The following is a 144,179-nucleotide window of genomic DNA, read 5'->3' as shown; positions in this document are numbered from 1 at the left end:
ATCTTAGTGAAAGTTTCCTGTTGAAACAGTAGGTGGAATTTATGAAGGTAAATAAATCCCAGATTTCATCTTTCACCACACACATTATATCTTAGGGGTAACATGGTGGTTTATTGATAAGGAGTTATGAAAGGGGCAACCTGCTGCCCTGAATAGTTTAAGGAGGTTGATACAAACTTTTCAAAATGGTAAAAGGTCAATGGCTGAAGTTGAGCTCTTAAATGGCCTATCTAAACCACTTCATTTACCAACAGCAAACTTTCTGGAATAAGCCTAATGACTAAACCAGTTAAATTTATATGTTGATAAATAACTTGATAATCTATACCAGTGTTTTCCAGTAGAATATTCTGCTATGATGAAGTATTCTGTATGGCATGGTTCAATATGGCAGTAATTAACAATATGTATCTATTACACAATTTAAATCTAGCTGGTATACTTGAGGAACTAGATTTAAATTATATTTAGAGTTTAAATAGTCAGATGTGGCTAGTGGTAACTTTATTGAGTGGCAGAGCTCTATACCATGTTTTCTGAAAATTTAAAACTCAGAAAAATGTATTACTGAGATATTTATTATATTTAAACCCACTGAAGAGTTTACATTTTAAGTTATGTTTATTACTTCCATTTGGGCTCTAATTTATACTAAACATTTCATGTTTGAGGTCAGTTGAAGGAAAATTAAAATTTAATGTGGGAAAAAAATTCCAGAGCAAAATGTATTTTAAATATCCTAAGAGAGCTCAAATTATTTGATAAAGTATTTGGTATCTAAAGACACAAACAAACAAGCACATAAGATTATTCTTAACTTTCAAAACTTTTAAGTTGAGAACTTTTCAATTTAATTCTTTCCTCTTGGGTTCTCTGGGCTTTCTCAACCTGTTGTTCCTTTCTCCCTAAATCAGTACTTGAGAATTAAAAAAAAAATACATTCAATTACGTTTGAGAAGCTCTGATTTAAACAACTTTTAAGACATTTCTTTACTGTAGAACTTTTCAAAGATTATATTGTTTAATGCTTATTGTGAGTTTCCAAGAGCTTCATATAATATACAGTTTTCCAAACTGTTTGAATACAGAACAGATTCTTGAGTTGTTTTGTTTTGTGTTTGGTCTTTCATACAATACATTTTAGAAGATGCTGCCCTAAATGTAACAACCAATGTTTCTGCAAATTCCTTGAGTCACTCTAATCTTTTTCCAGCTGACCAGGATATAAATTTCATACAAAGTATCAAACTTTAAGTTCTTCTTGCACACTTTGTATGCAATCAACGATCAAATCCTATCACATCTTCTTTCAAATTATAGTTTATATTAATCTTTTCTCCTTTTCCTTTCAGGAAACAGAAATCTGAGCCTCAGAGTTTATGTATCTCCCTAATCTCAGTTTCTATACAATTCATTCCGTTGAAACTAACCTTCGAATACCACTGTGTCTCCAAGCCTCAGCAAGCTCATCATGTTAGAGAAGAAATTAATGCAGCTTTTATTAAACTTTATGTCATGCCAATAAGTAATTAGTTACTATTAACTAACTGTTCATTGCATGCCTAAGATCAACAGTTATTCCTTAACCAAACTTTGGTTTACTCCCGAGTTAGAGTAGAGCAAAGGAAGCCTAATCACTTAGCTTGGAATTAACACTTCCCAGAAAAGTTCTTAGAGGTCCAAACAGGTTTCTCTATCTGCTTTAACTTTTCTTTTTCCAGAGTGATCAGTGGTTACTGCTTAAAGGAATATATCCACCATTCCTTCTTATGTCCCCTTTCTCCTTTAAATTCCTGCAATCTTCTGAAACTGGCATTATGTGACAATCAGCTAAACTTGGATCACTTCTCTAACTGTCCTCATTTACAACTTGTTAATTATATAATCCACCAAAGGATATTAGTTTCCTTGTCTTCAGTGTTCTTTCTCTCCCCTCCACAAAAATAAAGGTAAGTTTGCCACCATTAAACCATGTGATTGTCTTTCCAAGGTAAGGAAAAGCTTTTTCATATCAAAGTTACATCAAGTTTACCTCTCACCAAATAAATACTGTATGGTATATTTTTGCATAATGAGTAAATATGTATCATCAAAACTTTCTTTAAGCAGCATTTCCCCCAAATATCTGAAGACATATTGGAAATTCACTATTTTCTAAGGGATTTTTTCCCCTTTCATTTTAAAGCTTGTTCTAGTTTGCTAGCTGCCTGAATGCAATATACCAGAAACAGAATGGCTTTTAAAAAGGGGAATTTAATCAGTTGCTGGTTTATAGTTCTAAGGCCAAGAAAATGTCCCAATTAAACAAGTCTATAGAAATGTCTAATCACAGGCATCCAGGAAAAGATACCTTGGTTCAAGAAGTCCGATGAAGTTCAGGGTTTTTTTCTTAAGTGAGAAGGCACATGGCAAACACAGTCAGGGCTTCTCTCTCAGTGGAAGGGCACATGGTGAACATGGCATCATCTACTAGCTTTCTCTCCTGGCTTCCCATTTCATGAAGCTCCCCAGGAGGTGTTTTCCTTCTTCATCTCTTAAGGTCGCTGGCTCGTGGACCCTCTGCTTTGTGGTACTGCAGCATTCTCTGCTCTCTCCAATTCTCCTTCATTCTCCAAAGTGTTTCTTCTTTTATAGGACTCCAGAAACTAATCAAGACCCACCCAAATGGGTGGAGACATGTCATCACCTAATTCAGTTTGACAACCACTCTTGATTAAATCACATCTTCAGGATGATGATCTGATTACAGTTTCAAACATACAGTATTGAATGGGATTATTCTGCCTTTATGAAATGGGATTTAGATTAAAACATGGCTTTTCTAGGAGACATTCATCCTTTCAAACCAGCACAATGATACAATCTTTTAAGCAAATCCTGCACAGTTTTTAGTTCTAGTTACTAATATGGTTGCTATTGAGGCTGTGCCAAGTGAAAAGCCAATGATTTTAAGGTACACTAAATGTATTAAGGTTTCCATGGTAGTTTGTATAAAGAATTGTGACAGGAAATCAATTTATCATGATGTGCATGATAATACAGACATTTTTGAACCCAGATGAAATATACCATATTCATCCTTCAGATTGAATTGCCAAATCACTTCATTTAGCACCCCAAACACTTTTCTGTTCTTAAGTGCAACAAATAATTGGATTAGATTAACCAAAGTAAATTTAATTAACACTATAATACTACATTTATCTTCAAGAGAACAAAAGAATAGCTTTACAGTTCAGTACCATCTCATTAAAACTGACATTTGTGATTATTCAATGGATTTGATTATCCTGAATTCACAACACTAAAAGAGCCTCAAAGGCATTAATCCTAGAGAATTATGAACTATATTTATGTGAACAGGTGTGTAGCAACAGATTGTACAACAGAGTACAATATCAGAGACTAAATCTTATTTTCTTAAACCCAATACCTGTAATTGACTTCAGAAAAGCAATGTGATCTATCTTATTAAATTAAGTTTTTTTATTGTGAAAAATAGCATATGTAAAAAAACCAGTAAACTTCAAAGCACACTACAAAAATTAGTTATTGAACAGATTTCAGAGTTTGGTGTGGGATACAGTTCCAAAACTTTATGTTTTTCCTTCTGGCTGGCTGCCCCAAGACACTGGCAACTAAAAGAGATATCAATATAATCGATTCAGCAATCTAACTCATTTGTTAAATCCTATATTCTCTATTACAATTCCATCATTTCCTTTGATCTTTCTCCTAATCTTTAATGGTATTTGGGCTGTGCCCATTCCAACTTTTTCATGTTGAAAAGTGTTGTCAATAATATGGGATAGGGTGGAACTAGTTGATGTTCTTTCCCTCATTTTTGAAGGATGGTTTTTCTGGATATAGAATTCTTTGTTGTCAGTTTTTCTCCTTCAGAATCTTAAATATATTATACCACTGCCTTCTCATCTTCATGGAAAAGTTTATTTTTAATGTTTCATCATGGTTTGCTTTGTATTAATATAGATTTTTTATAAGAAAAACAAATGTAAGATTTTGTCCCTGCTTTTGTTTTGTTTGTTATTAAGCAACTTTACAATAAAAATTATATGCATGATATTTTTTATATTAATGAGAACGTCATTCAAGTTTAAGAAACACACTTCTATAACTTTCACAGCTTTAGATACAACCTGATTTGTAGAAGAGATAAGGCCCTAATCACAGCTTTATCAGAAAAAAATTTGAACAAAATATTAAAATGTTTTCAGATGGAAATACAACTGCATGTCTGGCCTTTGCTATGCCCTATACATGAGTCTTCTTATTCTCCTTATGAGACTGACTGGGAGGAAATTGGAAAAATAGGAATAACAGAGTGAAAAAATAGTAAACTTATTATGTAAGTTTGAAATTAAAGCCTTCCTATTCTGTTGGATCCTCTGCATTAGCATATGGTAAAGCTCTTAGGAGATCAAAACTTTGAAACTCAAAAGATTTCATGTATTTGAAGGAAGTGAGTGAAGGGGAAATTTTGTATATCAGGAAGCTGTGGAATTTGAATTAAAGGCAGGGTGAAAAGAAAACTTACCTTGCTCAGAAACGATGGGATGTGCCTGTATCTGATGGTGCTTTTTAGATTCCCAGAACCTCTTCCATCTTTCTTTTTAGAGGCTTTCTTCCATTTTTGGCCCTCCGCTCTCCCGGCTCCCCACTGTGTGCTTTCTGTGGGGTTCCTCACCTAGATACAGCGCCAACCATTTGGACCTCATGGTTACTATTTGATTAGTAAATGATCCTGCCCCAGGGAATTGTCTCCTTTGGTGTACAGTTAAATTCATATTTGAGTTAATGTTACCTTTTGTCATAAAAAAATTTCCAAAGACTGAGTAGGTGAATTTCAAATTCAATGTGTTTAGTGTGAATTAACTCATCAGTTCATTCCCCATTACAAACTTGCTCTCAAATTAGAGAGAGAGGAAGACTTGGCCAAGATTTTTCAGAGATGGAACTTTATTCTATAATCCACACTAACCACTGGTTTTAGCCTTTGCTTGTACATTTTCTCTGTTGTGTGTGACACTACACTTATTCTGTCTCATGTCCCAATACCTCATAGGCCAGAGCTACATTAATTTAAATACTTCTTAATAGAAACTTGTAAGTACATTTTTACCTATTGGGGTTAGGTGTTTTGTTTTGTTTTGTTTTGTTTTGTTTTGATTTGCTGTATAAACTATATGCTATATTGACTTATCTCAAAATTTCACATTCATAAGACTTCTTTTAAAGTCTGACAGAATTACACCATACTTCCAAGCTAACTGGTGAAAGAGAGTATTGAGCACCCTCTTTCTGTAGTCACAAGGGGATAGATAACTACATCTTAAACAAAAAAAAAAATCTGTCTTCAATCAAGCATTTGAATAAATACTTCATGTGGAGAGCATAGAGGGCATTCCAAACAAGACAGAGAAGTAGGAAATCAAGATAAGAGAAACTGCAAGGTGAAGCTGAACTAGGGGTCAGGGCATGAAGAGGTGTGCATACTGTGCCAAGATTGGATTTATCCTTGGATATTGGATATTCACTGAAACAGGAGAGTGAACCATCTGTAAGCAGATATGCATTTTAGAAAGATTACTTTGACTGAAAGGGGGATAATATTAAATGAAAGACAAACTATGAGGTTGCTGTAATAATCCAATAAGAAATGCTGAAAGTCTGAGTTAAAGCTGTGGCAGAATGAGTAGAAGATTATTTGGGAAGTAGGATCTAGAAATTTATTGGATGTAGCAAAAGAGGAATAAGAGGGGCTGTGACACCAAGACTTTTAGTCTTATTTGACAGATGAAACATTGCATCGCTCCTATTCTTTTTCAATCCCTCCCTCTCTTCCTCCTTCCTTCCTTCTTTCTTTCTTCCTTTTTCTTTCTTTCTTCTTTCCTTTCTTCCTTCCTTCCTTCCTTCCTTCCTTTCTTTTTTTCTTTCATTTTCTTTCTTTCTTTCTCTTTCTTCTTTCTTTCTTTCCTTCTTTCCTTCCTTCTTTCCTTTTTCCTTTCTTTTTCTCTAATATTTCTGTCTCAAAACATAGTTCAAGAGTTACAGAATTGCCACTTATAAAAACTTATCATGGGGTGGTGCAATGGTGACTCAGTGGTAGAATTCTCATCTGTCATGCTGGAGACTGGGGTTTGATTCCCAGAGCCTGCCCATGTGAAAAAAAAAATGTACCATGACTTTACTATATTTTATATAAATTGTATAGTTTGCTTAATTTTATTTCTTTGTACTTTATTTCAATAAATATTCACTTTGCTGACATCTACTTTTTTAAGGTGTTTTTGTATATATATTTTGTAATATTGAAAACCTTGTACAGTAGTGGTTCAGGGTGATCTGAAAGTTGGAAAAATCCCTGCAAACTATCTGTGAATGTAAAGTGACTAACCTGGGGCCACCTGAGGTTACAAACCTGCTTCCTGGTGCGACCCTTGTACTGCTCAGAGAGCCCTCTTGGCCCACACCCCTAAAAGTGCATGGATTTTTATTTTATTTATTTATTTTTTTGCATGAGCAAGCACTGGGAATCAAACCCAGGTCTCTGGCATGACAGGTGTGGACTCTGCCTGCTGAGCCACTATGGCCCCCCTGTGCATGGATATTTTAATGAGAATACAATCTTAATACTTTCCACACCAATTTAGAGACTAATTGAGTGGCACAAAGTGACAACTGGCAATTGCAAATTAAGTGGCTTTAAAAGTAGTCTAAACACAAAGCAGGTCTGTACAATTTCAATCTGTTCCTAGGAGGAAATAACAGAATTTATAGATTGATGCCCGGTGTTCCAGGAATTGGGGTCAGAAAATAATCAGGAGCAGCATTACTGAGCTAGAGACACAGACTGTTTGTTCCTCATCCTCTCTCTCTCTTTTTTTTTTTTTTTACTTTTTTATTGTGAAATACATATGCAAAAAAGCAATACCTTTCAAAGTACATTGTAACAAGTAGTTATGAAACATATGTCAGAGTTTGGTATGGGTTACAGTTCCACAATTTTAAGTTTTTCCTTCTAACTACTCCAACACACTGGAGACTAAAATAAATATCAATTTAATGATCCAGCAGTCACATTCATTTGTTAAATCCTATCTTCTCTGTTATAACTTCTCCTTCTCCTTTGATCCTTCTCACAATCTTCAGGGGTATTTAGGCTATGCCCATTCTAATTTTGTTTATATTGGAAAATAATATACTGTCAATAATATGTGATAGGGGATGGAACTAGTTGATGTTCTTGAAGAGGCTGGCCCCTCTGGGTTTCAGGATTTATCTGGCTTAGGAACCCATCTAGGGGTTGTAGGTTCCTGGAAAGTAATCTTAGTGCAGGAAACTTTTGCAGACTCTCAGCTAAGCTCTAGGTGTTCTTTAGGGTTGACAGGAATGGTTTTCTTGATTTCTTCTTCTGATTTTTCATTGCTGGAATACTTGTACCCTGTCACATTGCTGAATTCCTTTATTAGCTCTAGTGGCTTTGTTGTGGATTTTCAAAATTTTCTACATATGGATTCACATAATCTGTAACTACAACAAATTTTGCTTCTTCCTTTCCAATTTGGATGCCTTTTATTTCTTTTTCAGTTCTTTGAATCTTTCTTTTGCCAGCAGCAATCTACCGCTGAAATACCCTAGGGTATTTTTCACTTCATTTTTGTGGTATTCAACTCCAATGTTTTCATCTGATTCCTTTAAAATATGTATATATATATATCAAATTGAAATTGTTCATTCATCATTTTCCTGATATCATTTAGTTACTTCTCTGTGTTTTCTCCTTGAGCATACCAAGAATCATTTTTTTAAAGTCATTTTCTGGTTTGGTCAAAGTCTGATCTTCATTTATGGTTTTGGATATTTTATCTTGTTCTTTAGAATGTTCCATCATTTTCTGGTTTTTTTGTTTGTCTTTTACTCTTTTATTGCACACTGTACAATTTAAGATTTTGAAGTATTAATTCTGGGATTTAGTCCCTGAGCTCTCAGCACCTTAATTTTGTATCCAGCTACCCACCCGACAGAGATTGTTTTATATGCCAGGAGCTAACAAAAACAAAGAAAGCAATGCAATAGCCACCTCTCACAGTCTTTGTAAATTGGTTCTGTGTTGACAGGTGCTCTCCTTCAGAGTTTCACCCTCCTATCAAAAAGATCAATCTGAAGTGTAGGGCCCTCTCCATTTTCTGAGCCTGAAACTTGTCCTGGGATTGTGCATGTTCCTGGCTTTAGGAAATCCACCATTTACAGGAATTAGAATACCTAACTTTCTCCACCTCCTGGGTGCTCTATTGTATGTTTAAAGCAGGTAATAAATCAGTGTGGACTTATCGTTTCTTACTCTGCTTTTTAACTGACTACAAATTGTTTCTGGCTTCAGGGCAAGTTCAAGGAGGGCAAACCAAGGAGTGCTTCCTGGTTCAGTCTTTCAAGCTTCCACCTGATAGACTGGCACCAACATAAAGGCACTGCATTAGACTCACAGGACTTACTCTACTCCCTGCAGGAAGGGACCAGGGACCCTCCAAGGGAGTGCAGGCTGAATCCACACCACACCAGGGAGGCGTGAGGGTGCAGCCAGCAAGGGTGCCATGAGCTTCGCCTACCTTTTTTCTTTTCATACGCAGGCACCAGGAATCAAACCCGGGTCCCCAGCACGGCAGGCAAGAACTCCGCCACTGTGCCGCATTGCCCACCCATCTATCATTTTTTCAAAGTGCATTTTCTTGATTCGGCTCCTGCCTAGTTACTGCAATTCTTTATTGGTTTTCCAGAGTTTTGAGGAAGATGGCTCTGCCAGTTTTTGCTAGTTATTCCAAAAGTCCATGGGGAATGGCACCCCGGACCCTCTTAGACCATCATCTTGGTCAACTGAAAGCCATTTTTTTTCTTTAAAAATCTTCTTGTTTTATTCTTAAATGTATTTCCTATTTAGTGGCCCATAAGGAATGGTTATATTAGCATGTCTTACTTTTAATATAAACCCTGTTATAAATTTGAAAAGTACTGGTATGGTTTAATCTAAGAACATTAATTAGGAATAAAATTAAATTGCGTCTTTTTATCATTTATATATAGATGTAGTATAAAAGCAAGTTACTTTAATGCTCTGCTTTTAGATCCAAGTCAAGTTATTTTCTATAACATTTCATTTATAAAATGGATATGACACATATGGCACAAAATTAGTTTGAAAAGAGAAAAAAAAGAAAGCAAAAGTCCCAGATCAAATTGAAGTTTGATGTTCAATATTACATTGAAATATAGTTTTAATATTTCCATAGTATCTAAGAATTTATAGTTACTCCTAAGGAAATTGCTTGTGTTTTAGCAACAAAGCAACTAACTGAGACGTTTCATAGTTAACTGATTTATGTATATTAATAATTAGATATTTTGTTGGAGTTGTATGTCATTCATGTATCTTGCAATGATATATAGTGTGGAAGATGTAATTATTGTTAATAACTATTAACTCTTTCCTTTTCCCACTCCATGGGTAGACTAAATTTTCCTTACCCTTGAGTTTGTACTTAGATATTGACTTGTATGATCAATGGAACATTAGGGGGATGCAACGATCAAAGGTGGGAAGCACTTATATAATTGAGTTTGTTCTCTTGTGCTGCTTCTGTGTGAACAGGCCTGGGCTAGCCTATTGATCCTAGGAAGAGAGTAAGAGGCAGGTGGGGTAGATCTGGCTCTTATGAGCTGCCCCAGCCAAGCACAGCCAATCCCAGACAGATGAGATATGATAAATTATTGCTTCTCAAGGCTATAAGTTTTGGAACTGATTTGTTATACAGTATTATTTTGCCAATATATAACTGAAACAGCCACCAATAAGAACTGTATGGGTTTGTGTCCCAGCTCTGTCATATACTAGTTCTGTGTGACCATTGCACATTTAACATCTCTGAGTCTGGTTTTACAGGGTGCATAAAGACACAGTGCTCCAGGGAGGTGGTTTCTCTAGGAGAAAAATAGCATTAAACTACTGATAGATTTGACAATGTTGAAAATTATATTGAGAGATTAATGGTGGCTATAAGAGGAATTAATGGTTGTTTTTGAAAAGCAATGATTACCTTCACAGAAAGCAAAAGTTATATATATATATAGCAAAAGTTATATATATATATATATATATATATATATATATATATATATATATATAACACAGTTATGGTACATTACTTGACTCAGCAATAAACAACACTCATAATAAGTTGAATGCTAAGTACTGATATAAAAAAATGGTACTATATCTAAAACGAAAGCTTTATTAGAATATTTAGCAGCATCCCTAGTTTCTCCCTACCAGATACCAGTAGCACACTCCCTCTCCAGTTTTGACAACCCAAAACATTTCAAAATATTGCCCTTAGCAGGGAAAAATCACTCCTGGTTGAGAACCACTGATTTTACTGAGATAACAATATATAATGCCTACAACTATTAAGTCTACAGGGAGCTAAAAGTGTGCTTCAATTACTGATTTGGCACCATGTTTTCCTTGTTCTCAAAAAGTCCATTCCCTGTGCATAATGCATTACCCTGAGGACTGAGGAACTAGAGATGCCCATGTTTAAACATGCTCTGTAATAAAATGTAGACTAACATCATGTAGTCAGGTTAAAAAAAAAACCCTCCTCCTCCTCTTCCTTCTACTAAGATAACGTTTAAATGATAAGCTTAGTAAGTGTATAACTTTGGAAAGACACATTTGTCTCTTTGCCTCAGTTCCCCCACCTGTAAAATAAGAATATGAAACTAGTTTATGTGTCATAGTGAGTATTAAATAGCTTAGTACCTGTACAGTGCTTAATATATGCCAGGCACATGCTACACGTTGTAAAAGTATTATTATTATTACTATTATTTTATCTATCATTAATATTCTGGTAGTTTGGAGCTGTTATGTACCCCAGAAAAAGCCATGATCTTTTAATTCCTTCCTGAAGAAGCAGATTTGTTGTGGATAGAAGCTTGGGTAAGGTTATTTCAACTGAGATATGACCCACTACATTCAAGGTGGGTCTCAATCCTTTTACTGGAGTTCTATATGAGAGGATCAAGGACAAAAAAAGCCAAGAGAACTTAGAGAGAGTTTAGAGAGAAAAAGCTCCAGAGATGATAAGAGAGGACCCACAGGACACAGAGAGGAAGCAACTGGAACCAGAGCTGAAAGCAATGAAAGTCAAGAGTGAAGGATCAGCAGATGCCAGCCATACGCTTTCCCATGTGACAGAGGTGTCCCAGATGCTGGCAGCCTTTCGTCAGAGTCCCAGTATCATCCTGTTGATAACCCTAACTGGGACATTTTCACAGCCTAAGAGCTGCAATCTGCAAGTAAATAAATCCCTATTGCAAAAGCCCACCTGTTTCTAGTACATTGCATTCTGGTAGATTTAACAAACTTAAACAACTGTTGTTCACATTTTGCATCCAGGAACTCTTCCTTTCCTCAGATGTGCCACTATAAGCTGAAAATGAGCCCACACAGTCCCGTATGCTCCTGGTGATACCACCCTGTTATCTGCCTTGAATTCCCTGCATCACCACTGCAAACTCAAGTCCCAGTAATGGGTCTGTGATTACAGCTGATTATCTTGTCCTGAAGAAACTATCAAAATTAATGCCATGATATCCTAGTCCCTTTGTACTTAGTGACTCATAAGAAAGTCAAGCTTCTAGGCCACTCCTTATTACCTGCACTAATATCCTCATAAAGCTAGTTTGACATAGTTCCTGTTCTTTCCACTGTGTCCTTTGCAGGTCAAAATCTGCCTGCAGTAAAAAAAATTAATAAATAAATAAATTCTTCTTTATATGTTCTATTTATTTTCTTGCGCAATTGAAACTTGGCTCTCTTCTAAGGACACAGCCTTTCCTGCAGTACCCTCAAGAGGTGGCTAGTTTTCTGCCACATTCCATGCACCACCTGGCCTGGTGGTAAGTTAGATGCCCTCCTAGCTCTTCCCAACCATTGTTTCTTCCTTCCCCATTTTACCAGCAACTTTGAAAATTATGCCATCAGAGCAACCTTCCATTCACTTTTCTTGCTGGAGGACATTTACTGTCCTCTCAGATCTTCTAGTCATGACTCCCAACACTACTCATAAATCTTATGAGTACTCACTACTCACCGCTCATAAATTCTAGTGATTGCAACAACTATGAAGCTAATCCTTCCAATATCCTTCCCTCACTGTTCTTTGACCTTTCCAAATCAGTGAGCCTGCCTTCTCCTGCCACCATATTCTCTCACTAACATGATCATTATATCCTAGACCTGCTAGATCTTCCCAAACCTTACTTTTAAGCATCCCTTTCTCTAGCCATCACCTCTTATCTTGCCACCTCACTCCTCCATTCAGATTCTTGTCCTGACTCCACTCTTTACTCAGCTTGGCTAACAAGGTCCATCATTACAATTATTGCCTTGTATATGTACATCTTCATTCCCTTTGCCTGTCTCTGTCTCTTTTATACATTTTGGCCAAAACCCCAAACCTGAATGAATCCAGCTTTCCATTAATACTGTACCTTTACTCAAGTAGCTGATAATTGATAGAAAGGAACTAGGGCCTTACTTTAAGTTTAAAGCTTAAAACTCAAGTGGGCCCTTAACACTGGTAGGCAATACAAATACTCTTCCATAGTCAAACAGATCTGTTACTATTTTATACCTCTCCTTTTCCTTAAAATCTCTGACACCCCATCCCTTCCAACATTATCTGATGACTTTACTTTCTATTACACTGAGAAAAAAAGACACAATCAGGAAATAATTCCCTCAAACTTGTCAACCTACTTGCATTTACAAATCCATATATTCTGGCTTTTATCCTACTTTGAAGACATGCTCTATATCTGTGTTGCAATATGCACTGTACCCCTTCATTTGTTATATAGTCAAGGATTTGACCACTACAGTAATCCTAATACTACTGCATCATCAATTTATTCTCTCCACTGAATCATTCCCAATAGCAGACTCCAATAGCATCCTTCTCAAAAAAAAAAAAAAAAAATTAAACAAAACTGTATAAAACAAGCCCAGACTTCACAGGAATCTGTTTTTCTACTGCTCCATCTCTCTATCCTCTTTCACAGCAAAACTCTGTGAAAGAGATTTCCACATCTGCTATGTCCAGTTCCTCACTTCTCATTCTCTCTAGAGCCCACTAGAACTAGGTTTGTCTCCACCACTCACTGAAATTGCTTTTGTCAAGGCCACCAATGACCTCCAAGCTGTCAAATCAGGAGCCCATCTGTTTTCATCTCCCTTGGCCTACACACAGCAAGGCCGGGTGGCAGCACTTGATATTGCTCTCACTGCCTTCCCCTTAGTGCAAGTTAGAAATGTTTGTACTTGACTTTATAATAGTTTTTCCTACTTCTGCCCAGTATGCCTCTAATAATGCTCCAGGTTTCTTTTCTTTTTTGGTTTTAAACACACCTATCACTGTCCTACTTAAAATTTTCCAATGACTCCACACTTCCTTTGGTTTTCTTAAAACTTCTTAACATAATGTCTTGTAGAAAGTAGTCTGAGCCCAGTTCTCCTTGTGCTGTCTTTCTGTGTAGACTGACTTTTACACAACCTCCTTCTCCAGATGGCTCTGACCCTCCTCACTCAGACATAACCAGTAGCATCCCTTTCCTCCCACTTTGTTTATGTTGCTACTACAACACCTATCACTTTTTATTAAGGTTGATATATACTGTGTTGACATATGTTTATGGATATATACATTTAAGTTAATGTTTGTTTCTCCAGCAGATTGCAATTACCTCCAAAATTGGGGGCCAGATCATCTTCATTTTTATGTTTTGAACAAAATAGCAAAGAGGTTCCTTAATATAATAAAATAAAAATCATCTAATACTAGCAATTGAGGGGTTCTCTCTATGGGAAAAGTAGCTGTCTTGAACCCTCAACATGTCTCTAGTAAGTCACTTTCCCTTTAGACTTCTCTACTTAACTATTGTCATCACCATGTTAGCCTCAGAGTCAGTATGTGATAGACCCTTTAAGCACTCTGGTCCAAATATGGACTATTGACAGTTCTCTTTGATATCCTTAACACAAGTGAGATAAGACTGGGATATTTAAAGAAGTCTTTGTAAGAATTAATGAAGGGAAAATAAACCCACAAAATAACCTGAAAATACATCATTTGGGACATGGGATACCACTTTCTTTGCTCAAGACCTTGCTTCCAAGTGGAGAAGACAAATTTGGTAGCCAAGAACTGATGTCTACAACTCTGCCTCCATGAAAGTTTAGTCTAAAAAGAAAAGGACCAGGTGTGGAGTAGGAATTTCTTCTCTAGACTGTACAAGTTCAAACTTCTTGGTCCCAATTTCTTGCTGAAGCCCCTGTCTCTTTTCTAAGGATTGTCACTAAGAAAACTCACCTCTTTCAAGGGATACTCCACCCCATAAACACAAAAGGGTAGCCTTCAGAGGGTTGTCCAGATTAGAGGAGAGGCAGAAGAGTGTGGTATAAAATCCAGATACCAGCCACGTGGTTTTGGACAGGTTACTAAATCTCTCCATGTCTCGGTGTCATCCTCTGTAAAAAAAGAATAACAATATTACCTATGTTATAGGGTCCTTTCAAGGATGAAATGAGAAAATAGATGTCAAACACTTGTTATGCCACCGTGTTCCTGATCAAACAGAATTTGAGGAGAAATAGAATCCATCTTGTCAAACAGTAAATAAAGAAACTCTCATAATAGCCTAATGTTCTCATATGGCCTCAAGTCCTAGGTCATCCTGGAATGCTCCAGATCTGTGGAAAGATACTAACCTGTATTGAATATAGTAAAGAAACAAGTTTGGCTGTTAAATGTGTGTATCTGTTGTATGTGTACCATATAAAGCCATGAGTATAGTGGTTATTAAATTTTAAGAAATGCTTTAACAGTATACCCTGATTCATGGATCAGGAAACTTTTTCTGGAAAAGTACCAGATAGTAATATTTTAAGCTAGTGGGCCATATAGTATCTGCCACAAATCCACCCTTGAAGGACAAAAGTAGCCATAGATAATAGATAAAAAAAATAGGTATGCCTGATTCCATTTGTACATTATTTACAAGAATAGGCAATGAGCCAGATTTGGCCAAAAGACCATATTTTGCCAACCACTGGCCTAGTATAATGTTTCCCAATCTTGAGTCATGCAGATACCACCATTCACAGTTTTTGCTAAATCTGTGTACATCTGTACTCATATTTTTATAAAATTATTGAAGCTCATTCCATTTTTAAAATAAATATATTCTAAAATAAAATATCATTATTAATGTAATGGAAAACTAGTATTACTTGAAACAAAAAAAACTAACCTTAAAAATATAGGGGGTGCAAAGGTAGTTCAGTGATAGAATTCTCGCATGCCATATGGGAGACATGGGTTCGATTCCTGGTCCATGCACTTCCCCAAAAAACAAAAACAAACAAAAACCAAGCAAAGAAACAAAAAATTCAACAAATGCTGCTGCAATAACAAGATACTCACATGAAAAAACAACGGAATGTGACCCTGCCATACAGCACACATACACACACACATATATATACAATTAATACAAAAATTTTAATTGAAATATAAAGAAGAAATAAGAATTACAGTTAAAGGCAAAGCTCCTTAACAGAGCTAGTCTCATCTTGTACTTCACTCCACTCTGCTCCCTACTTAATGCACGGTGACCTTCTTTAAGTCCCTTTAACTTGAGTTCTCCATACCACCACCACCTCACTGAAATGTATGTCCTTTCCTCTTCCTGCTTAACTCCAACCTGTTAGGGAAGCCTTTTCCCTGGAATAAGTCAAACATCCTGTTGTAAATGCTCCTAGTCTAGCAAGCCATATCTTGGAAACACTCCTCAAATGTAATTTTATACTTGCTGGGACATTACTGGATTATTTCCTGGCTCCTCTGCTATGTGCTCTGCTCCTTGAAGTCAATGGACCAGCATTTAGTACAGTGCTTGCTCCAGCAGCCTCTGTTAAACACTTTTTGTACTGAATGAGTAATTGAATTTTTAAGACATAAATTAGTCAGTTCTGGTTGAAAATGTTCACCTTCCTACTCTAATTCTGCATTTTATCAGCTCTTGTAAATTTGTATCCTGTTTATTGGTTAAAAGATAGCACATTCCTAAGGGAAATGTTTAACAGTTGAACAAGGTGGAGAAAGGGATTACTTCCATAAGACATGGAGGAGAAATGAGCGATTCTGGGTGATTTTGACATTTAACTTTCTCAAAATATTCCATATCTTCCCAGATATCACCACTTCAAATGCTTGGATCCCTTTTGCTCTTCATCAATGCCCTAACATCCCATGAGACCTGGTAAATATGTAAATGTAGTGCTTTAAAATGAACAATTATTTAAATAAAAAGTGCTCAGGTCTCTTGCCTCCCTCATCTCTGTCTTTGCGAGAGTGCCAGCATGTCTTCTTACATGTATTTCTAATACATTTTCTGCTTGCTTACTCTATGCTATGCTGCGCCTCTGAATGCTTTCTCACAGCATGGCCAAGAACCTGGAAGTCAAAATCTGGCAACACTGTGAACCATCCAAGAGTCACTACTCTTCTATGACCATCTGGACTGGCCCTCTGATTTAGGCCCACGGAATTGCATAGATTCCAAAGGAAGTGTCTCCCACTGAAAGCCAGAAGTAAGGTTTTCAGGATAAACCAAAATCCCAGCTATCCTGACTAAAGTGAGCTAAGCCTGTGAGAGCTGGTAAGTCCCTCCCCCTAGCTCAGGTTTGTCTTAAAATAAGCATGCAAGCCCTCTTGCCTTCTGCTCACTCACAGCATCAGCTCTCCAGTCTTCACCTGCCTGGGGCCAGCATGGATCACAGTTTCTCCTCCCCACTATTGTTAAATTAGCTTTCACTTTTTAAAATCTGTGCTGCAAGAAACGGAGGGAGCTTCACTCCTAGCCCAGTCCTGTAATAGTCCATACCCAGACTAAGCTACATTTTATTGTATAACTGGTCTTTCCCAGGACACTTCCCCTTAAACGGAGCCTAATTTCTTGGTCACATGTTCCTTTCCTTTAGTCTGATCCTGGCAACAACCAAGAGGATTCCCTCAGTAAAGTTTTTTTGTGTGTGGGGCCCACAAATTGGTCAGTTATAACCCTATCCCACAGTTAAATTTCTTTTGCAAAAGGGAGGGAAAGTGGCAAGAAATCCCTTACATGCAGCTTTTTATGACCTGTATCAGGAAAAATCCATGAAGGGCTCTTGCAAATGATGTTATGCTCAGGAAGACCCCTGGGTTAAAAACCTGATATCAACCTATGAATTTACCTGGGGGACGTGCAACTCATTCTTCCTTCTTGTTGCACTCCTGAGAAAAGGCATCACATTCAGACTGAAGTACAGGGCCATGCAGACCATACTGTGGGCCAGTAGCCTGCCCAATATGCAGTAGGGGCAACAGTGGTTCCAAATGCTGAACCAAATTGGAACTACCAGAGAGGTCAGCCAGACTTAAAAACCAGAGACCACATAACTTGTCTAATGAAAAAAAGTGTACCATGAAATCTGTAAATTATGTTACAGAGCATGGCTTAGGAAGATAAGGAATAAGGAACCCTGCTCTATTTCAGGGAAGAGTGGTTTAGGTTATGAAAAAAGTATACCCAAGTAGACCCTGCCTACTCAGAGGGATAAATAATGCATAAAACCTATTTTATTAGTCAGTCGGCTCCTGATATAAGAAATAAACCCTAGAAACTGGCCTCTGGGCTACAAACCTCTATCAGTGATCTCATGAACACTGCTTTTTCTGTTTTTAGGAACCAGAACAGGGCTGTGGAGGAGGAAAAGGTAAGGAGAGATAAGAACAAAGCTTGGGTCACAGCACTTGCCATGAATGGCAAACAGCTGCCTCGGGGTCACTCAGGGCAGAAGCTGTCTGGATCCTGCTATAAGTGTGGAAGGATGGGGAGCTGGAAGTACAAGGATCTTCAGGGACATCAAGAGCCGCCAGAGCCTTGATCTAGAAGTGGGAAAGTTGGGCACTGGACCTGTGAGTGCACCGAGACCTGGAAGGGAGTCAAGTCCCTCCCAAAAGCCTCAGTCACTGCTCCCAGGCAAGGCTGAGGAAGACTGGTGCCGCTAGTGGCTCCCTAGACATTGCTGAAGAACATCGATTTTGAAAAGCCCTAGGTGATCTTCAGCATGGCAGGTAAGACAACTTTTTAATTAATACTGGAGCCACTAATTCTGTTTTGACCTGTCACTCAGACTCATTATCCCCATGAACCTGTCCCATGGTAGGAGTAAATAGAAAACCTAAAGCCAAGACCTTCCTTCACTCAGTCCCTCCTTTGTTGAATTGTCAACATATTTTTAAATAATCAATACTTAGTAGTACCAGAATGCCCCACCCCTTCTAAAAAGATCTTTTTCACCCCTGGAAAGACCATCTTAAGATAAACCCAGCTAGTGTTTACCCCCTTGGTTACTCTAAACCCCCTACTAAATTGAAGCCTCTTGACATCCTAGAAAAGATCCTTAAGCAAATAAACCTGTCTGTATGAGCTAAAAGCATCCCAGTGCTAGCCCACAAATAATCCCTGACTACATGGAAGTTTTCAGTCCTAAATCTTAAAAACACATTCTTTATTCCTCTTCATCCTTACTCTCAATACTTATTTGCTGTTATATGGCAGGGAATTAAAAATAAAATTCCCACTCTACTCACTTAGACAATACTGTTCCAAGGGTTTCAAAATAATCCTTATATTTAAAAAAAAATACATTAGTAGCAGAAATTACTGGCCTCCAACTGCCTCATAGTTCAGTTTTGCAATATGTTAACTTTGTAAACCAACATATTCCTAATATCATTGCTAACTGAATGGATATAGAGAGTTGCAGACGGTTTAAGAAAGTGAATTTTGTAGTCATTACTAACTACAAGTCCTGAATGAATGTGAAAAGTTTTGGAGAATTTAAGAAAATAGTTTTGTTTGTAGTCACTGCTGACCACAAGAAATTGTAGGGAGTTTATAAAAATGAATTCAGTCTATCCTAGTATTCTAGTTTGCTAGCTGCCAGAATGCAATATACCAGAAACAGAATGGCTTTTAAAAAGGGGAATTTAATAAGTTGCTAGTTCACAGTTCTAAGGCCAAGAAAATGTCCCAGTTAAAGCAAGTGTACAGAAATGTCCAATCTAAGGCATTCAGGGAAAGATACCTTGATTCAAGAAGGCTGATGAAGTTCAGGGTTTCTTGCTCAAGTGGAAGGGCACATGGCAAATACAGTCAGGGTTCCTCTCTCATCTGGAAGGGCACGGCATCATCTGCTAGCTTCTTCTCCTGGCTTCCTATTTCCTGAAGCTCCCCAGGAGGCATGTTCCTTCTTCATGTCCAAAGGTCACTGGTTGGTGGACTCTGCTTCTCGTGACTATGTCATTCTCTGCTCTCTCAGAAATCTACCATTCTCCAAAATGTTTCCTCTTTTATAGGACTTCAGTAACTAATCAAGACCCATCCAAATGGGTGGAGACATGTCATCACCTAATCCAGTTTAACAACCACTTTTGATTAAATCACATCTCCAGGGAGATGATCTAATTATAGTTTCAAACATACAGTATTGAATAGAGATTACTCTGCCTTTATGAAATGGGATTTTGATTAAAACATGGCTTTTCTAGGGGCATACATCCTTTCAAACCAACACACCTAGTCAATGCTACTCTCAGTTCAACTGCTCTTAATGAAAAGTTCTAAAAACTTCTTTTTCACCATCTGAGCATTCTGTCCAAGAGAAAAGTGTTATGTTATATCAGAATATTTGTGCCCATTTGAAGTCATTATGTACCTCAGAAAAGCCATGTCCTTTAATCCTCATTTAATATTGCTGGGTGGGATCTTTTTATTGTTTCCTTGGATATATGACCCACCCAATTGTGGGTGGTAAATTTGATTAGTTGATTTTCATGGAGATGTGTGTCTGCCTGTTCAAGGTAGGGCTGATTGCTGGTGCCCTTCCGTGAGAATCATTTTGGAAAAAGCTACAGGGCTGTCAGAACCAACAGAGCCCGCACAGCCAGAGACCTTTGGAGATGCATTAAGAAAATGCCCTTGGAGAAGCTGTTGAAGAAGTCTGGAGAAAAAGCTAGCAGACATTGCCATGTGCCTTTTCATCTGAGAGAGAAACTCTGAATATTATTGGCCTTCTTGAGCCAAGGTATCTTTCCCTGGTGCCAAAAGATTTGTTCTCTAGCCTTGTAAAAAAGTGCTGAAATAGTTTAATGTATTATATAAAAAAAATTTTTAAATTCCACAATAATTAAAAGAGATTTTTCTATTCTTCTGTTAGCTAAATTTGCATGGGTAAAATGTCATGTTTAGAAATTGTTTCCATCCTAATACTGATCTATATGATATTATATAATCTCATGAGAACAACCAAATTTGCTTGTCAGTTATGCTATTCACTCTAAGGCTTCTCTAGAAGTAAAGGTGGTCAGCTAAAAGCCAGACCTTCATCTTCTACATAAGATTTTAAAAGACAAGCAAGGAAAGTAGAAAAATTATGTTCTAAGTGTTAATTAACATAACCCTCGCAAATGTGTAAAAGTAAAGTGGGGCAAAATTTCTGCTATAATTTGTCATTTATAACCCCAATATATAACAACTGTTAAATGTTTTTATGTTTAAAAATAAATTCATTTAAAATGCTTATAAATGCTAAAATTTATAGTGTAAGCTCTTACAGCAATCACATTTACTCCTAAGCTTTTTTATTTCCAAATTCTGAAATATTTCGTTCTTTGTATAACCTAGTAGTTCCCTAAGACTGTAAATATCTGTGAACCAAAAATTATTCACCAACTCTAAAAGTCAGTGCTATTCCACATAGCAACCATTAAAAAGCTGTAAATTTTCTATAGCACACTAACTTAACCTGTCTACTATTTGCAAAGACCCTTGAAGGACTAAAGAAAAAGTAAAACTATTAAACTTCCCCACCTAGGGCGTTCCTTCTATTCTCTTAAGCAATGAGAGTTCTCAATTTAATAAGTCATAGTCCTGCCCCCAGGTACTTGAGCTCAGAAAACAAAACTAATTGCCCTTCCTTGAGCTTTAAAACTAGGAAAAGGGAGAAGGCCTTTTGTAGTCCTGCATGCTCAGTGTAAAAAAAGCAGAGTTTTCTCCCAATTAAACACCACCAACTGATACTCAATTTCTTAAATGCCATAATCTTACCAACAAAAAAACAGCAGTAATTCATTAACTTAGCCATCAAAGAAATAATACTAACATCTCTCAAGGGAATAGCTGGGTCAACACAGCAACCAAAGCCACAGCCCAATCAACCAAGCCCCTCCTAAGCCTCATTCCTGCATCCTTAACTTAACACATGCACCTTCTTAATACCCAGTTAAGCAAGAATGAGCTGCCCAGCTAAGATTCACTCTTGGATCTAAAAGATGGTCATTTCCTTCCCTCTTCCCCAGTCTCACTTGGTTCACTTTTATCTTCTTGCTATTAATTGGCCTTTGCATTTTTCAGCTTCTCACAAAGTTTATTTCTTCCAGACTAGAAGCCTTTCGCACCAAACTAATGCTGCTGCGAGGATTTTCAGCCATTCCAATGTCTCTCTGGACTCTTCCCCTCTCAACTTCAATGAGATAGCCAGAAACTTCTCTGCCCCTTAGGCAATGCCTACACCTCTTGACAAGCCAGAAGTAGCTGTAGAAGACAGGCCTTCATCACTTAAGATTAAGGGCCAAGAACTCTTTGTGGGGGGATTTAAGGCAGGCTAGAACAAAGAGAGAGGGAAAAGAGAAAAAACATGAAAAAGCCCTTGAACAAGGATAGTTAATCAAGATCAGGAGGGCCCATGTCTGGCACAGATACCATGCCTGGGGGCTACCCAGTTACAGGAAATACGCAGAGCAGCTGACTCGTTTGGAACCAATGGCCCGCACCTAAGTGAGTCATCTACATAGAAGGGTGAAGGCAACTGGCCCACTCAAATGCACTATCTATCAGCAACAGTACCCTGGAGAGAAAGGAGGGTAGGAGGACAAGCCCCAAACAAGGAAGGAGTAAGTAAAGATAATTTTTAAAAGCAAATGGCCCCACATTGCCTATTGCCATCACCTCCCTCACCTCTGTCTTTGCAGGAGTCCCCGCATATCCTCTTTTATGTGTATCTATTAAATTTTCTACCTGCTTACTCTAAAAGAAAAAAAAAGTGTCCAGCCGTACCATCTGAAATTTTCTTGCATTTTGCAACTGTTCTGTAAATATTTGGAAAACAACGCCAAGTTAAACTGCTAAGATTTAGATTGAAGCAACCTAGGTTAGAATCTTAAATCTGTTACTTACTAACTTTGGCAATCTGGGTCCCCTTACATGTGACATGGGGGTAACAAATGTTACCTCTCAGGACTATTCAAAGATTTTATTAAGATAATAATATAGAGTAAATATTAAACCCAAGATCTTTCTAGTATATGATAAGCAATAAATAAGTATTCATTATTGCTGTCAGTGTTATTTAAATAAAGTACATAGTTTCTCTGTGCACAAGAACATTTTAAGAAAAATCTAGAAGAAAAAGATTATCTAGTATGTTTACAAACTCAAAATACATCGTTTCTTCAATATTTCCTTTTATCTTCATTTTGTTCAAACAAAAAATTTATTCAGAAAAAAACATGATAATAAACTCAATTTAATATTTAACCAAAATAAATGCAGAGTAAAATGATAGAAGTGTAAAAATTGTTAAACCATATATAGGGTTATCAAAAAAGATCAAATGCAAAGAAATATATGATAGTCTTTTAATCTTCAATTTTGCTTTAATAAAAATTGTATTTTTGAAATAAAAATGCCTTCACCACTATTTTAGTGGCTGGAATAGTTTACCACAAATGGGTTGGCTTTTTTCTTTTTTACAGTGAGGGTTTATTAATTTACAAGCTTATAATTCTGAGGCCATAAAAAATGTCCAAATTAAGACATCAGTAGTATATCTTCCCTATAAGATGGCTATAACTTCTCTGTCTCATGGCCAAGGACAAAGTAATGTCTACTGGTCTTTTCCCTTCTTCCCAGATTTCATTGTTTCCAGCTTCTGGCTTCATTGGTTTCCTTTCTGAAATTCTGTTCATGTCCTTCTCTCTCAGTGTCTCTGGGGCTTAATTTCTGTCTTTTATCATGTTATAAAGGATTCCTGTAAGAGCATTAGGATCGAACTTGAATGAGGTGGGTCACATCTCAATTGAAATAACCTAATCAACACCCCCACCCCCACCCCAGACAGTAGGTTTATACCCACAAGAATGGATTAGCAGATCTTTTCTGAACGTGATCTTTTCTGGGGTACATATAGCTTCAAATCATCAAAACCACCTTCAAGTTTTTGCTTAAAAATCATTTCTCTCAAAAAAAATCATTTCTCAATGAAGCCCACCCTGACTGCCACATCATAACTGCAATGAAGCCCATATTTCCTTCCAGAGCTCCTGACCCTCCTTTTTACTCTCGACTCTACTTTTCCTGTTTTCCTTAGCGCTTACGACCGTATGTTTTCAATTTACTCATGTTTTATGCTATATTGCTTATCTTTCTCTTAGAATCGATACAAGCAGAGATTTTTGTCTTGTTTCTTCATGGATGTATCCCTCATATCTAGAACAATGCCTGGCTCATGCTGGAACTCAATAAATACATGTTGTACAAAAGAACTAGAGTTATATAGACCACAAAATGCCTTCTTATAGAAGGGCTATATCCCTTAAACATTTTTTTGAAAAGCTTAGCAAAAAGCAGAGCGAAATATCAGTGTATAAAAAATGTTATCTTAGACTCATATGTGAGTCCATACTTCAGAAAATAGAAGCTAAATTTTGTCTCTAAGAAGTAACCTTGGATTGACTTCTTGGTGCATATCTAGGCAACAGAGAAACAATTCTGTAAAAGCATGAATTAGGACCTAATTTAGCAAGATACTTTTAAATTAGCAAGATACTTTTCCATTTATGAATTTGAAGTCTTTGATCCAACAGGAGATGTTTGGGGGAAAATCAATATCTTGTCTTCATAATGTACATTAAGCTTAAGCTATATCACCTTATTTCTGCCTAGACCACAGCTGTTATTCAGTGTTAGCCAGTGGCTTACTTAAACCAATGTCAAAATGAACAGGAAGAGGAATTCTAATTTGTATATATCTTTGCCTGGTCAACAGAAAAGTCTAGAAAGTAGAAATCTATAATGCATGCCATTTCCTTTTTGGTGTATTATGGATTATCTTTTCTAAAAAGGAGTCATGAGCTCTCTTCCATATGTGAATACTTATCTCTTTTAAGAAATTTGACATAAGCAATTATCCTTGCTTTGTAAAATGTATTATTTCAAATAAGACATATTTAAATAGATTTATAGTGAATACTACTAGAACGAGTTGCCTTAGCTGTTTTCCTATTAATTTCAACTAGAAAATGTGATTTACTAATTTTGCTTTTTTCTGTTTTCAGAACAATAGGAAAATCTATTCATGGTAGGATTTAAACAGACAGTGTAAGACGTAGCTCAGATCATCTATGCCAACGTAAAACAAAAAATGCCATCACTCTATGACAACTTTCACTTTCTTTCACATAAGAAAGGCTCCCTTACTCCATGCTATGGACATATTTTCTCCTTCATTATGTGTTTTTTATAATCAAAATTACAAAATCAGTGGCTCTTCACTGTTATTCAGTAAAGCAAGGATCTTTCTTAATACCGAGCAGGCAACATCCCGACTGTGAATGACGTTCAGGATTAACTGAACTGGTCATCTGAGACCATTCATTTGGTGGCAGAAGAGTCACACAGTCAGTAAACAACTCTGAGAAGACTAATGATTCCAGACATGTTATAAAAGTATTTCTTTCAGGAATTCTATTAAAGCTACCTAAAACCATTAAGTGTACGTTCTAGTAAAAAATGAGCTTAGAATTAACCGCTCACTTGCTTAACAATTGTTTCAAGTCTCCATGCATCAGGTGACAAACTACCCAGTTATACTTTGTGACTAACCATTTGTTGAAATAAGATTAATGTACCATGTTTGACTTGGTCATGAAAAATTCAGTTACTAAAAAAAAAAAAAAAAAGTAAAGTAGAAGGGACACTGAGCTGGGAGATTTAAAAAACAAAACAAAACTGTGTTCTCCTTCAGGCTTAGCTACACATTTGATGTGTATGATGCCTGAGTCTAGGTACCCCAGAGAAACATGTTCTTGAACTTAATCCATTACTGTGGGTGTGAACCCATGGTAAGTAAGACCTTTTGATAAATTACTTCCTTAGGGCGTGTCCCATCTGACTCAGGATGGGTCTTTTTTTCTTTTTGGGGGTAGTGTGCATGGTCTGGGAATCAACCCGGGTTCAGGATGGGTCTTAATCAAATTACTGAAGGCCTTAGAAGGTAAGGCACAAAGAGAAAGCAAGAGGGAGCATCCAAAAACTGACAGTCAACAGAATCCGTAAGAGAAGGGAGAAGCCAGGAGGGGTCACCATGTGCATTGCCATGAGACAAAAAAGCCAAGGACTAAGGCAACCAGCCCCAAGACACCACCAGTGCTTCTGGGAGGAAGCATTGCTATGTCAGCGCCTTGATTTTAGTCTCTCTTAGCTTCGAAGCTATGAGCCCATAAATTCCCATTATTTAAGCCAGTCCATTGTAGAGTGTTTGCTGCAACCAGCAAACTAAAACAATGTGAAACCTCGGGCAGTTGATTTGACCTCTTTGAATCTCAGTTTCTTTCGCTATAGAATGAAGGAATTGTCTTAGATTATCTCTTAGAGGTTTTCTTGCCATGTACATCTTCCAAATATCAGTTATTCAAACTCATATCTTAAATTCCTGGAGAAATGTTATTGATGATTATGACAAAACTGTCGATAGTTCATTATTTTTTCAAGCAATGTTTAATTGATTTGTGATGGGTAGGCACAGCTTTGTGTCATGGATGTGCAAACAAAAGAGGAGTTTGTAATAGAGAAATAATTGTCAAGACAGAAGTCACAGATACCTAAGAGTAAAACTCCCAGATTCAGGCTTCTCAGTTCCTAAAGCTAACATTCAGTAGTACAACTTTAGAAAATACGAGCAGATCAAGAATCTACATGGAACTTTTCAAAAATACTGTGTCCCCAGAATCTTTTATTATATGACATTTGTTTGTGTGTGTTTTGCTTTGTTAAAGCTGCTAAATGCAAATATACCAGAAATGGGTTGGCATTTATAAGAGGGAATTTATTAAGTTGTAAGTTTACAGCTCTAAGGCCTTCAAATGTCCAAACTAAGGCATCCAGAGAAAGATACCTTGACTCAAGAAAGGCTTATAGATCCAGAGCACCTCTATCGGTGGGAAGTCATGGCTGGTGTCTGCTGGGGTCTTTGCCTTCTGGTTTCAAACAGCTTCCCCAGGGGGCATTTTTTTCCTGCATCTCCAAATGTCTGGGTCTTATGTTGGCTCTGTTGGTTCTGAAACTTTTTCCAAAATGGTTTGCTCTTAAAGAACTCCAGTAAGTGACTTACCTCAAATGGGTGAAGACACATCTCCATGGAAGCCACCTAATCAGAAGGTCCCACCCACAATTGGGTGGGTCACAACTCCGTGAGAATAATTTAATCAAAAAGGTCCCATCCAACAATATTGAATGAGGATTAAAGAACATGGCTTTTCTGGGGTATACAACAGTTTCAAATTATCACAGTGGGTATGTTTTATTCTATAACTACACAATGTTCTATATGGAACTCTTCCCTTTAAATACACAAAAGGAAACTGCAAAACAGTGTGTGTGTGTGTGATTCTATTTTTTATAGGCTATATATAATTTTATATGTTGCATATAATCTTAAAAACTAATCCAGAATAATATCTTTGTGATTTATACAGTTCAGTGTTGCTGGCATTTTTTCAGTTTTTATTATTTTTATACATTAAAAAAATAATATTTTTATTAATGGTCATATAAAAAGTACTATATTATAAAATGTCTTTCTAACAGAATAAATTTACTACTTTAATATCTGTTCCATATATCTAAAAAAAGTATCATTTAAACAGAGCAAATGGTCAGAGAAGCCCATCAACCCAAGCATTTGCCCTATCTAGTTATTGTATCAATAGATACTTTCTTGTCTATAAACAATGCCAAGAATATTGAAAATGGTTAAGATCAGAATCATAGAATATTGGCGTTTGGAAAGAACTAACAACACTCAACTATGATTAAATGTTCGTATTTTCCATGCATTGTTCTAAGAGTTTTTCAATTATAATTCATTTTATCCCCCTAACAATTCTATTATCATCCCCATTTTTCAGCTAAAGAAACTGAGAAGAGAGAGTTTGAATAACATGCTCAGGGTCATAGCTGAGTGGTGGAGCTGGGATTTGAACCAAGCATTCTAGCGACAGACCCTGCACTATTAACCACTCACTAAACCAGCATTTGTTTGGGGGAATTTCTTTAGACATTTGAATAACAAACAGGACACTTTATAAGGGAGTCTCTTTTATGGGGGGGGGGGGGCGGCAATTCGTATTGTTAGAGTTTTTATTTTTGCTTTTGTTTTGTATTACGCTTCCCTCTATCTTATACCCATTTCTAAAGGAAAATATATATTGTCCAGACGTCCTTCAAATGTTTCCTCATCTAAATGGAATTTGAAGGAAGCTATTCTATCTTCCTATATTATTCTGCAGGGTTCACTACCCCAGTTTCTTCAACCTGTTTCCCTTCTTTAGGAACCGCAGTAGTCTGTCAAAGAGTCTCTTGAGTTTGATGAGCAGAATTGAATATAATCCAAATTTCATGTGTCACAAAATCAGAGAGAGACATTTTTTCTTATCGTGGGTAATAGTATAGTATCATGGAAAAGATAGCCAAGTCCTACCCTTTTTGTGCATATCTTGGACTAATGCTGGACTTTTTTTTAATGACATGGTTGTTTTATTGAGGTGAAAGTACTCTAATGTCAATCACATGAGTGGGAATTAGGGTCTCCTTTCAATGAAGTCTTCATTACCAGGGTAAGTCATTTGAGGTAAAAGACATATCCTTGGAATAGAATTATAATAACAAAGGAGGTCTACAATGACAAAGACATGGGTCTTTTCCTCATGCCATTCAGGTCTTTAGAAGTGTTTGAGGTGCTCTTGATTGATAGGGAAATTAGACATGACATGGGGAAGCAGACTGGTCAGCACACAGGGAGGTATAGCTCTTATGGCTGGACAGGGGCTGGACCCATAGGGAACCCCATAAGGAGACAGCTTTTTGTTTTGTTCTCTGAGAGAAGCCTTCCCAGAGACTGATTGTCTGGTGTTCTTTGCGTTGAAATCCTCTCCATTTTTCCTCAAGCTTTTAGTTAAATTATGGGTTGTGCCAGAATGAGGCTATACAGGGAACAATTTATTAATGCCAGTGAAGTCTCTGAATAAATAAAAGCAGAGCTGTTTGGTCCAACTGTCCCTCAATCTCTTAAGACTCTCTCTCCATCAATCCTGGCAATTATGAAATAATTATAGAGTTATTTTATTAAGGGAGCTGGTGAGATTCCTTACAGCATGCTAATAATACTTTTAGCTTTACAACAATTACATTACATTTTATAATTATGAGAAACTTCAAATCAACTAAAACGCTCAAGACTTTTTTAGACATCTCAGCTCGACATGTTACATTTTTAGACTAAGCTTCTATAGCTCACATTTTCCAAATAAATATAATTTTTTGTCCTCATTTCCAGCATGTCAAAATCAATAGGTAAAGTTAATTTGATTGGATATAGAGCTAATAATATTAGTACTCCCATCCTATCAACACTTTCCGTCATATCAACATGCATTAATATATGCCTTCAATCAAATGACTTATTAAAAAGACAAAAGAGAGCCAAGGATAAAATGTTGCTTCATTTATTTGACCAGCCTTGAATCTTAAATTCACTCAACATTATTGTCTGGTACATATTTCATCATTAACTACTCAAGGATATCATAGGATCCTTGTCACGTGACTTGCTGCACTTAAAATACATTATATACCATTTCTTGATAACCTAGTAATCTTAATTGAAAAATAAAAAGTAAGTTAATATGGCTGTATTGAATTCTACCTTATAGTTCCTATAATCAATTTATTCCTTTCTAAAATATGAAACTGCTTAACCCATTATTCTTTTCACAAAGAAAAAATTTCATTTATTTGTTAATGTGAATTTAGAATTTCGATTTCATTGAAAATGTGAAAACATGAGTCCATAGATCCATTTTCTTCTTATAGAAGAGAAAAGACAGCAACATACCAGGGAGGTCTTCCATTTACATCCCCCCTTTTGTTGCTTTTAGAGACTAGACAACAGTAACAGAAGGAGGGAAATGCAAAGCCAATGATCAAAGATGGTCTTTTGTTCCAACAGTCCCCAATCATAAATGATCATCAGAGCCATTTGGGGAATGTTATTTATTTGTTGCCTGGTTTATTTTAATATGGATTTCTTAGACCCATTATCCAGAATTCTGATTCAGCAGATTTCTGGGGGAGCAATCTAGAAATCCCCAGGGAGTTCTGATGAACAGTCAGATTTGGAGATTGCCATGCTTATCTACCTATACTTTTTTTTCTCGGATATGGTGGAGCAAATAATTTGGTTAGAGAACTAATATAATTATTGCATTTCATAGCTTCCAAGATACTTTTATGCATTTTAATACTTGTTTTTAATTGAGATGAATCTTAAAATTCATAGAGTTTTATGAATTTAGTTTAACTGTGAGCACTCTTTTGCTTTCTTAGTGTGCTTAAAGTGATGGTGTATCTTACAATTAATGACATATTACATTCAATGAAATATGGTTAGTGTAAGTTGTAAATTAATTTCACTATGCTTCATAGTTAGGAATTATCACTAACCTTTCAGCTCCTGACAAATAAAGGCTTTGTACCAAGTGTGATTAGCAGAGGACATGTCAGAGGAATGATATTTTTCCTTAGGACTACTGGAAAAAACAAAACTCGCTGGAAGATGGCGGCTTAGTAAGACGCGCGGATCTTAGTTTCTTCTCCAGGACACCTACTAGGGGAGTAGAAACGATACAGAAAGCGCCCAAAGCCACAACAGAGATAAAAAAGACAGCGTACCCCATCCTGGAATGGCTGGATGGCTGAGAGAAGCAGCTCGGGTGAGATCGCCGAGGCGCGCGGGCCTTACCGGGCGGGGTGGCAAGCGGCCGGAGTTACTCCCTTCCCCCTTCCCGGGCCGGCTGGGAGAATTGGAGAGGTGGTCCCCTGAAACCAAGGCAGCTGGCGCCCACACCACGCGCAGCCCCCGGACCAACTGAGAAAATTGGATCAGAAACCCCCAGGCCGCGGAGAACGGTGACAGGTGCGGGAGGCCCCTTCCAAACCCGTGACTCCCAGGGAACGTGCACTCTCTCGGGCGGGCCGCTGCCGCTGGCGCCCTCCCGCCACGCTTGTTGCCCAGGGCCGACTAGGAAATTCGGACGGGCTCTTTCCCTGGCTGCGGTGACCAGCAACCCTCCCTGCGTTCGGACCCCGGGCCGGCTCAAGCCGCTTCAGCTAGCGAACCCCCAGGACGGCGAGAGTTTTCCAAAGTTTAAGGTCCCACAGCACCTTTTACTGGTGGGACCCGCAGACAAACGTATGCCACGAGCGCCACCTACTGGGCAGGATAAGAAAAACAGAACCCAGAGATTTCACAGAAAAATCTTCCAAACTTTTGGATCCAATACCCAGGGAAATCTGTCTAAATGCGCAGACGCCAACAGAAGATAACGGATCACGCTCAAATAATTGAAAATATGGCCCAGTCAAAGGAACAAACCAATAGTTCAAATGAGATACAGGAGCTGAGACAACTAATTCTAAATATACGAACAGAAATGGAAAACCTCTTCAAAAACGAAATCGATAAATTGAGGGAGGACATGAAGAAGACATGCGCTGAACATAAAGAAGAAATAGAAAAACTGAAAAAGCAAATCACAGAACTTATGGAAGTGAAGGACAAAGTAGAAAAGATAGAAAAAACAATGGATAACTACAATGATAGATTCAAAGAGACAGAAGATAGAATTAGTGATTTGGAGGATGGAACATCTGAATTCCAAAAAGAAACAGAAACTATCGGGAAAAGAATGGAAAAATTTGAACAGGGTATCAGGGAACTCAAGGACAATATGAACCGCACAAATATACGTGTTGTGGGTGTCCCAGAAGGAGAAGAGAAGGGAAAAGGAGGAGAAAAACTAATGGAAGAAATTTTCACTGAAAATTTCCCAACTCTTATGAAGGACCTAAAGTTACAGATCCAAGAAGTGCAGCACACCCCAAAGAGAATAGACACAAATAGGCATTCTCCAAGACACTTACTAGTTAGAATGTCAGAGGTCAAAGAGAAACAGAGGATCTTGAAAGCAGCAAGAGAAAAACAATCCATCACATACAAGGGAAACCCAATAAGACTATGTGTAGATTTCTCAGCAGAAACCATGGAGGCTAGAAGACAGTGGGATGATATATTTAAATTACTAAAAGAGAAAAACTGCCAACCAAGACTCCTATATCCAGCAAAATTGTCCTTCAAAAATGAGGGAGAAATTAAAACATTCTCAGACAAAAAGTCACTGAGAGAATTTGTGACCAAGAGACCAGCTCTGCAAGAAATACTAAAGGGAGCACTAGAGTCAGAACCAAAAAGACAGAAGAGAGAGGTATGGAGAAGAGTGTAGAAAGAAGGAAAGTCAGATATGATATATATATAATACAAAAGGCAAAAAGGCAGAGGAAAATATTATCCAAACAGTAATAACACTAAATGTTAATGGACTGAATTCCCCAATCAAAAGACATAGATTGGCAGAATGGATTAAAAAACAGGATCCTTCTATATGCTGTCTACAGGAAACACATCTTAGACCCAAAGATAAACATAGGTTGAAAGTGAAAGGTTGGGAAAAGATATTTCATGCAAATAACAACCAGAAAATAGCAGGAGTGGCTATACTAATATCCAACAAATTAGACTTCAAATGTAAAACAGTTAAAAGAGACAAAGAAGGACACTATATACTAATAAAAGGAACAATTAAACAAGAAGACATAACAATCATAAATATTTATGCACCGAACCAGAATGCCCCAAAATACGTGAGGAATACACTGCAAACACTGAAAAGGGAAATAGACACAAATACCATAATAGTTGGAGACTTCAATTCCCCACTCTCATCAATGGACAGAACATGTAGACAGAGGATCAATAAAGAAATAGAGAATCTGAATATTACCATAAATGAGCTAGACTTAACAGACATTTATAGGACATTACATCCCACAACAGCAGGATACACCTTTTTCTCAAGTGCTCATGGATCATTCTCAAAGATAGACCATATGCTGGGTCACAAAGCAAGTCTTAACAAATTTAAAAAGATTGAAATCATACACAACACTTTCTCGGATCATAAAGGAATGAAGTTGGAAATCAATAATAGGCAGAATGCCAGAAAATTCACAAATACCTGGAGGCTCAACAACACACTCTTAAACAAAGAAGAAATTGCAAGAGAAATTAGTAAATACCTCGAGGCAAATGAAAAAGAAAACACAACATATCAAAACTTATGGGATGCAGCAAAGGCAGTGCTAAGAGGGAAATTTATTGCCCTAAATGCCTATATCAGAAAAGAAGAAAAGGCAAAAATGCAGGAATTAACTGTTCAATTGGAAGAACTGGAGAAAGAACAGCAAACTAATCCCAAAGCAAGCAAAAGGAAAGAAATAACAAAGATTAGAGCACAAATAAATGAAATTGAAAACATGAAAACAGTAGAGAAAATCAATAAGACCAGAAGTTGGTTCTATGAGAAAATCAATAAGATTGATGGGCCCCTATCAAGATTGACAAAAAGAAGAAGAGAGAGGATGCAAATAAATAAGATCAGAAATGGAAGAGGAGACATAACTACTGACCTCACAGAAATAAAGGAGGTAATAACAGGATACTATGAACAACTTTATGCTAATAAATACAACAATTTAGAGGAAATGGACAGGTTCCTGGAAAGACATGAACAACCAACTTTGACTCAAGAAGACATAGATGACCTCAACAAACCAATCACAAGTAAAGAAATTGAATTAGTCATTCAAAAGCTTCCTAAAAAGAAAAGTCCAGGACCAGATGGCTTCACATGTGAATTCTACCAAACGTTCCAGAAAGAATTAGTACCAATTCTCTTCAAACTCTTCAAAAAAATCGAAGTGGAGGGAAAACTACCTAATTCATTCTATGAAGCCAACATCACCCTCATACCAAAACCAGGCAAAGATATTACAAAAAAAGAAAACTACAGACCAATCTCTCTAATGAATACAGATGCAAAAATCCTCAATAAAATTCTAGCAAATCGTATCCAACAACACATTAAAAGAATTATACATCATGACCAAGTAGGATTCATCCCAGGTATGCAAGGATGGTTCAACATAAGAAAATCAATTAATGTAATACACCATATCAACAAATCAAAGCAGAAAAATCACATGATCATCTCAATTGATGCAGAGAAGGCATTCGACAAGATTCAACATCCTTTCCTGTTGAAAACACTTCAAAAGATAGGAATACAAGGGAACTTCCTTAAAATGATAGAGGGAATATATGAAAAACCCACAGCTAATATCATCCTCAATGGGGAAAAATTGAAAACTTTCCCCCTAAGATCAGGAACAAGACAAGGATGTCCACTATCACCACTATTATTCAACATTGTGTTGGAGGTTCTAGCCAGAGCAATTAGACAAGAAAAAGAAATACAAGGCATCAAAATTGGAAAGGAAGAAGTAAAACTATCACTGTTTGCAGACGATATGATACTATACGTCGAAAACCCGGAAAAATCCACAACAAAACTACTAGAGCTAATAAATGAGTACAGCAAAATAGCAGGTTACAAGATCAACATTCAAAAATCTGTAGCATTTCTATACACTAGTAATGAACAAGCTGAGGGGGAAATCAAGAAACGAATCCCATTTACAATTGCAACTAAAAGAATAAAATACCTAGGAATAAATTTAACTAAAGAGACAAAAAACCTATATAAAGAAAACTACAAAAAACTGCTAAAAGAAATCACAGAAGACCTAAATAGATGGAAGGGCATACCGTGTTCATGGATTGGAAGACTAAATATAGTTAAGATGTCAATCCTACCTAAATTGATTTACAGATTCAATGCAATAACAATCAAAATCCCAACAACTTATTTTTCAGAAATAGAAAAACCAATAAGCAAATTTATCTGGAAGGGCAGGGTGCCCCGAATTGCTAAAAACATCTTGAGGAAAAAAAACGAAGCTGGAGGTCTCGCGCTGCCTGACTTTAAGGCATATTATGAAGCCACAGTGGTCAAAACAGCATGGTATTGGCATAAAGATAGATATATCGACCAATGGAATCGAATAGAGTGCTCAGATAGAGACCCTCTCATCTATGGACATTTGATCTTTGATAAGGCAGTCAAGCCAACTCACCTGGGACAGAGCAGTCTCTTCAATAAATGGTGCCTAGAGAACTGGATATCCATATGCAAAAGAATGAAAGAAGACCCATATCTCACACCTTATACAAAAGTTAACTCAAAATGGATCAAAGATCTAAACATTAGGTCTAAGACCATAAAACAGTTAGAGGAAAATGTTGGGAGATATCTTATGGATCTTACAACTGGAGGCAGTTTTATGGACCTTAAACCTAAAGCAAGAGCACTGAAGAAGGAAATAAATAAATGGGAACTCCTCAAAATTAAACACTTTTGTGCATCAAAGAACTTCATCAAGAAAGTAGAAAGACAGCCTTCACAATGGGAGACAATATTTGGAAATGATATATCAGATAAAGGTCTAGTATCCAGAATTTATAAAGAGATTGTTCATCTCAACAACAAAAAGACAGCCAACCCAATTACAAAATGGGAAAAAGACTTGAACAGACACCTCTCAGAAGAGGAAATACGGATGGCCAAGAGGCACATGAAGAGATGCTCAATGTCCCTGGCTATTAGAGAAATGCAAATCAAAACCACAATGAGATATCATCTCACACCCACCAGAATGGCCATTATCAACAAAACAGAAAATGACAAGTGCTGGAGAGGATGCGGAGAAAGAGGCACACTTATCCACTGTTGGTGGGAATGTCAAAGGGTGCAACCACTGTGGAAGGCAGTTTGGCGGTTCCTCAAAAAGCTGAATATAGAATTGCCATACGACCCAGCAATACCATTGCTAGGTATCTACTCAAAGGACTTAAGGGCAAAGACACAAACGGACATTTGCACACCAATGTTTATAGCAGCGTTATTTACAATTGCAAAGAGATGGAAACAGCCAAAATCTCCATCAACAGAAGAGTGGCTAAACAAACTATGGTATATACATACGATGGAATATTATGCAGCTTTAAGACAAGATAAACTTATGAACCATGTAATAACATGGATGGACCTAGAGAATATTATGCTGAGTGAATCCAGCCAAAAACTAAAGGACAAATACTGTATGGTCCCACTGATGTGAACGGACATTCGAGAATAAACTTGAAATATGTCATTGGTAACAGAGTTCAGCAGGAGTTAGAAACAGGGTAAGACAATGGGTAATTGAAGCTGAAGGGATACAGACTGTGCAACAGGACTAGATACAAAAACTCAAAAATGGACAGCACAATAATACCTAATTGTAAAGTAATCATGTTAAAACACTGAATGAAGCTGCATCTGAGCTATAGGTTTTTGTTTTGTTTTGTTTTGTTTTGTTTTGATTTTACTATTATTACTTTTATTTTTTTCTCTATATTAACATTCTATATCTTTTTCGGTTATGTTGCTAGTTCTTCTAAACCAATGCAAATGTACTAAGATATGATGATCATGCATCTATGTGATGATGTTAAGAATTAATGATTGCATATGTAGAATGGTATGATCTCTAAATGTTGGGTTAATTTCTTTTTTTCCGTTAATTAAAAAAAAAAAAAAAAAATAGAAGGGATAATTGGAGCTGAAGGGATACAGACTGTACAACGGGACCGGATATAAAAACTCAGAAATGGACAGCACAATACTACCCAATTGTAATGCAATTATGTTAAAACACTGAATGAAGCTGCATGTGAGGTATAGGTTTTTTGTTTTTGTTTTTTTTGTTTTTTTTCTTTCTATTATTGTTTTAATTCTTAATCTGTTGTCTTTTTATTTCTTTTTCTAAATCGATGCAAATGTACTAAGAAATGATGAATATGCAACTATGTGATGTTATTAAGAATTACTGATTGTACATGTAGATTGGAATGATTTCTAATTGTTTTGTTAATTCTTTTTTTAATTAATAAAAAAAAGGAAAAAAAAACAAAACTCAACCATCTTTGTATTGCAAACCAATAATTTCTAGGAATTATTTTTGTAATGGAAATTGAAACAAAAGAAATGAGAAAACACCAGGAGGAATCATAAGCTCTTCTGACATCCAAAGTGGTTACCTTTGGTGGGGGAAGAGGTGACTGGGAAAGAATACAAAGGGCTTCAGTGTGAGGATGAGTGAATTGTACACGTATGATCTATACATTTTTCTTTATGTATGCTATACTTTGATAAGAAATATTTTTATAATAAAAATTATGAAAAGGAAAAATGAAAAAAGTCACTTTAGTAACAATTGTCCATTGCAGAATGATTGTGAGTTAGTAATAGAATGTCAAACCGGAATTGATACAGAAACATCATTGAATTTCAGATAAACAATTACCTAACATGAACTATGCACATTTCTAATTGAGGAGGACATCTATTAGTGCACTAATCTTATTCTAGATAAATTTTGTTTTATTTTTTAAGTAAATAAAGCGATCAAGTGTTCTTTTTAATTTTTAAACTTTATTATCCTTATTTTTTATTTACCTGCTTCTCCAACATATATTAATCTTGAGCAACTTGATGAATTGCAGCTGTCCAGACTTAGGCTTTCTTGGTTAATTTTTTAATATTAAAATTTATGGTAGGAATGCTCTGACCATAAAAATGAAAAATGTAATAAGTCAGATTTTTAAAACACTATAGAACCATCTTTTTTAAATCTTATATTCTTAGGAAATATGTACAGCTACATACATTTTTTACATATAAAAGACCCTTTGAATTTGCTGGAAAATAAAAAGTAAGAAAACAAAAGACTTCAGAATAGGCTCATATCAACCAACCAAAAAGGCAGTCTTTTGTTTAACATTTCTCTTTAAAGGCTCCTCAGTGACATATTTTAAATGTAAATGGTTGAACTCTCTGGTCAAAAGACAGAGATTAGCAGAAGGGATAAAAATGCATGACTCAACATGTGCTCTGTACAAAATACTCACATTAAATTCAAAGACATAAGTAAGTTGATAGTGAAAGAATGGGGGAGAATATACCATACAAATAGCAAACAAAAGAGAGCAAACAAAAAGGATACTAGTATCAGACTAAGCAGACTCCAAGGCAAAGATTGTTAAGAGGGAAAATGAAAGTGACTATAATGATAAAGGGGTCAGTTCAAAAGAAGGCATAACAATTATAAATATCCATGTGCATAACAGCCAAGCCCTCAAATATATGAAGAAATACTGACAGATTTGAAGGGAGAAAATGGGGTTCTACATTAATAGTAGGAGACCTTAATGCACCAATCACAATAATGGATAAAATATCTAGTACAAGATCAGGAAATCCAAGATTTGAATGATAGTCTAAACCCACTAGAGTTAGCAGACATACGTAGAACACTTCACCCCACAAAAACAGAGTTCACATTGTTTTTGGGTGCATATAGATCATTTTGCAGGATAGACAATATCTGGGTCACAAAACAAGTATCTATAATTTCAAAAAATATTGAAATCACACATTGTGTCTTCTCCAACCACAAAAGAATGCAGTTACAAACCAAACAGAGGGAGAAATGGAAGATTCACAAATATATGGAAATTGAAAAAAAAAAAAAGAAAATACATATTGGAGTGAATGCATAGAAATAAGAACACTCATTCATTACTGGCGGTAATGTAAAATGGTGCAGCCACTGTGGAAGACAGTGGCAGTTCCTCATAAAGCTAAGTATAGAAATACCATGTGACCTGGCAACCCCACTGCTCCATATATACCCCAAAAAATTGAAAGCAAAGACTGGAACTGATAATTGCACACCGATGTTTGTAGCAACATTATTCACAAGTGCCCAAAAATGGAAGCAACCTAAGTTGATGTACATCATCTCATTAATGGATAAATAAAATGTAGTATATACAAATTATGTAATATTATTCAGCTGTAAGAAGGAATGAAGTACTGATATATGTGACAACATGGATGAAACTTGAAGACATTTAACATATGTTGAGTGAAATAAACCAGACATAAAATGTGGACAAATATTGTGTGATCTGATCAATCAGAAAGAATTAGAATAAGTAAATTCAGAAACTAGAATATAGGTTGCTAGGAGCCCTGGAGTGGGGATAGGAAATGGGAAGTTAATGCTTAAATTTCCTGGAGTTTCTATTTGGGTTGATAGAGATTTTGTTAATGGACGGTGGTGATAGCATAACATTGTGAATTTAATTAACAGCCCTTAATTATATTTTGAATGTGATTGAAGGGGGTAATTTTAGGTTGTATGTATATTATTAGAGTTAAAATTTAAAACAAGAAAACATAGGACTGCACAACACAGTGGATACTAAAGTAAACCATGAACTATAGTGAATATATAATGAATATATAGTGAATAATAAAAATGCTCTTTCATCAATTGTAAAAATGTACTATACAAACACAGGTTGATAATAGCAAGGTGGTATATGCAAACTCTGTATTTTATGCATGATTTGTCTATAAGCCCTTTAACTTCTCTAATTAACAAAATTAAATCATATAACAAACGTATCATATTAATAACAAAAAAAATCAATTGGCCATAAATGTGAGTGTGTACTTCAGAGCACCTTACACCACCCTTTTGGTTGAACGTAATGAAATCAGCATATTATATTTGATACTCATCCATGCTGTTACATTAATCAGTAGTTTGTTCCTTCTTATTGTTAAACTGTATTCTATTGTTTGGTAGTATCATAACATGTTTATTCATTCATCAGTTAAAGGACATTCGGGTTATTTCCAATTTGGGGATATTTGCTTAAAGCTGCTATCATCATTCACAACAAGTCTTTGTAGGGTCATACATTTTAATTTTTTCTTGGGTAAATATATAGAGATGGCTTAATTGCATAAATAGATGCATGTTTAACTTCATAAGAAAGTGCCAGACAGTTTCCAAAGTGGCTGTACTCTTTTAAACTCCCAACAATAGTATGTGGAAGTTCCAGTTGTTCGCATCCTCATCAGTGATGGGCGTTGTCAGTCATTTTACTGTTACCCATTTCTGTGGAGTGGTATCGCACTATAATTTAAATTTCTGTTTCCTGGTAATTAAAGTATTCAGTGTTTTACATGACAAAAGATGGTGAGGGATAGAAATTGGAAGCAGGATTTAATTGCTCATCTTACTTCTGTAAACTTGGAACAGTTACTCAAAGCTCTGTATGTCTGAGTTCACAGATAATAAACTCATAGGGTTGTAAGGAATGAATGAGTTAAGTTTGTGAAATGCTGAGAAGAATAACAAGGTTTTGGTAATGCGTAATGAATATTAGCTGTTATTCTTTTGCTATGTTATTATTTTAGCTCAATCGTGAGGTGAATACTTTTGCTGCAAGGTTGCATTGTAGATTATCTTTCTGGAGCTGTGTAGTCAGTTGTAACCATTTTATAGCAATGTGGGGAGCACTGTAATAAGGAAGACTTTGGGAGCATCTCTGCACACACACACACACACATTCTAAATATCAAATCCCTTGGCAGGAAGCCAGGGGATGGTTTAATATCTTTTTCAAATGGAGGATGGAGAAATTCAATATAAGGAATCACACGCAATGGCAGTTTGGGGGTTGGAGTTAAAATGAAGAGACAGAAAAGCAAGAGAAAAACACTTTTGGACATGTTCTAGGGAAAAGAGAGGCAGAAAGAATTGGGAAGTACTGTCAAGTAGCGAGGTGAAGGCTGGGGCAGGTTGCTGCATGGACAGCTGTGGAGAACGGTTCAAGTGAAATAGGGGAGGGAGACAGAATGGAAAGATTATAAGAGCAAGATGCCAGCCCAACTAAAAAGAATACCCAGCTGATGCTGGGGAATTAAATCAGGTATTAGGTGGAAGAAACTGGTAGTTTCTATAGACTGAAGAATCTTTTGAAAAATATTCCAGTTCTTCCAAATTGAGAATTAAAAGCTCCATCAAATCTTCAAGAAAGCTAGCAAACATTTCTACAGGCAAAACAGCAAAACCCTCATGCTGAACGCAGCAGGCTTACATTGGTGCCAGATGTGGGTCCAAGTCCTTTCCAGAGAATTTCCCACCCCTACCCTCACAGTCACTGAGCATCCTATTCTGTCTGTCCTAGATAACATGCCCACCCAGTTCAGTCTCCCTATTTTGCCCAACCACTCTGTCTAAGCCTGTTCCTGTCTGATCTTCCTACTCCACTCCCTCCCCTGCCCCCATCACGTCCACAGTCAGTCCCAGTGACTCTCTTGCTGCCCCTTCTCCTGACACTTGGACCTTAGATCCCTGCTTGTTCTTCATCTCCTGCCATCCTCATCTCACTCCCAGGTCCGATGCCTTCTCAGCCTGAGGAAAGGCACAAAGCATATGTTTGGTATCACTGTCCTCCAAACTATAATATCATCGTTGTGAAAAACGCCTGCTTCACTCACATGTTCCTCTGTACCCCTCTCCCTGATGCTTTGTTGAGCTCTTGGGGAATTGGTTCCACATCACACTCAGGTTCTGTTTGTCTCTCCTCTAGCGCCATCTCTCTGTGACCTATAACAAGTCAAATCAATGTTTTACCTCTGCTTGGAGGCAGATGAAAATATTCCCCTATACAGAGGATTTGTGAGAACACATTGTAAGTTCCTGAAGAGTTTTGAGAACATGTTCTCAGGTAGAGGAAGCCAAAGTTCTTGGCAGCATGGTGCGTGTGTTCTCTGTAAATTGGCAAACTGCTTTTATGTCTTGGGTTTAGAAACAACTGCATCAAGGTAGAAATGGTCAGCCATGACTTCAAATGCAACCAAAAGGCAAGTAGCCATTAGCCCTGCATTCAAAATGTTTCAAATATATTTTAGTGTTTTCTTGATTCTGGTGGCCTCATTTACAGGCTTTCCTCTAGGAGACCCAATGGTAAATGTGTATAAGAGTCTGTACATTTATCTTTTATAGTAGACGAAGTAAGCGGCACAGAGTACTTTCAGAGAGGAGTTTCTTTTATGCTATTTGGCTGACAGAAATCACACTAATTTATGTCTGCAAATATACCTTTCCAGTGACAACAATCTAGCTCAAAATATATTAGTTAATCAAAATGTGAGTGATGGTCACTAAGAAAAGCAGATGATGCCAGTCAGAAGGTCCATCTGTATGATTCTAAACATAACTATCGTGAAAAGAGGAAACTGTGGCAGGGAGCTTAGATTCTGTTTTAGAATTGGAATAAGAAAGGAATCTAGGGGTCTACCAAGCTCTGGATTACTGCAACTCAATCCAAACCTGCTGGAGAGTGGTGAGGTGGACAGGAAGGTAACGGCAGGCAAGCCCAGAGTCAATCTGTTCCTATTCCTTTTTTTCTTCACCACGTTACTTCACAGAATAAACTTAAATCATTAAGAATGTCAAAGATCCACTAAGATACTTTCTATAACCCTGAATTTTAGTTGGAAGGATGAGACAACTTCACAGGCAAATATATATGTATAGGAGGAAATTCATAAATGTAAACAACAGTTAAATCAGCTGGAATCATTTCTCTCAGGTAGTTTGGTTCCATCATTGATTGTAACCTGACAAAATTCTTCAGAAGGAATGAAAAATAATTTAGAGTGTAGAGACCTCAAAGAAGTATCTGGCCTCCACTCCAGGAACAACTTTTACTTTTATGATTTGATATTTGCTGTTTTTTTTTTTTTCTCTGTCCACCCTATAGTCAATTTCCTGAAAATAGGAATGAAACCCAGGGCAGCCACAGATTCTGCTTAACATGATTTCATGCCCTCTAACTTCAACTCTATTCCAGGAGAAAATGTTTCACTTAGGCTTGATGATATCTCATTGGTGCATCAAATTTTCTCTCCCAGACAAGCATGGGTCTATTGACCTGGGGTCTTTGTGAAGCAAAGTATTCCTCAAATCCAGGTCAAGCAGGGGCATGTGTCACTTGCTCCAAGTTGAGTGTGTGGAACCAGGGAGGTGATCTGAGATGCAACCAGTGGAATGCATCCAATCAAATGTGAGCAGCCCACCCAAGGGAGGCATCTATCTGAGGGGATGGGTAGAGAGGCGGAGTCTAGGTATGAAGCTTATGAAGCACTACTGAAGAAGCAACTAGCAGTCCTTCAGTAGAGGAAACATCTTGGTTTAAATACTGGATCTCTTGCTGCTCTCTGTGTGATTTTGGCAAAGTCACTTAGCCCATCTAAGCTTCAGTTCCTCCATAATAGACATAATGCAGCTCTTACCTCAGGAGTTATAAGGACAGGATGTCTTTTACACAACTTCAATCTGGAATGCCCTTCCTCTTCTTCTCACATAATGACCTTCTTCTCAGCCTTCTGGTTACAGCTCAAATGTTCTATCACTGGGTCCTTGAAAAGTCTCTTCTAAGACCCTAAGGAAAGCAGGTGTCTCCCGCACTGGTCTGTCATCACATTATAACATGGGTTTGGTTGAAGCTGCTGTGTCCACTACCTGCACCAGGGCTCTTTAGAAAGGGCAGCGGTCATCTGTGAATCTGGTGTGTGACCATCCACACACACTCACACACACAATCATGAACACAGACATGAATGTACGCACACATGCACAGCTGTAGTTTCTTGTTAAGTCATCTTGGTGAAAACACGATTTTCATGCCCATTATGGAATGCTACTGTGGAGAGGCACTGTATACTCATCAGTGTTGTCATGATATGTCAGAACAGCTTCCACTGATAGGAGCTAAAGAGTATACATCCTGCCACTACGATGATGAGCATCTGCCTTTGTTTACTTTACGTTTGACTTATGTTGGTATATGTTAGAGAAAATCACAAGGAACAAATAATAAGGATTCCTGGGCTTTGTTGTCTAATGTGTATGTTGGAACACCGAAGCTCCAGTGTTTTTTGTGTCATGACATTTTTGTCAATAGAATAAGCATGAAGACAAAATATTGAAGAAGCATTTTATACTTTTAATTCCAAAAATACACCAGTGTAAATCTTCTTCATAGAAAGTGGGCTCAAGAAGAAAAGATAAGACTGTACAAATATGTAATCTTCCCTGACACATGAATGTAGTCTTAAGATAGAAACAGATAGCTTTGGTGAAAGCCATGTAACCCAGGAAGAGTCAATCAGTGTGTAGCTTGGAACAGAGGAGGCAGATTAGAAATCATCTATTCTGTGGCACTTGACTTTATATAATAATATTTTGAGACATGGGTGCTAGTTTGAATCTGTTGAGTACCCCAGAAAAGCCAAGTTCTTTAATCCTCATTCAATATTGCTGGGTGGGAGCTTTTTGATTACTTCCATGGAGATGTGACCCACTTAATTGTGGGTGGTAACTTTTGATTAGATGGTTTCCATGGAGATGTGACTCCACCCATTTAAGGTGGGGTTGCTCACTGGAGCCCTTTAAGAGGGAACCATTTTGAAAAAAGCTTGAGAGCCACCAGAACCAACACAGTCAATGTAGCCAGAGAACTTTGGAGTTGAAGAAGGAAAATGGCCCTGGAGTAGCTTCATGAAACAAGAAGTGGGGAGAAAGCTAGCAGACCCAATCATGTCCCTCCTAGCTAAGAGAGAAACCACAAACTTCATCCGCCTTTCTTGAGGGAAGGTAACCTATTGTTGATGCCTTAATTTGCACATTTTCACGGCCTTAGAACTGTAAACTTGCAACATAAGAAATTCCCCTTTTTCTGTTTCTGGTATATCACATTCTGGCAGCTTCCAAACTAGAACAGCATGTGATAGAGGAATTGAAAGCTTTTTGTGCAATCAGCTGATGTCTTGAAAGATGGATTCCAATTTACTAAGCATTTGTTGAAACTTCAAAGTCCATCAACACCTTTGAAATGCTGAAAAGTGTCTTTTCCAAGTAAGCTTCATTGGGCATTTTGTGAACAGAACACCAGTGGCACTTAATAACACATCCTAGAATTTCACTGCTTCAGAGGAGGATTATCTTTTTGCAGGAAGCTCTATGACCCATTGCTTTCTATGCAGCTGCTTGTGTATAGCAAGCGGTCTGCTTCTTTAAAGCCAGGGTTTTGAATCATAGCCTTTTCAATATATTTTCTTATGGAATGAAAGAGGAATATGAACTTCTCTTTACAATCTGTAATACAGAACCTTGCAGAAAACTTGAATCACAGTGTAACTGTTTAAAATCCTTCTGCTCAGATATCCTTAAAGTTGAAACAACATGAGTTCTTAATTCTCCCCTTGCTGACATCTAAAGCATCCCCTTCTGAAGATGAAACTCAGTAGTGTGAAGCCAGTAGAAATTAATTGGCATAAATTCAATTCAGAGCATCTTGGAATATCCTGGTGTTCTCTTGTCACAAGCCCATTGTGTCATCGATGTAGGAACATTAACTAATTCTTCTTGCCACTACATATTGTTGTGAGCCCAACTTTTTGATGTGTGTTACCATTAAAGTCAAAAGACTATAGGAAAGTGTATGAGCTGCCATGTCAATGACCATTCTGTAATTTTGGTTCTCATTCAAACCAAATGACATCTGCTTTCTCTTATAATTTATTTTTTAGCAAAACCAAGATTAATTTTTTTATTAATTAAAAAAATTAACAAACAAAACATTTAGACACCATTCCATTCTACATATATAATCAGTAATTCTTAATATCATCACATAGTTGCATATTCATCATTTCTTAGTACATTTGCATCGATTTAGAGAAAGAAATAAAAAGACAATGGAAAAAGAAACAAAATGATAATAGAGAAAAAAAAAACTATACGTACCATACCCCTTACCCCTCGCTTTCATCTACCACTATTTCAAACTGAATTTATTTTAACATTTGTTCCCCCTATTATTTATTTTTATTCCATATGTTCTACTTTTCTGTTGATATAGTAGATTAATTTTAATTTTATTATCCATTTTGGATATTTTTCTTTCTCTTTGTTTTAAAATATTACTTGAAACTAATTTTGCATGCAAAAAAATGGATAAAGACAAAATTCTCTGTAAAATTTATTTTGATGCTGCTGTGGTTTGTAGCTGCGAGAATGCGATATACCAGAAACAGAATGTCTTTTAAAAGGGGAATTTAATAAGTTGCTAGTTTACAGTTCTAAGGCCGAGAATATATACCAATTAAAGCAAGTCTATAAAAATGTCCAAATTAAGGCATCCAGGGAAGGATATCTTGGTTCAGGAAAGCCGATGAAGTTCACTCTCTCTTAAGTAGAAAAGTACATGGTGGACACAGAGTTTCTCTCTCACCTGGAAAGGCACATGGTGAACACTGTCAGGTTTCTCTCTCAGCTAGAAGGACACATGGAGAACATAGCATCATCTGCTAACTTCCTCTTCAGCTCCCTGGGAGGCATTTTCCTTCTTCATCTCTAAAAGTTGCTGACTGGTGGACTCTCTGCTCCGTGCTGCTGAGGCATTCTCTGCTCTTTCAGAATCTCATGGCTTTCTCTCTTGTTGTTCTCTGCTTCTGAAGCTTTCTCCAAAATACTTCTTTTATAGGATTCCAGTAAGCTAATAAATACCCACCTGGAATGGGTGGAGCAAACCTCCATGGAGATAATCAATTCGAGTTTCCAACCACAGTGCTAAGTAGGGTTTAGGAGAAACAGTTGCTGTCACAAGATTGGATTAGGGTTGAAGCATGGTTTTTCTAGGGTACATAAACCTTTTCAAGCTGGCACAGATACAATGCAATTTAATAAAATGTGTGTATAATTTTGCTTGTAATATTACATAGTTATCCTCAGGAAGATAAGGTATGGCTTTCATCAGATTACTGAAAGCCTTCATGGTGCAAAAAAAAACAGGTTAAGAATAATTGTACCTAGCAGAATATCTTAAGAACAGTGTCATCTTTGTGATCTTTCTCTCTTTCCACAGGACCTAAGAGAGAGGCTGTGTTTAATACCCTAGGATGCTATTCAGGGAAGTCGTGCTTTTCTGATTCTCTAAAGGAGACTGGCCACAAGGACAACTGACTGAATGAACAGGAATATTTTAGCTTAAAAACTGAGCTAAAATAAAGTTTTATTCCGTATCAAGAGGTGAAGACATTTTCTTTATTAAGTACTTGACAAATTGGAGAAGAAAAATCTGCCATAGGGAGTGTAGAATGAAATTTATTTCCTTGGTTGGTGCTATAAAATGGCAGGGCAGAATATTGTTTCTTTACTTGTAGTGCAGTTCTATACAGGGTCATCAAAGCCAAAGTCTTTAAAAATTGAAATAAACATCATTAGTGTTTTGATATACTGAATGAATTCCCAGAGCCATCAGGCAAAGAGAGTAAATTCTGGGCTAAGGGACGTTGGAGAAAGTGCTCAACTGGTGTGATAGGTTGAGATGTGAACTTAGCCAGGCAATGGTGCCCAGTTGTTCTGTTCCTGTGGACTTAAATCATCAGCATGTGAATTTCACCTATGGCTGATTAGATCTGTGGTTGGCTAAGGGGAGTGCCTTCTTCAATGAATGACGTTTAATTTAATTAGCAGGATGCTTAAAAGGAGAAGTCAGAAGAGAGAGAAGCAGCTCAGCACAGCTCAGCTCAGCTCAGAGCTTAGAACTAACACAGACCGAGGCTTTTGGAGATGCAGAGAGGAAATGCCCCTGGGAAAGCTTTTTGAAACCAGAAGCCAGGAGAGACATCCAGCAGACGTTGCTGTATGCCTTCCCATGTGACAGAGGAACTCAGATGAAAACTAGTTGCCTTTCCTCTGAGGAATTATACATTTGTAACTAAATAAACACCTTTACAAAAGCCAGTCCCTTCCTGATGTATTGTATTTCAGCTGCTTTAGCAAACTAAAACAACTGGCCAGCACAGAAGCAGACAAGATTTTCTAATTCCAATGGTTCCTGACTAGCAAAGGGAGTATGCTCTTAGGACCTGAAATAGAGCAACAGCTCTGAGGTCTTAGGTGATGTTTTAGGTAATCTTTTAGGCAATGTGACAACTCTGGTATGATTCAACATTTATATGTCTATCTAGTGATTTTTTTTTCATGCAAAGAATTATGGCAAAACCCTTTAAAAAATACAAAAGCTCAATATTAGTGGGACAGGAGGGCCTGTAGGAGCCCACTGAAAAGGAAGTCCTTATCTCACTGGGCCACATTTGTGATTGACTTTGCTGATGTCTGCTTCTCCTCCTGCCTCTTGCACTGAGCATTTCACTTGTTCTCTGCCCTCCTTTCCACCCGCTGAGAAACTGGTGTTCCCTGGCTTCTCTCCCTCTGCACACTCTCCCCAGATGGTTTCATTTACTCTTGTGATTTATTGCATTATCTAAATGGGCTTAGACTCTGTTGTCTGCCAAATTTGTGTTTGCATCCTGGCGCTACCACTTCCCAGCTGGTTTACTTTGGGAGAATTGCTCACCTCTTTAAAGTTTCAGGATATTTTTCAGATAATAAAAGTATTACCAGCCTAAAGTACTATGGGGGTTAAATGAGAAACTGCCAATAACCACTTAGCACAGGTCTAGTCTGGAACAAGTGTTTAATAAATAAGAGCCAAAAATAGAAATCATAACAACAGTTACAACAAACTGCATATAGTGTTTACTATGTGCCAGGAACCGATCTAAGAGCTTTCTTTATGTTAACTCATCTCATTCTCACAATGGATGGAGAAACTAAAGCACAGAAAGTTGGACAGACTGCCAAATTCACACGGCCAGTAAAGGGTGGGCCTAGAACTCAACTCAGGTAATCTGGTTTAAGAATCCACGATCTCACACTATAGACATACTGAATCCTCCCCCTACTAATTTTGCTTTATTTTTTTGCATGGACAGGCACCGGGAATTGAACCCGGGTCCTCTGGCATGGCAGGCAAGCATTCTTGCCCGCTGAGCCACCGTGGCCTGCCCCCCATTAGCTTTATAATTCACTGATAAGAACATAGCCTTAATCTCTCTCTTGAGCTGTTAAATCCTCTGGCTTTTAAAAGAAAACTACCTGGTGCTCCACAGGCACCTTAAATAGAACATAGATAAGACCAAGCCTTTCCAGCTGCTCCTCCACCTGTGCTCTGTTTTTAGGAATGGATGGCATCACCCTGGTGAGAAACCTGGCATCAAATTAGGCTCCTTGCTTTCCATCACCTATCCCATATCAAGTAAGCCAATGAATGATTTTTAATTCCATCCATAGTATTTCCATAGTTCAAATCTTCATCATCTCTGGACTAAATCATATTTACAGCCTTCTAAGTGGTTTTCCTGCCTCCAAATCCAAAACCCAATTTTTCCTCAACTCATTTCCACAGATTTAAAATGCAAATCAGTTCATTTCAATCCTGTGCCTAAAGGAGTAAAAAACAGGTGTGTTAGGTGAGTTAATCATTCGTATCTGGTACCTGTCTACTTTCCAACCTCTCATTATGCCCCACTTTCCACTCACACTTCAGAATCCCCAGCTTCTCTAGTGCCCACCTCTCCACACACACACACACACACCACTGTGCACAGCTAGTGTATTAGTCTCCATTGAAAAAAAAATCATTCAGTTTATCTACTGAGACTCTATTAAAAATCACAGGGAAAATGTGACTACTTCTTGTCCTCCTCCCCTCACTGCCAAAATACCCACAAAGTTAAATCTGTTACTCGAAGAAAAAAAAAAAACATTTTTAAACTAGTTTTATGAAGTAAGCAAAAGAATATTTAAATCATCTTTCAAAGACACAGAACTTCCCCAAATCGGAAACCAACAGCGCTTCATATATTCTGCTTTTGCCATCATAATAGCTGGGATTTTTTTATCTGAAAGATAAGCTGACAGCCTTTCTTCTGGTACCATAATATGCGAGCATGTGACTAGCTGTCATCTCTGTTTGCTGAAGCCAAAAGGCCTCAAATAGCCTTTATTGCTGAAGCAGCACAGGAAATTCCACAGCATTTATTCTACTGCCCCCGTTGCTCTAAGTGTGTCATTATCATGTTGTGTCATGACTTGAGACCCATAAAATTCTACAGTGACACAGATTCCTAGTAGCTTATCTAAATTCCCTCTTAGTTTCATCGCCGTTACTTCTTTAATCCAGAAAAACTACATATTGAAATGTATATAGCATTTAGTGCCCCTTGATCACCCATGCCATATGCTCTAGCACTCAGAAAAATTTCTCAGTAGTTAACAGACAAAGCAGATTCTATTTTAGAGCCTGGAATGAAAAGAAGAAATAGGAGCTAGTCCTAAGTCCCTATAGGTCATGATGTTGTGTATTTTAAACATTTATTTAGAAATAATTTTGAACTTACAGTACGGTTGCAAAAATATTACAAAACCCATGCAGGGAACTGGGAACTCCAGTGCTCCTCCCAGATACCCAGACCCACCAGTATTAACATTTCACCACATTTCGGGTATCATTCTATCTCTCTATCACCTCTGTATGTATGTATTTATCCATCTACCTATCTGTCTGCCTATTTTCTAAATATTTGTGAAAAGGGTGAATGCATCATGCTCTTTGAACACTTAATGCTTCAATGTACATTTCCTGTGAACAAATATATTCACTAATGCCACCAACTTAAGTACATTTAACAAGATCAAGAAATTAAAATTGATATTTATTGTTTACAGTCTACATTCCAATTTATTCATATTTCAAAACAATGTCTTTGGGGACATTTTTCTCCTCCACTTTTAGATCCAGTCCAGGACATGTACTGCATTTCATTGCTATTGTATCTTTAGTCTTTTTTTAAATTGTAGAAACATGTATACAACATACAACATAAACTTTGCCATTGCAGCTACTCCTAAGCATACATTATTCAGTAGAATAATCACAGTCCCATGAGTGGTACCCTCACATGATGTTATTTTATCTCATCACCTCATGGGAGCAGTCTTGGGTAAAGGTGGAATGCACAGGTTTGGGCATCAATCACCCAAATCTACATCTATGATTTATTAGCTCTGTGACCTGGACAGGTCCAAGGCTCAGTTTCCTTATCTGGAAAAAAACTCATAATTAAATGAAAATGTGTATCTATAGCACATAATTAAATATTGAGTAATAAATTGAAGCTTTTATTATTTATGAGGAGAGATTAACAATTTCTGTCAGACTATGTCCCAACATTGCATGGGGTCAGGGCATCACTAAAATTATTAGTCACTGATTGTAAGGACCCAGGGCCTGGGGCCCACGCTTTCCTCCATTTTGAAAACAAGTATACAGCCACCTACATGACCAAAACAGATGGTAAAAGTTAAAGAACGTAAAACTCCCCTCCCCTAATCAAGGCTTGTGAAACCCTGAAACGTATAAGCCGGCCCTATCTCCCTGGGACTCCTCCCTCTCTCTCTTGGTTTTGGGGGGAGTGCAGAGTTCCACTTCCTAACTGGCCACCTTTGGGAAGAATTATTCTCCTGTCCATAAGCCCCTCATTAAAACTCATGGTTGATCTTCTGTTCGGCGTGTTCTTGAGTCTGGAGGTTCTGCTGGGCTGGCTCATTTGGCAAGGCAGCCGGGAGACAAAAGAGCCACTGGCCATAGAAAGCATGAATCTGGGGAAAGGAGACTTCATGGGGGGACTTTGGGGTCATCTGCTTCCTTGATGTGGGGTAAGGTTGCCTACTCACTTGACTGTGCTGCATTGGTTAGCTGCTATTGTGTACAGCATGACTCAGAAAGTTAGAGGAATAGTAGATTTAAAGAGTGCATTGAATGAGAGGCTATACCATGTAGATAGGTATTTAGGTATTTAGAGATATCGGCATGCCAGTATACTAGAAAACATAGACTGCCCAAGGGGCATGTGAGGCATATTCTGACTCCCCGTGACAGGAAGCCAAAGGCTTGTGATCCCATAGACTCTTTATCTAATAATGAAAAGGAGAAAAAATAAGTTTGGGGGGCAAAGTGTAGAGTGATACCATCTTTGTATACCATGGTTCCAAAGGTTGCCTCTTTACTATAAGGAATTAGCACTCAATTCTTTAGTATTCACTTAAATAGGGCCAGTAAACCCATTTTCACCCTTACTTGGGAAGAAGAACAAAGGATTTTCATCATGCTCCCATGAAGCTGTTTACATAACCTGATCATTTACCACAGGCTCACAGCAAAGAATTTGGCTAAGTGGAAATGTGTAACATTTCACTGATTGATTATGTTCATTACATTGATGATGTCATGTTAACCAGTAACTCTATTCCAGAACTAAAAGAAACCCCTGACGCATTGCTATTTCATCTTAACAGCCAGGAATGGGCAATTAATCATGGTGGACCGAAATGCCTTGGCTGTCTTGTCAAATTCTTGGGTACTGCATGGTTGAAAAAGAAAAAATGTCTTCCTCTTGTGGTAGTTGATAAGCTACAATGTTCTCCTATGCTGCATATGCCAAAACAACTAATTTTGGTGGGGATTTTTGGGATTTTTTTCTTGGAATTGTTGGGGTATTAGAAATCTTTTGTTCCTCACTCAGCCCAAAGGTTAAAACTTGTATATATTTTGATTAAGAAAAGCTATCCCTGGGTATGGGATACCTCCCAGCAGGCTGCTTTTGAAAATGCCAGATGAACCATCCCATAGTTCAGGTTTTATGCGGAAGGGACACAGATATTCCTTGTGAATTAGATATGGCCAGTACCAATATTGGCTTTGAGAGGCACTTGCACCAAAGGCAACAAGCAAAGAGAATTAAAGAAACTGAACTGTGTGTGAAGTCCCATAGAAGAACAACTGTGTGCTGCTTATAATGCCATACTGCAGAAATGTCCTGTGAAATTAAGAACAGCTGTTCCCATACAGGGGTGAATATGGGACACTGTATTCAGTGGAAATGGAAAGCTTATTTGCTATGGTGGAACATTTTTAAGAATGGTCCCTTAAATGTAGAAATGCATGATATCCTGAAGCCAGTTTCCTACGTGGAAGAACAATGTTTGCCCCTCCCTGCTGATCCTCCCTGTTGATGTAGCAGCATCCCTAAGTCTCCCTGGTATACTGATGGATCAGCACATGGGCAGACTGCCACCTTGATGGCAGTAGCTGTGCAACCTAGTATGGATCCTATATGGTAGGAAACTGGGGTGATGCAAAGCAGCCAATGAGCCAAATAAGGACTGTATTCATTGTTCATGAATCAAGATATGCATTAACTATTTGTGCTGGCAATTGGGCAATGTACTGGGGCCTGGCAGTGTGGATGACCACATGCAAGTAAAAGCAATGGACTATTGTCTGTCACCCTTTATGGAAAAAGGAAATGAGAGAAGATATCTGAACTATCTGTCACAATTGAAAGGTAACTGTGTTTTATGTCTGCCCATAACACTGATTCTTTACCTGGCAATATTGAAGCAGATGTTTTACCAAAAATTCATAGTCTAAAGTCAACATTGCACAAGGCTGCTGAATGGTTACATAGAAAGACAAGACACCAAGAGTACCAAACTCTATGGAGACTGACACAGCAATTCCAGATGCTCATCACCTGACAACAATTGAAAGAAGTCATGAATGTCTGATCCTTCTGTTTGCTGTGCCACACAAGGAAGCTTCTTCACCAGCTTGGTCACACTGGCCACAAGTTGGTTCTGGTCACCTGGTGGTAGGTAATTATATTGGGTCCTGTCCCTTATCTAAAGGTGCAAAGTATACTCTCCTTTTCAGCCATACATATGGCTACTGGATTGTTGCCGGTCTTCCCCATAGGAAAAACTAACTAAAGAGCTGTAATAATACATAGCTTAGAAAAGCTAAGTGCATTCTTTGGGGTCCTCACATGTGTAGATAGTGATAGAAAGACCACTTTACCAGACAACTAACCCAAGTCTAGGCTACTGAGCATGATATCTTATGGACATTTCATTTGCCTTACAACCCCACAGCAGTGGGGTTAATTGAAGGGATGAATAGGCTTTTAAAAGATGATAAGCAGTCCTGCAGCAGTGGACATGCCATCTGTAGCCAACCCTCACCAGCTTCAATACATGGCCTTGAGCAGCTTGCAAGTGCTGAAAAATCAGGTAAAAGGACCAGCAACACTACAACCACAATGAGGTAATAAAAATAACTTGTTCTTGCCTGTGCCACAAGCCTTAGAAATTGGAGAAAATACAGTCAAAACACAATGGTCCAAGCCAATGCAGCCATGCTGGTTGGGAACCCTAAGCCCAAGGACTGTCAGGGTTATCTAAATTTTAAGTATTAGATCATAGTTTTTACCCAAAATTCCAAAAGCTTTATTTGTAACCAACCCAGAACCCCCATAGCTCAAGGTTCAGGATGTATGACTCTGTGGACTCTAATTATGTCCAGGCTAATTGTGAATTTGACTACAGAAAGCTCCTTGCAATTGCAGTGTGTATCTGTCTATTAATGGAAATTTAGCTTGCATTCCTTTTGCCCTTAGTCTGTTTTGGATTGCTAATACTGCTGGAATGCCTTATACCAGAAATAGATTGGCTTTTACAAAGGGATTTATTAGATTATAAATTTATAACTCTAAGACTATGACAATGTTCAAGTAAAGGCATCAATAAGAGGATACTTTCACTCAAGAAAGGTTGATCACTTCTGGGGTTTCTCTGTCATATAAGAAGGCACATAGCAATGTCTGCTGGCCCTTTCTACTGGTTTTTACTTTTGGCTCCTGGTTCCAGTGGCTGCCTCTCTGAGCTTCTGTCTGTCTCCAAACATCTGAATTCTTTGATCTCTGTGTCAGCTCTCTACTCCTTTAAGAACTCCAGTAAATTAATTAAGGTCCACCTTAAATGGGCAGGGCCACATCTCCATGGAAATAATCTAATCAAATGTTCCCACCCACAGCTGGGTGGGTCATAACTCCATTGAAACAACCTAATCAAAAGATCCCACCCACAATAAGTTCAACCCCCCCCCCCAAAGATTGGATTAAAGGAACATGGTTTTTTGGTATACATTACAGTTTCAAACCAGCACAGCATTATAGCAAATACCTTTCTGCGATAGGCTTCAGCAGTAACCTACGTGCACAATAGATCTCCACTGAGTGTGTACTTAACTGCCACTGTTGGGCGCTACCAGCCTGCCTCAGACTGTGACCCAGTGAATTAGACTGCGGAAAATATCCTGCTGGCCTGACAGAATTCAGCACATCAGGAAAATCTGGAAAAAAATCTTCTCGTGTAAGACTGAAATAACAGGTTTTATTAGTTGTACCATAACAGCACCACTTTGTGGAGTTATTATCTCTGTGTGGAGAACTCCTGATGGTCTTTGTCTCTTTTTTGGGTGGATGGGTGTTCATGGGCCAGAAATCAAACCCAGGTCTTCTGCATGGCAGGCGAGCTTTCTACCACTGAACCACTCGTGCACCCCACCTTTGTCTCTTATACTGTTAATGAATGCAATGTCTGTCCTAGTGTTAATGTAGTCCACTGTGTGGGGGCGAATTGTAAGGGCTCAGGGGCCCTACCCCCTCCCCCATTTTGAAAGTGTCACACAGCCACCTACATGACCAGGACAGTTGGTAAAAGTCACAGAATGTAAAACCCCCCTCCCCTAATCAAGCCCTATGGGACTCTGAACCTTATAAGCCACTGCCCCTAGGAGTCCTCCCTCTCTTGTTTCTGGGAGGATGGAAGAATTCTGTTTCCCAACCAGCCACGATTGGGAAGAATTATTCTCCTGTCCATAAGCCCCTAATTAAAACTCAACTAACCTGTCTGGCATGTTCTTTGGTCTCAGGTTGTGCTGGGCTGGAACACTGATGTCAATTCTCACTATTCAAGGACTAAGATTTTCTACACAACAAAAGTGTGTGTTTTTGGCTGTTCATCTCTTGAACACATTTGATTAGTACATATTACGGTAAATATTTTTTTCTAATGTTAGCAAAATGATGAGCACAGTGAAAATATTAAACCCAGAAACCTCTTTTATTTCTGATCTTTAAAATTTAACAGGGAAAAAAATAAAGTCATTCATAATGATTTCCATTCTAAATATTGCATAATTGTGTTTTGATTGAAAGCTGTCCTTGTCCCTATACCTGTTATTGAGAATTAGCAAATTGGAGTGGAGGAAATGATATATATCAGTAAAAAGTATACATTCTGCCGATGACTCTGAATTTTGTTGTTAAATATATCTTTATTGAGATGACCAGAAAGCAAATAAGTGGCAAAGTTGCATTAATACAATGGTTTGCATTTAACACAACATTGTGAACATAATTAATAATTAATTCCATAATTAATGGAATTGAATATTTGGTTTCAAAATTTTAGGTTGTATGTGTTGCTAGAATAAAAATTGTAAAAACAACAAAAAACACAGGACTGTATAACAGTGAGCCCTAATGCAAATGATAGACTATAGTTAATAGTACAATTATAATAGTATTCTGTCATCAGTTGTAACAAAGTTACCAACCTAATGCAAGATATCAATAATGGGGGTGTTTTAGCTTGCTAATGCTGCCATAATGCAATATACCAGAAATGGGTTGGCTTTTATAAAGGGGATTTATTAAGGTTACAGTTCTCAGGCAATAAAAATGTACAAAGTAAGGCATCCAGAGAAAGATACCATGACTCAAGAAAGGCCAATGGTTTCCAGAACAACTCTGTCAGCTGGGAATGCACGCGGCTGGCATCTGCTTGTCCTTTGGCCTCTGGCTACAAATAGCTTCCCCTAAGTGGTGTTTTATTTCTGCATTTCCAAAGGTCTCTGTCTCTGCTGGCTCTGAGCTTTTCCAAAATGGTTCCCTTTTAAAGGACTCCAGTAAGTGGATTAAGACCCTCCTTGAATAGGCGAAGACATACCTCCATGGAAACCACCTAATCAGCAAGCCCCACCCACAGTAGGGTAGGGAACATCTCCATGAAAATAACTTAATAAAAACTATCCCACCTTACAATATTAAATCTGGATCAAAGAAAATGGTTTTGATTGGGAAGACAATAGTTTCAAACTGCCATGGGGAGGTGGTAAATGGCAATTATATATTTTCTGCAGATTTTTCTGTAAACCTATAAATTCTCTAATAAAAAAGATACGTTTCAAAACATGTATGGGTCTAATTAAAATGCAGCACATCATTCACAAGACAGAGACTCCTAGAGGAAATATTTTTTTTTCTAAAAGTAGTTGTACATCAATAAAATAACACATTGTGCTAGAATTAGATAATTTATAGCTTTCATTCAAATTAAATGTTATCTATCCCTTCCAAGTGAAGAATTATAGATACATTTTATTTAATAACTTATTCCTCAAAATGACAATTTTAAAGGCAATTTTAGATTCCAAGTATAGACTTTAATTTAATAGGTCAAAAATTCTAAAAAGTATATAAAAATTCAAGTAATTAATAATTGCTATGTATTGAGCATCTTCAAGCCTTGTGCCAAGCACTGTGCTAACTGATTTTTGTTTATTTTCTCTAGCCTTCTCAACAGTTGACATTTTACAGTTGAGGTAATAAACTGAAGGAACTTAAATAACTTAAAGTCAAAAGCTTGCAAATGGGTAAACTGGGATTGGCTTGCTCTTTCCCTGCATATGGCAAGGGATTAGGTTTCCCAGCAAAATACTACCAGTGCATGAACTTTGCTTTAGAAGTTTATTTAAATGACACCTCTTATAAAAGAGTCATTTGCCAGAACTTTGAAATTCAGTGGCTAGATGAATTTGTAGCTCCTTGTGATTGATGTACTTTAAAAATATGATAATGATAATCATGATTGAATGCTGTTTTAGAAACAAAATATTATTTTAAAGCTGGTCCTTCTTTTCCTGGTTTCATATTTAATCTGTCGAAATGTGAAAAGACTTCTCTTAATTTTCAGAAATGGCAACAGTCTCTTAGAAGTAGAATTTGGGAATAATGAGAAGCAAAACAAAATTTATTCTTTTTTTAAAAAAAATGCCCTGTCAGAGAGAAAAAAAAAAAGAATACCTTAACAAACTATGAAAACAATATCAGCTTTATTACTTCATAACAAAATAAAACACGATGCCATTTCCTCATTGTCAGAGGAACAATGGTTACAGAATTTGTCCATGTCCAGTTTTGGGGAGGAAAACAGTCCCTCTCATTCACTATTGATAAGATCATTAATTGGAACAAACTTTCTGGAAGAAAATTTAAAATATCTACCTAAAATTGAAATATACCCTTTCCATCAGCAATTTCATTTCATCCTGGCAAAAGGGTTCCATGTTATAATGCATATGGATGTTACCTACAATATTGTTGACAGAGGGGAAAAACTCCTCAGAAAATAAAATGCCCATCAATAGGAAATTCTCCCACAAGAGAAATTGTCTTTGTCATGCGGGAAGAACGAGTGGTATAAAATTATGAACATTATAAGCTTAATTATGTAAAATAAACACACGCATATTTACTTCCATATTCCTAGGATGCTTCGAGAATTGTATCTAAGAAACTGTAACCAGGAGTTATCACTTGTCTAAGGAGAAGGGAAGGAGACTTTTAGTTTTCCATCATACAGAGTTGAATTATTCTACTGTTAGCAGCAGTAACTTGGTGAGAATTAAAAAGATATTTAAAAAACATAATATAAACTATTATAAACGTGTTTCAGTTTTTTAAAACCTATTGGAGCTTTAAATATGAAATAATAATGTAGTGTTTTTTATTGCTGTTGAGGCTTTATCTCAATTCAGGTATTAAACAAAGCTTAAACATGAAGAAATATGACCTCTAGCAAATAAAACATTTTCTTTTTCCACAGAGGAAATTAAAGGCCTCAAAAAGTTTAAGAATTTAGCAATTTTAACTGTACCATAATCTGAGGGTACATAGCATACTGTGGATTTTGCATATTCCTAATAGTACCACCTTTTTTGTGGCTACATTTCTTTTTGTTTCTAAAAAAGGAAGTCTGAGGGAAGGGAGAGAAAGGAGGAGGCATTAGTATTTATTCTGGTCAGACCAGCTAAGGCATTCAAGTGGCTACTGTGCCTACATCAGATGTTCTTTTCAGCCCTGTGCAAATTAGAGTCCTCAAAGGACCCGGAGAAAGCAATGAATTTTAGTTCTTTTCTCTTATCTCTCCTCTCCACTTTTCCCCTTTCCTCTCACCTTTCTTTGTCTTTTTCTTCCCTCTCTATGAAAGCAGAGAAGAAAAGAGAACGATCTAGGTTCCTTAAATTCTACTGAGCGTTCAATTTCAAATTCTTGGCCACACCATTTCAAATGTCAGTGTTATCAAAATATCATTAACCTGTTCAGATTGATTGCATGGAAAACGTCCTTGCAGTCCATGAAAAAGTGCTATCATAACATTTATCACATATACTGTCATTTTCCTCTTTCGGTGTGTCTCTTCTTAAGTTATATAATAAACTCAGAAGAAAACTAGGCCTACACGTATTATAGGACTTGAAATCACACTTTGATAAAACCAAGAATTTAACAGATGCCTCTCAGTTCTATATATAAATTCACAGCATTTGAAATGTTTGCTATAGCACCACAAATTAGAAAATAAAAACTTCAATAACATCTTACAAAACAAATTGTATTCTGTATTATCTAATTAACATTTTACTTTTAGTTTAAAAAGCAAAATGTAGCCAGAACAGATTTAAGTGGTAACACTATCCTGACAACAATTAGGAAAATTAAAGGTACAAGTAAAGGTCCTTTGGTTTAATGGTCAATAATCTTAAGTTCAAATTGATCAGTAGAAAATGCTCACTGCTTAAAAAAAAGTCAAAATACTATTCTGACCATGGGTTTTGATTCACATTTCAAATATAAAATGTCAAGTACGTAGGTATTGTCATTCGATTAAAAAAATAACTCCGTAAGTAAAAAATTTTAAAAGATATCAAAACATAAAAATACGGAAGTAAATAATTTAATAAGAACTGAAGCTGCACTTGAATGATATAAATCATGAAGGTGTTTTTCCACTTAGCCTTCCCACCGCCCTCTGGGGCAGAACTGGTCCGAGCTGAACAAGTGCCTTCGAGGTGCACACTGAAATCCATCCGAGGACCACAGGGAAACTTCGTGGCTCGTGTGGTGGTCAATGACATGTTGCAGGAAGGTGGCCCATGACCACGGGTTGCTGAGTCTACAGAAGCTTCTATACAGACATTTGCAGCCATACACACACTAACAACACTGACGTTTTTTATATCATTTTTCTTCTTATAAACGGAACCGGTAAAACAGCTGCAATAAAATTTTTCGGAAAATTGCTGCAGGTCTTCAAGTGTGGGTTTCCCTTGCACTATGTACTTTCCACCTTGTCCAATTTGAATCTCGAAGTTCGCTGGGTTGAGGTGAAGATAGTCATTTGATTTCAAGTGTTTCCTTACACACACTCCTTGCTCCTGGCAAAGCACTTGGCTACACATTTTGGCTGCCAAGGTGACATTGATTAAGTAAGGATTCAGAAGAGTCTTCAAAAAATAGTCTAGGTTCATGCACGCTTGCTATGGAAATATAAGAAATTATAAATTCAGTACAGCAAGAGACAAGTTAGTTCATATGTCAATTAATTCACTGCAATAAGCAATTTTAAGGAAAACTGAAAAAACAGATGCAGCAAGAGGTAGAAAATATATTTATTATCTTTACCTTAACAAGCAAGATTATTCCAATTGTGTGTATGTGTGTGAGTGTGTGTTTGTGTGTGTAGTTTAGCATTTCTAAGTAATCACATGCCATTTCATTCCATTGAATGATAAACCGTTTGAGGCTTAACATGCTCTACACTTGTGTTCCCTCAATCGTCCATAATCTAATCACAGAAGGCAGGATGGTACATCAGTTAGAAAATGGACTCTGCCCTGATTGGAGTCCCAGTTCTATCAGTGATGAACTTTAGAAAGTCTTTCAAACTTTCTAAGCCTTAATTCCCTACATGGATGATGTTGGGAAAATTAATTACCTTGCCTAAGCTTAAGCTTTATTATCAGAAATATAAGGATAATTATGCCACCTACTTCATAGGACTGTTGTGGTGATTAAAAGATATACTGCATATTAAAGTGCTTAATACAGAATCTAACATATTCAGTTATTCCTCAGTGAATTATAAACAAATATAATAAGCAACACATTTATCAGACAAGTTTAAACAGCTAGGAAACATTGTTTTACAAATTTTACTAGCTCAAAATAACTAAGCAGATTTATCTAAGAATGCTTTGTATAAAATATTATGTATAGTTCAAGATATGGGTGAATTATGACAGCTGTTTTACAAATATACATATGTGACAAAGTATGAGTGGTGAGTCATCCTGAGATTGATGCATTCTAAAACTTGAACACTGGCATTTTAAAATCATGGGTGATAGTTGCTTTCTTCATGATCATGGATGAGCTGGCTCTGCTAGTCCTTCAGCAGACCATATGAAACAATGATGAAAGGTCAGCAGGCAAAAGACAAGGAATCTTGACATCTCACACTTGAACCTATTCCTTTGAACCTTCCCTAGGATGATGCCATCTGTGATAGGCAGAATAATGGCTCCCCCAAATATCCATGCTGTCAGCCCCCAGAATCATGGCTATGTTACCTTACATGGCAAGAGGGACTTTGTAGATGTGAATAGGGGTATGTGCCTTGAGATAAAGTTTATCCTGGTTTATCTGGGTGGACCCAATCTAATCACATGAGTTCTTAAAAGCAGAGAATTTCCCAGATGAGTTAGAAAAAGGAGAAAGAAGAAGAAAGAGGAGAGATGAAAGAAGCATGAAAGAGATCAGCTCTGCTATTTCTGGTTTTGAATACAGATGAAAGTGGCCATGAGCCAAGGAATGCTAGTGACATATAGAAGGCTTTCCACTGTCAGTCAGCAAATAAACGCAGATCTCAGTGCTGCAACCACAAGGAAGGGAATTCTGCCAACAACCAAATGAAGAAGGATAATGGATCCTTCCCTAAAACATAACACAGCCCAGCCTACACCTTGTTTAAAGCCAGTGAGACTCACATCAGACTTCTCACCTAACCATAAGCTAATAAATTTGGATTGCTTATGCTGCTAAGTATGTGATAATTTTTATGGCAACAATGGAAAACCAACTCATCATCCCCCTTCTTAACTCCTCTGTGACTTTCCATGATGTTTAGGATAAAATTCAACTCCTTCTCTTGACTTTTGTACAATCCGACATGGTATAACTCTTCCTTTTTCTTGTACCACCCTTACTTACTATAGCTCAGATGTAGCAGTTGTGTCAGAACCATGGCAGGTTTCATTTCAAGCTTTCTGGATTCCTGCTCCTACTAATCCCTTTGCTTGGAATGCTCTTTCCGCTGATTTTTTTTTTTTTTTTTTTTTTTTTTGGCATGGGCAGGCACCAGGAATGGAGCCCGGGTTTTTGGTGTGGCAGGTGAGAATTCTGCCACTGAGCCACCATTGCACCACCCTTTCCATTGATTTTTTTTTAAAACCTTTTGGCTCTATCTTATAATGCAGATCCTAGCTTTAATTAGACAACATCCTTCTCAAACACCTTTCCTGTTCAGTTTCTCAGATCTCACTGTTTTAACTCACGCACAGTACTTATTACACCAAATGTATGGTTTTTATTTATCCAACTTGAACATAAACCTCATTAGTTTGTGGACTTCATCAACATTTTTTTTTTCTTTCTTTTTTTTTTTTTTCAGTGCACCGCTCCTGGAAGTACTGCAACACCAGGTCGACACGCGGAGTGGACGGAGCAAGCTCCTATTCCATCTCCCTATTCCAAAAATCCATTCAATACACCGTCCTCAGATAGAGGATGTATCAGATATTAAACCGATAAGAACAGATACTACACTTGATCTTAGCCAAAAGGCCGAGAAGCGATTCATCAACATTTTTTAACACTCTATCCCCAATGCTAAAGATATATGAGAATGTATACCAAGAGTTCAGATGACATTGCAGTTGCCTCTTCAGCTGTCCACAGGCAAAGGTTAGTTAAATGGGAAATAAACGGATGAGAATAGTTTGATAATCATTAGTCTACACAAAACGTATTCTATAGAAAGATCTAACAACTGGCTTCCCAAAGGATTAAACTGACTTCACAACATTTGCTGATTTCCATGGTGTAAATACTCAATTTGGCCAATTTGAAGGTATCAATCTAGCATCAGTGAATGAGGAATTGGGAAATAAATATTCTGCCATTACACAGTATGTTAGTATGGTGTGGAATAGCACACTATTACACTATTTCTACTGTACAGATAGAATAGATATAAATAACATCAAAAGCATATAAAATAGTAAAATGGAAAAGAATATTTTTTCAGTATTTATTACCTTTGATTTAAATGTAATTTAATTTTTAATCACTTAATTTTTAATAATGACTCTGTTTAACAATGAGTTCAAAAATTCCTGAAAATTTAATGATCATATCTTGCGTGCTAGGACCAGTAGGAGCTGGCTCCAGCACAACACATCAAATGGAATGGAATGGAAGGAAATGCTTTGCATACATTTGACAACAATAGTTTTAAGTCAATTCCAGTAACTGCAAGTAAACCTGCAATTACCAGTTTCTCAATTTGTCAACGAATCAGAAGAAACATGATAAATAATCCATGATTCTATTGATTACAAATGACATAAGAAAAAGGGGAACTAATGATAGAACCAGAAAGCAAACTGATCGTAAACTGAAAAAAAGAGCAGAAATATATAGAACAGAGTCTTACTCAAAACAATTCCAAGACAGAGACATTAAGTAGAAAATAGACAAAAGTTGAAGTGAATGATACTGAAGACAGCTGGGAATCATACCAGGAGAATGTATATCTAAGATTGGCGTGCCATTAAAAAATAAGTATGACACGAACAGTATCATATCTTCACATTCAGTGTGAAAAGCCTGATTCATTTCACACTAGAGAAAGAGTAGACTTCTCACTTTTCAAAGAAGAAAAGAAATTGTAAGCAGAATTTATAAATGGTCCACCGCAGAATTAATAGGACTCTTGGGAAATGAATTTATGGTTTTGGTAAGACAAGTGAAGTAAACAAAGGGCATAATTGGGAGGATTATCTTTTTTAAATAACAATTTTATAACATATGAAAGATTTTCACAAGGGCTATATACTTTTCTCAGTACTTATATTTTCTGTTATTTCTTATCATTGGTAATCAAATCACAGACAATAGAATTATACCAAACAAGCGTGAAGGACTCTGATTACAATGAAAGACGTTCATAAAGGTGATTGCCTTTTAGTACTTTTACATGAAGTAAGAGTATAGGCTGAAGGATAAGAGTTGAATATGATTGCTCCCAAGATTTCTTCAGACTGAGAGTAAAAAGTCTTTCTCCATTTCTTAGGAAATGGCCAGTAGGCATGAGCTTCATTAGATATTCTCCATGTACACAAGTATTTCCACATCCATCACAGAAGGAAAAGTTCGACTTCAATTGACAACAAGGTTTTCATGTAACACTTTTGAACTGAGTCAAAAGGATACGAATAGATGGTAGAAGAGACCTGATATCAGGAATTAAGCAGATGTGAAGAAAGGAAGATAGTAAAAGAGTAGCTAAAAATGGTGAAAGGTCTTTTTTTTTTTTTTTTTTAAAGAAAGACAGAGAAGGAAGGAAGGATAGAAGGAAGGAAAGGAGGAAGAAAGGGAAACATCTTTAAACATTTTCTTATTTTATTATATTTTGTTTGTTTGTTTGTTTTTTACATGGGCTGGGGCCGGGAATCGAACCGGGGTCCTCCGGCATGGCAGGCAAGCACTCTTGCCCGCTGAGCCACCGCGGCCCGCCCCGGTGAAAGGTCTTTTGAGGTAAAGAAATGCATTAGTAGATAATGAGTACAATTCATACTATACATAGACAATTTTTCTCTAAGAAAAAGAGTTTTGTTTAAAATTTTACTGGAAATAGACACTACTAAAAATAAGCTGTGAAGAAAAGAAGAATTTCCTTTTTTCCTCTTCCTTAAGGAAGCTTTGGCCAATTTTGTGTGTATTGAGTAATATTTTCAAAACCCCGCTATTGATTGACCCTAATCCTCTCTCCACCCAGGCCCCAGCAAAGAATTCCTCCTATATTCTTTCCCATCTCAATGGCAACACTTTCAAGCCAAAATCCTTGTTGTCATCTCCACCACTTCTCTTACCCCACTCAACATCCACTCCTTTGGCCTATCCTCTATCTCTACAGTAAGACTATATTTATAATTCATATTTATTCACTTGCCAGCACCAGCAGCAAGAACCCTGTGGTCCATGTCACTACCTGCCTCGTCTCCTTCTTCTCACTCGTGTGCTCCTATAATCTATTATCAACTCAGCTAAGTGATTCTTCTAACATATTAATTAGAAATTGCCATTCTCTGCTCAAAACCCTCTGATGACTTCCCATCTCAAAGTAAAAGCCCATCACTTCCTTTGAATCCTTACATCTGACTTTCTGCTAGTTCCCTGACCACACTGTCTCTCTTGCTCACTGCATACCAGTCACAATCTTCTCCTTCTCTCTTGAAAATGTCAAGCACATTCCAGTCATAAGGTCCTTGTGTCTGCTGTTCTTAATTGTCCAAGAGACTTGCTCAAATCGAACCTTATCAGAGAAACATTCTATGACTACCCCATCTAAAATAGCACCATTCCATCCCTCTCCTTTCCTACACTGCTTCATTGCTTTTCACTGCTTTTATCACCATTTAATATATTATCTATACAAATTGTACCTCCACTCATGAGATTGTACCCACATGACAAAGGTGATTTGTTTTATCCACTGCTGTGTTTCCAGCATATAATGAATTCAGTATAGCACTCAGTAATACAACTAGTGTTCAATAAATCAGGCATCAGCAAACATTTTCTGTAAAAGATCATGCAGCAAATTTTCCAGGCTTTGGGACTGGCATGGTTAGGTTCATGTGTCAACTTGGCCAAGTGGTGGTACCTGTTTGTCTGCTTTAAGTCTGTCATAACTCCTCAACTTTGTCTTTGTAGTGCAACAGCCTCCATAGATTCATACCTAGATGTATAAGCATGACTATGTTCTCATCAACTTTTATATTATTTTAAATAATTTTTTAACAATGTGTTCTAGATACTTGGATTATATCGGTAATACAACAAGCCAAGATCCCTAGCTTCCTGGAGTGCAGTTATAGCAGGGGAAGACAATGAGCATCATCATGATAGGTACTGGAAAGAAAGAAAACTTCAACAGAACAGAGGATATGGTACTATAGGGAGGAGTTGCAATTTTAAATTGGGCACTCAGAGTAGGCCTCATTGGAATGTCTCTCCATTTGCATCAGCCATGCAAGTGGGGGGCGGGTGGGGGGAGATTGAGTATTCTAGGCTGAGGGAATGGCTAGTGCAACCAGCTGAGACGATGTTTCAATAAATGTTGTAGATACCAACATTTTAATTCTACATAATTTTCACAAATTATAAAATATTGTTCTTTTACTTCAGCTATTTAAAAGTATAAAAAACATTCTTAAGTAGCAAGCTATACAAAAGCAGGCAATAGGACAGTTTGGGCAAATGAGTTCTAGTTTGCTGATCCCTGCAAAAAAATACAGTCCCTGAATGACCAAATGAAGAATGAATGAGCAAACTCCATGTTCAGTAAACTAAATGAATTAATGAAAGAGTGAATAAAAGAATGAAAGCACATTGTTTACTCTGAGCTCTTTTTAGAAGAGACACAGTATGATTTAGTAGGAAAAAACACAACATTCTATCCATAGACTTAGACAGGAGTCTTGCTTTTGCATCTTACTATCCATGTAACCTTGAAAATTTCACTTAATCTTATCAAATTGTTTCCTCTCTCAAAATGGGCACACAATTTTCTGCCTTGTAACATGGTCACGTAAATGCAAGATATTTTGATTCAACCAGTATAATTGAGCACCTACTATTGTATGTTGAGCATGGAACTTATTTTCTTATTCAATACCTCAAAACATTAAAGATAGAAATGTTTCCAACTATTTTCCATCAATCAGCTTACCCTGCTGTGGGTTAAATTGAGGCTTCCCCATACTATAGTTCCAGAAACGCCCAGTGCCACACTTTCTCCAATTGTACTCACAAGGTCATCCTGGCAAATGTGATAAGAGTTAACAGGTAGGCATGAATGAAAGTGTGAAATACAGGACAGTAGCATCAAAGCTAAGTATGCTGACCCAATAAAAATAATTTAACCACTCCCCCACTATTTATTTTTTGTTTTACACAGCTATTGCTACAGTGTAACAAAAATGTAGAGTATATGTAATCAGTTTAATTCTATTGACAAGAGAGCAGAACCTGAATTAATACATCGTCTATGCTGCTTAATTTTACTTATTTTATCCATAAAATTTACCTTAATTTTATCCATGGGTGCTAAGATTTTTGTGATTATGCTAAAAAAGGAAGCCTATTTTTATTTTCCTTTCAGATAATGATACAGAGCTATGTGTATGCACATTCCTAAATGATATTAAAAGCTATAATTTGTTCCTTCAAAACTGATGTTGAATTCTACTGAAAACCATTTGTGGACACTATATTATGGCCTTTACACCTAGATTTACTTACCTGAGTAAGGTATGCCGAAGATACGTCAGTAAGAACTGGGCGGATGTATACAAAAATTGGAAGTGGACTTTTGGGATTGGGTACTTTTGAAATCCGAATGGCTTCTTCAACACGATATCGGGCAAAGAGAACAGCTTGTGGGGTAGACTGTAGTTGACGATTCAAATAAATTGATGGGAAAAGGGCGGTGCTTTCTTTCCACAACCAATCAAGCTCATCATTTCTTTTCTTTTCTATATCAGGGCAAATTCCATCGTATCCTGGTTTAGCATAATGATGGTTGTAACAATCGGGAAAAAGATAGAAACCCCATAAGTAGTTTGGCCGCATTGACTTTCCTAACTTTAGGGTGTCATACATGTAACGCCTTCCTGCCTTTTCAAATTCTTTCTTGGCTATCTTGGTGGCCTCTGCCTGATTAAGTAGTGGGTTTTCTCGCAGAGCCAAATCAATAGACATATTCTTGTAAATATCTTTAGGTTTCCAGTTCCTTTCCCAGAGAGGCCTCCAGTTTTCCCAGTCAATGACAGCCAAGCCCAGTTGGTCTGTGGGCACAGTCTGGTCAATGTCATTTGCAGCTTTGTGCAAATGTGAGTCTAGGGATCCCAACTGGGGGATTGCACCATTCTCAAGTTTACCTGTCACCTCATGTATATGAGGATAGTAGCCAAGTCTATCAGCATAAAATATTGCAACATCTTGCTTTGGAAAACCTTTTCGGGGGCTTCCTATGAAATTGAAGAGGCTCAAGTCTAGCAGCACATTAAACCTTTGACTACAAATTTCAGTCGGGGCATTCCAGGCCAAGAGGAAAGGAACATTTGGAATAAGAGGAGGCGCTCGGAGATCCATAGCCAGACAACATGGAATCAGAAGGAAAGTGATCACTGCTTGGGATGCCCCATTGAACCCAAGGAAGCTCCCGAAGAAGATATACTTGAACCTTAGCACTCCCATTGCAAAGAGCAATAGCTATAGATAGTACTTCTTTCTTCCTACACACTTTGACTTATCAAATATTTAATGCAAGATATAAAAACAAAAAAAGAGGCAGTGGAATACAGCCACTTTGATGAATAAAGACGTATAATGATTATGTCATTTTTAGATATTCTTCTTTGCTAAGTCAGGAAGGTTCTGCAACTGAAAAAAAAAAAAAGAAAGGCATTTGAATCAATAAAATTATTTCCTGTTATATATGACACAATTTCTATCACAGCTAACATTATTCTTTTCCCAAATAATCTGAGCCAGTATAGACATGAATGCAGCTATTTTTCTTATTGCCTCCCTAGTTGTCAGAACACTGTACCGAACGGTGCCTTAGGAAAAGGCTGTTGAATGAAAAGACATTCCAAGACCATTCTCTCCTTCTTATTTGTTGTTTCTCGAAAGACCACTTCATGGTGGTCTGCCGAACATTGAAAACAACCTCTCAGAATTGTAAAATCTTTTCCTTCCTCCGTCCCTCCCTCCCTTTCTCCCTCCCTTCCTTCCTTTCTTCCTTTGAAAGGGCAGGTGAGGTAGGAGTAAAAACTCACTTTTACCAAAGGTAATGACCCAAAAGATTGCTGGAAACTATTGTAAAAGGCATGCACAGACAAGACAAGAAGTTTTCTATGCTTTGGCCTCAAGTTATTCTTTAAACTCAATGGTCAATCTGCAAAGGCTTGGAAAGGTATTTTCTCTTTCAATATAATAGCTGGATACAAACTTAAGGAACAAACTCCTCAGAGTCTAAATTGTGGCAGCAGCACATTAAAACATCAAAGTGTCCAAGTTTCAATAAAAGATCATAAAACATACAAAGAAAGGAGAAAACAATGGTCCATGCAATGAAAAAGATTAAAGCGTTAGAGACCTTCAGTGAGGAGGACCAGACCTGGGATGTAGATCACTTAAGGTAGCTTATATAACTAGGAACCTTAATTTTGGGACCTCAACCCCTCAACTCTGTTTTAACTCTTTCTTTTTGACTTTTTCCTCCATGTGAAACATTTTCTCAGTTCAATTTATAACTCTTAACTTTAATTTAGTCAATTAAAAGATTATAGAATTAAATTTTTCCAAACCTATTTTCTTTTAGAAGCATATGGTTCTAAATGCATGTTGTTCAATTTCCTAAATGACCTAAAAATATTTTGATTTACTAATGAAAATAAGAAATAAACAGAGGAACCCAAATATTTGATTTTAAAATTTCTGTTCAAACATAAAGAACCACAGAAGGACTAAAGGACACCAATGAGATATAAAAAAATCATTGAAAATATTGCATAAAATTCATGTTTTTTTATTGAATCCACTAAGAAAAGATGAATCTATCAAGTCAGAAATGCTCTCCTACACATACAACTTTTTTTGATGTTATATATATATAAAGGAAATACCTTTTTTTTTTTTTAGTGTACATCTTCAGACACAACCTTAGGGCACATAATTGGAGGGAGCCTAGAAGTTAGCATCTAAAATAGAATCTGCCTTTTATTTAAAGCATCTAATAGAGAAGCTTATACATGAACTTCACTGCCCTGGAAAACCTTAAGCAATTTAGTCCCAGGTAATTAAGACCTGCCCTTATCTCTCCACTAGTATTCATAACTTTATTACTCAATTTATATCTATTAAAGTTGAATCTCACATGTCTTCCTTGAGCATTATGTGGATAACTGCTTTTTAAAGCACTTTTGCTAAGTATTTGATATTCCTGCAAGCCCAACAATGATATACCGGAAGCTCTTTGAAAGCCCAGCTGCCCAACCTTGTCTTCAATAGTATAAAGGGAAAGACTGGATTGGTTTCTGTGTCTTTCTTGTGCATTGGCACCTTAGAGTAGTTAGGTTTAGGTGTCAACTTGGGAGGTTGATGGTGCCCAGATGCTCTGTTGGTGTGGACTTAAATTATCAATATGTGAAATTCACCTATGGCTGATTACATCTGCAGGGGGCTAAAGGAGTCCTTCTACAATGAATGGCATTTAATTTAATTAGCTGGAGACTTAAAAAAGAGAGATTAGAAGAGAACACAGTACAGGTCAGTGGCCCAGCACAGCTCAGCTCAGAGCTCAGAGCCAACATAGACCCAAACGTTTGGAGATTCAGAAAGGACACACCCCATGGAAAGCTGTTAGGAGCCGGAGGCTGGGAGAGAAAGCCAGCACACATCGCCATGTGTCTTCCCAGGTAATAGAGAAACCCAGAGTAAAACCAGCTGCCTTTCCTCTGAGAAATTGTAAATTTGTAACTAAATAAATCCCCTTTATAAAAGCCAATCCATCTCCGTTATATTGCGTTCTGGCAGCCTTAGCAAACTAAACCACACCTTATTAGTATTCCTTTTAAAAAAAAAGGTTCTTTTCCCTCAAAGTAGATTTTAAAGCTCAAGATATGAATAGCTCTAAAATCCCATTTAAATTAGACTCTTCACTCCTCTTGTACAGAATTCTATCAGTAAAACACACTGCTAAGCTAAATTCTATGAGCCAAAAATCACTTGTCTGAGGATTTACTAAAAATAATTTTGTAATGAAAATTATATATATGTATACATATCCTTATATTTGGTATTTACAACTATATCTTGTAACATCCATAAAATGAGAAAATATTAAAAAAAATCTTTAATACTCAATGATAAGAAATCATTTAAAAATACAGTAGTTCATCCTGAGGGAATATTATACAGAAATCAAAACTACTTATGAAAGTAATGAAGCAACATGTAAAGATGTTTGTCTAAAATACTAAGTGGAAATTAGGTACAAAAATATGTGCTATAAATTGAGCTATACAAAAACATATGCAAGCACCTACTTAAGGGATTGAAGAATATTTATTCAGAAATAACAGTACTGATATTTTCCAAGAGCCAGAATATATTTTGGGTCTTCTAATTTTAATTCAAATATCATAATTTCTCAAAAATTGAAAGCAAAATAAAATTTAATTCTAGACACTGATTTCCCAGAACAGACTTGAAGCTGAGCTTCTCTTTAGTGGGGAAAGGAGAATGATCATACATTTCCTTTATTTTAATTCACTAGATAACTTTCACAAGGGATTCTTGAATTATTGTGTTTTCAAATAATATTTTTATTGATAAAACTTAACATACAAACATACAAGCATTCTTAACCAACAAACATTTCGTACATGGTGTACAGTCAATGGCTCATTATCACATAGCTGTGTATTCATCACCAAGATCATTTTTTCGAACACTTGCATCACTCCAGAAGAAGAAATTAAGAAGGAAAAAGAAAAAGCTCATACATACCATACCCCTTACCCATCCCTCTCATTGACCACTACTATTTCCATTTACCCAATTTATTTTAACCTTTGTCTCCCCATTATTTTTTTTTTATTTTTTATCCTTATTTTTGACTCTACTTTTTACTTCTAGTTAAAAGAAGCATCTTGATTTACTTTTTTGTAAAAGAAGCTGATGGTTAAGATTTCAAGGTAAGGAGAAAAGAGTCGCAAACAAAAAAACAGACAAAAGAAATTTGACAAAAGAGCCAAATTTCTTGTCTTAATTTTCCGTTTTACTTCTTCTCCATAACAGATATTTTATTTACTTATCTAATTCTAGAGAATTGCCGTTTACAGATCTAGAAATCAGTCAGGAGTCATCTTCAGAATTCACCCTTTCGGTAAACCCACTTCCTATGAGGAGTCTTCCTAGACATCGTCTCAATGGAATTAAGAACTGAATTTAAATACATCTCTTTTACTATTAAAATTGTTATAAAATTTTAATATAAATTATTATTTTAAATATAAAAGTAAAAATTCAGAAATACAGAAAAGTATTTGTAAAGCCAGGGGTTGTTACCATTTTTAGCGGCATTCCAATAATTCCCTTGTCCTTCCCCTTTTCCTTTCTCTATTATTTTCTTCATTATCATTCCTCTCCATTTGTTCCTTCCCCTACCTTTGTCTTAACTTTGTCTGTGCCATCCCCACATATAGTTTTGCACAAACTGGAGATCCTCAAGGCTAAGGAAATTGCTAATCCTTAATCTGTGCATCCACTACCAGACACAATTAAATGGCAGACAAATTACTCACAAAACTACAGAGTTGGACTTAAAAGCACGACACAATTTCTATACTGTGAGACAAAAGATTTTCCCTACCAGGTAATGCAAGAGAAAGAAAAAACAGCAACTTCCTTTTGAAGTAACACTCAAAAGGCAAAGTTTTCTCTAAAAAATCTGTAAATCAAAAGTTACTCTGAAAAAAAAAAGTTGCTCTGGACAATCTAAGAGCACTGCAGTATATGACCTGCTGGGAGAGAAAAAACAGCCCTTTGGCTAGTCAAAGACAATCTTTTGAGATATTACTGGGGAAGAGGAACCTGTGTGAGTGTGTGCCTGTTTGTGTACACATGATTGTGTTGTTTAATTCCAGCAATTTCAAGTGCCTGTGGCAGAGATGAGCTAGTAAGATAAATTAATATAAGAATGTTATAAATTTCTAAATCAGCATTTGAAATGTGTTTTAGAGCCTAATGATAAAACAAGCTCCATCTCAGTAGCAGTCATTGCTAGGCATTTTGTTAAATTAAGAATTGATTTCTGTGGTGTAATAGAAGAATGAATTCTAAGACCACATTTTCAAGGAAACGCAGTGCCCACTATAAAGATTAAAGTCCTTTCTTTTTTAAAAAATTATGAAATAAGCTAGAGTTAATTTTTTTCAAATTAATAAAGAAAAGCAAGTTTAAAGTTTGTTGTAGTTATACTATTCTTCTGAGTCCTGCCCCTTTTCCTTAAAGTGAAAAGGAAGGGGAATGGGGGGAGAGGAGGAAAAAGAAACAAACAAGTAAAGGAATCCCTCAACAGCATTGCTAAAATCAAATTTTATTTTAATTGCTGTGTAGAACTTAGAGATATAATTTTACATGCTCATTTTATGATATAAAAGTTTGCCTGGTTGTGCCATGATATAATTAGGAAATAATATATCTAAGGTGCTATAAAACCATAGTCTGATTAAACATAGAAAATAAATATTGAATCCTTAAGCAAGTTATATTTCTATGTTTTAAAATTTAAAACTTTGGCTTTTTAAATTCATGATAGATTAGTCAATACTAAGCAGGTTTTATTAAAAATAGGCAACTTTCATGGAAAAGAATATTGTGAAAAGAATGTGAATGTACCTGTAATGGCATTCTTTCTTTGTAAACCCCAGAGGCCTTATTATAGAATTTATATAATACGCCTTTAATGGTAAAATTAGGTTATTGTTTAATTTTCAGAGCCACTTAATTAGTATTCAATAGATACATGCTAAATGAATTAGTTAATTAAATGAATGAGCTTGATGTACTTGAATTTCAGTAAATTCAAAATTATGGCCAATGATGGCACGCATATGTTCTAACAAAAGCTGAAGTGTTCCATTCAGAAGGCACAGATTACAAACATTATTTAGAAGACAAAAAAAAAAATTCCCTATTTGTATTAGGGAAATACAAATCAAAGCCAACCATGAGGCACTGAGATGACCAGATTTGATTGAGACCAAGTAATTGAATATTCCCTACTCCCGCATTGTTCCCTAGAATAACCTATATTCTAGGTTCCAACCCTATGACTTTACTTGTTCTAATAGATCACATGCATTCATACAATATTTGTCCTTTTATGCTAGGCTTATTTCTTTCATAAACATCAACTTAGATGTTTTAAAAGTTCATCTAAGTTGAAGCATGTATCAGAAATTCATTCCTTAAGGCTGAATAATATTCTATTGTGTGTATATACCACATTTTGTTTATCCTTTCATTGGTTGAAGGACATGAATCATTTCCATCTTTTGACAATTGTGAATAATGCTGCTATGAACATTGGTGTGCAAATATCTGTTCGAGCTCTTGCTTTCAATTCATTTGGATACATACCTAAAAGTGGAATCGCTGGGTCATATGATAATACTATACTTAACTTTCGACAGATAGTTGAACTGTCGAACTATCTTTCACAGAAGTTTCTCCAACACTTGTAGTTTTCCATTTTTTAAATAGTTACCATTCTGATGGGGGTGAAATGGTACCTCATTGTGGCTTTGATTTGTATTTCCGTAGTGGTTAATGGACTTGAACATATTTTCATGTGTTTTTTGGCCATTTGTGTATCTTCTTTGGAGGAAAGTCTACTGAAGACTTTTTTCACATTGCTGAATTGGGTTGTTAGCCCTTTTGTTGTTGACTTGGAGGATTTCTTTATATATGCTGGATATTAAACTTTATTGGATATGTAGTTTCTAAATATTTTGTCTGATTGTTTAGGTTGTCATTTTGCATTGATGATAAAATACTTAGAGACACAAAAGTTAAAATTTGGAGGAGGTCTCATTTATCTCACTTTTCTTTCACTGGTCATGCTTCTAGTGTAAAGTCTAACAAACCATTGCCTAACACAAGGTCCTGAGGATGTTAACCTATATTTTCTTTTAGGTGTTTTATACCTCTGGTTCTTATGTTTAGATCTTTGATCTAATCTGAGTTCATTTTTGTATGCAGTGCAAGTTAGGGGACCACTTTCATTCTCTGACAAAGGAAAATCCAGTTTTCTCAGCACAATTTGTTGAAGAGGGTATTCTTTTCCAACTGAATAGTCTTTCCCCCTTGTCAAAAATCAATTGGCCATGCATGTGAGGATTGTTTTCTGAATTCTCAATTTGATTCCATTGGTCTACATGTGTCTATTCTTGTTCCAGTTACCACACTGTTCTTTTTTTTTTTTATTAATTAAAAAAAGAATTAACAAAACAATTAGAAATCATTCCAATCTACATGTACAATCAGTAATTCTTAATAGCATCACATAGTTGCATATTCATCATTTCTTAGTACATTTGCATCGATTTAGAAAAAGAAATAAAAAGACAACAGAATAAGAATTAAAACAATAATAGAAAGAAAAAAAAACAAAAAAAACAAAAACAAAAAACCTATACCTCACATGCAGCTTCATTCAGTGTTTTAACATAATTGCATTACAATTGGGTAGTATTGTGCTGTCCATTTCTGAGTTTTTATATCCAGTCCCGTTGTACAGTCTGTATCCCTTCATCTCCAATTATCCCTTCTCTCTTTTTTTTTTTTTTAATTAACGGAAAAAAAGAAATTAACCCAACATTTAGAGATCATACCATTCTACCCATGCAATCATTAATTCTTAACATCATCACATAGATGCATGATCATCATTTCTTAGTACATTTGCATTGGTTTAGAAGAACTAGCAACATAACCGAAAAAGATATAGAATGTTAATATAGAGAAAAAAATAAAAGTAATAATAGTAAAATCAAAACAAAACAAAGCAAAAACCTATAGCTCAGATGCAGCTTCATTCAGTGTTTTAACATGATTACTTTACAATTAGGTATTATTGTGCTGTCCATTTTTGAGTTTTTGTATCTAGTCCTGTTGCACAGTCTGTATCCCTTCAGCTTCAATTACCCATTGTCTTACCCTGTTTCTAACTCCTGCTGAACTCTGTTACCAATGACATATTTCAAGTTTATTCTCGAATGTCCGTTCACATCAGTGGGACCATACAGTATTTTTCCTTTAGTTTTTGGCTGGATTCACTCAGCATAATATTCTCTAGGTCCATCCATGTTATTACATGGTTCATAAGTTTATCTTGTCTTAAAGCTGCATAATATTCCATCGTATGTATATACCACAGTTTGTTTAGCCACTCTTCTGTTGATGGAGATTTTGGCTGTTTCCATCTCTTTGCAATTGTAAATAACGCTGCTATAAACATTGGTGTGCAAATGTCCGTTTGTGTCTTTGCCCTTAAGTCCTTTGAGTAGATACCTAGCAATGGTATTGCTGGGTCGTATGGCAGTTCTATATTCAGCTTTTTGAGGAACCGCCAAACTGCCTTCCACAGTGGTTGCACCCTTTGACATTCCCACCAACAGTGGATAAGTGTGCCTCTTTCTCCGCATCCTCTCCAGCACTTGTCATTTTCTGTTTTGTTGATAATGGCCATTCTGGTGGGTGTGAGATGATATCTCATTGTGGTTTTGATTTGCATTTCTCTAATGGCCAGGGACATTGAGCATCTCTTCATGTGCCTCTTGGCCATCCGTATTTCCTCTTCTGAGAGGTGTCTGTTCAAGTCTTTTTCCCATTTTGTAATTGGGTTGGCTGTCTTTTTGTTGTTGAGATGAACAATCTCTTTATAAATTCTGGATACTAGACCTTTATCTGATATATCATTTCCAAATATTGTCTCCCATTGTGAAGGCTGTCTTTCTACTTTCTTGATGAAGTTCTTTGATGCACAAAAGTGTTTAATTTTGAGGAGTTCCCATTTATTTATTTCCTTCTTCAGTGCTCTTGCTTTAGGTTTAAGGTCCATAAAACCGCCTCCAGTTGTAAGATCCATAAGATATCTGCCAACATTTTCCTCTAACTGTTTTATGGTCTTAGACCTAATGTTTAGATCTTTGATCCATTTTGAGTTAACTTTTGTATAGGGTGAGAGAGATGGGTCTTCTTTCATTCTTTTGCATATGGATATCCAGTTCTCTAGGCATCATTTATGGAAGAGACTGCTCTGTCCCAGGTGAGTTGGCTTGACTGCCTTATCAAAGATCAAATGTCCATAGATGAGAGGGTCTATATCTGAGCACTCTATTCGATTCCATTGGTCGATATATCTATCTTTATGCCAATACCATGCTGTTTTGACCACTGTGGCTTCATAATATGCCTTAAAGTCAGGCAGCGCGAGACCTCCAGCTTCATTTTTTTTCCTCAAGATGTTTTTAGCAATTCGGGGCACCCTGCCCTTCCAGATAAATTTGCTTATTGGTTTTTCTATTTCTGAAAAATAAGTTGTTGGGATTTTGATTGGTATTGCATTGAATCTGTAAATCAATTTAGGTAGGATTGACATCTTAACTATATTTAGTCTTCCAATCCATGAACACGGTATGCCCTTCCATCTATTTAGGTCTTCTGTGATTTCTTTTAGCAGTTTTTTGTAGTTTTCTTTATATAGGTTTTTTGTCTCTTTAGTTAAATTTATTCCTAGGTATTTTATTCTTTTAGTTGCAATTGTAAATGGGATTCGTTTCTTGATTTCCCCCTCAGCTTGTTCATTACTAGTGTATAGAAATGCTACAGATTTTTGAATGTTGATCTTGTAACCTGCTACTTTGCTGTACTCATTTATTAGCTCTACTAGCTTTGTTGTGGATTTTTCCGGGTTTTCGACGTATAGTATCATATCGTCTGCAAACAGTGATAGTTTTACTTCTTCCTTTCCAATTTTGATGCCTTGTATTTCTTTTTCTTGTCTAATTGCTCTGGCTAGAACCTCCAACACAATGTTGAATAATAGTGGTGATAGTGGACATCCTTGTCTTGTTCCTGATCTTAGGGGGAAAGTTTTCAATTTTTCCCCATTGAGGATGATATTAGCTGTGGGTTTTTCATATATTCCTTCTATCATTTTAAGGAAGTTCCCTTGTATTCCTATCTTTTGAAGTGTTTTCAACAGGAAAGGATGTTGAATCTTGTCGAATGCCTTCTCTGCATCAATTGAGATGATCATGTGATTTTTCTGCTTTGATTTGTTGATATGGTGTATTACATTAATTGATTTTCTTATGTTGAACCATCCTTGCATACCTGGGATGAATCCTACTTGGTCATGATGTATAATTCTTTTAATGTGTTGTTGGATACGATTTGCTAGAATTTTATTGAGGATTTTTGCATCTGTATTCATTAGAGAGATTGGTCTGTAGTTTTCTTTTTTTGTAATATCTTTGCCTGGTTTTGGTATGAGGGTGATGTTGGCTTCATAGAATGAATTAGGTAGTTTTCCCTCCACTTCGATTTTTTTGAAGAGTTTGAAGAGAATTGGTACTAATTCTTTCTGGAACGTTTGGTAGAATTCACATGTGAAGCCATCTGGTCCTGGACTTTTCTTTTTAGGAAGCTTTTGAATGACTAATTCAATTTCTTTACTTGTGATTGGTTTGTTGAGGTCATCTATGTCTTCTTGAGTCAAAGTTGGTTGTTCATGTCTTTCCAGGAACCCGTCCATTTCCTCTAAATTGTTGTATTTATTAGCGTAAAGTTGTTCATAGTATCCTGTTATTACCTCCTTTATTTCTGTGAGGTCAGTAGTTATGTCTCCTCTTCCATTTCTGATCTTATTTATTTGCATCCTCTCTCTTCTTATTTTTGTCAATCTTGATAGGGGCCCATCAATCTTATTGATTTTCTCATAGAACCAACTTCTGGCCTTATTGATTTTCTCTATTGTTTTCACGTTTTCAATTTCATTTATTTGTGCTCTAATCTTTGTTATTTCTTTCCTTTTGCTTGCTTTGGGGTTAGCTTGCTGTTCTTTCTCCAGTTCTTCCAAATGGATAGTTAATTCCTGAATTTTTGCCTTTTCTTCTTTTCTGATATAGGCATTTAGAGCAATAAATTTCCCTCTTAGCACTGCCTTTGCTGCGTCCCATAAGTTTTGATATGTTGTGTTTCCATTTTCATTCGCCTCGAGGTATTTGCTAATTTCTCTTGCAATTTCTTCTTTGACCCAGTCGTTGTTTAGGAGTGTGTTGTTGAGCCTCCACGTATTTGTGAATTTTCTGGCACTCTGCCTAATATTGATTTCCAACATCATTCCTTTATGGTCCGAGAAAGTGTTGTGTAAGATTTCAATCTTTTTAAATTTGTTAAGACTTGCTTTGTGACCCAGCATATGGTCTATCTTTGAGAATGATCCATGAGCACTTGAGAAAAAGGTGTATCCTGCTGTTGTGGGATGTAATGTCCTATAAATGTCTATTAAGTCTAGTTCATTTATAGTAATATTCAGATTCTCTATTTCTTTGTTGATCCTCTGTCTAGATGTTCTGTCCCTTGATGAGAGTGGTGAGTTGAAGTCTCCAACTATTATGGTATATGAGTCTATTTCCCTTTTCAGTGTTTGCAGTATATTCCTCACGTATTTTGTGGCATTCTGATTCGGCGCGTAAATATTTATGATTGTTATGTCTTCTTGTTTAATTGTTCCTTTTATTAGTATATAGTGTCCTTCTTTGTCTCTTTTAACTGTTTTACATTTGAAGTCTAATTTGTTGGATATTAGTATAGCCACTCCTGCTCTTTTCTGGTTGTTATTTGCATGAAATATCTTTTCCCAACCTTTCACTTTCAACCTATGTTTATCTTTGGGTCTGAGATGTGTTTCCTGTAGACAGCATATAGAAGGATCCTGTTTTTTAATCCATTCTGCCAATCTATGTCTTTTGATTGGGGAATTCAGTCCATTGACATTTACTGTTATTACTGTTTGGATAATATTTTCCTCTAACATTTTGCCTTTTGTATTATATATATCATATCTGATTTTCCTTCTTTCTACACTCTTCTCCATACCTCTCTCTTCTGTCTTTTTGTATCTGACTCTAGTGCTCCCGTTAGTATTTCTTGCAGAGCTGGTCTCTTGGTCACAAATTCTTTCAGTGACTTTTTGTCTGAGAATGTTTTAATTTCTCCCTCATTTTTGAAGGATAATTTTGCTGGATATAGGAGTCTTGGTTGGCAGTTTTTCTCTTTTAGTATTTTAAATATATCATCCCACTGTCTTCTAGCTTCCATGGTTTCTGCTGAGAAATCTACACAAAGTCTTATTGGGTTTCCCTTGTATGTAATGGATTGTTTTTCTCTTGCTGCTTTCAAGATCTTCTCTTTCTCTTTGACCTCTGACATTCTAACTAGTAAGTGTCTTGGAGAACGCCTATTTGGGTCTAATCTCTTTGGGGTGTGCTGCACTTCTTGGATCTGTAATTTTAGGTCTTTCATAAGAGTTGGGAAATTTTCAGTGATAATTTCTTCCATTAGTTTTTCTCCTCCTTTTCCCTTCTCTTCTCCTTCTGGGACACCCACAACACGTATATTTGTGCGGTTCATATTGTCCTTGAGTTCCCTGATACCCTGTTCAAATTTTTCCATTCTTTTCCCTATAGTTTCTGTTTCTTTTTGGAATTCAGATGTTCCATCCTCCAAATCACTAATTCTATCTTCTGTCTCTTTAAATCTATCATTGTAGCTATCCATTATTTTTTCTATGTTTGCTACTTTATCCTTCACTTCCATAAGTTCTGCGATTTGTTTTTTCAGTTTTTCTATTTCTTCTTTATGTTCAGCCCATGTCCTCTTCATGTCCTCCCTCAATTTATCGATTTCATTTTTGAAGAGGTTTTCCATTTCTGTTCGTATATTCAGCATTAGTTGTCTCAGCTCTTGTGTCTCATTTGAGCTATTGGTTTGTTCCTTTGACTGAGCCATATTCTCAATCTTTTGAGCGTGGACAGTTATCTTCTGCTGCTGGCGTCTGGGCATTTATTCAGATTTCTCTTGGTGTTAGACCCAGCAAGGTTGTAATATTTTTCTGTGAAATCTCTGGGTTCTGTTTTTCTTATCCTGCCCAGTAGGTGGCGCTCGTGGCACACGTTTGTCTGCGGGTCCCACCAGTAAAAGGTGCTGTGGGACCTTAAACTTTGGAAAACTCTTGCCATCCTGGGGGTTCGCTAGCCGAAGCGGCTTGAGCCGGCCCGGGGTCCGAACGCAGGGAGGGTTGCTGGTCGCCGCAGCCAGGGAAAGAGCCCGTCCGAATTTCCTAGTCGGCCCTGGGCAACAAGCGTGGCGGGAGGGCGCCAGTGGCAGCGGCCCGCCCGAGAGAGTGCACGTTCCCCGGGAGTCACGGGTTTGGAAGGGGCCTCCCCCACCCGTCACCGTTCTCCGCGGCCTGGGGGTTTCCGATCCAATTCTCTCAGTTGGTCCGGGGGCTGCGCGTGGTGTGGGCGCCAGTCGCCTTGGTTTCAGGGGACCACCTCTCCAATTCTCCCAGCCGGCCCGGGAAGGGGGAAGGGAGTAACTCCGGCCGCTTGCCACCCCGCCCGGTATGGCCCGCGCGCCTCGGCGATCTCACCCGAGCTGCTTCTCTCAGCCAGCCAGCCGTTCCAGGATGGGGTACGCTGTCTTTTTTATCTCTGTTGTGGCTTTGGGCGCTTTCTGTATCGTTTCTACTTCCCTAGTAGGTGTCCTGGAGAAGAAACTAAGATCCGCGCGTCTTACTAAGCCGCCATCTTCCAGGAAGTCCGTCACCACACTGTTTTGATTGCTGTTTCTTTTTTTTTTTTTTTTTTCTTTTCTTTTTATTGGGCGGTGGAGTGGGGGTGCATGGTCCAGGAATTGAACCTGGTCTCTGAAATAGACAGCGGGAATTCTAACCACTGAACCACCCATGCTGTTTCTTTTTAATAACGTTTAAAGTTTGGAATTGTGAGTCCTCCAACTTCGTTCTTCTTTCTCAAAATTGCTTTGAATATTCAGGTCCACTTATCCTTCTATATAAGTTTGATAATTGGCCTTTTTCATTTCTGCAAAGAAAGCTGTTAGAATTTTTATTGGCATTGCACTGAATCTGTAAATTGCTTCAGGTAGCATTGACATCTTGACAATATTTAGTGTTTCAATCCATGAACATGGACTATCCTTTCATATTTATTTAGGTTTTCTTTGATTTCTGTTAGCAAGTGTTTCAGTTTGCTAATGCTGCTAGAATGTAATATACCAGAAATGGATTGGCTTTTACAAAGGGGTTTTATTAGGTTGCAAATATATAGTTCTAAGGCCATGACAATGTCCAAATTAAGGCATTATTGCCTTCACCCAAGAAAGGTCAATCACGTCCAGGGTTTTCTGTCACCTGGGAAGGCACATGGCAACATCTACTGGCCCTTTGCTCCTGGGTTTCACAGCTTTCAACTCCTGGTTCCAGTGACCTCCTCTTTAAGCATCTGTGGGTCCTTACTTAGCCTCTGGATTTCATCTCTTAGCTTAGCATCTCCAAACATCTGGGTCTGGTTTCATCTTTCTGCTCTACTTGTCAGCTCTCAGCTCTGTATTGGCTCTTTTAAGGACTCCAGTAAACTAAGATTCACCTTGAATGGGTATGGTGACATCGCCATGGAAATAATCTAATCAAAATTTCCCACCCAAACAGTGCATTTGCCCCATAAGATTGGATTAGGATTAGGAGAACATGGTTTTTTGGGGGGTACATAACAGTTTCAAACCAGCATAGCAAGGTATTGCACAGGAACAGTGCTGGTTTGGATGTTGATTTGTATCATGCCACATGGCTGAATTAATTTATTGGCTCTAGGAACTTTGTTGTTGTTGTTTCCAGGATTATATGTATATAGGATCATGTCATTTGCAAATAGAGTAAATTTAACTTCTTCCTTTCCAGTTTGGATGCCTTTTATGTATTTTTCTTGCCTAACTGCTCTGGAAAGAATTTCCTTACAACACTGAATAGCAATTGTAGCAGTGGGCATCCTTGTCTTGTGCCTAATTTAGAGGGAAAGTTTCAGTCTTTTACCATTGAGAATGCTGTTAGCTGTGGTTTTTCATATAGACCTTTTATCAGATTGAGAAAGTTTTCATCTATTCCTAGTTTTCTAAGTGTTTTTCACAAAGAAGTGCTCCTATACTCTGTCAAAAGCCTTGTCTATGTCAATTGAGATGTTCATGTATTTTTTTCCTTCATCCTGTTAATGTGGTGCATTACATTAATTGATGTGCTTGTATTGGACCACCTTGCATGTCTGGGTAGATCCCACTTGATAATGGTGCATAATTATTTTAAATGTGCTATTAACTTCAGTTTGCTAGTATGTTACTGAGAATTTTTGTATCTATATTCTATGAATTATTAGCATGTAATTTTCTTTTCCTGTAGTATCTTTATCTAGCTTTGGTATTATGGTGATGTTGGCCCCATTGAATGAATTAGGGAGAGTTTCCTCTTCCTAAATTTTTGAAAGAATTTCACAGGATTGCATCAATCTTCTAAGATGGTTTCCAGGTGAAGCCATTTTATCCTGGGGTTTCTTTACTGGGAGGTTTTCAATTATTGATTTAATCTCTTTAATAGTTATTGGTTGTTGAGATCTCCTATTTCTTCAAGAGTGGATGGTTTTCAATTATTGATTTAATCTCTTTAATAGTTATTGGTTATTGAGATCTCCTATTTCTTCAAGAGTGGAGGGCATAGTTTTTGTGTTTATAGGATTTTTTCCTTTTCTTCTAGGTTATCTAATTTGTAGTGTACAACTGCTCATAATATAGACTTATAGTTCTTTTTTATTTCAGTGGGTCAATAGTAATGTCCACTTTTCATTTCTGATTTTAGTCATTGGTGCCCTCTCTCTCAATATCTCTCTTTTTTGTCAGTGTAGCTGAAGGTTTGGCAATTTTATTGAACTTTTCAAAAAGCCAACTTTTGGTTTAGTTGATTTGCTCTAAATGAATGAAATGCTCTAAATGAAATGAAAGTTCAGGCTGTCATTCCAGTCTTCTATTTCCTTATTGAACTTCTTTCTAGATGTTCTACCCATTGTTGAAGGTGGTATATGAAAATCTCCTACAAATAATGCATGACCATTTATTTCTTCTGTTAATCTGTCATATGTGATTCAAATATTTTGAGGATCTGTTGTTAGGTGCATGCACATTTATAATTATTATATATTCTTCTATAATTGGCCCCTTTATCAGTTTATCAGTATAAACTGTCCTTCTTTGCCCCTTCTAGCTGCTTTTGACTTAAAATCTGTTTTACCTGATATTAGTATGGCTATCCAAGTTCTCTTTTCATTTCTACTTGTATAGTATATTTTTCCCATTCTTTCACTTTCACATTACTTATATATTTAAATTTAAGGTAACTCTCTTATAGGAAGCATATAATTTGGTCATTAAAAAAAAATCCATTCAGCTAATCTTTGCCTTTTGACTATAGAATTTCATCTATTCATGTTTAAAGTCATTACTGAAAATGTATGTCCTTTTAATGCTGTTTTTCTATTTAGCGTTTTTAAGTCTTGTGTGTTTTTTGCACTCGTTATTCTATTACTATCTACTTTCATATTTATTTGATTTTATACTGAACCATATCAAGTTCTATCTCCTTTCTACCTTGATATATTTCAATATAGTTTCCCTGTGGTTACCATGGCATTAACTTAACATCCTAAATATATAAAATAATATTTGATTTGATTCCATCTTAGTGTCAATAGTTTACACATACTTTGTTTCTAAACCCCTCTGTACCCCCAGTTTTGTACTTGTTTCAAATTATTCCTTTGTACATTATGTTCCCCAAATTTGACTTATCATTACCTTTTGTGCACTTGCATTTTATTTTAGTACCTGTAGGGAGAAAGAACTGGAGTAACATGCCATACAATAGTACTGGCATTTATAATTGCCCAAATGGTTACCACAACCAGAGGTCTTTTCTCTTTGTTTTTGTTTTGGTTTTTTCTGTCTAGTGTCCTTTTGGAGAATCCTCCACATCCCCACAGGAGATTTGGCAAGCCCCTGTTCCTACTTCACAGAGGAGGGGTCAAAACTTATGGGTATGAGCAATAACTGGGGTCCCCAGGAATCAGAGGCCACCTGTTGAATTAACTATTTATTGGTCCTTTACTAACAAACAGAGAGTTTTAGCACTAGTGGATATGGGAGCTAAATATACTCTAATTTATGGAAATGTAGCCCAATTTAAAGGACCCATGCTGACCATGGCTTTGGGGGAAAGACAGTAAGAGCCAAATGCCATAATCTGATCTTGCATATTGGGAGCTCCCCCAACCAGGAATGCAATGGATACATTTCTGCTAGGCCTGAATATATATTAAGGATTTATGTTCTCCTTAATTCTACTTTAGAAACTACTGTAAGATAATTCTGCCTCCAGTGTAGAGTAGTAAAAGCAGTTCTAATGGGGTAGGCACAATGGTCCCCTGGAAAAGTATCACAACCTCGGAGGATTGTAGCCATTAAACAATATAAGCCCCTAGGGAGACATCAAGAGATTTATGCAGCCACTAAGGAACTAGAAAGTGTGGAAGTATTAATACCAACTCATAGCTCCTTTAAAAAAATATATTTTATTGAGATAGCTTCATGCACAAATAGTCCACCCAAAGTATACAATCAATGCATAGCCTCTTTAATAGCCCAGTGTGGCCATTACAGAAACCTGATGGAATCTAGTACATGACAGTGGATTACAGTGAATTAAAGTAATGCCACCTTTGTATGCAGTTGTTCCAAACATTGCCTCTTTATCACAAGAAATTAGTACTCAATTATATCATTAGCACTTTGTTTTAGAGTTAGTTAATGCAGTCTTTAGCTTTCACTTAGATAAGGCCATTCAACCTGCTTTCATCTTCACTTGGGAAAGACAACAAAGGACTTTCACTTTACTTCCACAAGGCTATCTATATAGCCCAACCATTTGCCATGGCCTAGTGGCAAAAGACTTGACCAATTGGGAGAAACCCAAATATATGACTTAATTTTATTTTATCAACGGTATAATAAAAAATTTTATTATATCAATGTTAACTAGCCATTCTCTTTCAGAACTAAAAGAGGTATCAGAAACATTAATAGCCCATTCTCAAGAACTGGGGATGGGCAATCAACTGCAAAAAGCTGCAAGGCCTTGGCTGCTCTGCCAAATTCTGTGTTGTATGGTTGGGTAAGATAAAAATTATTCCTTCTCAGGCAATTGATAAAAGAATGATATTTTCCTATGCTGTTTATGCCAAAGCAATTAGTGGCTTTTCTAGGAAAAGCACTTAGAAATTGCAGAATTTTCATTCCCCATTTAGCTCAAATATTAAAATGATTGTATATGTTAATTAGAAAAGGTCATACTTGGGAATAGGCTGATCCTTAGCAGTTTGCTTTTGAAAAATAAAAAGGGCAATAGCATAAGCACTGAGGGAGTGGATGCTCATTTACTCTGTGAATTGGATGTGGCTGGCACTGTCACTGGATTTGGGTGGGGCTTGTGGCAGAAGCAACATTCTAAATGAGTACACCTAGGGTTCTGGTCACAATTATGGAAAGAGGCAGAATTAAGATAAAGCCCCTTAGAAAATCAACTGTGTGCAGCATATAATAATTTATCATAAGTGGAAGGCCTGACAAAGAAATGTTCTATCACATTGAACACTGCCTTCCTTATACAGGGGTAGATTATGGACATGGCCAGTAAGCCACACTCTGGCAGTGCACAATTAAGTACCTTAACAAACTATAAAGCTTAATTATTACAATTCAGTGTTCTCAATACCATGAGATGCACAAGATCATAAGGCCAGCGTTGTATTGTAGATGATACAATAGCTAAAATTGCTGCACCTGAAATAGCTGTTGAAATACCCACTATAGAGGGCACAGGAACAATTTCAGAATCTGCTTGGTATACCGATGCATCTGCTAGAGGGAAGCTTCCCACATGGGCAGCTGTGGGAATACAACTCAGTACTGACACTATATAGTGGGAGACTGGTGCTACGCAAAGCAGCCAATGGTCTGAATTAAGAGCCATAAGGATGATTATAGTGCATGAATGATTAGACATTTAATTCAGCAGTTCCAGCTATCCATCAAGTGCCAACAACTTATAGACGTCACACAGGAGTGCCTGCATCATGCTCCCTGCAATGACCATGCCAATTGCCCCACCGGATGGGATATATCAGTAAATCACAGGCTCCAGTGACCTGGTGGAAAACGGATTACATCAGCTCTCTTCCACTTTGGAAGGGGCAAGGTATGCATTCACTGCAATAGATCTTGCCATGGGACTTCTGCTAGTTAATCAGTGAGCCACCAGACACTGTTTAGAAAGGATGTGCACCCTCTATGGAATACCTACACAAATAGTTAGTGATCAGGGAAACTTTTCACTACACAAATGACCCAAGCGTAGACTATGGACTATAATGTAATGTATATTTTAACTACCCTATATTCCCACGGGTGCAGATCTTATAGAAAGAATGAAAGAATAAATAGCCTCTTAAAGGAACAGTTGGAAGATGTTAAGAAATTCCTACAACAACGGACTAAAAGGATTTATCAGGCCCTATCCTGCCTATACTACACTATGAGCTGCAGCCCCAGTTCCTATTGAAATGTTAATGGCAGGCAGATGCAGGTGTCAAGAATACAAATGAAATGCATTGCAGCCTAAAAGGATAAATGATAGGAATTTGTTGTTTCCTCTGCATCAAACCATACAAACAGGGGAAACAAGGCCCTTTGGCCTCAGGGATGACCTCTGCAGTCATGCTGGTTGGGAGTTTTAAGCCCATGGGGAATCGGTTTAAAACCCCCCGGTTTTATATCGGCTTATAATACCCCAAGTATTATAATCTGACATTTATACCAAAAGTACCTGTTAAAAACTTTATCGCCAATCCAGGGCCTCCCATTCCCATAGGAACCTTATGTATAACTATGTGGATGTTTCTTATGCTATGCTAACAATTGATGTCACAGTGGTGGACTCAAGATTTACGGGGGAAGATAACTGATATTGAAAACCTCCCCACAATGTCCCTCCACTTGGGATCTTACTATCTACCAGTGGAACTCTTGCACGTTTATTACTACATCAACAAGATTTACCCCTTATTGTTCCCTAATATGCATCTCTCTTTTCACCCATAACACCTGAGCAATACCTTCCTACAGTGGGTTTCAGCGGTAATCCATGCCAACAATCAAAAGCCAATGTTGGGTTTGCACAGACTTGCCATTATTGAGTGTTATTGACCTTCCCTGGACTATAGCTCCTGCTAACTGGACTGCATGGAGCGCCAGAATTCAGTGCTCTGACAAATCTGGAGTGAAAATTTCTCTTTTAAGACTGAAATCCAATTACCCTCTTATAATGAGACTCGGGTTTATATTTTTTCCTTTGTGAGGGAATGAGTAAACGAGCCCCAGCCTGTAGTAAGGATAATGGAATAGGATGGCTGAAAATGGAAGCAGTAACCTTAGACCATATCACTCTTGTCTGCAGAGAATACCTTAATGGGAACTCAGGTATGGGGTGGTTACCCTTAGAAGTGGTAATTTTATCACTAAGCTACAAAATGATAGATTTTTTCAAAGGTAAAGTGCCTCCAACCTGTGTGGAATGGCTATGGACCTGTGGGCAATATGGATGGCCCTACTCATTTCACAATTGGAAGGATGCTATGCATGGGAGCAGCTTCATGCCTCTGTCACGTTACATGATTCTTTACCATATACTCCTAGCAACTGGGAAATAGGTAAATCTAGATACTAAGTGAAGCATACCCCCTGGTGGTTTTATGCTTTAGTTATTCTTGTCCCAGGGGGAGTTATAATGGTTACTGAAAAGAAAATAACAGCCTTAGCCAACTGCATGGTTCAGGTACTTAACGAATCTAAATATTTAACAATATCATTGTTAAATGGCAAGGCCACTCATGATGGAAAGTAGTCTTACAAAATAGAATGGCTTTAGACATTTAACTGAGGCACAAGGTGGAACCTGTGCCCTTATAAACATACAATCTTGTGTATCTATTCCTGATCACTCAAATAATATTTCACAAGCTTTAAATAATATGCAAATAATATGCAAGAGAGGCAGGGCAAGATGGTGGCATAGTGAGGTGTAGAATTTAGTTTGTCTTCCAGAGTAGCTAGTAAATAGCCAGGAGTGGTAGAAAACAACTGCTGGGGTTACATCAGTGACTGGACGCACAGCATACACCAGTCTGAACCAGGTGGAACAACTGAGATTCCATGTAGAACTGTAAGCCCAAAGCCTTGGAGACCAGCACCCCTCCCCCACAGACATGACAGGCTGGTTTCCCTAGGAAAAAGGAAACAGTTGTTACTAGTAGCAAGGGCTTAACTCAACCAAAGTCCAACTGCAGGATAAGTTAACAAATTCTGACTACTGAAAGCAGGCCCTCAGCACAGATAAACCTGGAATAAGCACTAAAACAAGTAGGAGTTTTTGCCCCAGCAGAGAATGGATTGGGCTGATGGAAAAAAACAACAGAGGTTTTTTGAGTTGGAGAGCATAAAATACTGGAAAAGGGCTGGACCTCAAGAAAAGGGGGCACAGGCAACTACTAGGTGAACAGAAACAGTGCAGAACAGCTCCCGGGGCCACGGCAGGGAATGGACACACAGCATACCCCAGTCTGGACTGGCTAGACTGATGGCGAGACTCTGCTGTGGTGAGATCCCCGAGCGGCGTGCGATTCCCCGAGCAGCGGCAGCTGGCAGCCGGAGCACCTCCCTCCCTCCTTCCCAGGCCAGCTGAGAGTCTCGGAGAGGCAAGTCTCCCAAGCCGAGGTGGCCAGTGCTGCTCTTTTGCAGGTGGCTTCCTGGTCTGGCTACGAGTCTCAGATCAGAGGGCTACCCAAGCCGTGGTGGCCGGAAACCGGCGCCCCTCCCCCGCGGGCAGTTTCCTGGGGTGGCAAGTTCCCCAGGCTGCGGCGGCCGGTGACCGATGCTCCTCCCCCGTGGGGGGCTTCCTGGTCCGGTGGCAAGTTCCCCGGGCCGCTGCGGCCGGTGACCAACACCCCTCCAGGGAGAGGAGGGACTTTCCGACAGTGGCAGGGACTGGATCCAACCAAACACCAATAGGGGAATTAATAAAGGAGCCACAGGGTCCCCTCAAGCCACGGCGGCTGACGCCCACACCACGCGCGGCCCCCCGGAACAACTGAGAGAATTTGATCAGAAATCCCCGAGCCGCGGAGAATGGTGACGGGGGGATCCCTTCCAAACACGTGAGACAAACATGTGCCATGAGCGCCACCTACTGGGCAGGATAAGAAAAACAGAACCCAGAGATTTCACAGAAAAATCTTACAACCTTGTTGGGTCCGACACCCAGGGAAATCTGACTAAATGCCCAGACGCCAGCAGAAGATAACGGTCCACGCTCAGAAGATTGAGAATATGGCCCAGTCAAAGGAACAAACCAATAGTTCAAATGAGATACAGGAGCCGAGACAACTAATGCTACATATACGAACAGAAATGGAAAACCTCTTCAAAAATAAAATCGATAAATTGATGGAGGACATGACGAAGACATGGCTGAACAAAAAGAAGAAATAGAAAAACTGAAAAAACAAATCACAGAGCTTATGGAGGTGAGGATAAAGTAGAAAAGATGGAAAAAACAATGGATACCTACAATGATAGATTTAAAGAGACAGAAGATAGAATCAGTGATTTGGAGGATGGAACATCTGAATTCCAAAAACAAACAGAAACTATCGGGAAAAGAATGGAAAAATTTGAACAGGGTATCAGGGAACTCAAGGACAATATGAACTGCACAAATATACATGTTGTGGGTGTCCCAGAAGGAGAAGAGAAGGGGAAAGGAGGAGAAAAACTAATGGAAGAACTTATCACTGAAAATTTCCCAACTCTTATGAAGGACCTAAAATTACAGATCCAAGAAGTGCAGCACACCCCAAAGAGATTAGACCCAAATAGGCGTTCTCCAAGACACTTACTAGTTAGAAGTCAGAGGTCAAAGAGAAAGAGAGGATCTTGAAAGCAGCAAGAGAAAAACAATCCATCACATACAAGGGAAACCCAATAAGACTATGTGTAGATTTCTCAGCAGAAACCATGGAAGCTAGAAGACAGTGGGATAATATATTTAAATTAGTAAAAGAGAAAAACTGCCAACCAAGACTCCTATATCCAGCAAAATTATCCTTCAAAAATGAGGGAGAAATTAAAACATTCTCAGACAAAAAGTCACTGAGAGAATTTGTGACCAAGAGACCAGCTCTGCAAGAAATACTAACGGGAGCACTAGAGTCAGATACAAAAAGACAGAAGAGAGAGGTATGGAGAAGAGTGTAGAAAGAAGGAAAATCAGATATGATATATGTAATACAAAAGGCAAAATGTTAGAGGAAAATATTATCCAAACAGTAATAACAGTAAATGTCAATGGACTGAATTCCCCAATCAAAAGACATAGATTGGCAGAATGGATTAAAAAACAGGATCCTTCTATATGCTGTCTACAGGAAACACATCATAGACCCAAAGATAAACATAGGTTGAAAGTGAAAGGTTGGGAAAAGATATTTCATGCAAATAACAACCAGAAAAGAGCAGGAGTGGCTATACTAATATCCAACAAATTAGACTTCAAATGTAAAACAGTAAAAAGAGACAAAGAAGGACACTATATACTAATAAAAGGAATAATTAAACAAGAAGACATAACAATCATAAATATTTATGCACCGAACCAGAATGCCCCAAAATACGTGAGGAATACACTGCAAACACTGAAAAGGGAAATAGACTCATATACCATAATAGTTGGAGACTTCAATTCACCACTCTCATCAATGGACAGAACATCTAGACAGAGGATCAATAAAGAAATAGAGAATCTGAATATTACTATAAAGGAGCTAGACTTAACAGACATTTATAGGACACTACATCCACAACAGCAGGATACACCTTTTTCTCAAGTGCTCATGGATCATTCTCAAAGATAGACCATATGCTGGGTCACAAAGCAAGTCTTAACAAATTTAAAAAGATTGAAATCATACACAACACTTTCTCGGATCATAAAGGAATGAAGTTGGAAATCAATAATAAGTGGAGTGCCAGAAAATTCACAAATACGTGGAGGCACAACAGCACACTCTTAAACAACGAGTGGGTCAAAGAAGAAATTGCAAGAGAAATTAGCAAATACCTCGAGGTGAATGAAAATGAAAACACAACATATCAAAACTCATGGGACACAGCAAAGGCAGTGATAAGAGGGAAATTTATTGCCCTAAATGCCTATATCAGAAAAGAAGAAAAGGTAAAAATGCAGGAATTAACTGTCCACTTGGAAGAACTGGAGAAAGAACAGCAAACTAATCCCAAAGCAAGCAAAAGGAAAGAAATAACAAAGATCAGAGCAGAAATAAATGAAATTGAAAACATGAAAACAATAGAGAAAATCAATAAGACCAGAAGTTGGTTCTATGAGAAAATCAATAAGATTGATGGGCCCTTAGCAAGATTGACAAAAAGAAGAAGAGAGAGGATGCAAATAAATAAAATCAGAAATGGAAGAGGAGACATAACTACTGACCTCACAGAAATAAAGGAGGTAATAACAGGATACTATGAACAATTTTACGCTAATAAATACAACAATTTAGATGAAATGGACAGGTTCCTGGAAAGACATGAACAACCAACTTTGACTCAAGAAGACATAGATGACCTCAAAAAACCAATCACAAGTAAAGAAATTGAATCAGTCATTCAAAAGCTTCCTAAAAAGAAAAGTTCAGGACCAGACGGCTTCACATGTGAATTCTATCAAACATTCCAGAAAGAATTAGTACCAATTCTCTTCAAACTCTTCAAAAAAATCAAAGCGGAGGGAAAACTGCCTAATTCATTCTATGAAGCCAACATCACCCTCATACCAAAACCAGGCAAAGATATTACAAAAAAAGAAAACTATTGGCCAATCTCTCTAATGAATATAGATACAAAAATCCTCAATAAAATTCTAGCAAATCATATCCAACAACACATTAAAAGAATTATTCATCATGACCAAGTAGGATTCATCCCAGGTATGCAAGGATGGTTCAACATAAGAAAATCAATTAATGTAATACACTATATCAACAAATCAAGCAGAAAAATCACATGATCATCTCAATTGATGCAGAGAAGGCATTTGACAAGATTCAACATCCTCTCCTGTTGAAAACACTTCAAAAGATAGGAATACAAGGGAACTTCCTTAAAATGATAGAGGGAATATATGAAAAACCCACAGCTAATATCATCCTCAATGGGGAAAAATTGAAAACTTTCCCCCTAAGATCAGGAACAAGACAAGGATGTCCACTATCACCACTATTATTCAACATTGTGTTGAAGATTCTAGCCAGAGCAATTAGACAAGGAAAAGAAATACAAGGCATCAAAATTGGAAAGGAAGAAGTAAAACTATCACTGTTTGCAGATGATATGATACTATATGTCAAAAACCTGGAAAAATCCACAACAAAACTACTAGAGCTAATAAATGAGTACAGCAAAGTAGCAGGATACAAGATCGACATTCAAAAATCTGTAGCATTTCTATACACTAGTAATGAGCAAGCTGAGGGGGAAATCAAGAAATGAATCCCATTTACAATTGCAACTAAAAGAATGAAATACCTAGGAATAAATTTAACTAAAGAGACAAAAAACATATACAAAGAAAACTACAAAAAACTGTTAAAAGAAATCACAGAAGACCTAAAAAGATGGAAGGGCATACCGTGTTCATGGATTGGAAGACTAAATATAGTTAAGATGTCAATCCTACCTAAATTGATTTACAGATTCAATGCAATAACAATCAAAATCCCAACAACTTATTTTTCAGAAATAGAAAAAACAATAAGCAAATTTATCTGGAAGGGCAGGGTGCCCCAAATTGCTAAAAACATCTTGAGGGAAAAAAACGAAGCTGGAGGTCTTGCACTGCCTGACTTTAAGGCATATTATGAAGCCACAGTGGTCAAAACAGCATGGCATTGGAATAAAGATAGATATATCGACCAATGGAATCGAATAGAGTGCTCAGATATAGACCCTCTCATCTATGGACATCTGATCTTTGATAAGGCAGTCAAGCCAACTCACCTGGGACAGAACAGTCTCTAGAGAACTGGATATCCATATGCAAAAGAATGAAAGAAGACCCATATCTCACACCTTATACAAAAGTTAACTCAAAATGGATCAAAGATCTAAATATTAGGTCTAAGACCATAAAACGGTTAGAGGAAAATGTAGGGAGATATCTTATGAATCTTACAATTGGAGGCAGTTTTATGGACCTTAAACCTAAAGCAGGAGCACTGAAGAAGGAAATAAATAAATGGGAACTCCTCAAAATTAAACACTTTTGTGCATCAAAGAACTTCATCAAGAAAGTAGAAAGACAGCCTACACAATGGGAATCAATATTTGGAAATGACATATCAGATAAAGGTCTAGTATCCAGAATTTATAACGAGATTGTTCAACTCAACAACAAAAAGACAGCCAACCCAATTACAAAATGGGAAAAAGACTTGAACAGACACCTCTCAGAAGAGGAAATACAAATGGCCAAAAGGCACATGAAGAGATGCTCAATGTCCCTGGCCATTAGAGAAATACAAATCAAAACCACAATGAGATATCATCTCACACCCACCAGAATGGCCATTATCAACAAAACAGAAAATGACAAGTGCTGGAGAGGATGCGGTGAAAGAGGCACACTTATCCACTGTTGGTGGGAATGTCAAATGGTGCAACCACTGTGGAAGGCAGTTTGGCGGTTCCTCAAAAAGCTGATAATTGCCATACGATCCAGCAATACCATTGCTGGGAATCTACTCAAAGGAATTAAGGGCAAAAACTCAAACAGACATTTGCACACCAATGTTTATAGCAGCGTTATTTACAATTGCAAAGAGATGGAAACAGCCAAAATGTCCATCAACAGACGAGTGGCTAAACAAACTGTGGTATATACATACGATGGAATATTATGCAGCTTTAAGACAGGATAAACTTATGAAGCATGTAATAACATGGATGGACCTAGAGAACATTATGCTGAGTGAGTCTAGCCCAAAACTAAAGGACAAATTCTGTATGGTCCCACTGATGTGAACCGACATTCGAGAATAAATTTGGAATATGTCATTGGTAACAGAGTCCAGCAGGAGTTAGAAACAGGGCAAGATAATGGGTAATTGGAGCTGAAGGGATGCAGACTGTGCAACAGGACTAGATACAAAAACTCAAAAATGGACAGCACAATAATACCTAATTGTAAAGTAATCATGTTAAAACACTGAATGAAGCTGCATCCGAGCTATAGGTTTTTGTTTTGTTTTTTTTACTATTATTACTTTTATTTTTTTCTCTATATTAACATTCTATATCTTTTTCAGTTGTGTTGCTAGTTCTTCTAAACTGATGCAAATGTACTAAGAAACGATGATCATGCATCTATGTGATGATGTTAAGAATTACTGATTGCATATGTAGAATGGTATGATTTCTAAATGTTGGGTTAATTTCTTTTTTCCCATTAATTAATAAAAAAAAAAAAAGAAAGAAAAGGGGGCACATAGAGGCTGGAGCTACACAGAGCCATGTACCAACTCAAGCTTTTGATTGACAAATGTGAATCAGAGAAACTTTTCAGAGAAACTGGCTCTGAAAAGTCTTCTTTGATTTTTTTAACCTCTTAGTAGCTCATTAGATAGAACTGGACACTCTCTCAAGCTCCAGTATTGTCTCAGGCAAGGGTGGAAATAAAACTTGTCTGAGAGACAAAGTAAGTAGTCAGGTGAAAGGGATTAATTCCCTAAAGGGTATATCTTTCCCAAGAAAACAGGGAAAGGGCTCAGCTCAAATGGAATCCTTCCTTCAAGAAATTCAGGCCCAGGGGCTAAAAACCAGAAGCAATCAAAGTCTTCCTATTACTGCATCTCTGTCTCAATCATGTTCTGGACAGGGAGAGTTTATTGAAATTCAAGGCACCACTTCACTTTAAGCTGGTGGGAAGCCATGGGCAGACAAGCATAACATGCTGGATGTGATAGAAAATGTACAGAGTCTAGAGGCTTCATGGGAAATTCTGACAATCTGTTGGGTCTCATCATCAGGGAAAACTGATGTTAGCTACTCTTTCCTCATGATACATGTTCCTGTCTGGTCTGGGAAAATCTGACTGGGGTCTATAATATGTAAGGAGAACCTCCTCAAAACAAAAAAGTCTCCATTTAGGCAGCACAGGAAACAGAAAAACAAGAACTAAAAAATTCTGATCAGTTAAACAGAATTTATGCTGGTGGTCTACAAGGAAAACCCTAGGTAAAACAGTGAAAATAACCTCCACAATAAACTAATTAAAGCAAAAAAATGCCTAGATGCCAACAAAAAATAATGAGTCATACTAGGAAACTTGAAGATATGGTCCACTCAAAGGAACAAACCAACACTTCAAATGAGATACAGAAGTTGAAACATCTAATTCAGTATGTTCAATGAGACATGTGAAATCTCCTCAAAAATCAAATCAATGAGTTGAGGGAGGACATAAGAAGATATTGGGCAAACAAATAAACAAAAAAAGAACTTGAAACTTTCAAAAAAAATCACAGAGCTTATGGGAATGAAAGGCACAATAGAAGAGATAAAAAATGGAAATCTACAACAATAGATTTAAAAAGGCAGAAATAAAGATTAGTGAACTAGAGGACTGGCCATCTGAAATCTGACACATAAAAGAACATATAGGGAAAAGAATGGCAAAATGTGAGCAGGGTCTCAGGGAATTGAATGACAACATGAAGTACACAAATATACATGTTTTGAGTGTCCCAGAAGGAGAACAGAAGGGAAAAGGAGGAAAAAGACTAATGGAAGAAATAATCACTGAAAATTTCCTTTCTTTTATGAAGGACATAAAATTACAGATCCAAGAAATATAGCATACCCCAAACGGAATAAATTCAAATAGACATACTTCAAGACAGATTGTAATCAGATTGTCAAGAGTCAAAGACAAAGAATTTTGAAAGCAGCAAGAGAAAAGCAATCCATCATATACAAGGGAATCTCTGTAAGACTGTGTGTGGATTTCTCAGCAGAAACTATGGAGGCAAGAAGGCAAGGGCATGATATATTTAATATTATAAAAGGTAAAAGCTGCCAACCAAGAATTCTATACATAGAAAAACTGCCCTTTAAAAATGAGAGAGAGAAAAGACCTAGGTTCATTTCCTCATACCTGTCCATATAAATAAATAAATAAATAAATAAATAAATAAATAATAAATAAATAAATAAATAAATAAATAAATAAATAAATGGGAGATTAAAATATTTTCAGACAACTTCCGGAGAAGATGGCGGCTTAGTAAGACGCGCGGATCTTAGTTTCTCCTCCAGGACAGCTACTAGGGGAGTAGAAATGATACAGAACAGCTCCCAAAGCCACAACAGAGATAAAAAAGACAGCATACCCCATCCTGGGACGGCTGGCTGGCTGAGAGAACCCGCTCTGGTGAGATTGCCGAGGGGCGCGGGCTTCACCGGGCAGGGCGGCAAGCGGCCGGAGTCACTCCCTTACCCCTTCCCGGGCTGGCTGGGAGAATTGGACAGGCAGTCCCCTCAAACCGCAGCGGCTGGTGCCCACACCACGCGCGGCCCCCTGGACCAACTGAGAGAATTGGATCGGAAATCCCCAGGCCACAGAGAACGGTGATGGGGAGGGGCCCCTTCCAAACCCGTGACTCCCCGGGAACGTGCACTCTCCCAGGTGGGCCGCAGCGGCTGGCGCCCTCCCGCCATGCTTCACGCCCTGGGCCGACTAGGAAATTCGGACGGGCGCTTTCCCGGGCTGCGGCGGCCAGCGACCCTCCCCGCGTTCGGACCCCGGGCCGGCTGGCACTCTTCCAAGCCGCTTCGGCTAGCGAACCTCCTGGACGGTGAGAGTTTTCCAAAGTTAAAGGACCCACAACACCTTTTACTGGTGGGACCCGCAGACAAACGTGTGCCACGAGCGCCATCTACTGGGCAGGATAAGAAAAACAGAACCCAGAGATTTCACAGAAAAATCTTACAACCTTGTTGGGTCTGACACCCAGGGAAATCTGACTAAATGCCCAGACGCCAGCAGCATAAGATAACTGTCCACGCTCAGAAGATTGAGAATATGGCCCAGTCAAAGGAACAAACCAATAGTTCAAATGAGATACAAGAGCTGAGACAACAAATGCTGAATATACGAACAGAAATGGAAAACCTCTTCAAAAATGAAATCGATAAATTGAGGGAGGACATGAAGAGGACATGGGCTGAACATAAAGAAGAAATAGAAAAACTGAAAAAACAAATCACAGAATTTATGGAAGTGAAGGATAAAGTAGAAAAGATGGAAAAAACAATGGATACCTACAATGATAGATTTAAAGAGACAGAAGATAGAATTAGTGATTTGGAGGATGGAACATCTGAATTCCAAAAAGAAACAGAAACTATTGGGAAAAGAATGGAAAAATTTGAACAGGGTATCAGGGAACTCAAGGACAATATGAACCGCACAAATATACGTGTTGTGGGTGTCCCAGAAGGAGAAGAGAAGGGAAAAGGAGGAGAAAAACTAATGGAAGAAATTATCACTGAAAATTTCCCAACTCTTATGAAAGACCTAAAATTACAGATCCAAGAAGTGCAGCACACCCCAAAGAGATTAGACCCAAATAGGCGTTCTCCAAGACACTTACTAGTTAGAAGTCAGAGGTCAAAGAGAAAGAGAGGATCTTGAAAGCAGCAAGAGAAAAACAATCCATCACATACAAGGGAAACCCAATAAGACTATGTGTAGATTTGATCTTTGATAAGGCAGTCAAGCCAACTCACCTGGGACAGAGCAGTCTCTTCAATAAATGGTGCCTAGAGAACTGGATATCCATATGCAAAAGAATGAAAGAAGACCCATATCTCACACCCTACACAAAAGCTAACTCAAAATGGATCAAAGATCTAAACATTAGGTCTAAGACCATAAAACAGTTAGAAGAAAATGTAGGGAGATATCTTATGAATCTTACAATTGGAGGCAGTTTTATGGACCTTAAACCTAAAGCAAGAGCACTGAAGAAGGAAATAAATAAATGGGAACTCCTCAAAATTAAACACTTTTGTGCATCAAAGAACTTCATCAAGAAAGTAGAAAGACAGCCTACACAATGGGAATCAATATTTGTAAACGACATATCAGATAAAGGTCTAGTATCCAGAATTTATAATGAAATTGTTCAACTCAACAACAAAAAGACAGCCAGCCCAATTACAAAATGGGAAAAAGACTTGAATAGACACCTCTCAGAGGAGGAAATACAAATGGCCAAAAGGCACATGAAGAGATGCTCAATGTCCCTGGCCATTAGAGAAATGCAAATCAAAACCACAATGAGATATCATCTCACACCCACCAGAATGGCCATTATCAACAAAACAGAAAATGACAAGTGCTGGAGAGGATGCGGTGAAAGAGGCACACTTATCCACTGTTGGTGGGAATGTCAAATGGTGCAACCACTGTGGAAGGCAGTTTGGTGGTTCCTCAAAAAGCTGAATATAGAATTGCCATATGACCCAGCAATACCATTGCTGGGAATCTACTCAAAGGAATTAAGGGCAAAGACACAAACGGACATTTGCACACCAATGTTTATAGCAGCGTTATTTACAATTGCAAAGAGATGGAAACAGCCAAAATGTCCATCAACAGACGAGTGGCTAAACAAACTGTGGTATATACATACGATGGAAAATTATGCAGCTTTAAGGCAGGATAAACTTATGAAGCATGTAATAACATGGATGGACCTAGAGAACATTATGCTGAGTGAGTCTAGCCAAAAACTAAAGGACAAATTCTGTATGGTCCCAATGATGTGAATCGACACTCGAGAATAAACTTGGAATATGTCATTGGTAACAGAGTTCAGCAGGAGTTAGAAACAGGGTAAGATAATGGGTAATTGGAGCTGATGGGATACAGACTGTGCAATAGGACTAGATACAAAAACTCAAAAATGGACAGCACAATAATACCTAATTGTAAAGTAATCATGTTAAAACACTGAATGAAGCTTCATCCGAGCTATATGTTTTTGTTTTGTTTTGTTTTGTTTTGTTCTTACTATTATTACTTTTAGTTTTTTTCTCTATATTAACATTCTATATCTTTTTTGGTTATATTGCTAGTTCTTCTAAACCGATGCAAATGTACTAAGAAACGATGATCATGCATCTATGTGATGATGTTAAGAATTACTGATTGCATATGTAGAATGGTATGATTTCTAAAAAAAAAAAAAAAAAATGGACAGCACAATACTACCTAATTGTAACGTAATTATGTTAAAACACTGAATGAAGCTGCATCTGAGCTATAGTTTTTTTTTCTTATATATTTTTGTATTTTTTATTTCTATTTTTATTTTTTCTCTACATTATCATTTTATTTCTTTTTCTGTTGTATTGCTATTTCTTTCTCTAAATCGATGCATGTGTACTAAGAAATGATCATCATACATCTATGTGATGATATTAAGAATTACTGATTGCATATATAGAATGGAAAAAAAAGAGCTTAATCATCACTACTGATGTCATCAAGATTGCTGAATAAAATTACCATTGCATAAATAAAAAAAAAATATTTTCAGACAAACAATCACTGAGAGAATTTGTGACTAAGAGACTGGCTCTGCAATATAGACAGAGAGGAAAAGGCAGAAGAGAGAGGTCTGGTGAAGAGTATAAAAATGAAGACTATCAGTAAAGGTAAAAAGAGAAAAAAATTAGATGTGACATATAAAATTCAAAAGACAAAATGTTAGGTGAAACTACTGCCTTTGCAGTAATAACATTAAATATTAATGATTAAACTCCTCAATCAAAAGACATAGATTGGCAGAATGAATTAAAAAACAGGACCCATCTATATGCTGTCTACAGGAGACTCATTTTATACCCAAGGACAAAAATAAGTTGAAAGTGAAAGGTTGGGAAAAGATATTTCATGCAAACAACAATCAGAAAAGAGCAGGAGTATCTATACTAATATCAAATAAATTAGGCTTCACATGTAAAACAAATAAAAGAGAAAAAGAAGACACTATGTATTAATCAGTGGACAAAATCAACAGGAACACATAACAATCATAAATACTTATGCACAGAGCCAGAGTGCTCCAAAATACATGAGGCAAACACCAGAAACACTGAAGGGAGAAGTAGACACATCTACCATAACAGTTGGAGTCTTCAATTCCCTGCTCTCATCAATGGATAGAGCATACAGACAGAGGATCAATAAGGAAATAGAGAATTTGAATAATATGATAAACAAACTAGACTTAACAGACATTTACAGAACATTATACTCCACAACAGTAGGATACACATTTTTGTTCTTACTATTATTACTTTTAGTTTTTTTCTCTATATTAACATTCTATATCTTTTTCGGTTATATTGCTAGTTCTTCTAAACCGATGCAAATGTACTAAGAAACGATGATCATGCATCTATGTGATGATGTGCTCATGGATCATTCACCAGAAAGGACTATATGCTGGGTCACAAAGCAAGTCTCCAAAATTTAAGAAGACTGAAGTCATATAAAACACTTTCTCAGATCATAATTTAATGAAGTTGGAGACATAACCACTGACTCTACAGAAATAAGGAAGGTAATGAGGGGATACTATGAACAACTATATGCTAATAAACTAGACAATGTAGATGAAGTAGATGACTTCCTAGAAAGGCATGAACAACCAACATTGACCAGAGAAGAAATAGATGACCTAAGCAAACCAATCACAAGGACAGAAGATTGAATCAGTCATCAAGAAACATCCAAAAAAGCCAGATGGCTTCACGTGTGAATTCTACCAAGCATTCAAGAAAGAATTCGTACTAATCCTGCTCAAGCTCTTCAAAAATATTGAAGAGAAGGGAAAGCTACCTAACCCATTCTATGAAGCCAATATCACTCTAATACCAAAGCCAAACGAAGATACTACAAGAAAAAAAAATTACAAACCAATTTCCTTAATGAATTTAGATGCAAAAACCCTCAAGAAAATACTTGCAAATTGAATCAAGCAGCAGAATGAAAGAATTATGCACCATGACCAAGGGGGATTTATTACAAGAATGCAAGGGTGGTTCAACATGAGAAAATCAATTAATATAATGCACCATATATAAAAAATCAAAGCAGAAAAACCAAATAATAATCTCAATTGGTACAGAAAAAGCATTTGACAAAACTCAACATCCTTTCTTGTTGAAAACACTTCAAAGGATAGGAATAGAAGGGAACTTCCTCAACATGATAAAGGGAAGATGTGAAAAAACCACAGCTAACATCATTCTCAATGGAGAAAGACTGAAAGCTTACCTTCTAAGATCAGGAACAAGACAAGGATGCCCACTGTCACTATTGTTATTCAACATTGGGCTGGAAGTTCTAGCCAGAGCAATTAGACAAGAAAAATAAAAGACATCCAAATTGGAAAGGAAGAAATAAAATTATCACTGTTTGCAGATGACATGATACTATATGTTGAAAATCCCCAAAAATCTATGGCAAAGCTTTTAGAACTAATAAATGAGTACAGCAGAGTAGCAGGGTACAAGATTAATATCCCCAAATCAGTAGTATTTCTATACACTAATGATAAGCAATCTGAGGAGGAAATCAAGAAAAAATTCCATTTACAATAACAATTAAAATAATCAAATATTTAGGAATAAATTTAACTAAGAATACAACAGACCTATATACAGAAAACTATGAGAAATCACTAAAAGAAATCATGGAAGACTTGAATAAATGGGAAAGCCACACTGTGTTCATGGATTGGAAGACTAAATATGACTAAGATGACAATTCTACCCAAATTGATATATAGATTCAATTTAATACCAATTAAAATCCCGACAATCTACTTTGAATAACCTATTCAGAGTGCCCTGAATAGCTAAAAATATTTTGAGAAAGAAAAATGAAGTAGGAGATCTCACAGTACCTGACTTAAAGCATATTACGAAGCTACAATGGTCAAAACAGTATGCCATTGGTATAAAGATGGATATATTGATCAATGGAATCAAATTGAGTGTTCAGAAATAGACCCTCTCATCTATGGCCAATTGATCTTTCATAAGGCCATCAAGCCAAACCACCTGGAATTAGAGCAGCCTCTTCAATACATGGTGCTTGGAGAACTGGATATTCATACACAAGAGAATGAAATAGGATCCATGTCTCACACCATTTCCAAAAATTAACTCAAAAGCAATCACAGACCTAAACATTAGCACTAAAACGATAAAACTTCTACAAGAAGATGTAGGGAAATATCTTATAAATCTTGTCATAGGAGGTAGTTTCCTAGACATTTAACCCAAAGCATGAGATTGAAAGAAATGGATAAATGGGATCTCCTTAAATTAAAATTAAACACGTTCGTGTATCAAAGATCTTTGTCAGTAAAGTAAAAAGGCAGCTTATGATTTGGGAGACAATATTTGGAAACCGCAAGTCAGATAAGGGCTTACTATTCAGAATGTATAAAGAGATACTACAACTCAGAACAAAAAGACAAACAACCCAATTAAAAAATGAGCTAAAGACAGGAATAGACGCTTCTCAGAAGAGGAAATACAAATGGCTAACAGGCACGTAAAAAGATGCTAAACTTCATTGGCTATCAGGGAAATGCAAATCAAAACGACAATGAGATGTCATCTGACACCCACTAGAATGGCCATTATCAAAAAAAAACAGAAAATGATGAGTTCTGGAGAGGATGTGGAGGAAGAGTTACACTTACCCACTGTTGGTGGGAATGCAAAATGGCACAACCATTCCGGAATGCAGTTTGGTGGTTCCTCAGGAAGCTAAGTAGAAAATTACCATATGATCCAGCAATCCCATTACTAGGTATATATTCAAAAGAATTGAAGACAAGGACACAAACAGACATTCACACACCAATGTTTAAAGCAGCATTATTTACAATTGCCAAGAGGCAGAAACAGCTCAAATATCCATCAACAGATGAGTAGCTAAACAAACTGTGGTATATACACACAATGGAATATTACACAGAATAAAGTCATGAAGCATGTAATAATGTGGTTGAAACTTGAAGACAGTGTACCGAGGGAAATTAGACAGAAACAAATGACAAATACTGTATGGTCTCACTAATGTGAACTAAGTAACATTAATGAGGGAACATTGAGAGTTGAAGTTAAAATCCAAGGTTGTTAGGAAATAGAAATTGTGTAGAGATTGGGCATTTGGTGAAGAAGGAATACAGATTGTGCAATAGGACTGATTATAAAAATTTGGAAATGAACAGCACAATCCTGATTGTAGTACAATAATGTAAGTACACTGAATGAAGCTGAATATGAGTATGATTGAGGGAGAAGGGCTGGGGCACGTATGAAACCAGGAGGAAAGTTAGAGGATGAAAACCGAGACATTATAACTTAGGTCTGCCTAGAGTGGACCATGATGGTGATTAAATGTACAAACATAAAAACATTTTTGCATGAAGGAGAGCAAATATATGTCAATATTGCAAGGTGTTGAAAATGGATGGTATATAAGAAAAAGTACAATCAGTGCAAACTAGGGTCTATAATCAACAGTAACATTTTAATATGTTTCCACTGAATATAACAAAGGAGTTATATACCAAAACTAAATGTCAACAGGTGGGGGACATGGGGGAGGGGCATGGATTTTTTGTAGAAGAAAAGGAAATGTCTTCATTTAGATTACAGTGGCAAAGTCATGTCTATTTACTTAGGTAGGTTTGTATGATGGTAATAAAACTGTTTAAAAATGAATAGAGAGAAGCAAGTGCTAGAGAAAATTTGGCGAAAGAGATGTACCTATTCACTGTCACTAGGGAAACTGAGAGGTACAGCCCCTTGGAGGGCAGTATTGTTGTTTCACAGGTGGATAGGGGTGGGATTACTATATGATCCTGAAACCCCATTGTTCAGTATACACCTGGAGGACCTGAGTGTGGGCACAGGAATGGATGTTTGCACACTGGTGTTTATGGCATCAGTGTTCTTGATTCACAATGGATGGATGGCCTAAGGGTACATTGACTGAGGCATGGAAGAGGGGACTGTGTTTATGTAGACAATGGACAGCAGCCCCAGAAAGGAGTGAAGTTGTGAGGCATGCAACTAGGTGAATGAAACTTAAGGACTGTATGTTGAATGAAATGTCAGAAACAAAAAGACAAGTATTATCATGCCTCACTCAAATGGATTAATTATAATATAAAACCTCAGTGAAATTGAACTTGAGAGCATGGGTTGTCAGGTTGGAGCCCATTGTAAGCCGTAGATTGTAAGCTCTTACAGTAGTCATATCTATTCCAGAGTTGTAACCATAATTTCTAAATTCTGAGATACTGAGCTGTTTGCATATAACATAGTCATTCCCATAAACTTGGGGATTTATGTGACACTTGAGACTCAGAGTTAGAGCTCTGAAGCTATGAAAGTCAGCAGCACCCCATACAGGAACTGTTTAACAAGTTGAAAAAGGAATCAGACTTCAACTAAAGATATGAGTGGAGTTGATCTGCATTTGACTGGGGTAGATCAGAGTACAAGGTAAAGGATGATATTGTCCATATTTTAAAACTTCAACTTCTGTGTGAGGCCAAAGGGAGAGATGTTTATTTGGTGCAAAATTTATATTTTTAGTCATGCATTGTCTAATATAATGTGCATGGTCAGTTTATTTGACCACCATAAGTATATGGAACTTGTTTTGTTTAGTTTTGGGCAGGGTGCACGGTCTGGGAATTGAACCCCAGTCTCCCACATGAAAGGCGAGCATTTTACCACTGAACCACCCATGCACCAGTACATGGAACTTTGAATAAGGTGTGAGATCTTGTTCACTTGTGCAGGTTAATGTGATACCCCAATATATACCAGAGTAATTTGGGCAATGAATTAAGAAATACTTGCAAGGTCCCCTTAGGGGACTGGGGAGAAAGGAGGAAATATTAAACTTCTCCATTTGGAGAATTCCTGATAGTCTCACAAGAAGTGGGGACAAACAAATCAATAGGCTGAGCCCTCAATCTTGGAGTTCGTCCTTATGAAACTTATTACTGTAAAGGATAGGCTAAGACTACTTATAATTATGCCTAAGAGTCACCCCAGAGGTCCTCTTCTGTTTCTCAGATGGAGCCCCTTCAACTTGGGAGGTGAACTCACTGCCCTGCCCTTTATCTGGGGCATGACTCCCAGGGGTATAAATCTCCCTAGCAACGTGGGACAGAACTCCTGGAATAAGCCAGGATCCAGTATCTTGAGATTGAGAAGGGCTTCTTGATCAAAAAGGGAAAGAGATATGAGACAAAATGAATTTCTGTGGCTGAGAGATTTCAAACAGAGTCAAAAGTTTATCATGGAGTTTATATGCATTATGTAGGTATCCCTTTTTAGTTTATGGTGTACTGGAGTGGCTAGAGGGAAGTACCTGAAACTGTTGACCTGTGTCCCAGTAGCCATGATTCTTGAAGACAATTGAATAATGATATAGCTTTTACAATGTGACCATGTATTGTGAAAACCTTGTGTCTGATGCACTTTCTATTCAGGGTATGGGCAGATAAGTAAAAAAATATGGATAAAATAAACAATAGGGGGGATAAGAAGTAAAATAAATTGGGTAGATGGAAGTACTAGTGGTCAATGAGAGGGAGGGGTAAGGATATGGGACATACGCGTTTTTTCTCTTTTCTTTTTGTTCCTTTTTCTGTAGAGATCCAAATGTTCTAAAGATGATCATGGTGATGAATACACAAACGTGATGATATTGTGAGCCACTGATTGCATACCATGTATGGATTGCATATGTGTAAAGATTTGTCAATAAGAATGTTTTTTTAAAAATTACATGCCAGAGCACATACACAATATGGATAAATTATCTACTGACCTCCTTTCTACTTGGCTTATTCTCTTACCCAGCCTCGGCAGTATTTCTTTATGGAATTATCTGCCCTATGTTTGGGATTATTACTATTCTGTTGTCTTTATATTGTTGTGGTGGTGTATGGATGCAATATCTGTCCTATGATCAATGTTATTGGGGGGCTCCTGATGCCTGGACCCCCTCTTAAAAGCCCATAACAGGCATCCTTTAGCCAAGGACAGAGGACAAGAAAGTTAACAATCTCCCCAGAGGAGAAAGGATGCAAAAACGTCATTGATTATATTTTAGTCTTAAACACTAACAACCTTAGTAAAACATCAAGTTCTAGGCGCCTTTAATGATTATGCTAGAAGACTTGGTGTCTTCATACCATATGAACTTCTGTCCATAGGCCCCCAAAAACCCATATCTGCTTCTGTGCCTCGTGTTTTCAGTTTAGCAGCCACACCCTCCTGGGCTCTTCAAGAGCTCAGTCTGGACCTGAGCACTATATAAGTCTAATGCAATAGTATATCCTCTGGATCACCAGTATTGAATTTTGCCTATTATTGGCCAATTGCTTTTACTCCAAATTATAAGAAAAAATAGCTGCATGCAGATATAGAATTGAATTTTTAGCATCCATAAATGCCAACATATGATTAGATTAAAGAATCCCAAGAAAACAATTATAAATATTGAATTCCTAGCCCAACAACACCAAAGAAATATTTACCATGGTGTTTTAGTTTGCCAGAGCTAACAAACTATGGTCAAAGCAAATATCATACCGGATTTTGCTTTGATCATAAGGATTTATTGTCTCAGTTTGGAGGTTAGATATTTGCAAGGCAATGCCTTCTCTTCGAATCAGTAGTGTTCAGGAAATGACAGCTCCCTGTCACATGGTGATGTCTCTCTTCTGTCTATTTCTTCTGTCTTCTGGTTTCTTCTCTGTCTGAAGTTACTCTCTTTATAAGACCTTCATTCATATGTATTAAGGGCTACTATGATTCATTTTGACTTAATCAGAAAGAGTCTTCAAGATCCTATTGTCAAATGAGTCAAGAGCTTAGCTAATAATAACAAATTCAAATGTCCATTTTACAGATGGGTGCATATCCACAAGAACACAGATTAAGATTTGAATGTATATTTTGGGGGAAGCATAATTCAATTCCCAGCTTGTTTTAGTTTCCTTGCTGCTACAACAAGTATCATACACTGGATTGGCTTAAATATTGGTACTTTATTGGTTCACAGCTTGAATGCTAGGAGAAGTTCCACTTGAAGGCAATGGTAAGGTAACACTTCTTTTCTGTTCTGGGGCTGGTTGTCATTGGAGTTTGGTCCTTGGCTTTTCTGTCACATGACATTGACAATGGCAGTCTTTTCCCTTCTCTTCTGGGTTCTGCTGTCTTCCAGCTCCCAACTGCTTCTCATAGCTTCCTCCTTCTGCATCCAATTCCTCTGCTTAAAAGGACTTCAGCCATCTTGGATTAAGGCTCAATCCGATTCAGTTTCAGAGTACTTGAACTAAGAACAACTTCAACGGTCCTATTAACAAATGGGTTTACCCCACAGGACCAAAGGTTGGGGCCTAAACATGCCTTTTGGGGGGACATGGATCAATCACCAACAACATGGATAAGCGTGTTTTTACAAAATAGAGACGCTTGAGATTACTTGTAGTAATCTAAGCCTCCATTAAAGATTATTTAAGAATATTATTGTGAAAAAAGGATATGGGAAGAGAAAGAGTTGCACCTAGGAAAACTCATTTCACATTGTAGAAATTCAGTATATTGCCACTTTATCTCTACTCATAAATTGGGATGTCTATAGTTCTGCCTCAACAGAGATCATGTACTTCTAGTTAGAAAGAGCAATTCAAAAATATCAACTAAATAGATCCTATCACCTTGGCAGTCTTATATGCATTAGGTAGGGCCATAAAATTGATTTAGTGAATTGTAATCAGCATTTTTTAAAAAGTGGAATAGACTATAATAGAATGAAAAGGAATGGAATGGAAAGAATAAAATGGAATAGGAGAGGAGAGATGAGTAGAGAACAGAATAGAGCAGAATAAGATAGGATAGAATAGAGAGCATGAGAGTGCCAGGGTAGAAAGCAAAATTATGATTTTATGAAATTTTTCTATTGATTACATGTTTATGTATTTGTACACAGAGTCACAATTTAAATTGTATGTTTTACTATGGGATGGGTCTAACAACTTTGAAAAGACAAAAGCTTTGGCATCAGAAATACCTAACTTTTGAATCCCAGAGGACTGGCTTTTTAATTAAGTGGACTTGGGCAACGTATTTAATCTTTTCACTTTAATCTTGTCAGTAATCAGAAGAGAATTCATACATGCCTGAAGATTCTCTAAATTCATGTATATAAAATATCTAAGCTACTGAGACACAAACTTAGTTCCTTAAATTTTTTGACATTTCAACAAGTTTGGAAGCTGGCTTATAAGCTTGTTTACAATGTACCCGGCCCAAACTATTTAAACTTCACTGTACTTCAGGTTTTAAAAATGTATATAATGAGGATATTAATAGTAACTACCTCATAGGATGTCTGTGAAAATGTAACACAATACAAATAAGGCACTTAGCATGCTTCCCAGTTCATAGTAAGTATTCAATAAGTGCAAACTCTTCCTGTTATTATTATTAATTGATGTTATCTCTTACCCACATCCTCTTCTGTATGAAAGGCAGTGAAAAGCATCAAAAAAGAAGGAAAAGGAAAAAGGAAGCGTCCAATGCCATTTATTGATGAACAAGCATGTTCTCAAGCTCCCTTAAGAAGTCCACATTTTGAAAAAATCTAAATATGAGAGCCTTTAAAGAATCATTGTAGTGGAAACGAAATAACAAATACATTGCAGCAAAGCCAGATGTGATGATTGTGCTCTAAGTGTGTTGTGAGAAGTAGGTAACCTGACACAATTATCTCAGCCCCTTTACATTGCTCCATAAAAACCTGAACACACTTACCCTTGTAGATGAGAAGACCAGGCAGGTGTGTCTGTCTCCTCACCAAGAACAGAGTGTTCTGATTGTCACCTAAGACAAGAGGAATAGGAAACCAGTGCAAGAGTGACAGTTGAGTAAGAATCTGGCTAGATGAATGACAGAATTGGAGGGTCCCTGAGACTCGACAACTGAGAGAATGAACAGGAAAAAAGGAACTCTGAAAGAATCTGGGAAATCAGCTGTGAAAATGCCCTCCAGGATACTCTTTAGGATTGGGAATATTCAATTTCAGAATTTTTTAAGACATTGGACCAAGGATGAGTCTGAGGGAATGACCTTCATGTTTTCCTCTGCTAAGAAGAAAACTACCGTACTAACAGGGTATGATAATTTGAAGGTGTATATACCCTAGAATCCATTCCTGTGGATTCAGACCTATTGTAGGTGGGACCTTTTGATAGGTTATTTCTATTAAGATGTGACTCAACCTCATTCTGGGTGGGTCTTAAGAGGATTCTCTTAACTGGAGTCCTTTATAAGAGGATAAAGGAAGAGAGAGAACACACAGCAAGGGGTCCAGAGAAGCTAAGAGAGACAGAAGTTAAAGGAGAGAAACGCGCAGAAGCTCAGAGAGGAAGCCACTGAAGCCAGAAGCTGAAGGAAATGAAATGTGGCCAGACATGTACTTTCCAGTATGACAGAGGAGCTGAGGATGCTGCCAGCCTGCCCTCATGGTCCAGCTTATCATCTTGATGATGCCTTTTTCTACCATTTTCATGGCCTCAGAATTGGAACCTTATAAATTAATAAGCCCCATTGCAGAGCCAACCCATTTCTGCTAGATTGCATTTCATTAGCTTTCGGAAACTAAAACACAGGGTAACTTCAAAGAACTAAGCAAAACACCAAAATGCATGTGCTCAGCTGCCAAAATTATAAGAGAGTGAGTTTCAGAAGGTTGAATCTAATTAGCACCTTACTGTTTAAGGAATGTTTATGGTTGACAAAAAATATTGCTGTTACTCAATTTCACATGGCTTGTGTTCTAGTTTGCTAGCTGCTGGAATGCAATATACCAGAAACGGAATGGCTTTTAACAAGGGGAATTTAATGAGTTGCTAGTTTACAGTTCTAAGGCCGAGAAAATCTCCCAATTAAAACAAGTCTATAGAAATGTCCAATCAAAGGCATCCAGGGAAAGATACCTTGGTTCAAGAAGGCTGATGAAGTTCAGGGTTTCTCTCTCAGCTGGAAGGGCACATGGTGAACACAGCATCATCTGCTAGCTTTCTCTCCTGGCTTCCGATTTCATGAAGCTCCCCGGGAGGCGTTTTCCTTCTTCATCTCCAAAGGTCACTGGCTCGTGGACTCTCTGCTTCGTGGTGCTGCAGCATTCTCTGCTCTCTCTGAATCTCTCTCTCCAAAATGTTTCCTCTTTTATAGGACTTCAGAAACTAATCAAGACCCACTCAGATGGGTGGAGACATGTCATCCCCTAATCCAGTTTAACAACCGTTCTTAACTAAATCACATCAACTAGGGAGATGATCTCATTACAGTTTCAAATATACAGTACTGAGTAGGGATTATTCTACCTTTAAGTAATGAGATTTATATTAAAACATGGCTTTCTTAGGGGGCATATATCCTTTCAAACCAGCACATTCCACCCTCTGGCCCCTAAAAAAGACATGTTTTTCCCATATACAAAATACATTAATTTCATAACAATATCAGATATCCTTAAACCTTTCAGTAGCAATACAAACAAAGTATCAAATTAGAGACAGTATAAAATCTCATCAAATCAGTTACAGGCATGGTCTGTCCTAAGGTAAAATTCTCTCCATTTACTCTGGACCTTTGAAAACTCATAACAAGTTATTTGCTGCCAACATACAAAGAAGGAACATTCACAGGATACATAGACACATTTCCATAGGGAGGAAGGAACACAGGGGTCACTGGACCCATACAGTTTCGAAAACCCGCAGGGCAAAGTCCATTAGATTTCAAAGTCTGAGACTCATTTATCCTCAGGGCTTTAGAAAGTGGCAGTCCCACCCTTTCCAAATGCCTACGCCTGCCTTTCTCTGAAGGCAACCTTGGGGGATATTGGGGAGAACACCTTTCTCTCGGCTCCACCCTCTCCAAGCATCGGGGCCACATCCGGGCTCTCTGCCATCTCTGGGGCACACGCTCAACCCCTCCATGTGGTGGCAGCCAGGCTCTCCCCAAACCCCAAGGAATGTGCTTCACCTTCTCCAAGGCCTGAGGCGGCATGACTCTTCCACTGCAACGAGGTGGAAGGCCCATTCTCTGCCTTTGGGGCAAACTCACCCTCTCCACGGGCTTGGGTGGGTCCACTCTCCTGGCCTGAGGCTTCTTGACTTCAGACCTCAGCCTCCACGGTTTTGCCTCTGAAGTTATTTTTCCTCCAATGTGTCCCTTCTCTGAACCCCTCAGTCCAGACCGGCAGCGGCTCTGTTTATACAGGTCCCACAGCACTCTTGTTGGCTTTCTATGCAGTAGCCTTGGATCATGCCCATTAGACATAAGGAGTTTCCACAAATCTTTCCTGGATAACTCCATGTCTGATCCTGACTTTCTCTGAAATGGCTGGCTAGTTCCACATTTGGTTAAATCCACACTATACTCTGTAGTCTCCCTTTCTGTAGGCCCAGAATTTTCCGGGACCTCAATTTCTGGTTTCTTTTTACTCAAGAGTTCAGTTCTCAGCTTATCTCTTTCCTTTCGCATTTCACTATAAGCTGTGAGGAGAAACCAGGCTGCACTTTCAACACTTAATTTGGAGATCTCTTCTGCTAAATATACAAGTTCATGGCTTTTACAATCTGCCTTCCAGCCAAAGCCACGAGTCAATTTTGCCAGATTACCTGCCATTTTAAAACAAGGCTCACTTTCCTTCCAGTCTACAATAACACGTACCTCATTTCTGTCTAAGGCCTCATCAGAAGTGTCTTTAGAGTCCACATTTCTACCAACAGTCTCTTCAAAACATTCTAGGCCTTCTCTATCAAGCTTTTCACAACTCTTCCAGAATCTTCCCCATATCCATTTAAAAAGCCGTTCCAACATGTTTGGTATTTGCAAACTGCAGCAGCACCCCACTCTCCGGTACCAAAATCTGTTCTAGTTTGCTAGCTGCTGGAATGCAATATACCAGAAACGGAATGGCTTTTAACAAGGGGAATTTAATGAGTTGCTAGTTTACAGTTCTAAGGCCGAGAAAATCTCCCAATTAAAACAAGTCTATAGAAATGTCCAATCAAAGGCATCCAGGGAAAGATACCTTGGTTCAAGAAGGCTGATGAAGTTCAGGGTTTCTCTCTCAGCTGGAAGGGCACATGGTGAACACAGCATCATCTGCTAGCTTTCTCTCCTGGCTTCCGATTTCATGAAGCTCCCCGGGAGGCGTTTTCCTTCTTCATCTCCAAAGGTCACTGGCTCGTGGACTCTCTGCTTTGTGGTGCTGCAGCATTCTCTGCTCTCTCTGAATCTCTCTCTCCAAAATGTTTCCTCTTTTATAGGACTTCAGAAACTAATCAAGACCCACTCAGATGGGTGGAGACATGTCATCCCCTAATCCAGTTTAACAACCGTTCTTAACTAAATCACATCAACTAGGGAGATGATCTCATTACAGTTTCAAATATACAGTACTGAGTAGGGATTATTCTACCTTTAAGTAATGAGATTTATATTAAAACATGGCTTTCTTAGGGGGCATATATCCTTTCAAACCAGCACAGCTTGTTTGCTTTTAATTTTTAACATGTAATAGTTATAGTTTCAAAAATCCAAGCTATAGGTAATATTTGTTGATGCTTTAACCAAATGTACAATATTTGTTATAATTTTAAATGTTAAAATATACACAGCTCACCTGATAAAATTTCATAAAGAAATATAAGGTTAACTGTTTATAGGAAACCAATTTCAACCAAATCTCTAAAATCAATCAACTGATTATGAATCTTCTAAGGATTTTCATTAAACAATTAATTATAGCATTTTAAACATCTCAGTGACACTCTGAGATAAGAATTATTATCCTCATTTTCTAAATGAGAAAATAAGCTTTAAAACAATCTATCCACTCATCCAAAGCCAGCAAACCCAGTTCTAACTAATGCTAAAGCCTTGCTCTTCGCACTGCCCTCTACTGGACAAGTCAGGATCATTATGCAATGAAAATATAAAACAGGACATTTTTATGAAAGTGGAGATTAAATATTTTAACTGTCCAGTACAGTATGCAGATATTGGAGCTCTTTCTGCTTGTGTACTTAACCATTATGCTTTGCTGTTAGAATCAACCTCACTTAGGGAAAAAGGGATCTAAGACCCAGAGCCTTAATTTCTTCACCTAAACCATCGGCCTACTGTTTGCTTAGATAACATTAAAAGAATGGTTGCCTCTTATTTTTTCACTCATCAATTGTTTTTTGTGTGTTTACTCTAAACACTGAGAGATGGTAGCCTGGCAATTATCCTATGTTTTAGGTTTTACCTTCATTTACTCAGTTTTGATTAGAAAAATGGAAATGTTTATTGGTAGCCCTGAATTTCTACATCAGGGGAACTTAAGACTTAGGATAAATAGAGTTAACACTTACCTTAAGGTAGAGGTAAATTTTAACTTTGCCAATAGTGATACATTTAAGTGCAGACATTGAATAACTTTCTCAGAAACATACAATGAGAAATGGGTGAAATTTTGGCCAATTAGTACCAAGCCTACAAATCTTTGTGATATACAGCAATGAGGAAACAGAGGGCAAAAAGCATTAGCTTGAGTTTAATCTTAGCCCTAAATATGAGAAGTGATTTGAAAATTCACTGAACTTTTAATTTTACTTCCATTCTTTCTGCCCTACTCCATCCTTTCCTCCCCCATCTCTATCTCTATCTTCTAACCCCTTTATATCTCTCTTTTCGTCAGCAATCACTTACTATATGCTAGACACACCACGTGTATTAACACATTTAATCCTAATAACCACCCTATGATGGGGTCCTAGTATTGGTCCCCATTATATAGGTGGCCCTCAATTTTTTTCTCCTCAGGCCAAGCAAATTTCCAGCAATATCTTGGATCCAGATTTCAGAAGCAGATTTGTTCCACTGGGAAGCCCTGGAGGGACTTAGTCCAGCAGTTCAGGTGAGGGGAAAGAGAGTTCAGGTGAGGACAGGTGGGTTCTTCAGCTCAAGAGATCTGTTCTCCCAAATGGCTGCCTTGAATGACCTGTGAGGTACTTCTGGCTGCCTTCAGGGACTTAGCAAAATGTTTTAAAATCTGAAGGAGATAAATCTCACAAAAATGCCAAAAAGAGTATAACTGAAAATAGGGTCCCAGGTCAGAGGTAGGGCTGGAACCACGATGTGCCTAAGAACACTCAGTCTCTCCCAGTGTTGGTGTTCACAGTCAAGAGAACACACTGAATTTTCTGGTACTCTGGCCCAAGAATGGGCAGCTGCAAGAAGGGACAGATTAGTCCACACCTCAGCACTGCCCCCTTCAATGACCCTAAGAGTGGCAAAATTGGGCAGGTCTAATTTGCCATATTTCTGATTTAATTGGTGTGTAGTTTGAATGCCTCTCTCCTCATTTAAAAATCATTCCTTGGACTCCCCATAATACCTTATTCAACTATGCTTTAGGGCTTGGAAGTCTCTCCAGGTTCTTGCTATATTCCACTGCTTCTTGTCGCACTGGAACACTGTTGGTACTCCGGCTTCTTTGGGTTTGATTCTGGTTTCTCCCCTGTACCCAAGGTAGGAGTCTCCTTGGTGATTGTCTCTATAACTCGGGTGTTGTGGGTTGAATTCTATCCCCCTCAAAGGATGAATTTCTGTCCTAACCCTTGGTACCTGTGAATGTTACCTTATTTGGAAATAGGGTCTTTACAGCTGCACTGAGGTTAAGATGAGGTCACAATGGATTGGGGTAGCCCCTAATCCAGTGACCAGTGTCTTTATAAGAGAAGGTAGAGGAAGATCTGGACACAGAGAATCATAGAGACACACAAGGAAGATGACCATTAATGATGGGAGCAGAGTTTTATTAGGTTAGTCCTATAATGAGGGAAGGGATTGAATCAGTAATAAAAAAATTATCCAGTGAAAAAAGCCCAAGGCCAGATGGTTTCACTGGTGAATTCTATCCCATCATTTAGAGAAGAGTAATACCAATGTTCCACAAAATTTTCCCAAAAGAACAGAGGAAACACTTTTCACTTTATGAGGCCTGTACTCTCATAGTACTAAAACCTAGACAAAGTCATAACATTTTCAGCTTACAAAATCTCTATTGATCCATCTTCAAATTCACTCATTCTTTCTTCTGCTTGTTTAAATCTACTTTTGATCCTGTCTTACTTTCCTAGGACTGTATAACAAAGTACCAAAAATGTTGCTTAATGCAACAACAAAAAAATGGTCTCAGTTCTAGAGGCTACAAGTTTCAAATCAAGGTGTCAGAAAGACCATGTTCCCTTTGAAGTTCTAGGAAAGAATCTGTACCATTCCCCTCTCCTGGAATCTGGTGGTGCCTGGGAATCTTTGGTATTCCTTGGTTTGTAGCATAATACAATCTCTGCTTCTGTCAGCATATGTTTGAGGCCGTAAACCAGAGAAACCGTACATTTCTAAATGAGAAAAAAACAAAACCGCCTCTGTAAGTGCATCATAAAATTCAGGTGCCCATTTCTAAGCACCGTAGCTGTCTATCCTAAACTGCTACCGTTAAGTAACAGTAACTTGAAAGAAACAATTTTATGATCTCACAAATCCTAACTTGGCTCTAAGCCTTCTTTGTTCTTACCATATATAACCTTCTGTGACTTGTTGGCCATGTGGAGAGCTCTACTCTGATTGTCTTGCAGCTTCCCAGGACCAGCCTTCCCATCTGTAAATTCCACAATAAACTGTTATTATTTTGCTATATGGAGTGGCCTGCTATGTTTTTCAGTCTTCAGTGCCTGCCAAACTTTTGCAGAACCTATTCTGTAGGTTCTCAGCCAGAAAACATCGTTATCTTCTATCTCTGTGTCTGCTTGTATCCTATCCCCTTCTTATGAGGGCATCATTCATGTTTCATTAAAGTTCCACCCTAATCCTATAGGACTTCATTTTAACAACACCATCTGTAATGAATCTATTTCCAATTATGTTCACTTTCTTAGTTACTGGGAATTAGGACTTTGACATCTCTTTTGGGGGGGACACATTTCATTTATAAGAAAGGCCCTCAGTCACTATTTCATTTCCATTACTGTAGTTTACAACCTTATGATTTTCATTAGGTTCTTTCTATCACTTCCATCTCCTTATTTATATTCTCTGTTCAAAATTGCCATGATACCTTCCTTTACTTCTTTAATCATGGTTTCTTTCAGTTTTTTTGAACATATCTATCATAGTTACTTTGAAGTCTCTCTGTTAAATCCAACATCTAGTATCTCCCTCAAAGACAGTTTCTGTTGCCTGCTTTTATTCCCTAGTGCATGGATCATACTTTCCTGCTTTTTTGAGTATCTCTTAATATTTTGTTTGGAACTGGACAATTTAGAAAATAGCTTGCAGCAATTCTGAGCATGTTCCCCCCAAAAAGGGATGTTATTCTTAACTTTTTGTTGTTTGCTTGTTTATTTAGTGGCTGGATTGTTTTAGTGAAATCCATTCTTCCACAATGTTAATCCTCAGATGTTCTCCTTAGTTAACAAGGTTTGGGTATGCCCAAAATCACCTGGTGAAGACCATTTGTTCTAGTTTCAAGCTGCCAGAATGCAATATACCAGAAATGAAATGGCTTTTAAAAAGAATTTATTAGTTACACACTTACAGTTCTCAGGCCATGAAAATGTCCAAATTAAAGCAAGACTGTAAAAATGTCCAATGTAAGGCATCCAGGAAAAGATACCTTGGTTCAAGAAGGTCAGTGACATTCAGGGTTTCTTTCTCAGCTGGAAAGTCACATGGCGAAATCTGCTCACCTTCTCTCCAGGCTTCTTCAAAGGCTTCCCCAGGGCTCTGTCAGTTCTGGCATTTTCATGGCTCTAAAGCATTTTCTAAAATTGTTGTCACTTAAATAGCTCCAGTAAGCAACTCTACCTTGAATGGGTAGAGACACATCTCCATGGAAACAATCTAATCAAAAGTTACCACCCATAATTGGGTGGATCACATATCCATGGGAACAATCAAAAAGCTCCCACCCAGCAATATTAAATGAGGATTAAAGAATTTGGCTTTTTTGGGGTCCACAACAGATTCAAACTGGCACAATCACGGTTTTCACAGAACTTTTTGTTTCTTTTCCTGAGCCATACAGTTGGTAAGCTCCACTTACGCCAGCATGTTGCTCTATTTTCAACAATACCCCAGGATATAAATCCTTCCATAGATTGACCATATCAAATTTGGGCTCCTTTGAAGGACTTTTTTTTCCAATATCGGTATTTAATATTTTTCTGACTTCAGTATGGCTCCCCTGGTTTGTCTCTTTCTCCAATGGTCTGCCATACAAGTTGGCTTATGCTCTGGCCTTTACCTCCAATGAATCTAACAGTCTCCTCCCAACTGTCCGTGGCTACCCTCCACTGTTTTTGACAGTGCCCTTCCTTGAACTTTTCCCCTCTTATTGCAATTGAAGTCTGTCTTTTGTGAAGCTATTAGGAGCTATCTATTTTGCAACTTGCTTTTCTCCCATCCTCATTTCCTGGGCAAAATCTCTAACCTAACCATGAAATCTCTGACCTAGTTCTAGAGGTAGGGATGGGGACAATGGCATGCTTCTCTCTGAGTGGCAGTCCATTTTAGATTTGTGCTTAGTGGAGAGGGCAGGAACCCCAGGTCTTTTTGGCTTGCTTCTACCACAGCCACCTTATCAGACAAGAAAAGGGCAATCAGGATCCTAGTATTCTAAGCAGCACTGAACTCAAGATAGAGTATACTATGAGTGGAGCTGGTTTGAAAAATGTGTATACCACTTCTGCCTTGAATTTGGTCAGAACAGAGCCTCAGCAATAGATAGCAGGTGACAGGATGGCAAATGCTGATCTCCTGTCCCTCTCATAAAGATAACACTCTAGGAATTGAGGAAGCAGGAGCTTTGTGTTCTTGACTGCTCCAATATGGGGTGGGGTAAAATTTTCATCTCACTGAGCTGGGAGGGGCAGTGAGTGAATGCGTCTTATTTGAAAATGATTCTGGTTCTTACCGTGTTTTATTTGATTTTCTCAGATAGATGTTTCCTCACTTCCTGTATGTTCTTAGAGCATTTCTAGAAACATAAATGGTGGGTTTTCTTCATCAGTCCCACTGGGAAGCTAGTCAACAGAGCTCCTCAAACTGCCATGCCAAAAAGAGAACCTACGTATTGTTTTTTACAAACTCTTCCAGCTGACTACAATGAGCAGCCAGAGTGGAGAACAGCTGACACTGAGGAAACATTCTTAAGACCTCCCTATGATAATTTACTTAATTTCTGGAACACTTCAGTAGAAATGCGAAACTTAACCAGAAATTCAGAAGCATTATTGAATACTGGCCTTTTGAGTACAACAAATATATAGCTTTTACCATATTCTAGAAATGTCTTTCTCCATTTGAAAAAAACTTCCTCAGAGGCAGTACAAATATCTCAACACTCTTAGAACAGGCAAACTAGAACTTACAGTGTGTCAGCATTGGTTGGTAAACTAAATACAACCACATTTTTTCTTACCTTTCCTTATGCAGTTATTTCACATGGCCTTAGAGCAAGTAATCAGAAATGTCTTTGCTCTGCTGCTGTTGTTTGTACAAATGAAACTGCTATTGATACTGAAACCATTAAAGAGAATAAACCAACATTTTGGCTCCACAAAATAAGTCCCAAAATAAACAAACACGATGGTCTTTAATATGGAAAGTAATGGAACTAGTTCATTTGGTCTCCTTATCGCAATCTTTCAAATAGTAAATGAGGCAAATGTTTCTATAGTAGGTTGATGATATATTATTATGTTATAAAATGAAAGAATCAAGTAAAAGTGCTGGTTAATAGCATCCATGATTTTATTTAGGAAAAAAATAAAAGCAGAAAGACTCTTTTGATGTGATGCCATTAAATAATGGTTTCTACTTTAAGAAAATAACATTTGGTATTGACTGGAACTTCTGTATAAAAAAGGACAAAAGCAGTTGCTTGATAGAGCACCCAACCTAATTGTCTAGTTTTCTATACACATATTTTAATAATGAATGTCACATTTATAAATCATTTTGGAAGGGATCATGAGAAGTTCTCTTTTCTTCATTAAAGGTTATTTGAGTTAAAATTAGAACACTGGTAATGTGGTCAGTGGTAGATGGAGAAATTAGCCTCCCAAGATAAGGGAAAGAAATCATCTTATGACTCCTGTTAATACAAATGACTCTCCATTGCACAGCATTTCCCAATGTAGGGCTCCCATCTTCCCTCTCGCACTCCCAGACATACACACACAAACACAGAAAGACACTCATAAAGCTTAGATACAGAGCTTAAATATTTATTTCTACAAGCTTATGTTAAGTTTGGGACAACATATCGACTGGAAAATAGTAGTGGGTACCACAAATCTGCATACAACAGGCCCAACACAAAGATATTGCTATGGAAGTTATGTCTATCCTCTATAGTTCCTATTATACTCGAAGGGAAGATAAATAATTACAGATTACCTAGAACAATGTGGATTTCCTTTACTGCCATATACCTAAAAAATGGGTGATGAGTCTTCTTCTCATTATATTTTTGCCTGAGATTATTTTCCCCTTAGTTTATGAGCTTAAATCCAAACTAATTTCATTTAGAGTTTTTTCTGTGTGTGCATGCCCATATTCTTTATAAACATAGACATATTGGGAAAGAATGCTGGGCCAGTATTCAAGGGACGTGAACTATTCTCAGTTTTGTTATTGTCTTTCATAATGTGAAAATAGAAATCTCTTAATCCCATTGGTTTCAGTTGACTCTTTTGCAAAATGAAAATTTTACCTCTCAGCTGTAAGTTGCTTAAATTTTAAGATTCTATATGATCACTGCTTAAAAAGATGGAAAGATCCACTTGTGATATTAGTTGTCATAAAGCAATATTGGCTGCCAGTTTGCAAATTTCACAAGAGTAGGCTGGCAAAAAAAAAAGCAATATTGGCTGCCAGTTTGCAAATTTCACAAGAGTAGGCTGGCAAAAAATTAGAACAGTAATCAAAATCAGGTGATAAGACTCTGGATTTTCAAAGTTTATTTGATTTATGCAGGACATAGTTAACATTTTGCACATGTGGTTACTTGATATATCAGGTAAAACTCTGTATGACTAAGAGTTAACACAATTAAGAGCTAACACAGGGCTAAGAGTAAAATACATTAAAAACAAAGAGAGACACAGCACATTAAATTATTACCTATGCATTAACACACAGTCAGAACCCTTTCTTAAAATACTAAGTCTCAGGAAAATTTTCAAAACTGTATTTTACTTGTTTTACTTCATTTGAATTGCAAAAATATATTTCTGTTCAATTGCAATATCACAGTGCAATGATTAACGAGTATCTTTTCATCTATTTTTATAGACCAAAAAAGTGTCTATAAACATACAATCTTGGTAAACATACAAAAGCCACTTACATGCAAATTTGAAATTCAGTTTTAAATCAGGGGCATGTTAACTGAAAAATTGTTAAAATTATAATTAGAATGTTTTCTTTAGTTATATATTTATCTGAGACTGCCAGGACTCTCCTAGAGTATTGTACCTTGATCAGAGTTTTGGAATACAGACACAGAAGGAGACATTCTCTGAACATTTTTACAATTGAACTATATGGAGAATATATTACATCTCCTGACTTTCGCCTCTGGTAGTATAATGACTAAATATTCTAAAAGACCTTTGCACTGAAAAACTATTAGATTTTAGATGAAACATAATTAATGCAATGTCAGTTTCCTCCTGAAAAAAAGTGCTTCAAACTGGTGTAAGAAATGTGAGCTCAAAAAGCAGACAAGTGCTAATAACAGGATTCCTTGTGGGCACATAACACCCCACCTGCTCTCAGAAGCTTTGGGCCAGCTGCATGCTGTCAGAGCTGAATTGAGCTCTCTATTCATTCCCCTCAAAATCTCATACCTATTATGCCTGGAAGCTAAGGACAATCCAGATCAGCAGCATCATTCGACTCTTAGGTGAAGTGAATGCAAATCTTCTCTGGAGGACAGGAAAAACATTAGCAGGAAAAAATAAGATAAATTGGACATCATCAAAATAAAAACCTTTGTGCCTCAAAGGACACGATCAAGAAAGTGCAAAACCACCCATAGAATGGGAGAAAATATTTGCAAATCGTATATGTAGTAAGGGACTTTTATCTAGAGTAGATAAAGAACAGCTGCAACTCAAATAATTAGAAAAAATATATAGTCCAAATTTTTAAAAAATGGATAAATGATCTGAATAGTCACTTCTCAAAAAGAGATATGCAAATATCCAAAAAGCAAATGAAAGAATGCTAATATTATTAGTCATCAGAGAAATGCAAATCAAATCCACAATGACATGTCACCTCAAATTCCTTCGGATGGCTATAATCAAAAGATATAATAAGTTTTGGTGAGGGTATGGAGAAATCAGAACACTTGTATACTGCTAGCAGGAATGTAAAACAGTATAGCCAATTTGGAAAATAGTGTGGCAGTTAGGCAAATAGTTAAATATAAAGTTACTTTCTGATCTGGAAAATGAAAATGCATGTTTACAAAAATTGCACACTAATGTTCATAGAACCATGTTCATAATAGCCAAAATGTGGAAATAACCTAAAGGTCCATCAACTGATGATTGGGCAAAAACATGCTATAGACATATAATGAATTATTATGTTATAATAAATAGAAATGAAATGCTAATATATGCTATAACAAGAATGAACCTCAAAAATATTATGCTAAGTGAAAGAAGCCAGTCACATAAGACCATATGTTATATAATTCAATTTATATGAAATGTCCAGAATAGATGAATTGATAAGCATGACATCAATTTGTGGCTGCCTAGGGCTGGATGATTTAAAGAGAGATAGGTAATGACTGCTAATGGGTATGTGGTTTCCTGATTGAAGATGAAAATGCTGTAAAATTCATTGTGTTGATGGCTGTACAACCCTGTGAATATACAAAAAATGTTTGGAAAAAAAGTATGTACTTTAGATTGGTGAATTGCATGGTGTGTGAATTCTATCTCAATAAAGCTGTTTTAATTTTTTTTTTACATGGGCAGGCACTGGGAACCGAACCCAGGTCTCTGGAATGGCAGGCAAGAACTCTACCACTGAGCCACCATTCCCCACCCTGTTTCAATTTTTTAAAAGTTAAAAAAATGAAGTATTTTTTAAAGTTAAAATGCTCTCTGAGGGAAGCAACCTAAATTTGATACTTAGGATCCCCACAATCTATAATCAATAAAATAAGACCTGTAAAGTTTGCCAAAGCCACAGGTAAATAGATAACATTGATTTAAGTCAGCTAAACAAGAAACAGAACGTACAGCATCTCCAAGAGCCTCAGAAATTATACATCTCAAATATATAGCATTAAATATTGATATATAAAATATTAAAAAATGAAAAACATGGAATTATAAAAACAAAGAGTCTAACAAATAAGAAAGGTTTAAAATATTGATTTTTTAAAATGAAAATATAATTACTCAAAGTAAAAACTGAGTAGGTGAGGATTTCTGGCAAGATAGTGGAATAGGAGAGGCTGAGCTCACCCAGTTCTGTACCACAATGAGAGATGCGATAGAAAAATGACCAGGAGGATGGTTCCAGGGTGCGGGTGTCTTTTGTCCTACATGTGGAGGCCCTCAGAGAAATTGGGACAGAGAAAACAGGGTAAGTGTACTTGATCATGACTCTGCCTAGCCCTGCACCTGGTTTGCGAAGATTTTCCCTTTGGTTCCATAGCTGGGAGTTCCTGTGGTGAGCTTGGAAGATAATATATGTGATTTTCCTATGCAAAGACTCCACTCAGTCAAGGTAGAGTGCCTACTCCTCACTCCTGTGACATACTGTTGTAGGAACCTGGGTTTGGGGGCAAAGATTGGAGGGGGCCCTTCCCCGGGGAGGAGGGGTGAACATAGAGTGGTGTTGGTCTGACATCCAATCAGCGAAAGAGACTTGTTTGGGTCCTGATACTGCTCCCCTTCTCTTACCTAGCTAGGTAGAGCCGGTCTACCTAGCTCTTAAATAAAGCCCTAAGTAGAATGGCATTCCCCCTTGAGATTAGGGACTTGGTTTCAAAGGGAAAAGACTGACAAACCAAATCCAAAAGGGGCTATTCAAAGCTAATACAAGTAGATTCAAAATCTTAGACAAGGGAAGGAAATAAATCTGCAAAATAATCTTATTAAGACATTAAAGTGCCCTGTCTACAACAGAAGATCATAAAGTATGTGAAAATCCAGGCAGATATAGCTCAGCTAAAGGGCCAAATTAAATTACCTGAGGGGATACAGAATTTGGAATAACTAACTAAGGCTGTTTTTAAGGACATAAAGGCTATCAAGAAGACACTGGAGGAGCATAAAGAAAAATTTTAAAGAATAAATAGAAAAATATCAGATATCACAGAAATTAAAGATACTGTAGACCAAATTAAAGCACATTAGAGGTGGGCCACAGTGGCTTAGCAGGCAGAGTTCTTACCTGCCATGTGGGAGACCTGGGTTCAATTCCCGGTGGCTGCCTATGCAAAAAAATAAGAAGTGTATTAGAGACCCATAACAGTTAAAAAAAAAAAAGTGCATTAGAGACCCATAATAGTTAAAAAAAAAAAGTGTATTAGAGACCCATAGCAGCTGACTTCAAGAGTCAGAAGAAAGAATATGTGAATTAGAAGACAGGATAATTGAACTTGAATGTTCAAACCAACAAATGGAAATAAAAATGGAAAAAATGCATCTTGATCTCAGAAATGATAGACATCAAGAAGCATACAAATATGGAATTTTTGGTGTCCCAGAAGGAGAAGAAAAGAGTAAAGGGATAGGAAGTCTAGTTGAAGATATAATGGGGAAAAACTCCCCAACCCTTATAAAAGACATGAACATCCAAATCAAACCAAATATACCTATGAATAAGTTGACTATGTTTATCCCAAATAGAACAAGTCCAAATAGGCTTACTCCAAGACATGTGCTTATCAGAATGTCACATCATGAAAAGAAGCAAAAAGTCATGAAAGCAGAAGAGAAAAGAGATTTATTATATACAAGGAAAAATACATAAGACTATTCTCAGGCTACTCAATAGGCACCTGGAGGTTAGAAGGCAGTGGTATGATATATTTAAGATTCTGAATGAGAAAGGCTTCTAGCCAAGAATGCTTTATCCAGCAAAATTGAGGGAGAGATTAAAATTTTCACAGAGAAACAATAACTGTAAGAATTTTCCAATAAGAGACCTGCTCTACAAGAATATTAAAGGGAGTGCTGGCAACTGATAAAAGACAGAGAGGAAGGTCTGGAGACAGGTACAGAATTGAATAGTATTATCAACACTATTTCATTAACTTAATAAAATTTAAGTTAATTTAAGTTATGCTTTTTTTTTAACTTAAAGCATAAAAAGTGAGAGAGGGTCAAAAAAAAAAAAAGAGAGAGACAGAAACAGAAAAGAATATATAGATCTGACAACTAAAAACTATATGCAACTATAGTAATAAATAAAATAGATTCCCGAAACAAAAAACTTCAAAATGTTGAGTAAAATAGGTCATTACTATAGTTAGTTGATATTTGTAACAACTTTCCACTTGATAAGTTGAGAACATTCACAGTTTTGAGAGCTAATCAAATGGTATTTAAGTTAGTGATTAAGGGTGCAAAGGTAATTCAGAGGTAGAATTCTCACCTGTCATGTGGGAGACCCAGGTTCAATTCCTGGCCCATGTAGTCCCCCCCCAAAAAAAATTCAACAAATGATTCTGCAATAATGGGACCATCACATGGAAAAGGAATTAAATGTGACCCCCACCATACAGCATACAAAAAAAAGATGGTGTCTAATATATATATATGTGTACAATTTTTTTTGCTTGCTTTAATTTTAAATTGATTTATGAAACATATTGTACAAACACAGCTTTATAATGGTTATTTAGGTATTTTACTTAAATATGCCTATGGATAATTTAACTAAGATATCTATTTGTGGTGGTTAATATTTTCCTATGTCAATTATAAAAACATTTATATGTTTATATTTCCCTTAAATAAAAACTTAAAAATCTTCAGTAACATAGGGCATTTCTATAGCAAATTTGATATTTGTAATAATGTTCTCCTTGATATTTTGAGAATGTTCAGTTTTGATAGCCAATCAAATGGCATTTAAGTTAGTGTTTAATATTTAGAATTTACAAAACTCTTATATCTGTATTTGTAGATTTTTTCCATGTTTGCCTTAATTTTAAATTAGTTTATGAAACTTACTGTCTTTATGATTATTTAGATACTTTATTTAACTATGCCTATGGATAAGCTAACGAAGATATCCATTTTACTGGTTCTAAATGTATTGTTTGCTTTCTTAGATTAAAAAAATAAGTGAATTATTTACACAGCAGATTATATACAGCTGAACTAATGATTAGTAAAGAAGAAGATAAATTCTGAAGAAACTTCTCAGAATGCATCTTAGAAAGACAAGGAGATGAAAAATATGAAAGGTAAGGTAAGAAAGACTTAAGAAGAGGAAATATTTGAAGAAATGGAGGCCAGAAATTTTCTGGAGTTGATGAAAGTCATGAATCTTCAGAAGAGAATTCTCAATGTGCCCAGCAGTATAAGCAGAAAGAAATTTCCACTGAGACTGAAAAAAAAAATTATAGAACTCCAAAACAAGACACAATATCTTAAATTGGTCAAAGAGTAAAAGCAGATTATTTACAAAGGAAGACAGTCAGACAGAAGCCAAACACCTCCTCAAAAACAACAGAAAACTATGATGAAAGATTCATAAAGTGCTAAGGGAAATTAACTATTAGGCTGGCCTTTTATACCCATCAAACCTATCTTTCTAAAGCATAAAATTATAGTCTTCTCAGTTTAAAAATAGAGCTCTCTCCTAGAAGATTTTCAGTAATGGAATTCTAAAATATAACATTCAGGAAGAAGAAAAATGTTTTTAGATGGAAGTTTTGAAATATAAAAACAAAGTATGAGAGTATAAAAAGTAAATATGCAGTTACATCAATGCAAAAAATTGTCTCTATACAATAAAAATAAAAATGATGTTTAATTTGAGTGGTTCAGAAACAAAAGAATTAAAGTCCTGAACAGATTTGCAATTTAACTAGAAAAAAAAAAAAAGGGCGGAAGGAATAAGAGAGGGAAAAAAAGATTAAATGAGGGAGGCCAGGAAGGAGGCATGGGGAGAGGGAGAGTGGGAGAAACGAAGGGAAGGAGGAACAAAGGGAGGAGGGGAGGAAGGAAAGAAAGTACCCCTCTTATGGCTCTCATGACTCTTGGGACAACCCAGTTGTTTCTGCTGCTATTGCTCAGGATGAGAACCAGAACTGCAATTACTGTTCTTTAAATACATCATGTTGCTTTGTCTTTCTTATTATTTATCTCATTAATCTCACTAATATTTGTAAAAAAGAAATAGGAGATTTCCTAACTCCAGAGGGAAATAGAGATTGCAGGAATATATGCAAATTAATATCAGAAAATGCCCTGTTACACTTAAATATACACATGCAGTGCAACAGATATTATGTTAGAAATGTAACTTTACTATTGATTTTGCCTTGACAAGGGAATTAATACATTGCCTTTGTATAGCAATAAATTTGAGTGTAGAATATCTCCCAGTATCTTAGTAGAACAGAAAGTGGTGAGTGGTCCCAGTGTTGACCTAAGAATTTTACTTTCCACACACAGGGAACAAAGTATTCTATTCTAAGTTTGCCTTAATGAAAAAGATACTGGAAGTGAAAAATTGATGGCTCTTGTCCCAGATGAGAGGAACAAAGTATCATTTTCATATTAGGAATGAAAATTCAGTAAATTTAGAAAATTGACAAGTTCATGAGATGCACATCAAAGACAAAGGAATCTATAAATTTATTTATTTTTATTGAGCTATCTTCACACACAAGTTCATCCAAAGTATACAATCAGTGGCTCACAATATTGTCACATAGTTGTGTATTCGTCACAATAATCATTTTTTAGAATATTTACATTACTTCAGAAAAAGAAATAAAAAGAAAAAAGAAAAAAACATACATCCCATATCCGATACTCTCCTTCTCATTGACCACTAGTATAGCAATCTACCCAATTTTTTTATCCCTCATCCCTCCCCTATTATTTATTTATGTTCTTTTTTTTTTAACTCATCTGTCCATACCCTGGTGTTCTAGTTTGCAAGCTGCCAGAATGCAATATATCTGAAATGGAATGGCTTTTAAAGGAGGGGATTTATTAAATTGCAAATTTACAGATCTAACACTTTAAGAATGTCCAAATTAAGACACCAACAAGAGGTTACCTTCACTCAAGAAAGGCCAGTGAAGTTCAGGGTTTCTCTCTCAGCTAGGAGGGCACATGGTGATATCTGTTAGCTTTCTCTTCTGGCTTCTTGTTTCATGAAGCTCCCCCAGGGATTTTTCCTTCTTCATGTCCGTAGGTCTCTGGAGGTGGGGGCTCTGTTGGTGCTGCTGGTTTTAAAGCTTTTTCCAAAATGGTTCTCTTTTAAAGGGCTCCAATAAGCAACCTCAGCAGGAATGGGTGGAGACACATATCTATGGAAACCACCTAATCAAAGGTTACCACCCACAACTGGGTGGGTCATAGCTCCATGGAAACAATAAAAAAGATTGCAGTCAGCAATATTGAATAAGGATTAAAGGACATGCTTTTCTGGAGTACACAATAGACTCAAACCAGCCCACCTGGATACAGGAAGTTACCCACAAGGTTTTTACAATCACATGGTCACATTGTAAAAGCTATACAATCATCTTCAAGAATTAAGGCTAACTAGAATACAGTTCAACAGTTTCAGGTACTTTCCTGTAGCTGCTTCAATATCCCATAAACTAAAAAGGGATATCTATATAATGCTTAAGAATAACCTTCAGGATAAACTCTCAACTCCGTTTAAAATCTCTCATACACTGAAACTTTATTTTGCCTCATTTCTCTCTTCCCCTTTTTGGTCAAGAAAGTTTTCTCAATCCCATGATGCCAGGTCCCAGCTCATCCCTAGGAGACATGTCTCATTTTTCCAGGAGGATTTACACCCCTAGGAGTCATGCTCCATGTATGGGGGAGGGGAGGGAATTCACCTGCTGAATTGGCTTAGAGAGGTCACATCCACGCAATAAAAGACGTTCTGTAGGGGTGACTCAGGCATATTTATGTGTAGGCTTAGCTTACACCTAAATTTAGGTGTAAGCTTAGCTTCACCTTTGCAGCCCCTGGGTCTAAAGTCTTTAAACTAGAGCTACCACTTGTGTTGGGCCTTTCTAACACAACTGTTATTGAGGAAGATAGGCCCTTTAGGGAACCACCTCCTTTACCTGATTAGTTACTTTGTCTCTCAGACATTCCTTAATTCTACCATTGTCTGGGACAGTGCTAAAAACTGAGAACACCTGCTGCTTTCTTTAATGGGCTGCTAAAAAGTAAAAAAAATGAGAGAGAGAGAGAGAAAGAAAGAAAGGAAGGAAGGAAGGAAGGAAGGAAGGAAGGAAGGAAGGAAGGAAGGAAAGGAGGGAGGGAGGGAGGGAGGGAGGAAGGAAGGAAGGAAGGAAGGAAGGAAGGAAGGAAGGAAGGAAGGAAGGAAGGAAGGAAGGAAGGAAGGAAGGAGAGAGAAAAAAATCTTTTTGGAACCCTTCCATAGCTTCACAGGTGCACCAATCAAGAACCAGTGTTAGTACTGGCTCTATGTGCCCCTCTTCTTAGGACAAAACCCTTTTCCAGTATTCTGAGCTCAGCCAACTCCAAAATCCTCTGTATTTTTTTTTCATCAGTCCCATCTCCTCACTGCTGAGGAGAAGCCTCCCAGTTTCTTTCTTATTTGTCTTGTAGTTTTATCTGTACTCTGAGCTTGTAGTCAGCTGTCTTAATTTGTTAATCAAATCTGCAATTGAAGCTTAGTTGAGATTTCCTTTCCTTGCTCCTAGTACAGAGGGCTTCTGTTTCCCACCAGGGAGGGTCTCCAAATCAACCTGTTATGCCAGTGGGGAAGGGGCACCAGCCTCCACAGCATTAAGAATTTACTTACAGCTCTGTGCTGTGATCTCAGCTCTTCTACCCCTTCTGGGCTGGTGTCTAATGTGTACCATGGATGCCCCCCCCAACAGTTGCTCCAAACAGTTGTTCCAGACAGCTATTTAATAACTGCCCCAGAGGACTAACTAAATCCCATACTGTCCTATGCTGAGATCTTGCCCCACCCTCTGTATTGTTATACTTTTAGAATTGTAGAATTAAGATTTAATATTTAGGAAAACAAATATTTTGCTAAAGTGAATGTTTGTATTATCCCTTTTATTTCTCCCAGAAAACATAAATATGTACAAAAAGTGGAGGCCAGCCTGTCTCAAATGTGCAACAGCTTCAAACTATAAAAAGTGGAACCCAGCATGGCTCAAACAAGTTCCTGGCAGAGGGGAAATGGGGGGCTGTTTGAGAGAACTGTAACTTTTCCAGCCTGCAAGGAACAGGGGGCTGAAGAGCAGTCCTACCCCCCCTCAAGAAAAGAGATTGGAGAGGAAGACCCAGCACAAGCTGTGACTGTACTTTAGAGAATTCATACCCCAAGAGCTGGGAAACAGAAACAGTTAAAGCCCCCTTTCAACCTCAGCCTCTTACTCAACCATGCCCCTGGCAGGGACAGGGTCTGCTGGCAATTAAGGCATAGCACCACTTTATACTCATGGGGAGCAGTGGGCTGAGAAGTGCCATCTGCTGGGTAGGACAGAAAAAGCACAGAATTGAGAGGCTTCACAAGAAAGACTGGCATCCTGCTAGGTCTCCAACCCAGCAGAACCTTGATATTGATTACACCCTCTTCATGAGTCCTTGTCTGGAAAAGTCTGATTGGGGTTCATCCTGTCTGGGGACACTACTTTTCCAGAGCCAGACCTCCAGGTAAAAGTTGCTAGAGGTAATGAAAGGAGCTTTTAAAAACATATAGAGGCAAAAAAGCAAAGCAAAACAAAACAAACAGCAGATCAACATTCCTTGAGGAGGAAGAGGGAAGAGAGAGCTTTTTCCTGGGGAAGAAACAACTGCACCATCACAGTTAAGGATAATCTCAAAAGCTTCCATCTAGCAGGACAAGACTCAGAAAAAACAAGACCTGAAAAATTCTGTTCTGTCAAATAGAAACTATGTCAGAGGTTGTGGTAGTTAGATTCAGTTGTCAACCTGGCCAGGTGAAGGTGCCTAGATCTATTGCTGTGGACATGAGCCAATGGCATGTGAACCTTGCTGTTGCTGATTACATCTGCAGTCAGCTTGGAGGCATGCCTGCTGCAATGAATGATGTTTAATTTAATTGGCTGGTGCTTAAATGAGAGAGTTTAATGTAGTACAGCCCAAGCAGCTCAGTATACCTCATCTCAGTGCTTACAGCTCAGCCCAGGCCTTTGAGATGCAGAAAGGAATCACCCCTGGGGAAGGTTGTTGGAACCCAGAGACCCGGAGAGAAGGCCAGTAGAGATCACCCTGTGCCTTCCCACATAAGAAAGAACCTCAGTTGAAAGTTAACTGCCTTTCCTCTGAAGAACTAACGAAATTAATTCCCTTTTATTAAAAGTCAATCCATCTCTGGTGTGTCGCATTCCAGCAGCTAGCAAACTAGAACAGAGGTCTAGAATAAATTGAACCAAATGTCAAAGAACAGACAGAGAACAAAGTGAACCAACAAGAAAACTCTAAGCAAAAGAGAGAAAATGATCTCCAGAATGAATTAATCAATAAAATCAGATACCTAGACACCAGCAAAAAAAACATGAGTCATACTAAGTAGCACATGACATGGACCAGTCAAAAGGACAATCTAACACTTCAAATGAGATACAGGAATTCAAACAACTAATTAAAGATGCTCAAACAAATCTTCTAAATCAATTCAGAGTTGAAGGAAAATGTGGCAAAAGAAATTATGGATATAAAGAAGATACTAGGTGACCATACAGAAGAAATTGAAAGCTTGCATCAACAAATGGCAGAACTTATGGGAATAAAAGGCATGATAGAAGAGATAAAAATGCAATGGAGACTTACAAAAGCATATTTGAAGATGTAGAAAAAAGTGATTAGTGAACTAGAGGACCTGGTATCTGAAATCCTACACACAAAAGAACAGATAGGGAAAAGAATGGGAAAATATGAGCAGGATCTCAGGGAAATAAATGACAACATGAATCAGATGAATATATGTGGTATGGGTGTCCCAGAAGGAGAAGAGAAGTGAAAGGGGGCAGAAAGAATAATGGAGGAAATATAACTGAAAAATTCTCAACTCTTATGAAAGACATAAAATTTCAGGTCCAAGAAATACATCATACCCCAAACAGAATAGATCCAAATAAACCTACTCTAAGACACTTACTAATCAGCTTGTGTGTTAGCTTGCTAGCTGCCAGAATGCAATATACCACAACTGTCATGGCTTTTACAAAAGTAGAATTCAGTAAGTTACAAGTTTACAGTTCTAAACATATAAATTTGTCCAAATTAAGGCATCCAGGGAAAGAAACCTTAATTCAAGGAAAGCCAATGGGTCAGGAACACCTCTGTCAGCTAGGTAGTCATGTCTGGCATCTGCTGTTCCCTTGCTTCAAGACTCTTTTGCTCTCAGCCTCTGATCCTGTGAGGGTTCCTTACTTTGCTTCTCCAGGGCTGGCTTTCATCTTTTGGCTTCCCTTGGCTCTCTCCAGGTTCTGGCTTGCTTAACAACTCATGGTGAAGTCTGCTGGCTCCAATTATCTCCAAACATCTGTAACTATTCTCTGAAGCAATAGTTCTTCAAGCATCTACATCTGCTCTCTGTGAGCTTTGAAACTTCTGACATTTTTGACTCTCTCCAAAATGCTTCCTCTTTTAAAGGATTCCAGTAAAAAATCAAGACCCACTTGGCATGGGTGGAGTCACATTTCCATGTAATCAAAAGATCACACCCACATTTGGGCACATCTCATCTCCATGGAGATAATTTAATAAAAGTTTCTGTCTTACAATATTGAATCAGGTTTAAAAGAAATGGCTACTCTCACATGATTGGATCAGGATTAAACCATGACTTTGCTGGGGTACATGATATTTTCAAACTGGCACAACTTGTCAAATGTCAAAGACAAAGAGAATTCTGAAAGCAACAGGAGAACAATCCATCACATACAAGGGAAGCTCAATAAAACTAAGTATGGATTTCTCAGCAGAAATGATGGAAGCAAGAAATAAATGGTATGATATATTTAAGGTACTCAAAGAGAAAAAAATGCCAACCAAGAATTTTATATCTAGAAAAACTGTCCTTCAAAAATGAGGGAGGGTTTTAAATATTTGCAGATATAACAGACACTGAGAGTGTTCATAAACAAGAGACCTGCTTGTTCATGAACTAAAGCAGAGCACTAGAGAGAGCACTACTGGCAAATAAGAAAAGACAGAAAGAGAGTTTAGAGAAGAGTGTAGAATGAGGATTACCAGTAAGGGTAACTAAAAGGATAAAAAGAGAGAAAAAAATAAGATATGACATATAAAATCCGAAAGACAAATTGTTGAAGAACATACTGCCTTTACATTAATAACATTAAATGTTAATGGATTAAACTCCCCAATCAAAAGACATAGCCTGGCAGAATAGATTTTTTTTTTTAAAGTCAGGATCCATCTATATGCTGTCTACAAGAGACTCACTTTAGATCCCAGAACAAAAAGAGGTTGAAAGTGAAAAGTTGGAGAAAGATATTTCACACAAACAACAACCAGAAAAGAGCAGTGGTAGCTATACTAATAGACAAATTAGACTTAAATGTAAAACAATTAAAGAGACAAAGATGGACACTATGTAGTAGTAAAGGGACAATTCATCAAGAAGATATAACAATCATAAATATTTATGCACTGAGCCAGATTCCCCAAATATATGAGGTAAATACTGATAACACTAAAGGGAGAAATAGACACTTCTACAATAATATTTGCAGACTTCAGTACACCACTCTCATCAGTGGCTAGAACATCTAGACAGAGACTCAATAAGGAAATGGTATCTTGAATAATATGATAAACAAACTACACTTGCCAGATATTCATAGAACATTTCACTTCACAACAGTAGGATACAAATTTATCTCAAGTGTTCATGGATCACTCTCCAGGATAGACCACATGTTGGGTCACAAAGCAGGTCTTAATAAATTTTTAGAAGATTGAAATCATACAAAACACTTTCTCAGATCATAATGGAATGAAGTTGAAATCAATTCCAGGTGGAATTCTGGAAAATTCATAAATATATGAAGGCTGAACAACTTTCTTAAACAACCAGTGAGTTAAGGAAGAAATTGCAAGAGAAATCAGTAAATATCTGGAGGCAAATGAAAATGAGAACACAACATATTAAAACTTATGGAGTGCAGAAAAGTCAGTGCTGAGAGGGAAATTTATTGCCCTACATGCCTACGTTTAAGAAGAAGAAAGCAAAACTCAAGGAATTAACTGCTCACTTGAAGAACTTGGAAAAAGAACAGCAAACTAGCCCCAAAGCAAACAAGGAAAGAAACAGCAAAGATTAGAGAAAAAGTAAATGAAATTGAGAACATATAAAAGTAAAGAGAATCAACAAAACCAAAGTTGGTTCTTTGAGAAAAATTAATAAAATCAATGGACCCTTAGCTAGGTTGTCAAAAAAAGAGAGCGAGTATGCAAATAAATAAAATCAGAAATGGGAGAGGGAACAGAACTACTAAACTCATAGAAATAAAGGAGATAATAAGAGAATATTATGAGCAACTATATGCTAACAAACTAAACAACTTAGATGAGATGGCCAAATTGTTTGAAAAGTTTGAACAACTAACATTGACTAGAGAAGAAATAGAAGAACTCAACAAACCAATCACAAGTTAAGAGATTGAATCAGTAATTAAAATCCTTCCAAAAAAAGGAAAGTCCCTGAGCAGATGTCTTCATATATGAATTCTGCCAAGCATTCAAGAAAGAATTACTACCAATCCTGCTCAAGCTCTTCAAAAAAATCAAAGAGGAGGAAAAGCTACCTAACTCATTCTGTGAAGCCAACATCACCCTAATACCAAAGCCAGACAAAGTTACTGAAAGAAAAGAAAATTAGAGACAAATCTCTTTAATGAATGATGCAAAATTCCTCAAGAAAATATTTTCTAATTGAATCCAGCAGCACATTTTAAGAATTCTACACCATGACCAAGTAGCTTTATTCCAAGTATGCAAGGGCGGTTCAGCACAAGAAAATCAATTAATGTAATATACCAAATCAATAAATCAAAGCAAAAAACCACATGATCATCTCATTGGTAGAGAAAAGACATTTGACAAAATTCAACATCCTTTTCTGATGCAAACATTTCAAAGGATAGGGATAGAAGAGAACTTCCTCAATATGATAAAGATAATATATGAAAAAACCACAGCTAGCATCATCCTCAGTGGGGAAATAGTGAAAGTTTTCCCTCTAAGATCAGGAACAAGACGAGGATGCCCACTGCCAGCATTGTTATTCAACATTGTGTGGAAGTTCTAGTTAGAGTAATTAGGCAAGAAAAGGAAATAAAAGGCATCCAAATTGGAAATGAAGAAATAAAACTCTCACTGTTTACAGATGACATGTTCCTATATGTAGAAACCATCCCACCAAGCAAAGCTACTAGAGCTAATGAACAAGTATAGCAAAGTGGCAGAATACAAGATAAACATGCAGAAATCAGTCATATTTCTAGTCATTAGTAATGAGCAACCTAAGGAGGATATCAAGAAAAAAATTCTATTTACATCTGCAAACCAAAGTATCAAATATTTAGAATGCATTTAGCTAAGGATATTAAAGACCCATACAAAAAAAATTACAGCACATTGCTAAAAGAAATCAGGGAAGACCTAAATAAATAGAAAGACATACAGTGATCATGGCTTCAACTAAATATAGTTAAGACTTAGCTAAATATAGTTAGGATGTCAAACCTACCAAATTGACTTATAGGTTCATTGCAATACTAATTAAAATCCCAACTTACATTACACAAACAGAAAAAACAATAATCAAATTTATTTGGAAAGACCAGGAGCCCAAATAGCTAAAAATATGTTGATAAAGAAAAATAAAGTAGGCGGTCTCATACTACCTGACTTTAATGAATATCACAGACCTACAGTGGTCAAAACAGCCTGGTAATGGCATAAAAATAGATGTACTGACCAATGGAATCAAATTGAGTGTTCAAAAATAGACCCTTTCATCTATGGGCAATTGATTTTTGATAAGGTGGTCAAGCCAACTCTACAGGGACAGAGAAACCTCTTCAATAAATGGTGTTTGGAGAACTGGATATTCATATCTAAAGGGATGAAAAGAGGACTCCTATCTCACACTTTACACAAAAATTAACTCAAAGTGGATCAAAGACATAAACATCAGAACTAAGACCATAAAACTTTTAGAGGAAAATCTCTTAAGGATCTTCTGGTAGGAGGTCATTTCCTAGACCTTACACTCAAATTGTAGACAATGAAATAATAAATAGATAAACTGGATCACCTCAAAATTAAATACTTTTGCACATTAGAAGATTTTGTCAGGAAAGTAAAAAGGACGTTTATGCAATATGAGAAAATATTTTCCCTATGCAATGGGAAAGCACATATCTATAAGCATTTAATATCCAAAATATATAAAGAGATCCTACAACTTAACAACAAAAAGACAAACAACTCAATAAAAAATCAGCAAAAGACACGAACGAACACTTTTCCAAAGACTAAAAACTAATAGCTCAAAAGCAAGTGAAAAGTTGTTCAACTTCACAAGCTCTTAGTGGAATGCAAGTAAAAACAACAATGAGATATCATCTCACACCTACTAGAATGGCCATCATCAAAAACAAACAAACAAAAAAATAGTGAACTACAAGTACTGAAGAGGATGTTGAGAAAATATATACCAGGTATATACTTGCAAGAATTGAAAGCATGGACATGAACTAAATTTTCACACTGATGTTTATGGCAGCATTATTCATGATTGCCAAGAGATAAAAACAGCCCAAATGTAACAGCCCAAATATCAATCAATAGATGAGTGGATAAACAAACTGTGGTATAAACATACAATGGGATATTATGCAGCTGTAAGACAGAATAAAGTCATGACACATGCAACAACATGAGTAAACTTTGAGGACATGTTGAGGAATGTAAGCCAGAAACAAAAGGACAAATACTGTATGATCTCACTAATATGAAACAACTATAATGAGCAAATTTCTAGAGGTGAAGTTGAAAACACAGATTATCATAAGATGGAAAGAGGGTGAAGATTGGGCATTTGATGTTGAAAAAATATGGAAGGTTCAACAGAATTCGTTGTAAAGTGTTCAGAAATGGATAGCATAATGCTGTGTGACTGGAGCAGAATATCTTAAGAATTCTTAAGAAAGGAACAAAACTGAATGAGAGTATAGTTTAAAGAGGTAGGCTAGGAGCATGTATATAACCAGAAGAGAAGATAGGGGATAAAAAATGAAACTGTATAACTTCATGATTCTTAGAGTGGTCAATGATGGTGACTAAACGTACAAATAGAAGAAAGTTTTACTTGAGGGAGAACTAATGAATGTCACCTTTGCGAGGTGTTAACAATGGAATGATATATGTAAAATACAATTAATGCCAACTAGAGTCTATGGTTGACAATAACACTGAAGTGACCTTTCATCATTTGCAACAAAGGCAATATACCAAAGTTAAATGTCAATAAGAGGGGGATATAAGGGAGGGATATAGGATTCTTATTGTTGTTTCTCTCTTTTTTTCCCCTCTTATTTCTTTGTGGATGCAATGGAAATTTTCTCATATAGGTTGCGGTGGTTTGGGCAGGCAATGGTGGTGCAGTGGCAGAGTTTTCACCTGCCATGCCAGAGACCTGGGTTCGATTCCCAGTGCCTGCCCATGCCAAAAAAACAGAAAGAAAGAAAAGATTCTGGTGGTTAATACATAACTATGTAATTATACAGGAGCCATTGAATGTACACATAGGATGGATTGTATGGTGTGTGAATAAAACTGTTTAAAAATAAACAGAAAGATACACTTGCTGGAGAAGATGTGGAGCAAGTTATACACCTATTCACTGTTGGTATGGAAGTAGAATGGAGCAGCCCCTCTGGAGGGCAGTGAGGTGGCACCACAGGAGACTAAATAGAGGATTGCCATATGATCCTGTACCCCATCATTAGGTGTATATCTGGAAGAATTGAAAGCAGGGATATGAATAGACATTCGCAGTGCACTCGTATTATGGCAGCATTATTCATGATTTGCAATGGATGAAGGAGGCCAAAGGGTAGATCAACTGTTGAACAGAAAGGTAAACTGTGGTGTACACATATGATGGACTATTGAGTGGCTATAGGAAGCAGTTATTCTTTTTAATGATTCTGGAATTTTCCCATCTTTGGCAGCAGGGGACTATTTAAATTGACTTGTGTATCATCTTAATATAATCCTAGTGATCCACGATAATTTTTTTACTTTCTTGTATAACAAAAAATTCCAGGCTTCTTGGGTACCTTTCATGTACTAGACCCAGAATCAGGCATTTTTCCAAGAAGCTCTGGTTTTCCTATGGGAAATATAATTTAGATACTTCAGAATGAATGTTAAATGGTTCATTGCTAATAAGTTGTGTGATGGTGGTTTCAGGTATCAACTTGGCCACGTGATGATGCCTGGTTGCCTGGTCAAGCAAACACTGGTCTATCTGTTGCTGTGAGGACATTTTGTGGACTTAAATCATGAGCACGTTGGTGGCACCCAAAGTTGATTATATCTGCAGTTGGCTAAGAGGAACATCTTCAGCAATGAGTGACATTTAATCTATCAACCAAAGGCTTTTTTTTTTTGTCATGGGCAGGCATTGAGAATCAAACCTGGGTTTCTGGCATGGCTGGCAAGAATTCTGCTACAGAGCCACCATCACACAACCCCACCCAAAGGCTATTAAGAAGAGTTCAGAGGAGAGAATATGTCTCCACTTCAGTCAGCCAGCCTCTCCTGGGGAGTTCATTGAGGACCTTCATCAAAGCTGCCAGATCATGGCCTGCCCTGTAGATTTTGGATTATTCCATTCCCATGGTTATGTGAGACACTTATATGAATTTCATATTTATGGATATCTCCTGTTAGCTCTGTTTCCCTGAGAACCCTAACTAATATAGGTTGGTTAATTTAACAGTTTTTCTTCTAAGAGGTCAAAAATGAAAAAAACACTGTCTAATACCAGAATCAGTTTAGTTGTGGCTTAATTTCTCTAATAATCAATGAAATGAAATCTGTACAAGTCATATGTATTTTGCTCTTGAGATATAATGAAAAGATAACTAGATTAATGTTCAAAGGAATAGTGTTCAAGTCCTGGGTTCTTCTGTATGATAATATGTGAGTCATTTCACTTCCCTTAGACACACTAATTTCTTGTACTTCAAAACACAGATAAAATCACCTATCATAGCCTTTATGGGGACCAATATTGAAAGGGCTTAATTACAATAGCTAACATTAGTCAGAGGTCTTCTGTGTGACAGGTTTTACACTAAGTATGTTACCTACCTTACTTATATAATTGAATCTGTATTAAAATACAAAATATACCATAATTATTTCTTTTTTACAGATAAGAATTGAAGATTAGAGAGGCTGAATATTCAGCTGTTTCCATAAAGGGAAGTTAGGTTGATCCTAGGAAGCTGAGGGCATGAAGCATCTTAGGAGAGACTACCCAAGAACAGTGAGCCAAAAGAAGTCCACAGAGACTCCACCAATGAAAGAACTGCATGTTGATTTCATATAACCAGTGTAGTAACTCAAATGAAGAGAAATAACAAATGTATTAAATTCACAATCAAAAACTGAAGGAATATGTTTGGATTCCATTACAAGGAAAACAGGAAGCAAGAATTGTGGTGAAAAGAAAACTCGGCAATCAGGATTCAGATTAGGCTCTTCTACAGTTTGGCTCTTTGATTTTGCCTAGTGATCTATTCTTTCCAGGCCTCAGCTCTTCACAAGAGTTAGACTATGTGATTTCAGAGGTTGATGTGCTAGGAGAAGAAAAGAACATTAATGCTTGTGAATGACTTTCTAATAACTAGCTATTAATGTGTAGAGTAAAAAATGAACATATTTATAGGTTTCTTTGATAGATTCAGGTTGCTGAATCACTCATAGATTCATTCACTCAACCATACTTCATGAGCACCTGTAGCAAGTATTGTTCTGATAATGAACAAAATGATGTCTCTGTTTTGCTGGAATTTTTGTTCTAACAAGGAAAGATATAAAATAAACAACTATTGTAAATGAAAAATGCTATTGGCAAAAAAAAAGTAAAATAAAATAAGCAATAGAAGTTCATGTGGAAGGGACGTGCTACAGCAACAGTGGCCTCCTTGGTCTTTCTTGAACACACCAGGCCCACTCCCAATTTTGCAACAGCTGATTTTATCTGCTCCAATGACCCTTCCCACTAGTATCTTCCTAGCTAATTCTCTCTCTTTTCTACTTTTCTACAAAAGGCACCAGGTCAATAGAGCCCAATAAATGGACAATACCACTACCACACCCCTGCTCTTTATTTTCTTTCCATATATCTTGTCACCTCCTAATGTATGATTTAATCATTTATTTCTATCTTTAATGTCTGTCTATCTCAACTAGAATCTAAGTTCTAAGAAAGCAGGTGGGGGTGTGGTGTTTGCTTTGTTCAAAGATGTATTCCAAAGTTTAGAATCAGATCTGATATAAGTAATGCTCAGTAAATTGACTAAGGAATGAATTGATGGATGATTGAATGAATAAATGAATTGGGAGAGTAGTCTGAAAAGTCTTCACTGATGAGGTGACTAAATAATAAAATCTTGACGTATAAAAATCAAATCATATGGAAAATTGTTAATCATTGCTTCATGGACCATTTGTACCCTCTAAAAAGATAGTCATGAAGAGCATAAAATAGCATGAAAACTACTTATAATATGCAAAAAACAAAGAATGCCAACCATGCAAAAGTCATCGTGCATGTAAAAAGTCTTCAGAAGAAATTACAGAAAGTAATACACCAGAAGTTACAAGAATAAGTTATAATGATTATGGGAGATTTCTTTAGCTATTTTTTGCATTTTACAAATTTTCTTTAATGTATTAATATCATTTTTATATGAAAATAATTTTTTTAAAGTTTATCTATGTAATATTACCTCTCATTCATGGTATTATAAAATCTTTTATTTTCTTTTTGGTCCAATTTTAGAAATTGTACATTAACAATATCGATAACCTCTGACAAGCAAGGACCCAAAGTTGAAGCAAAGGGCAGAATTGGGTTGTACATGTTCCATAGGAAATACAAAGGAGATGGAGGAGGCAGTTGAATCAACTACCATTCTTTCCCTAACAGCATCATACCTGTTTTGAATTTACCTTTGAAAAAGATTGTCTCCAAGGGAAGGGAGTCTATTTAGCTGAACATAGCAGAGAACAACACAATGCATAAGTAAATTATAAATAGAACATTGTATCAGAAAGAGGAAATTCCCAAGGTCCTGTTTTATCCTAAGCTTTTCCTTTACTTCTGTGACCAAGGAAGATGGCTGTGGATAATCAACATGTTCTAAGAGCCAAATATTCTTGAGATATTTTATTCCATTTGTTCCTCAGAATAGTTCGCTGAATTTGGAGTTATGTTTCTAGACAATAAAATGAGGAGTTCAAGTAATTTTTCCCTGGTCACACAATCAGGGAAGTGGTGAAACCTTGATTCAAATTAGATTCACGCTGACTCTAAAGCCACTACACAAAGCTGACACGTGGGGCCCCAAAATATCCAATATTCCTTGGTAAAGCCCCATCCCAACAGCACTTCCGGCTTCCTTAAATATAATTTATAGAATATATTTTAATGATATTTCTGCTAATAAAAGGAACCAAGCCTATTTCCCTTAACCACGGCCCCAGCTTCTGCCAGGATCTAGAGAAGAGTCAACCCCAGTGAGGCATGAATGGATATGATGCTGGAGCCTTTCAATGTACTGAGATTACAGGGTCTGCAAGGGAGGGACTTCTGGTCAGTGAGAAAAGCACAGAGGACTTTGCAATGAATTGGGACTGTCTCCTTTCATCTAGTCCCTGCTCCTCACAAGAAGTCATGGGAGGAATGGGCTTGGATGGGCTCAGACCAGAAGCTGGCGTGAGCTTGAGCTTTGAACAGGAACCCACATTTGGTCCTCTTCTGTTGCCCTAAAGTGACCCCTTCTGTTGAGTCAGAGAATCACTCAGTAATCTCTCCTTACCAAGCTGCTGTTTAGAAGGGAAGTATTTGAAATTAATTATCAAATATTTGTACATATACTTCAAATATGTATACACATATAAGGTATAAAATCCACCAGCTTTAAAAAATGTTTATTTGGTACAAAATTTATATTTTGAGTAGAGCATTTCCTAATATAATTTATGTGGACAGCTTAATTGGACACCATAGTACATGGAACCTTAAGTAAGGCATGATTTTTGTAGGTTTGTCCAGAGTGATGCCCTGAAAAATCCTTGAGTGATATGAACAGTGAATAAAAAAAATATTTGCAAAGTCCTCTTGGGAAAATGGTGAGAAAGGGGGAAAATTCAACTTCCCCAAGTGGAGAATTCTTGATATTCTCACAAGCAGTGGGGACAAGCAAAACAATAGGCTGAGCCCCCAATCTTGGGGTTTGTTCATATGAAACTTAACCCTGCAAAGGATAGACTAAGCCTATTTAAAATTAGGCCTAAGAGTCACTTCCAGAGAACCTCTTTTGTTGCTCAGATGTGGCCTCTCTCTCTCAGCCAATATGACATGCAAACTCATTGCCCCCCCCCCCCATGTGGGACATGACTCCCAGAGGTGTGGAACTTCCTGGCAAAGTGGGACAGAAATCCTGGAATGGGCTGGGACTCAGCATCAAGGGATTGAGAAAACCTTCTTAACCAAAAGGGGGAAGAGCAAAATGAGACAAAATAAAGTGTTAATGGTCGAGAGATTCCAAACAGAGTCAAGAGGTTATCCTGGAGGTTATTATTATGCAGTATAGAGATATTACCTTTTTAGTTAAGGTGTAATGGAGAGGCTGGAGGGAACTACCTGAAAATGCAGAACTGTGTTCCAGTAGCCATGTTTCTTGAAGATGATTGTATAATGATACAGCTTTTGCAATAAGACAGTGTGATTGTGAAATCCTTGTGTCTGATGCTCCTTTTATCTACCTTATGGACAGATAAGTAAAACATATGGATCAAAAATGAATAAATAATAGGGAAAACAAATGTTAAAATAAATTTAGTAGATTGAAATGCTAGTGATCAATGAAAGGGATGGAGCATGGTATGTATGAATTTTTTTTTCTGTTCTCTTTTTATTTCTTTTTCTGAATTGATGCAACTATTCTAAGAAATGATTATGACAAATATACAACTATGTGATGATATTGTGAGTTATGATAATATATCAAGAATGGAATGATCATATGGTAAGAGTGTTTGTGTTTGTATGTTATGTTAATAAAATAAATAAATAAATAATCCACCAGCTTTAGTTTAAAAATCACTTTAACATTTCATTAAGGAAGACACATGCATTGTTTTCACTCATGGATCTGGTTTGTAAATGAAATTGGAGTCAAATAACATGATCTGTATCTTTTATGGTCAGTGACATCTGTAGCCCCTATTATACTTAATGGATTCCATAAGAAAAAATATCATTATAATTTTCAGCTCTTCCCTAAATAACTACTCTAGAGACACAGTTTCCTTTAAACTCAATTACCTCACTACTGACGGCTCAGATAACCTGCTAAAACTAACAGACCCTGAGCCATCAGTGAGGTGGAAGGGGGGAAGCCCAGAAAGGTCCTCCAGGATTCTCATTTCCCTACAATCAGCTCCATTGTAGCCCCAATAGCAATGACAGGAAAATTTCTCAGCCATCACTTCCAAATCTGTATCAGATACTTCTCCTTCTACAGGGAATTCTCCACCCTCAGAGGCCTCTACGTGGTAACTTGCAGGGTCCAAGTGAAGGTGGTCGGAAGCTCTCCACATCTTCCCCTGCATTGCTGGTTACTGCTGCAGAGGTGCAGGCTGCACGCCCGCAGCCGCCCTGGTCACGTGG

General features: G+C 37.2%; 1 protein-coding gene and 1 non-coding gene across 3 annotated transcripts; both read right to left on the bottom strand.

The window, feature by feature from the left end:
* Positions 1 to 59,164: 59,164 nt before the first annotated feature.
* On the bottom strand, positions 59,165 to 115,562 carry LOC143651587 (hyaluronidase PH-20-like). 2 transcript variants are annotated; one of them, XM_077122371.1, is made up of 4 exons: positions 115,306 to 115,562; positions 67,083 to 68,225; positions 66,511 to 66,600; positions 59,169 to 59,974 (listed from the first exon to the last, which is right to left on the bottom strand). In XM_077122371.1, the coding sequence occupies exons 2-4, from the start codon at positions 68,037 to 68,039 to the stop codon at positions 59,282 to 59,284; spliced, it is 1,740 nt and encodes a 579-aa protein (XP_076978486.1). In that variant the 5' UTR covers positions 68,040 to 68,225; positions 115,306 to 115,562; the 3' UTR covers positions 59,169 to 59,281. The 2 variants fall into 2 exon arrangements, with proteins under 2 accessions (XP_076978508.1, XP_076978486.1); XM_077122393.1 differs by lacking the exon at positions 66,511 to 66,600 and having other exon boundaries at positions 59,165 to 59,974.
* Positions 62,161 to 62,351, bottom strand: LOC143653871 (U2 spliceosomal RNA). Its single transcript, XR_013161579.1, has one exon. It is a non-coding gene; the product is annotated as a U2 spliceosomal RNA (small nuclear RNA).
* Positions 115,563 to 144,179: the final 28,617 nt, after the last annotated feature.

This window comes from Tamandua tetradactyla, chromosome 1 (assembly GCF_023851605.1).
Source record: "Tamandua tetradactyla isolate mTamTet1 chromosome 1, mTamTet1.pri, whole genome shotgun sequence".
NCBI lineage: Eukaryota > Metazoa > Chordata > Mammalia > Pilosa > Myrmecophagidae > Tamandua > Tamandua tetradactyla.
This window is presented reverse-complemented; position numbering and strand designations above follow the sequence as displayed.

What these genes read in the sequence shown, in the direction of transcription:
- LOC143651587 (XM_077122371.1), bottom strand. Translation starts at nt 68,039, where the DNA reads ATGGGAGTGCTAAGGTTCAAGTATATCTTCTTCGGGAGCTTCCTTGGG. An exon ending in CTTCGGCATACCTTACTCAG is followed by an intron (nt 66,601 to 67,082) that starts GTAAGTAAATCT and finishes CACATTTGCCAG; the next exon opens with GATGACCTTGTGAGTACAAT. An exon ending in TCAATTTAACCCACAGCAGG is followed by an intron (nt 59,975 to 66,510) that starts GTAAGCTGATTG and finishes ATATTTCCATAG; the next exon opens with CAAGCGTGCATGAACCTAGA.